Here is a 144,179-nt window from a genome sequence, read left to right as displayed (position 1 = left end):
ATCTGAAGTGTGTGGAGTAAAGATTTGTTCCCAGGATGTAGGCTCCCTGTTTACCTCTCTTATTGTTTCTTTTGCTGAGAAAAAACTTTTTAGTTTGAGTAAGTCCAATTTGTTGATTCTAGTTGTTAACTCTTGCGCTATGGGTGTCCTATTGAGGAATTTGGAGCCCGACCCCACAGTATGTAGATCATAGCCAATTTTTTCTTCTATCAGACGCCGTGTCTCTGATTTAATATCAAGCTCCTTGATCCATTTTGAGTTAACTTTTGTGCATGGTGAGAGAAAGGGATTCAGTTTCATTTTGATGCAAATGGATTTCCAGTTTTCCCAGCACCATTTGTTGAAGATGCTATCCTTCCTCCATTGCATGCTTTTAGCCCCTTTATCAAATATAAGATAGTTGTAGTTTTGTGGATTGGTTACTGTGTCCTCTATTCTATACCATTGGTCCACCCGCCTGTTCTGGTACCAGTACCATGCTGTTTTTGTTACTATTGCTCTGTAGTATAATTTGAAGTCTGGTATCGCTATACCGCCTGATTCACTCTTCCTGCTTAGCATTGTTTTTGCTATTCTGGGTCTTTTATTATTCCATATGAATTTCATGATTGTTTTATCTATTTCTACAAGAAATGCTGTTGGGATTTTGATTGGCATTGCATTGAACTTATAGAGAACTTTTGGTAATATCGCCATTTTGATGATGTTAGTTCTGCCTATCCATGAACAGGGTATATTTTTCCATCTTCTAAGGTCTTCTTCTATATCTTTCTTTAGGGTTCTGTAGTTTTCATTGTATAAGTCTTTCACCTCTTTTGTTAGGTTGATTCCCAAGTATTTTATTTTTTGGGGGGATATTATGAATGGAGTAGTTGTCCTCATTTCCGTTTCAGAGGATTTGTCGCTGATATACAGGAATGCATTTGATTTATGCATGTTGATTTTATATCCTGCCACTTTGCTGAATTCATTTATTAGCTCTAATAGTTTCTTTGTAGACCCTTTTGGGTCTGCTAGGTATATAATCATGTCATCTGCAAACAGTGATAATTTAAGTTCTTCTTTTCCTATTTTTATGCCTTTAATTTCTTTCGTCTAATTGCTCTGGCCAGTGTTTCGAGGACTATGTTGAACAGAAGTGGTGAGAGAGGGCATCCCTGTCTTGTACCAGATCTTAGAGGGAATGCCTTCAATTTTTCTCCATTCAGAATGATGCTGGCTCTGGCTTATCATAGATTGCTTTTACAATGTTGAGGTATGATCCTGTTATCCCTAATTTTTCTAGAGTTTTGAACATAAAGGGATGCTGTACTTTGTCGAATGCTTTTTCTGCATCTATCGAGATGATCATATGGTTCTTATTTTTAAGTCTATTGATGTGGTGAATAACATTTATTGATTTCCGTATATTGAACCAGCCTTGCATCCCAGGGATGAATCCTACTTGATCATGGTGTATAATTTTTTTGATGTTTTTGAATCCGATTCGCCAGAATTTTATTGAGGATTTTTGCATCTAGGTTCATTAGAGATATTGGTCTGTACTTTTCTTTCTTTGAGGTGTCTTTGTCTGGTTTAGGCATCAGGGTGATGTTGGCCTCGTAGAATGTATTTGGAAGTTCTCCCTCTTTTTCTATTTCCTGAAATAGCTTGAAAAGTATTGGTGTTAGTTCCTCTTTAAAGGTTTTGTAAAACTCTGCTGTATATCCATCTGGTCCTGGGCTTTTCTTAGTTGGTAGTCTTTTGATGGTTTCTTCTATTTCCTCTATTGTTATTGGTCTGTTTAGGTTGTCTATATCCTCCTGACTCAATCTGGGCAGATCATATGACTTAAGAAATTTATCTATGCCTTCACTATCTTCTATTTTATTGGAGTATAAGGATTCAAAATAATTTCTGATTATCTTCAGTATTTCTGAAGTGTCTGTTGTGATATTGCCTTTTTCATCCCGTATGCTAGTAATTTGGGTTCTCTCTCTTCTTCTCTTCGTTAGCATGGCTAAGGGTCTGTCGATTTTATTTATTTTTTCAAAGAACCAACTTTTAGTTTTGTCAATTTTTTCAATTGTTTCTTTTGTTTCAATTTCATTAATTTCAGCTCTGATTTTAATTATTTCTTGCCTTCTACTTCTTTTGCTGTTGTTTTGCTCTTCTTTTTCTAGGATTTTGAGATGAAGTATGAGATCATTTATTTGTTGGTTTTTTTCTTTTTTTAAGGAATGAACTCCAAGCAATGAATTTTCCTCTTAGAACTGCTTTCAATGTGTCCCATAGATTCCGATATGTTGTGTCTGTGTTTTCATTTAACTCTAAGAAGTTTTTAATTTCCTCCTTGATGTCTTCTAAAACCCATTGATCATTCAGTAACCTATTGTTCATTCTCCAAGTGATGCATGATTTTTCCTTCCTTCTTTTATCATTGATTTTCAGTTTCATTCCATTATGATCAGATAAGATGCATGGTATTATCTCTAGTCCTTTATATTGTCTAAGAGTTGCCCTGTGACATAATATATGATCTATTTTTGAGAAGGATCCATGTGCTGCTGAGAAAAAAGTGTAACTACTTGATGTTGGGTGGTATATTCTATATATGTCAATTAAGTCTAGGTTGTTAATTGTGTTATTGAGTTCTATAGTTTCCTTGTTTAACTTTTGTTTGGAAGATCTGTCCAGTGGTGAGAGAGGTGTGTTGAAGTCTCCTATGATTATTGTATGGTGGTCTATTAGACTCTTGAACTTGAGAAGCGTTTGCTTGATGAACATAGCTGCACCATTATTTGGGGCATATATATTTATGATTGTTATGTCTTGTTGGTGTATGGTTCCCTTGAGCAGTATGTAGTGTCCCTCTTTATCCCTTTTGATTAACTTTGGCTTGAAATCTATTTTATTAGATATGAGTATGGACACTCCTGCTTGTTTCCGCAGCCCATATGAGTGGTATGATTTTTCCCAACCTTTCACCTTCAGTCTATGTATATCTTTTCCTATCAAATGCGTCTCCTGTAGGCAGCATATTGTTGGGTCTTGTTTTGTGATCCATTCAACTAGCCTGTGTCTCTTAATTGGGGAGTTTAAGCCATTAACATTTAGGGTTATTATTGAGATATGGTTTGTTCTTCCAGCCATATTTGTTTATTAATGTTACTAAACCTGATTTGTTTTCCTCTTTGATTACTTTCCCCCCTTTACTGTCCTACCTCCCACTGTTGGTTTTCAATGTTATTTTCCACTTCCTCTTCCTGTAATGTTTTGCCAAGGATTTTTTGAAGAGATGGTTTTCTAGCTGCGAATTCTTTTAACTTTTGTTTATCGTGGAAGGTTTTAATTTCATCTTCCATCCTGAAGCTTAATTTTGCCGGATACACGATTCTTGGTTGGAACCCATTTTCTTTCAGTGTTTGAAATATGTTATTCCAGGATCTTCTAGCTTTCAGAGTCTGTGTTGAGAGATCAGCTGTTATCCTGATTGGTTTACCCTTAAAAGTAATCTGCTTCCTTTCTCTTGTAGCTTTTAAAATTCCTACAACCTGAATTGCTAAACATTTCTGACCTGCGAAGGAAGGGAAGCATCCAGGAGGAATGGATGCGAGGTTGGGAGTGTTGCACGGCCCATACGGAGGCAAATGTGATTGGGGCTTTCCCTCAGTGCCATTCATCTACCGATCACCCTAGATACCACTGAGGGCTGTCGGAAGGGGGCTCAAGAGAAAGGAACCTTAGGAAACGCCTGGGAGTAGCCCAGACCGGAATTCCGCAGTTGTTCCAAACTCCTTCCTCCACCTCCACGCATCCGAGGCAGATCGGGATTAGGGACACTGTCTACTCACGCCAATTGCTCTCCGGGCCCAGACAGAAAAGTTGGAAGCGGCTTTGGCAGAACCCAACATGCCTGCTCTGTATTGAACAGGTGATTGAGAGCTGCTTAGGCCAAGAAACCTCTCACCAGAGTCTTGAAGAGTGGCGGCTGCACTAATTGCGTTTAAGTATCCGTCGGGTGCCCACCTTACCCTCCAGAAAGAAAGAGAAAGATGCACCTCAAACAGACATGGGGTGCGTGCACTTACCTCGGTGTAGAATATCTCGGTATGGAACCTCCAGTATGTTACCGCTGTTGACCGGTGACGAGTTCTTGCTTCCCCGATGTTGAAGAATAATGCCAAAGAAGCACGCCGAGGCAAGGTCAGAGTAGAAATTAGAAGTTTATTAAAGGACAGCAGAAAAGACTTCTCCTGGAGGAAGAAGGGGGCCCAAAAGGTGGAATCCCCCACTTACTGATTCTTGATTTTAATTCTTGCACTTAGGAGTTTTATTAAGGAAGCTGGGGCCTAATCCAAAAAGATGAAGATTAGGGCCTACGTTTTCTTCTATTAGATGCAGGGTTTCTGGTTTAATTCCTAGGTCCTAGATTCACTTTGAGTTTTGTGCATGGTGAGAGGGATTTAATTTCATTTTGTTGCATATGGATTTCCAGTTTTCCCACACCATTTGTTGAAGAGGCTATCTTTTCTCCAATGTTTGTTTTTGGCGCCTTTGTCTAATGTAAGTAATTGTAATTTTGTGGGTTAATCTCTGTGTCCCCTATTCTGTACCATTGGTCTACTGATCTATTTTGGTGCCAATACCATGCTGTTTTTGTTACTATTGCTCTGTAGTATAGTTTAAGTTCTGGTATAGCGATGCCACCTGCTTCAGTCTTCTTGCTAAGGATTGCTTTGATTTCTTTCTTTAGGTTCATTGTATAGGTCTTTCATCTCTTTTGTTAAGTTGATTCCCAAGGTTTTTTTGTTTGTTTGGTTGGGGTTTTTTATTTTTTATTTTTTTGAGGCTATTGTAAATGAGGTAGTTTTCCTCATTTCCATTTCAGAAGATTTGTCACTGATATACAGAAATGCCTTTGATTTATGGGTGTTGATTTTATATCTTGCTACTTTAAAGTAAAGAATATTACCAGGGCTAAAGAGGATTATTTCAAGGCCAGGTGCAAAGGTGCATACCTGTAATACCAGAAGCTCAGGAGGCTGAGACAGGAGGATCTGAATTCAAAGCCAGCAAAAAAAAAAAAAAAAAAAAAAAAAAAGCAAGGCACTAAACATTCAATGTAGACCCTATCTCTAAATAAAATACAAAAAAACAGGGCTGGGAATGTGTTTCAGTGGTCAAGTGCCCCTGAGTTCAATCCCTGGTACACACACACCCCCAAAAGAGGAATATTTCAAAATGATAAAGGAGTCAACCTATCAATACACCTAAAAACAAAGCTTCAAATTACATGAAGCAAACATGATAGAACATCAAGGAGAAAAAGACAAATCCACAATTATATTTGGATAATTCAATGCCCACCTCAATATTTGGTAAAACCAATAGACAAAATCATTAAAGATATATGATTTAAATAAAAATACTTCCTAATTGACATTTATTGAAAATACTGTCCCTCAAATAACACACATTCTTTTCTAAAAGCACTCAAGTCATACAAAATATATCTCTACCAAAAACAGAATTATATTAGAAATCAACAATTAAAAGTCACTAATAATAATCTCAAATATTTAGAAACTAAACAACACTTCTAGGTAACCTCATGAACTAAAGAAGAAACCAAAAGGGAAATTAGAAAGTTTTTTAACTGAATAAAATGCAACACATAAAAATTTGTAGACTGCAATTAAAACAATACTTAGAGGAAAATTTATAGAACTGAAAGGTCTGTATTTGAAGAGAACAAAGGTCATAAATCACTGATATCAATTTCCACCATAAGAAACTAGAAAAAGAGAAAATTAAATCTAAAATAAGCAAAGGGAAAGGAAATAAGAAATATTAAAGAGGAAAACAATGGAAAAAAAAAAAGAAACAGTAGGGGAAAAATGAAACCAAAACCCATTCTTTGAAAAAAAAATCAAACAGATGGATAAGCTTTTAATCAGATTGATCAGAAAAAATATAACAAAGATTAGAGATAAGAGAAATAATATCACAAATTTCACAGATATTGGAATGATAAGAGTATTATAAAGAATTTTATATTAAAAACTCAACAATTTAGATGAACAGACAAAATCTGTGAAAGACACAAGCTACCAAATCTCATTCAAGAAGGAATAAACTGAGTAGCCCTATATCTACTAAAGATATTAAATTTGTGGTTTTAAAAAATTCCAGCAAATGATATTCCAGGCCCAGATGACTAGGAAAATTCAATGGAACACATAAAAAACAAGATCTAACTTGCACAGAAAGTAACAGAGAACGGAATATTTACCAACTCATTTAATAGACCTGCATTGTCAATTCTATACAAATTCATATTTTTCCAGAAAAAGTGAAGAGAAGGAAGTAATTCCCATCCACTTTGTGAGGCCAGCATTATCCTGACACCAAAGTTAATAAAGACATTTCAAGAAATTAAAATCACAGACCAATAACTTTCATGAAATGAGCATATGCAAAAATTATTCACAAAATTTTAACAAATTGAATAAAAGCACTATTTTAAAAGAATAATAAATCATGACTAAGTGGAGCTCATTCTGTAATGCAATGTTGGTTTGCATTCTAGCAGTGAATTTCTCCTTACAAACAAAATGAAAAATAAAAACCATATGATAGGCTTCGGGTTGTGGCCCAGCAGTAGAGCAGTCACCTAGCATGTTCGAGGCACTGGGTACAATCCTCCGCACCACATAAAAATAAATAAAGTTATTGTGTCCAACTACAACTAAAAAAATGCATATATTAAAAATCTCATATGGGGCTGGGGTTGTGGCTCAGAGGTAGAGTGCTTGCCTACCATGCATGGGGCACTGGGTTCGATCCTCATCACCACATAAAAATATAATAAAGATGTTGTGTCCACCTATAAGTAAAAGAATAAATATTAAAAAAAAATATGATCATCTCAATGGAAACACACACAAACACACACACACACACACACACACACACACACACTTGCACTGACAATCCGAAATGTAGGGGAAAAACTTCCTAAATTCCTAAAGGGCATCAACAAAAAAAGCTGTGCTTAATTTTGAAAAACAAGAATGCTGTTTCCTTAAGATCAGAAAAAAGGCAGAAATGTTTTCTTTCACATGTTCTGCATAGTATCATACTAAAGGTACAATCAGGCAAAGGGGAAAAAATCACCCCATTTTAAAAGTGAACAAATGATTTGAACAGACACATCACCAATGTACACAGACAGAAAGTAAACAGAGGAACTACAAAAAAGGTACAACCAGTTCTTTTAAAAGGTAAGCATAAACATACCATAAAACCAAGGCTTTCCATTCCTAAGTATTTATCAAGAGAAATAAATATGCAAGTCCATACTTGGACTTGAATGCAAACATTCATAAAATCCTTATTTATAATAGCCCCAAACTGGAAACAACCCAAATGTGCATCCATAGGCAATAAACAAATTATAGCATACAATAGAATACTTGTCAGCAATAACTAGGAATGAACCACTAAAACAAAATGACATGGATGAATTTCAAAAATAATCATGCTATGTGAGACAATCTAGACCAAAAAATGGGTACATGCCATATAATTCAGTTTACATAAAATTCTAGAAAATACAAATTAGTCATAAGACAGAAAGCAGATTAATGATTGCCTGGGGGATGGGGAAAGGTATGGAAGGGTATAAGAGACTGGATTACCAAGGAGCAGAGAAGAGTTTGGGAAGTGAAGACTATATTAGTATCTTGATTGTGATTTCACAGGATATACATACTTTATCAAGTTGTACACTTTAAATTTATGCAGTTTAGGGGTTAATTATATACCCCTAAAATACACATGTGAAGTCCTAAATCCTAGAATCTCTGCTTGTAACTAATTAAGATGAAGTCACACTGGAACAGAGTAGGCCCCTATCCAATATGATTGGTGTCCTTTTTAAAAGCAGAAAATTGGACACACACACATGAACATGGAGAATTCCATGTAAGGACTGAAGTTTAGCTGCCACAAACCAAGGATAACCAAAAGCTGGGAGAAAAATCTTAGGAAATTAATAATACCTCAACAAGTTTAGAATGTTCAAAGCTGTTTTGAAAATCCAGTGGGTAGAAGTGATTTGTGCATACTTCTCTGATTTCATATCACACCACTCTCTCATTCCGTCTTTTACTTGTCATGTTCTTTGAACATTCTAAACTTGTTCTTGCAGCAGGGATTTTGCATTTGCTATTTGAGCACTACCAAGAGCTCTTTCACCAAAGTTTTGAATGGCTTCCTCTTTACCATCTCAGCTAAAATTTCTTCTTCAGAAAAGCCTTCCTTGGCCATCAAATCTAATAAAGTATACTTTCCCTGTCATTTTTTATCCCCCATCTCATATTTTCTTTATAGTATTTATCATTTTATATTATGTGATTTGTTAATCCATTTATTCTCTGTCTCACTTCCAACAAGAATTCAAGCACTTTAAAGGGAGCACCTTATGTGTCTTGCTCATCACTGTATCCTTAGAATTCAAAGCAGGCTACACTATGTATTAAGTGTTCCATAGATACTTATAGGTTGAATAAATAAATGGAAATACAAATAAATCTCTGGAGAAGTTATTAAATAGTCTGAAATTTTATAGATACTATAGGCAAAGCCAAGCTAAAAATCTAAGTTTCCTGACATCTTTCATATTTTATTAAAATTTTAACTCATTTTCAAAGAAAAAAAAGCTACCCAAACTCTTCAATTAATTAAAAAGAAAAGCAGCATTGAATCAGATTTACTAACATTCTCCCCTCCCCATAGAGTATTTTTCTGTGTTAATATGCTCCATTTCTATAAAATTCTAAAATCCTGGGAGGAAGATACATATTTTTAGAATATCAGCTTATCCATCTGAAATCTGTTATCTATAAGAGTCATACTAGAATAGCGTTGCATTTAAAACACAACTATTACCTAATTTATCTTGAATGTTTTTTCATAAACAATACAGGTAATTCATAGCAAATAAAATTGGCCCTAAGGTGCATATTGATTATTTTATTATCTTAAAGCTCCCAGTGAAGAGGCAAAATTGGTTTAATATGTATTGTGTCAATTGCTTCTCTCTTGATAACAGATGAAAACCCCTAATATGCCAGATTTATATGAATTTACACAAGCTCTTTTATGTCTATTTCAAAACATTTTTTGAAATTAAGGTCATATATAAATGTTAATAAGTTACTAACATCTTCTGTAATAAAATTCATGCTTTCATCAAATCAGAACACTATCAAATTTCCTTTCCTGTATATCAAAACTAGTTCTATTCTTTAGTATAATGTTTTTAATGCTACTTATATTACTTTATATAACATCTTGGTAATTAGATATTATTTCTCTGGCTGAATAATATGAGCAGTACTAATTATATTCAAAATAACAGGTGTAACCACTTCTCAGCAAATAACCAACAATGTTATTAATCTTACTAAAAGTTATCTTAATTTTTCTCATCTTGGTTCTGCATACCTTTTATTTTAAAAGAAGCTCATAGTATAGTTATATGCAAAGGTCAATAAGTGATTGAGTCAGGGGCTGGGGTTGTAGCTCAGTGGTAGAATGCTCACCTAGCACGTATGAGACACTGGATTTGATCCTCAGCACCTCAGTAAAAAAAATACATAAATAAAATAAAGTTATTGTGTCCATCTTAAAAAAATACCACCTTTAAAAAAATTCTGTCAGCAAATTAATCAGTGGTAACCAAGGAATAATCAACTCATTATGCAGCGAACTTCCCTTAATGAATATGTATGAATTTGTTCCAGTGTTTAGAATTATTTTCTATGAGAATGATGGATATTCAAAAAGCCATTAACTCATTTTATCATCAAATCTCTACCTTATGACAGACACTGCCCTCAAGGGATTCATTTATTCTTACCAGTCATTTACCCCAGGCCCACTATTCTCACCTATCTATAAGATAGCAGTCCAGACCTCTTTTTGACTTCTGGTGCCATGTATCTAATTGACACTACATCTCTAACTGGTTGTTCCACAGGCACTTGAAATTCAGTCAGTACACTGAATCCCCAGCAATGGATTGTATGCCTCCTCCTTGTGCCAGCAACATCACTCTCTGGGCTTGCTTCAAAGAAAAGGCAGGAGGCCAGAGCTAAGTTTCTCTTGCCCCAAATATTAATCAGGTTTAGTGAACCTTCCCATGGCTGAAGTAAAAGAGAAGAGAGTTCCAAAATGTGTTTAGGGAAAAAATATTCCTTAAGGAAACTAAGAATAAAGAAAATATTTTCAAGATGAGGTTGTAGCTCAGTGGTAGAGTGCTCACCTAGCACATGTGAGGTACTGGGTTCAATCCTCAGCACCACATAAAAATAAATAAAATAAAGGTATTGTGTCCAACTACAACATATATATATATATATATATACACACACACATATGTATATATATGTGTGTGTATAAACATAAATGACAAGTATGGTTATCTTCTACCATACAGCCAGTAGGTTTGCATAAATGTTTACAGTTTCTAGTGTTGTACAGAAAAAGAAGGGGTAGGATGTGATGTTTATGAGGTAGGATGTAAGAATATAGAGGTATTAGATTATAGGACAAGCAAATGGGGAATCAAAATAAGTTGGCCTTTAGGAGAAAAAGAGAAAGAGAGGGAGGCGACCCCATGTAAGGCTCCCTCTTGCCTTTGCAACAGGATGGTGATTGTTAGCACACCTAGCAGGGATACTTCTGCTGACAGTTTTCCAGGTCCTGGTCTGGTTGTTGATCCTAGATGGAAGCAGCCACATCCCTAGTTGGTGGCAGCAGTTGTATCAAGCCTGTAGGTACCTTGCTGTTGGGCTTCCAGGTCTCAGTCGGTGTCCCAAAATGAAATCTGTCCTAACTAAAGGTGGTGAAGGTGGCAGAGAGGTAACTCCAGATGGCCGTGGAGGTGTCCCAAGATGGAGGCAACTACCTTCAGAGATGGGGCTGGAAGGAAAGGCTGTGTAATGGCATTGGGTGGCCTGTTTAGTGATGACACTCTGTGGCGTGCTGCAACAGGCAGCTGCCTCCTGGCCCTGTCTGTTGTCCCACGGTGAAGATTACAACGTGGGAAGGGCGATGGTGGTGGCCACAGTGTCCCAAGGAGGAGATGATTTGAGTATAGCCTCACTTTGGTGGATAGGGAACAGCAGTGCCTGTGTTCCTCTGTATTCCTCTCTGCGCGGACAGGGGTGTTCCTGGCTCTGGGCAAAGCAGGGAGCATGGGGTTCGGGGTTCATTCAAGGCTTGTTGGGGGCTCCAGATAAGGTGGCATGCACAGTGTTTTTTAACATATATAAAAGTAAACTATATGTCACGAATAGAACAAAAGACAGGAATAAAAATTGGAAATATATTTCTGTGAGGTTATTACACTACATGTGCAGTGATATAATTTGAAAGTAAACTATAAAGATGCATATTGTAAACCCTAAAGCAAACGCTAAAAATTAAAGTACAGTTAAAAAGCCAAGAGAATGAGGCTGGGGTTGTGGCTCAGTGGTCAAGTGCTTGCATGGCACGCCTGAGGCACTGGGTTTGATCCTCAGCGCCACATAAAAATAAATAAATAAAATAAAGGTGTTATATCGGGCTATAACTAAAAAATATTTTTAAAAAAGAAGCCAAGAGAATGAGAAGATAAGCCACAGATTGAGAGAAAACTTTCAAAAGTCATATCAGAAAAAAGAACTGTTATACAAAATATACAAAGAACTCTTAAAATTTGTGATAAGGAAATAAACAACCTGATTTTTTAAAAAAATGGGCAAGAGACCTAAACATACACCTCACCAAAGAAGCATATGAAAAGATACTCAACATTCTCATTAGGAAACTAAAAATTAAAACAATGAGATACCACTACCCACTTATCAGAAAGGTCAAAATCCAACACTGACACTATCAAATGGTGACATGAAAAAGGAGCAATGGCAACATTCATTCCTTGCTCCTGACAACACAAAATGGTATAATCATTTTGGAAGATAGACAGTTTGATAGTTTTTCACAGGATAAACATACTCTTTCCATGAAATCCAACACTAATACTTCTTGGTATTTACCCAAAGGAATCTAAAATTTATGCCTACACAAAAACTTGTGCATGGATGCTTCTAGAAGTTGTATTCATATTTGTATAAATTTGCAAGCAATCAAGATACCTTTTTCAGGGCTGGAGATGTGGCTCAGCGGTAGCGCGCTCGCCTGGCATGCGTGCGGCCCGGGTTCGATCCTCAGCACCACATACCAACAAAGATGTTGTGTCCGCCGAGAACTAAAAAATAAATATTAAAATTTCTCTCTCTCTGTCTCCCCTCTCTCACTCTCTCTTTAAAAAAAAAAAAAAAAAAAAAAAAAAAAAAAAAAAAGAAAAAAGATACCTTTTTCAGTGAGTGAATATATAAACAAACTGTGTTACATCCAGAAAATAAAATATTATTCAGCAGTAAAAAGAAATGCGCTATCAAGTCATAAAAAGACATGGAAAAACTTTAAGTGAATATTATTAACTGAAAAGATGTCAAAAATATTATTACATACTGTATGATTTAAACAATATGACATTCTGGAAAAGGTAAAACCATGGAAACAGTAAAAGAATCATTTGTTGCCAGGATTTGAGAGAAGGAGGCTAACTAAACAGAGCTTAGAGGATATTTAGGACAGTGAATCTACTCTGCAAGATACTATAATAGTTGATACATATCATTGCATATTTCTCAAATCCTAGAGGATGTACAAAACCAACAGTGAATCCTAATGGACTTTCAATGATAAATGATATGTCAATGTAGGTTCATTAATTGCAACAAACATACCATTCTGTGCAGATGCTAATAGTGGAAGAGAGTTGGAGGTGGGGAATAGTATCTCTATAACTTCTGCTCAATTTTTCTATAAACCTAAAATTGCTCTTAAGAATAAATTCTTTTAGGGCTAGGTTTGTGGCTCAGAAGTGGAGCACTCACCTAGCACGTGCAAGGCTCTGGGTTCTATCCTCAGCATAAAAATAAATAAAATGAAGGTATTGTGCCCAACTACAACTAAAAAATAAATATTTTAAAAATATAAATTCTTTTATTTTTTATTTTTTATTTTTTAATCTTATTTTTTTGGGGGTGGGGTTCTTTTTTTTTTTTTGTCTTTTTTTGAACAGGGGGTCGAACCCAGGGCTTTGCAAATGCAAGGCAGATGCTTTGCCACTGAGCTACATCCCAGCCCTATAAATTCTTTTAAATGTTATTTTTTTAAAAAAGTTTCCTGTGTTGAAGATAAAAATCAAGCCAAATTACAGATGGTACAAATAAAAAATAAATAGCGAGATGATAAACTTAAACACAACAATATTGTTAATTATATTAAATGTGAATATTCTAACTATAAAGCAAAAGTTATCAAATTGAATTTAAAAATTAAGAATGACCATATTTTTTATATAAATACTCACTTTACACATTACTGATTCATTTAACAAGACCCTAAAACACAAGAAATAAAACCAAGATCAATAAGTGGGATGGCAAAGTTTCTGAATAGCAAGGGAAACAAGAGAATGAAGAGAGGGGCTGGGGTTGTGGCTCAGTGGTAGAGCACTTGCCTTGCATACGTGGAACACTGGATTTAATCCTTAGCACCACATAAATTAATAAAATAAAGAGTTTTACTGTGTCCATATACATCTAAAAAATTTTAAAGAGAGAGAGAGAATGAAGAGAGAGGCTACAGAATGGGAGATTGTTGCCACCTGCTCCTCTGACAGGGGACTGATATCCAAAATACACAAAGAACCTGAAAAGCTTAACCCCAAGGGAAAATAAAACAATTATTAAATAGGTAAAAGAACTAAACACTTCTCAAAAGAAGAAATACAAACAAATATATGAAAAATGTTTAACATCCCTACAAACAAATATATGAAAACATGTTTAACATCCCTAGCAATCAGGGAAATGCAAATCAAAACTACACTGAGATTTCATCTCACTCCAGTTGGAATGACAATCATACAAATAATACAAATACAAATAATAGTACGGACAAGAATGTGGGTACACTGATACATTATTGGTGAAACTGCAAGTTAGTACAACCACTCTGGAAAGCCATATGGAGATTCCTAAAAAGATTAGGAATAGAACCACTGTATCATCCAGCCATCACACTCCGAGGTATTTAACCAAAAGAACTAAAATCAGCATATGATAGTGATATGGACAAGTCAATGTTTACAGCAGCACAATCCATAATAGCCAAGTTATGGAACCAGCCCAGATACTCATCAACAGATGAATGAATTTTTAAAATGTGGTATATACACACAATGTTCTATTCAACCATACAGAAGAATTGAACTATGGCATTTGTTGGTGAATGGATGGAATTGGAGAACATCCTGCTAATTAAGTGAAATAAACCAGACTCAGAAAGTCAAGAGTCAAGTGTTTTCAAGCTAGACCAAAATAAGGAAAAAAGTGAGGAAGAATCCCATGACAACAGAAGGGAAATCAGTGGAGCAGAGGAATGGGATTGAGGGGAAGAAAGGAGGGATGGGAAAAGGGAGGAACAGTGGAATGAAACTGATCAAATTATGCTATGTACATATATTAATATACCACAGTGAATTTTTACCTTTATGTGTATCAATAAAGTACTAATTTTTAAAAATAGAAGGAAGACTAGCAGAGTAGAGAAGGGGGAACAGGAGGAGAGAGGAAGGGAGGAAAAAGGGAAGTACTAGAGACTGAAGTGCAGCAAATTATATTCCCAGCATGTATAATTATGTCAAAATGAACCCCAATGTTATGTATAACAACTATAATGTACTAATAAAGACATTTATAAAAAGGCCTAGGGTATCTCACAAAACCCAAGGTGTTTTTAAAAACATACATAGAGACTGAAAACAGAAATATGCAAAAAGATACAATTGCTAATGCTAATTAAAATAAAACTATTAATACAAAGCAAACAGAACAAGGAATATTCTGTTATTAACGAGAGCCATTTTATAATGATAAAAGATTGAATTCAGCAAAGGAAGAAAAAATCAAGCCTAAATGTTTTTGTACCTAAGACCAAACTTCAAAATAAAGATGCTCCTTGGTTCCTCAAAAGACTAGGAATGGAACCACCATACGACCCAGCTATGCCACTCTTTAATATTTATCCTAAAGCATTAAAGTCATCATACTATAGTTATACATGCATAACCATGTTTATAGCAGCACAACCAAATTACGGAACTAGCCTCAATGTCCATCAACAAATAAACATATAAAGAAAATGTTATATATACACAGTAGAGATTTATTCAGGATAAAGAAAAATGAAATTATGTCATCTTCAGGAAAAATAGATGGAACTTAAGAGAATTATGTTAAGCAAAATAAGCCAAACTCAGAAAGTCAAGGATCATATCTTTTCTCTCATATGTGTAAGCTACGGAGGAAAAAGGGAAAAAAGATGGCAGGTTGGGGACGGATCTCATGAAAAGCGAAGGGAGTCACTTCATAAGGAAATAGGACACCCATAGCACAAGAGTTAATAACAAGAATCAACAAATGGGACTTACTTAAACTAAAAAGTTTTTTCTCAGCAAGAGAAACAATAAGAGAGGTAAACAGGGAGCCTACATCATGGGAAAAAAATTTTTACTCCTCACACTTCAGATAGAGCCCTAATATCCAGAGTATACAAAGAACTCAAAAAAAATTAAACAATAAGAAAACAAATAACCCAATCAACAAATGGGCCAAAGACCTGAACAGACACTTCTCAGAGGAGGACATACAATCAATCAACAAGTACATGAAAAAATGCTCACCATCTCTAGCAGTCAGAGAAATGCAAATCAAAACCACCCTAAGATACCATCTCACTCCAGTAAGATTGGCAGCCATTATGAAGTCAAACAACAACAAGTGCTGGCGAGGATGTGGGGAAAAGGGTACTCTTGTACATTGCTGGTGGGACTGCAAATTGGTGCGGCCAATTTGGAAAGCAGTATGGAGATTCCTGGGAAAGCTGGGAATGGAACCACCATTTGACCCAGCTATTGCCCTTCTCGGACTATTCCCTGAAGACCTTAAAAGAGCGTACTATAGGGATACTGCCACATCGATGTTCATAGCAGCACAATTCACAATAGCTAGACTGTGGAACCAACCCAGATGCCCTTCAATAGATGAATGGATAAAAAAAATGTGGCATTTGTACACAATGGAGTATTACTCTGCACTAAAAAATGACAAAATCATGGAATTTGCAGGGAAATGGATGGCATTTGAGCAGATTATGCTAAGCAAAGCTAGCCAATCCCTAAAAAACAAATGCCAAATGTCTTCTTTGATATAATGACAGCAACTAAGAACAGAGCAGGGAGGAAGAGCAGGAAGAAAAGATTAACATTAAACAGAGACATGAGGTGGGAGGGAAAGGGAGAGAAAAGGGAAATTGCATGGAAATGGAAGGAGACCCTCAATGTCATATAAAATTACATATAAGAGGTTGTGAGGGGAATGGGAAAAAAAAAACAAGGAGAGAAATGAATTACAGTAGATGGGGTAGAGAGAGAAGATGGGAGGGGAGGGGAGGGGGGATAATAGAGGATAGGAAAGGTAGCAGAATACAACAGGTACTAATATGGCATTATGTAAAAATGTGGATGTGTAACCGATGTGATTCTGCAATCTTTGTAATGTTTTGAACAACCAATAAAAAAAATAAATTAAAAAAATAAGGAAAAATCATAAGTTGATGCACAGTTGAGTCAAGACTGTACATAAAATAAAACTAATAGAATTCAAAGGTATAGATAATCTACAATTATAGTTGGAAATGTCAATATTTCTCTCAGTAAATGAAAGAACAATTGTGCAAAATATCAGAAAAGACAAAGAAAACTTGAATGATGATACATACCGTCTTTTCCTGACATCTACAAAACATTCCACCCACCAATAACTGAACACATATTCTTCATACATGCACATGAGTTCACAAGGGACATTCACTAAAAGAGACTATACTCTTGGCCATAAAAAAAATCTCAAAAAATTTAAAAGAATTGAAATAATACTTGGATGGATCCTTATCAAAATAAAATTAAATATCGATAGTGGATATCTGGGAAAACCTCCAAATATTTGGAAATTTAAAAATTCAATTGTAATATTCAATAATTTTTTTAAAAAACCAAATGGAAAATTAGAATTACTTAAAACTGAACAAAAATGAAAATATAGTGATCAAAATTTGTGGAATATAGCTAACTCAGTGCTTACAGAGAAATCTATAGCTTTAAATATGTATATTAGAAAAGAAGAGGACGGGCTGGGGATGTGGCTCAAGCGGTAGCGCGCTCGCCTGGCATGCGTGCGGCCCGGGTTCGATCCTCAGCACCACATGCAGGCGAAGATGTTGTGTCCGCCGAGAACTAAGAAAAAATAAATAAATGTTAAAATTTACAGAGTATATCTTTAAAAAAAAAAAAAAGAAAAGAAAAGAAGAGGACATGGTGGTGATATTAGAAAAGAGGGCATAATGGTGCATGCCTGCAATCCCAGTGGACTCAGGATGTTAAGGCAAGAGGATCTCAAGTTTGAGGCTAGCCTTAACAACTTAACAAGGCCCTCAGTAACTTAGCAAGACCCTAAATAAAAAGAGCTGAAGATGTCGTTCAATGGTTAAAGCATCCCTGGGTTCAATCCCCACTACTGAAAAAAAAAAAGAGAAACATCTATGTTTTATTACAGAACCCAAACTGAGAACTGACAGAAGGGTAAATAAGACATCTTCCCCTACATAGCAACTCTGGTATTTTCCTTTGTAAACTATGACAGGCAACTAAAACAACCTCTCAAACATCTGTAGAATGATTTCATCTCTTTGGGTTAGATGTGTATGCCTTCTCTGACCAAATCCAACAAATTACTCATGTGTTAACAAGTACAAATACAGAGCATCCAATTTAAGGGAAGAAAGGTCTAAAGGTCATTTAGTATCTACCTTAAAAGAAAAGCAAATAAAGGAAAAGAAAAGAAAAAGTAAAGGCAAGAATGGAAATAAAATCAATAAAAATTGGAGAAAAATCAACAAAACCCTGCCCCAAATCCAATAAAATCATAAAGACCAATAAAATCCACAAAGATCTAAATGGACTAGTCAAGAGAAAAAAAAGATTAAAATCACCAGAATCAGGAGTTTAAAAATGTTATCACAACAGATCCTACAGATTTTTAAATTATAATAGTGTTATAAACTACTCTATTGTCAATACATTCAACCACTAAAAATGGACACATTTCATAAGACATAATTTATCAAAACTAGCTGAAGAAGAAAGAGCAACTCTAAATATCTACATATTAATTATGTAAATCAGTTTGATATTTAAACATAATATTCAAGGAAAAGCTCATAATGGTTCCCATATAGCTTTACTGATAAGTTCTATCCAACATTTAAGAAAGAAATAAAGCAAATTTTATACAAACTCCAAAAAATTGAGAACTAGACAATACTTCTTATACATCGTTATAAGGCCAACATAACCTTAATAGAAGAACCAGACAAAAATATTACAAAAAACAAAAACTATAGACCAACATCCCTTAAGAGCATAAAAATTCTCCATGACAATTATAGCAAATCAAATCCAATGATAAATAAAAAACATAACAGATTATTGCTAAGCGGAGTTTATCCCAGGAACATAAAGTTGGTTTAATGTTAAAAAAATAAATAAATAAAAGCCGGGCATGATACATGCCTGTAATCCCAGCAGCTTGGGAGGCTGAGGCAAGAGGATCAAGAGTTCAAAGCCAGCCTCAGCAACAGTTAAGTCACTACGCAACTCAGTGAGACCCTTTATCTAAATAAAATACACAGTAGGGCTGGGGATGAGGCTCAGTGGTTGAATGCCCTGAGTTCAATCCCTGGTACCGCCCCTGCAAAAAATCAATTGAAGTAATTCACTATATTAACAGACTAAGAAAGAATACCATGAAATTATCTCAAATAATCAGAAAAAGCATGACAAAACTCAATATTTATTCAAGACAATTTTTTTCAGCAAACTAGTATCAGAAATAAACTACCTAAATTTGATAAAGGACAGTAACATCATACTTAAAGGTGAAATAATTGGGAAAAAGATAAGGATGTCCATTTTTACTTGTATTCAATACTGTACGGAAGTTACTGGCCTGTAGAGTAAGGCAATAAAAAACATAGATTGAACAGGAAGCAGTAAAAATGTTTTTTCCACAGATGACATGATCTACAAGAAATCTACAAAAATTCTTCTAAAATAAGTGGATTTATTGAGGTTGTAGGATAAAAATTCAGTAGGAAAAATCTTACCACTAGCTTGGCCTAGTGGTATATGCCTGTAGTCCCAGGTACTTGGGAGTGAGCATAGGAATTCAAGGCTAGCTTGGGCAACATAGCAAGACTACACCTTAAAAAAACAAAAAACTTATCACTGATTTCTCCCTGCCACAGAATTTCTGAAGGGCCAGACCACACTAAATTCATCTAAACTCTTAACCTCTTCCTGGATCCCGAGAGCCATACATTGCTATCGCCCAGGGGTCCTTCCTGGACCCCTTTCTAGCATTCTAGTAAACCTGCCTTGGATTTTGTGCACAGAAGCCATCTCCTGTGTCTTCCAAAGCAGATGAAGACCTCAACAAAGCTGAGAGCATTCTATGAATGGAGCTGGCACCAATGGGCCAGTGTTCCAACACCATCTGGCCCTCCAGATACTGTGGCTGTCACTGACCAGAGCTGTCCTGTGGTCATCTTTATGTGTCCATTTGTAGGAACTACAGCCTCTAATTAACTTCAGTTTAAAGAACCTGGGAGAAACAGGTGAGTGATAATAATGGCTATTAAAGGCATCCTGCTAAAATGGGTTCTGCTAACAATTCAAGTACTTCCAGGATATGAAGGGTTTTCTGAGAATAGAGAGACTCCCATATAACCAATTTGGAGTTATGGAACTTCTAGAGTATCAGTCCTCATTTCATTATCCCTGCCTTAGTAAGTGAATCAAATCCATTAAAACTCATTGAAGTCACATTTTTCATGGGAATTCACAACACTGATTTTATTACTAACGATTAAATATAAGACTTATTAGCACTTTCTTTGGGTTAAGCACCTTTCATAATGTATACTATCTCATTTCCTCTAATCATCATAATTGCCCCATTTTAGAGAAAAGAAAAGTGAGCCACAATAAGGTTATTAGTAAAGGCAGAGCTAGGATTACAAACTCAGGCAGCTAAACAAACTCCATAATGTTAACTAACATGTCGTATCACTTGTAGTCTGGACTGAATAATTAGTTTTGACCTAATTAAATATGACAATCCTATAGCCTATTATTTGTTTTTTAGCTGGCAAACTATGTATAAAAATCTCAGATACTATTATAAGGGCTAAGAAAACATTTAATAATTTACTTAGTAAAAACTGAGAAATAATTCAGCTCTACAAATAATATTTTTTGAAGAAAGGATAAGTTCTCTATTGATAAGTACAGTTCATCCAATATGAAGTCAGTGAAAAAAATCGATGCATTTTTCCCTAACAAATCATAACTCAGACAAAGTCTTCTTTTAACTCCTTATGTCTCTTTTTCTCATTTATGGAACATCTAAAAAACAAATAGAGCAACAAACATACCACTTACGTAAACTTTGAAATAAATATTTGTTTTTAAAGTTCTATTGAAAAAAGTTATATGTGAATGATCAGTGAGATCATTAACATTAATGATAATAAATTATATAATAAGCTGTAGATTATGATTTGCAACCTATTTTCATGCACCTGTATCAATTTCACTAAAATATTCAAATATGAAAACATGGAACTCAATAGATTTACTGTAGACAGCCATATCAAACAAATAGAGCAACAAGTTTTAAAAATTAAAATTGAAATTATTAGTTAGACAATTGCACTATAGTTTGTATCATTTTGCTAGTTTTATGAAATGTTTGTAGAATATACTTTTGTCAGAATATATTTTCAACATTCATTGACATAATGATTTATTATATGATCACATTTGTGCTCTTGTATAAATTATGTATATACTATAGAGATTAAAGGTCATTGTTTGTATTGGCTTCATATTACTTACACATTGAAATTAAGTGATCTTTTCTGTTCCCTTCTAGCTTAAGCTATGATTTCATAATTTAAATAATGTTAAGTCTTATCTTTCTCATTCGTCATTCTATTCCTAACCCACAGTTGACCCGTCACTGCTTAAAGTTCTTATTGTACTACTATAGCCCATGAACTGAATTTAAATTATCTGAATTATGAATAATATATATATAACCTTTATATCAACCAAAGCAACTTACTCTTTGACATCATTAATTTACATTTACATGAGTTAGAAAACATTTTATTGATAAAGTTATGGATATTTTTCTTAAGACAGGTATTAGATCTAATCCAAAAATCTGGAACTTAAACTTTCAATCTATAAAAAAATTTTTCATCTCTTACTTGGAGTGTATTTCAATAGCCACAATAGCCTTACCTTGTTCCAGTTATCCTTAGCGATCTTCCTAAAACAAGTTTTTTTCTTCAACTCAGTGGATGATAGAATTAGTAGATCTCATATACTTTGAAAATGTTTGTAAAACTTAAATTTCAAAATACCATATTTTAAACAACAGTCTTATTTTCTTTCCATTTTCCATACCAAAACGTCCATGCTTTACAACATATACACATGGGAAGACCATGGCTTATTCTTCCTAACTACTCGTCACTTCTTTATATTGTTATTTTTTCTGGCTTAGTTTTCTCTTGTTCTTCTTGTACACCTGTTGTACTCCTATTTATGTCCAAAACCCATCTCTCCCAGAAGGTCTTCTCTGATGCCTAAATAAATGACATGAAATTACCATTAACTTCTCTGTACCTCTTACACATGAATACTGTTGAATTACTTAATTATAAGTGATTCATTTGTTTATACATAAAATATTTGTTCATTGGCTGAATCACTGAGAGCAGAGATCGTATGATACAGATAATTCCAAATTCAATTATTTATTTTCTGCTTTCACATATTGCCACTCAGCAGGATCTGATACAAGGGCATATTCCTTTCTTTAATCACTGTTCTTTAAGCTTCTAAGATCCCTTACTCTCCTGAAGTTTTTGCCTCCTCTCCAAGTTCCTCTTTCTTAATCTCATTTTAGGCTCCCCCTTTTCACTTTCAAATGTTCCAGTGCCCCAAGGTTCAGTACTAACTCCTTTCTCTTCTATAATTGCACATCTATTATCTGTAAAGACAGTCCATTCAGTCCAGTACTTTAAATGGCATCTATATATGCCAATGATCATTAAATATTGACTTTATTCTAGAGAACTCTATAACCATTTGTTCAATTGCCTATACATTATCTCTATTTGGATATCTAAGATATATCAAACATTATAAATGCCCAAAACGGTACTTCAAAATTCAGCTTTGTACCTTTTCTTCTTCTCAATTCATCCTCATCCCCAACAAATTCTTTTGGTTCTACTATCAAAGTAAATTCCACTCCCCCTCAAAAAAAGGTCTATCCAAAATGTGACTTCTGCCTGAGTCTATTATAGCTAACATTTGCTTTTTTAACAGGGTATTTGGCTGAGGCCCACTTAGCCCAGGCTTGTTCTGAAGTCTATGGCCTGTATACTCTAAGGGACTCAGTTTTGCTTCAGACAAAGCCTATGTATTATCTATTGAAGCCCAGTAGTTAAGCACCCCTGGGTCAATCCCTGGTACAAAAAAGGGGGGGGGCAATGGGGGTGGGGCACTAACTCTTGTAAAGATAAGACTACCACAGGCTACAGTTGTACCCCATTTGAAAAATTCTATGTGGCTACTGTCCAGATAATGCCACCAAAGACACAGGCTAAATTTATTATTTAGCTCTCCTAAAGACCAATTAATTTTCTTCTCAAAGTATCCAACCTATTTTATCAAATAGTCTCCTGAATTAATCTTATCTCCTCACAATAGAACTATCCTTCTACCTGTCCTGTACAATAGTATGGAGCAGATCAAGTGGTCACTACTAGAAGCTCCATACCCAAAAGACAGAAGAGTCTAGGTCCCATATGCTCAGTTTATCCTAAACTCATCATTCAGATTAACTCAATCAGTCCTACAAAGAGTAGCTAAAAGACAAGGAATTAGTTTCCTTCCAACCCCAAATGGTAAAAAGCTTCCTATCTAAAATGTACTCAATCCTTTTAAAGGCACTGCTTAATAAATGTGTAATTAGCTTATAAAATTTTCACAATTAAATAATCAAATTATAAATGTGCCAATTGTTGGCCTGGGGTGTAGCTCAGTGATAAAGAGTACTTGTTAGCATGTGTGAAGCCCTGGGTTGGACAGCCAACACTGCAAAAATAAGAAAAACCAATTGTTTATTAATACTAGGAGTTGTTTAAAAGTAAAAACAATAACATTAGTTATGAATTTGATTCTAAGTTGGTTCAAAAAAGAATCAGATATAAGCTAATAATACAGTATTGTATGATAATAATTTCAAGCTATTATAATACAGTATTGTATAATAATAATTTCAAGAAAATCTCATATTTGATTTCAAGTCATGTACTCAACATTTCAGTGCTGAAATTTTACTAGTTGTAAGAATCATCAATACAGTACATGTAAGTTTTTCTTTAATATGTATTATATTTTATTTACTCAACAAATATTGAGTACCTATCATGGGCCAGGCATTGTTCTAGCCACTTACAATACATAAATAAAGCAGACAAAAATAACTGCCTTTGTAAAATTCTCATTCTAATAAAGGGAGACAATGAAGAATAAACAGAGTAAACAAAGTATGTTAGAAAATGGCATATGCCATAGGGAGAAAAAGAGCAGGGTAAGGAGAATCAGATGTGCTGGAAAGAGTGGGAAGTTTTCAAAATAGAAGCATGCTCAGCATGTGTAAGCAATCTCTCAAACCTTAGGAGTCTTAACTCCTTGTTTTTTAACCTATTTATTTATATGTGGTGCTGAGAATCGAACTCAATGATTCACACATGTTCAGCAAATGCTTTACCACTGAGCTATAACCCCGGCACTTACCTCTTTGTTTTAATTAAAAGGAAAAACAATATTGAAAATTAGTGTAAACTAATTTTAACAGACTGGCAAGTTGTTCACCTAATCCTTTCATGATCTCTTAAGAGGTATCTAGAATATGGGTCATAGTTCCCTTTCAGCATGGCCATATGACTCAGTTGCAGAAAGTAAAATTTGGGTAGAAGTGATATACATCTGTTTCAAGTCTGGGGTTATTGCAGACTTCCCACATGGGTCCTTCATGATGTTTTGCTTTTTTCAATAACCTTGGAAGCCAATTGTTGAAGCAGGTAGAACTACAAATTGGAAGGAGCCAGAGTTCCTGAATCACTGCCTATAGAAACGGTATTCATTAAATAATCACATTAATGTTGACTTAAATAAATAAGTAAATGGTTAGCCAAAGCAGCTATTAACTAATGCACAAGTCCTATGTTATTTTAAGATATTCTAAAATATATAGTTTCAAATGTGAAATATTATATTTTCAAGACTAATAATCCTCCAAAAATGCTTCCTCAAGAGACTATTATGAAGTTTCAATTTAGAGAGAAAAAGCTAGAAAAACTATAGCTGGTTTATCAAATTATAGTCATATCAAATTATAGTTACACAAATTGAAGGAAGAACAAAATTTCTGTTATTAACATTTTCATTTTTTCTTGGTTAACCTTTCCTACAAAACAATCCCTGCCACAGGGGGATTATAATTCTACCACACCATAATTATTATTTACAGACAACTCCAAAACTATTTTTATTCATGTGTTGTTTTTTTCATAAAGTGCATTCATTTTCCTACTTTGAGTCCTTCATATCTACTCATTTTTTATAGATTTTTTTGGTTGAACATGGACACAATACCATTGTTTTTAATTATTTATTTTTATGTGGTGCTGAGGAACGAACCCAGTGTCTCATGTGTGCAAGGCAAGTGCTCTACCACGGAGCTACAACCCCAGCCCCTCAAATCTATTCTTTTTCTCACAACCTCCAGCACTTTCTTCCTTGACCCTCTTTCTTAGTGAATGATCTAAATTCCTACCTCACAGAGAAAAACCAAAGCTGTGAAACAAAAAATTCTATAAACTCCCATCCACTTATCATCATTTTGTGCCATATACTCTTACTTTTCTGTTACTGTGGTAGAATTGTCTATTCTTCTACCTAAAGGCCAATACTTTCATTTATCCACTAAATTTCATTCTGCTTACCTATTACAAATAAAACATTCAATAGCAATAACAAAAATTCTCCTTTCTGTCCTATATTATCATCTTTCCCATATCCTAAGTCTTTCCCGAGTATACAAACATGTTATAATCCTTACTTCTTATAAAAAGATCATTACACCACTTTCCTCTCCAACAACTTCTCCATTTATCTTCTTCCTTTAAAGTGTAATTTCTTGAGTTCCTTATACCTGATAGTAATAGCTGTTTCCACCTTCCTTTCCCCCTGTTCTCTCCTAAACTCCTCCAATCAAACTCTGCTTCACTAAAACTACTATAATGATTACCAATTACCTCTACATTAGTAACACATTAATCAATTTTACTTTATCTCTAAGAAACATTTAATACAATTTATCACACTGTCTTCTTTGAAATACTTCCTTACTCGACTTCCAAGAAACCATAGTTCTAGTTTTTCTAATACCACTCTGGCTAATACTTTAATGGCTCCTTATCATCTCTCTGATCTCCTCTGTTTTTAAGGTAGATAACTCCCATGATTGCACATGTTTTCATCCAGTCTGATAGCTTGACATATGCTACTCTCAACTTTACATCACTAGTCTAAGGCCTATCTCTAATCCTACCCACTATTGGTATTAGGATGTTTGATGTTCATTTCAAACATATGATGTGCAAAACTCCATTGTTCAGACAAAAATATTGAAGTTATTCTTGGTCCATTCTCTTTCTTTCATATCCCATATAACCTTCAAAATACTGCATCTGAAAATTCACTACTTCGCTTCTCTGCTGCTGTCACTCTTGTTTGGATCACTATCATCTCTCCTAAGCATTACTAGAACCTGTTTTCCCTATTTTAGCAGAAAGATCCTGTTACAACATAAGTCAGATCATGGTTTTTTGCTCAAAATCATCTAATAACAGCATATCTTATTCAAAGTAGAAGCCTAAATTCTTATGTAGTAATCTATAAACTCAAATTCTGCCACCTAAACTCCCCATCCCATTAACAGGCCTTCTCTTCTTTCTACTCTCCTTTTTGCTCACTGTCCTCCTGCCACAAGGGCCTCTTTGCTGCTTTCCAGACAATACTAGGTACATTCCTCCCTCTGGGCCTTTGTATTTCATATTCCTTCTGCCATGAATATTCTGCCCCCAGAAAGGCTCAAGCTCACTTGCTATTCTCATCAAATCTTCACTCAAATGTTATTTAGGTGAGGGCTAACCTACCCAAAATTCTAACCCACTTTATACTCCACATAGTACTATTCCTCATTTTTTTCTCTTAGTAATTATCATTAACTAATATACTATAGTTTGTTATTTATTTTATTTTATTGTCTGTTTCTCTCACTACAATGTAAACTCCTAGAAAATAAAGTATATTTTTCTTTTTTGTTCACCATTATATTCCTAATCTAGACCTAATGCTTGACTCTTAGTAGAAACTCAATATTTGCTTAATGAATCTTGAATAAATGAAGTACTTCAGGAAATATACTGTTATAGCCTTTTTTCCTGACATAAAAGCCATTTAATAATTTCATAAATAGAGCAATCAAAGCTTCTTGAGAAGTATGAAACTCCACTAATAAGCTCTCAAGATTTAAAAACTGAACATGATTACTAGCTATTCTGATATCCCCCACAGAATCAATGAGAAGCATTTATTTGCATATAAAATATTTAATAGTAAAGAATAAATCACAATAAAGCATTTCTAGCAAAGGCTAACTTTAAAGATTTGAAAATTTAGTAAAAACAGTTTTCATGAATACAGTAAAAGGTAACAAAATATGATCATCTAATTATCTGAATATAACGACAAGTTTTCAGATAATATATAGTTATTTCACATTTAAGCCAAAAAATTTAATTGTATAAAGAAACACAAAATTATTTATGCAAATTTTCTTAATTTTTTTTTAGTTGTTGATGGACCTTTATTTTATTCATTTATTTATGTGGTGCTGGAAAATCTAACCCAGTATTTCACACATGGGAAGCAAGCACTCTACCACTGAGCCATGATCCCAGCCCCATATGCAAATATTTTTAAGATCTCAACTTCCAGATAAAATTTGGCTTTGGGGAAAATAATTTTTAAATTAACCATAAATTTGAGGCTATTAAAAAATCACACTGAGTTTTTTTGAGATTAAACAAATAGGTTTTCTGCTTCCTTCAGTTTTTTTTTCCTATCCATTTTAGCAATGATAGCCCAGTGGTCCTCTCTCATTTTTCTCATAGGTCCAAACTTCAGCACAGATCCAGGGGTTGTCAGAGATGAAGGAGTCTAAATGTAAAATAAAATAAAATGATAATGCTTTTAAATTTTTTTAAAAAAATAAAGCCAGGCTTTTAAAATTTGCTTTCTGAAATAAAATGTAAAAGCTACCTTTTTTGGTGTTCTGACACAAAGATGAGAAACTGGTGGATTATTATTCTTGTATAGTTTGTTCGACGTCTCTTCCTCTGAAACCATGCTCTTGAAGAAAAATACAAAAATATAATGTTGGGACTACCATCGTTAACATTACATCATTAAAATTCTGTCAACATATCGCATATGAGAATGAATAGTAGAATAAGGGGAGGAAAAAAGAAGAAAGGACAGAAGAGAGAGGAGGGACAAGAAAGGAGGAAAAAGAGAAAGAAGAAAAACCAAAGAAGGAAGAAGACAACAAAGTAAATCTTCAATCAGCCAAAATAGGACCTAGATTTTTATTCTATTAAATATACTCCTAAAAGTACTTTTCTACTGATTTCTTCTTCAGTTTTTAGAGTCTTTATAATACTGTTCTCCCCTACATTCTCCCCTACTTCCCCCACCCTACTCACTCGACTCACACTTAGACCTGATAATAACATTTATAATCCTACAAAAATTATAATATTATCTATGATCTAATAATTCTACTGCTGGGGATATACCCAGAAGAACTGAAAGCAGAGTCTTGAAGGGAAAATTCATATTCATAGTAGCATTACAACTAAAATGTGAACGCAATCCAAATGTCCACCAACAGATGAATGAACAAGCAAAATATACATATATTATACACATGTATATTATAGATATTATTTATTATTACTATTATTAATCCTTAAAAAGTAAGAAAATTCTGACACATACAATGACATGGGTGAATCTTGAAGACATTATAAGTGGAAAAAAGTCGGTCACAAAAAGACAAACTGGGTATGATTCCACTTCTATGAGATACTTAGAGTAGAAAAAACCATAGACACAAAACAGAATGGTGGTTTCCATGGGCTGCAGGGAGGGCGGAAAAAGGGGTTATTAGTTAATGAAGTAGATGAAAAGAGTTATAGAGATAGATGGATGGTGATAATGGTTATGCACATTATGAATATACTTATTAACACATCTGATTACTATATAGTTAAAATGGTAAATTTTGTTATGGGTATTTCATCACAATAAAATATTTAAAATTGTAGTTACCAATTTATGAATTTTGAAATTCCCCTAAATAATAATATATAACATTTAGTATTTTCCATATACCAGTCAACTATTACAAGTTTTAAGTGCTTTGAATATTTAGTTTTTTTAGTATTTATTTTTTTAGTTGGACACAATACCTTTATTTTATTTATTTATTTTTTATATTGTGCTGAGGATCGAACCCAGGGCCTTGCACACTCTAGGTGAGTGCTCTATTACTGAGCCACAACCCCAACCCCAACATATTTAGCTTTCATCTTCACAATTTTATGAGATGAGAAACTTAAACACACATTTTTTAAGTAATTGCCCCACATTGTACAACTAGTAAGAGGTGGAGGTGGGTTTCAAATTCAGGTATCTAGTTATAGAATCCATTCTCAATGAATATGCTACACAATTCATTCATTCAGGTAAGCAGTCAGTTCACATGATATCTTCATGCTCATTAAATTCACACTTAAATTTCAGAAGCCTCACAGATAAGAATATTCAAGCAGATTTTCATGAATTCTAAGATATCAACAGAATAAGTTGTAGGGCTACCTTTACAAATACTCTCAGAACTACTATGTACCAATAAGCCATATCAGAAAGGAGAAATTATTTTTAAAATCATATGGTAAACTATTACTAAAATAAAATCAATTATAGCACACTAAATAAAAATATATGTAATCTATTCAAGTCCTTTACCCATTTTTAATTGGGTTATTTTGTTACTGAGTTGTGGGAGTTCTTTATATATTCTGGACATTAAATCACCTGTCAGGTAAATTATCTGCAAATATTTCCTTCCATTCTGTAGCTTCTCTTTGCTTTTTTTTTTTTTTTGAAGTTGTTTTATTATTGTTGAATTGTGGAAGTTCTTTATATATTCTAAACATTAAACCCACATCAAATTATTTGCAAATACTTCCTCCTATTCTGTAACTTGTCTTTGTACTTTCTTTGTAATATCCTTTGATATGTAACAGTTCTTAATTTGGATGAGGTTCAATTTATCGATTTTTTATTTTATTTATTCTGCACTTTTGGTGTTGTATATACAAAGCTGTTGACAAATCCAATGTCATGAGAATTTCTCCAATATTTTCTTCTAGATTTTTATAGTTTTAGTTATAAGTGGATCTTTGATCCATTTCAAGTCAATTTTTAATAGGCTATAAGGTAAGGGTCCAACTTTACTCTTTTACATGTGAGTATCCATTTTTCCCAGTACTATCTGTTGTGGGGAAAAGAACCATGACTGTCTGTTCCCCATTGTGTGGTCTTGGCACTGTTGTCAAAAAAAAAATCAATTACTATAATGAGTTAGTTCTTATCTCTCTGTTCTATTCCATTGGTCTATATATCTGTCCCTTTGCCAGTAACAAATAGGTTTTTTAAATTTTTTTAAAATTGTAGATGGACAGAATACCTTTATTTATTTTTATGCGGTGCTGAGAATGAACCCAGTGCCTCTAGGCAAGTGTTTTACTGCTGAGCCATGCTCCCAGCCCCTAACAAATAGTTTTAATCACTAGCTTTGTTGTAAGTATCACTATTGACAACTGTGAGTTCTCTAACTTTAACCTTATTTTTCAAGATTGTTGTAGCCATTTAGGACCCTTTGCAAATTTCACATGAAGTTTAGTACTGACTTTTTCATTCCTGCAAATAAAGCTATTGGGAAGGGGAACCAAGATAAGTATAAACTAAAGGACTTCATGACTACTAAGCCAGTATTGCAGACTATGCTTAAAAAAAATCCTATACACAGACGATGAAGATAAAAACAACTAAGAGAATGGGAAAGATTAAATCTCATTAGAATAATAGATAAGCAAATGAGAATATAGAAACAAACATTAGAAATAAAACAAAATAACAAGAATACATCTCTCTCCATAATAACATTGAGTATAAATGGCCTCAATTCTTCAATTAGAAGACACAGACTGACAAACAAGACCTAAAAATGAGACCCACAAGAATGTCATTGGCAGACATTCACAGGCTGAAAGTGAAAGGATGGAAAATGGTATTTCACACAAATGGACCCCAAAAGCAAGCAGTAGTGGCTACTACTGTATCCAACAAACCAGATTTCAAACCCAAATTAACCAAATGAGACAAAGAAAGTCACTATACACTGATATAGGGAACAACCCAACTAGAATGTATAATTAATATTTGTGCCCCAAATATCAGGGCACCTAATTACATAATAAAAATACATTACTCAATATAAAGGTTCAGATAGGTACCAATATAGTAACACTTGAGTTTATTTCAATATGCCTCTCTCACTAACACGTAGGTCATTCAGACAGAAAATCAACAAAGATACTAGAGAGTTAAAACATACTGTAGATCAAATGGACTTAACACCCACCTACAGAATATTTCATCCGACATCAGGCAAATACACTTTCCTGTGTAACTGTCTTCAAAATAGATCATTATTTAGGACTCAAAGCAAGTATTTTTTTTTTTTGGCACAAGTCTTATGAAATAAAAAAGTTGAAATAACTGTTTGCATCTTAACAGATCATAATGGAATAAAATTATAATTCAATAGCAAGAAAAACTACAGAAATTATATAAATACATGGAGATTGAACAATACACTTCTGAAGAGATCAGGAGAGAAATTAAAAAGATTCTTAGAATCAAACAAGAACAGAAATACAACATACCAGAATCTCTGGGACACAGCAAAGACAGTTCTAAGAGAAAAGTGCATACCTATGAGTGCCTACATTAAAAAAACAACAACAACATAATGATCCCAAATAAATAATCTAATCATTCAAGTCTAGATTTCAGGAAAATAACCATTCCCCAAACCTCCATGTCATGGATAGGTAGAATTATTATTATAAAAATGGCTATACTACCAAAAGTGATCTACAGAGTCAACATAATCCCAATAAAAATACCAATGATATTTTCCTCAGAACTAAGGAAAACATCCTGAAATTCATCTGAAAGAACAAAAGACCCAGAATAGCCAAAGCAATTCTGAACAAAAAGAGTAAGACCAGAGGCATCACAGTACCTGACTTCAAATTATATTATGGAGTTGAATAATAAAAACAGCATGTACTGGAATAAAAATAGAAATGTAGACCAATGGAATAGAACAGAAGATGCAGAGGCAAACACCTATAATCATGTAATTCTTGACAAAGGTGCCAAAAACAGAGTGGAGGTAACAGCCTCTTTAACAAACGATCCTGGGAAAACTGAATATTCATATGTAAAAGATTGAAACTAGATCCCTATATCTCACTAGCACAAGAATCAATTCACAATAGATCAAAGGTCTAGGAATAAGACCAGAAACTTTGCATCTGCTAGAAGAAAACTTAGGAGAAACTCTCAAACATGTAAGCATAGGCAGCAACTTCCTCACTAGGACTCCTATAGCTCATGAAATAACAGCAGGAATCAATAAGTGGGATGGTATCAAACTAAAAAGCTTTTGTACAGCAAAGGAAAAAGTTAACAGAATCTATGGAATGGGAGAAAATCTTTGCCAGCTCCTCAATTGACAGAGAATTAATGTCCAGAACATAAAAAGAACTCAAAAACCTCAAAACACACACACCCACACACACCTGTTCAATAAATGGGCAAATGAACTAGACAGACACTTCTCAAAAGAAGTATATATGGTCAACAATTATATGAAAAAAAAATTTAAACATCCTTAGTGATCAGGGAAATACAAATCAAAACTACACTGAGATTTCATCTCACTCCAGTAAGAATGCCAATCATCAAGAATACAAACAATAGGGTTGGGGATGTGGCTCAAGCGGTAGCGCGCTCCCCTGGCATGCGTGCAGCCTGGGTTCGATCCTCAGCACCACATACAAACAAAAAAGATGTTGTGTCCGCCGAAAACTAAAAAAAAAAATAAAAATAAATTCTCTCTCTCTCTCTCTCTCTCTCTCTTTAAAAAAATGTGTTTAAAAAAAAAGAATACAAACAATAAATGCTAAAGAGAATGAAGGGAAAAGGTAACCCTCATGCATAATTGGTGGAAATGTAAATTAGTATAGCCACTATGGAAATCAGTATAAAAATCGTCAGAAATTGATAAATTGTAACTACCATATGATACAGATATACCTCAGTATCTATCCAAACAAATCATAGACAGTGTACTATAAAAATTTGTGCATGTCCATGTTTATAGTTACGAAATTCACAATAGTTATGAAATTCACAATAGTTATGGAGCCAGTCTAGGTCCATCAACAGATGAATAGATAAAGAAAATCTAGGGTGTGTGTGTGTATCATCTAACTCCAGTAAGAATGACAATCATCAATGATATCATTAATGATCATTGATGACATATATATATATATATATATATATATATATATAAAAATAAAGTTTTATTCAGTCATACATAAAAAACAACAAATTGGGTTATTTACAGAAAATGGATGGAACTAGAAAGCAGTATGTTAAGGGAAAAACCAGACTGAGAAAGATAAGGTTTGTAGGTTCTCTCTCATATGTTGAAGTTGGGAAAAAATAATCTTATACTTACAAATGGTAATAATGAAATAAATGGCTTTGGTCAGAATTTTGTCATTAAAATTTTTTGGTGATTTGCTATATCTAGTAAGATAAGCATTATCTGTTTTTAAATTAAATGAACTAAGTTTAATTATTCTCAATAAACTGTCATTATGATTTTAGAAAATAGCTATATATATATATATATATATATATATATAGAGAGAGAGAGAGAGAGAGAGAGAGAGAGAGAGAGAGAGAAAACAGAACCACAGAGTGCTAGAGGAAATAGCTTCCTTAAACATGCTGTCCTTACTACATTAATTCTTTAAGAGTGAAATTTTACATTTGTCAACCATACCTTGATATAAATTATCAACCAATAAGTGCTGTCAAATAAAGTAACATGTATAACATGCAAAAAAAGAGGCAGACCCTGAACAGATTTGGCTACAAGATTAAAAATATTCACCCCAATTTATTTTTTAACTTATTTTTATAAATCTTTGCTGGAAAACAACACAATGATTAATCATTTCATATTCCAATAATGCTATTGCCAGTATTTTCAAGTGCCACATTTTCTGAAATTTAGAGGAAAATTATTTGACCGCTAATTCCTCAAAAATACTAAAAAAAAGCATAAGGGTTCTATTATATTAGCTCCATGACATCAGTACTGCAATGATAGATACTAGGTACATATTTTACACACACACACAAACACACATATCAAGAAATAATGAGACAAATAATAAATTATATAAGCAATAAATACTGATTATTTACAATGTTTTACCAAAAGATCAGTAGTTTCCGAACTATCTGAATTAATATCAAATTCAAAGACCATTCTTCTCTTTTTATTACTTTCCTCAACAGATGTATTCTTTTCTTCTCTAGGCTGTATTTTTAGCTTAGTTGGTGTCTTCACTGTATATGCCTATACGAGAGTAAAAAAAAAAAAAAGACATTCTATCAAATAAAGTATATTATTAATAAAGGATTTAATAAACCATTCAATACAATTTAAGTCTTTAGCAGTTAAAAATCTCCATTTATTGTCAAATATATGAGACAGAAATTTTGAATAGAAATTTAATTCAGATGCTTTGATTCCAGAAATTTTTTCTCCAAAAAATTCACAATAATGGACTGCTTTGTCCTTTCTTTCAACTAACTAAAAACGGACAGAAAGTAAGAGAGGCAGACTTCTCCAGCTTCAACAATAAATAATCTTAAAATGAACTTCCAATTTTTCTATCTATAATTAAAAACAAAGACTGGAGTGAGTTTTGCTCTATCCATAAAGCTCCTTATTGCTCTGTGAGAAAATGTTTATCTTGGGTTGGTAAGGTAATTTACATTAACTAAGGTTTAGTATTCCATATTATATTGTAATTTTTTTATAATTAAAATGGCAGTGACATCAGCAAAAGGGCAGAGTGATGAGAACTCTTTAACATTTCACTCCTACATAAATGCAATAAAAATATTGGTTAAATAATGGTCAAAATTATATTTTTCATAACTCAGAAAATTAACAAAGGCTTTAAGCAGCCTACAGAGTGTTTACTCCAAAAATGACAAATTTCTGTAAGAACAGCAAACTTTATGGTGTCTAAATATTCCCTGTTCTCATTCACAATCTCTAGGCTCTGCATTATCCTACATTAAATAACGGTCCACTACCCTGGTACAGCCTGCCAACAAAAAGAGTAGAACAAAGAGCTATTTCAAAGCTTTACGTGTGTGTGTGTGTGTGTGTGTGTGTGTGTGTAAGAATATTGTGATACCAAAATCTTTTTTATTTTATTTTTATTTTTTTGGTACTGAAGATTAAATCCAGAGAATTTTACTGTGTAAAGGCCCTCAATTCTAACTTTTTGTTTTGTTTTGTTTTTTGAGACAGGATCTCACTAAGTTGCTGAGGATGGTCTCAAATTTGGCAATTCTTTTTGCCTCAGCTTCCTAAATCATTGGCATAACTTGTATTTACTTTCACAGAACCTTCTTTTTGATTAAAAAATGTTACTATCTGGGGCTGGGGCTGTAGCTCATTGGTAGCTCACAGGTGTGAGGCCCTGCCTTCAATCCTCAGCAACACATAAAAATAAATAAATAAAAATATTATGTCCATCTACAACTAAAAAAAAATATTTAAAAAGAAAGTTACTATTATCTTGGGATGTCAGCAACCAACCTTTGGTAATGGGGCAGATAAAGTACTTTTGGCAGAGGTCCACTGAGTGTCTTTTTTATCTTTGGATTTGCCATGATTGGCTGATGAAAAATTTCGAGATATATTTTGTGAAGAGGCTGTTTTAGAGTCAAATTTCCGATAATTAGTTTCAGATGTTTCCAATAAAGATGTCTGTGTTTTCTGCATTAAACAAAAGTGAATAACTCCATCATTAAATTTTATTTTCATTATTTCTAAATTTAAAGTATAACTAGTAGAATTCTAAAATATTCAAACTAGAATTTACCCCCAAATTTATATTTTATTAGTTAAGCATGAATAAATTACACTTACTCTGTCACTTTAATAGACTATTTAAGATGATTACGGTAAATGCCTTTTCCCTGTCTTCATAGATCTGCTATGAAAACAAGGTTACTCTACTGACCAAAAGTTGAGATTTCTCAAATCAATCAATCATTGTCTCCCTTCCTGGCAAAAAATAAAATAAAAAAGCCTTCATCTATGAAATAGTCTAATAGCCTAAAAGCCAGAGGGCAATTTACTTTCCATTTTTATCCATTCTCTTTTATGTATTCTTTTATTCATTCTCTCTTATATATAAAAATATCCATCTTTCTCTATTTACTAGCCACACTCATGTTCAAGCAAAGGGGGGATACAGGTCCAGGCACAGTGGCATATGCCTATAATCCCAGTGGCTCAGGAGGTTTAATCAGGGGGATAGTAAGTTCAAAGCCAGCCTCAGCAAAAGCAAGGCATAAGCAACTCAGTGAGACCATCTCTTAAAAAAATACAAAATAGGGCTGGGGATGTGGCTCAGTGGTCAAGTGCCCCTGAGTTCAATCCCCAGCATCACCCCTAAAAAGGCAGTGGTGGTGGGGGGGGTGGGAATCATGAAAATAAAGAAAAAGATATTTTCATGAAAAACAAACTGAGTAAATGGCTATTTGCTTCAATTCTGAAAGTAAGTCAACTGTAAATTTACTCCAAATATTTAACCTTACTTCAACTCATTTTCCTTCATTCTAGTCCTCTCTACCTTTGTATACAGTTTCCTTTAGCATCTAATCTGGTTTTCTAGTAAAAGCTATTAATAATTCCTTTAGTGGAATCCTACATGAAACCCATGTTCATCACTTTCTATTTTACCACTTCCTTCGGTAACCATCATCTCCATGAATACTATCCTGGCAATCACTCACATGAAAGACTGAAACAAACATACAAACACATGCACTGAGTCACAGTGACAATACTTCAAAAGCTTGATGACTGAATTTACAGAAAGATTAAATTAGGAGAGTATGGGGTGCACGATTAAGAGGTGGACTACATGTACTATTAAAAACTACTGAAATAATGTTATATTGTGTGCATATAAAAAAGATGAGGGGAAAAAAAACATTGAAATAGGAGCCATGTAATATGGTCTTCACTCCTGGATTTCTCACTATTCTTGCCAGGTGATTTTAAGTAAAATATTGTTTTAGTCAACTTTTCACTGCTGTGACTTAAAAATAACAGGGAAAGTTTATGTGGGGCTCCCAGTTTTAGATGTCTTAGTTCACAGACAGCTGATTCCATTGCTCTGGACTAGAGGTGAAGTCAAACATCATTGTGGAAGGGCTTGGAGGTGGAAAACAGCTGAAGACATGGCCACCAGGAAGAGGGGAGAGAGGAAAAGATGGAGAGAGAAACAAGAGGTGAGAGTGAGGGAAAGGGAAAAAGAGAGAGCGCACACTCCTCACCACAGACAAAATATATAAACTCCAAAGGCGTGACCCGCCCCCCATGACCTACCTCCTCCAGCCAACCCCCTCTGCCTACAGTTACCACCAAGTTAATCCCTGTCAGTGAATTAATGTACTGATTAGGTTAAGGCTCTCCTAATCCAATCATTTCAACTCTAAACTCTTTTGTATTATCTCACACATGAACTTTTGAAAGTCACCTCATATCTAACCATAACAATCTCCAAGCATCTCTAGGCTTAAATTGTGTCTATCCATAAAATCAAGGAGCCAAATTAAGTGATTCATAGTTTTTTGCCCAGTTCTACTCATCTATCATTTCATAGTCATTTTTCCAGCAGATATGAATTTTGGTAGCCCCTTTTCAGAATTACATTTCTATGTCCTTTTTCCTACATATTATTACATCATAATTGAATGAGCAATTTTTTTACTTTTTCTTTTTAAAAATTTGTTCTAATTAGTTATACATTACAATAGAATGCATTTTGACACATCATACATAAATGGAATATAACTTCTCAATTCTTTGGTTGTAAATAATGTAGAGTTACACAGGTCATTTAATCATATATGCACATGGCGTATGAATGAACAATTTTTATAAAGTTTTTCTGCTCTCTTGATTCATCAATGGTCACTCTTGGAACCTCCAAAGTTTGACTTTTCATGAACATACTTCCCCGCGATTTGGCCTAAGAATGACAATTTGAAGTCACTGTACCACCTTGTGGCATGTCCGGGAAATGACATTTTCCTGTCCTTCTTCATAATACATGGTGGAAACACTATTCCTTACATCTTTTCTGAATATTTTATTTCTAGTGAGATATATATATATATATATATATATATATATAGAACATGCACTTTTTTGTTTTATTTTTTAAACAAACATACGACATTTATTCTATGCCAAATACTGTTTTAAATGCTTTATGAACATCATTTCATTTAATCTTCCTAGCAAATTTAGGTGGCAGGTGTTATTAGAAGCTTTTCCCATATGAGGAAACAGGCATGAAGGAATTAAGCAACTTGCCCAAACTCAGAAATGTTTGATAACTTTTAATGATTATTATATATAAGGCCTATGATATTTCCATAATATTACAATAAAGTACCCAAAAAGCCTAGTTAAATTTCTTCACTTCTTGAAACACTTTTTTCATCTTTAAAACATATATAAAAATGAAATTTGGTATTATCCAAACCCTCTGCAAACAAAATATACAAAAAAAATAGGCATAGAATATGGAATTACACATAAATCAAAACATCCCTATAAGAATTTATGACATATACTTTTAATATAAATAACTCCTATGTTTATAAAAGAATATTAGTGATTATTCTATTTGTTTATCCTTATAAAACACTTCCCTAAGACTATTTCCAACCTTGCAGGTTAGTTTTATTATAATGAAAATTTCTCCAAATATACTATTTTCAAGTATTTATTGCAGTGTCTGGGACAAATGAAGCACTAAATATTCACTGACAGGTCTAATATTTATTTCTTTCTCTTTTGAATTCAAATGTAAATACTTAATTGTGTTAACTAAAAACTGGTTGAATCAAAATTCTTCTGTAACAATCCAATATTATCAAATAGGTTTATAGAGGCTGAGGTGTATTCCTCCCCATACCTGTTGCTTCCTTCCATGTGTAGGAAGCTCTACTAGAATAACATTCCTAACCTCCCACCACCACCTTAGGAAAGGAACAATGGTTTAATGTGATTGGTGAATTTGGAAGGACAAACTGGATACCTATAGTACAGCTCCTTCATTATTCCTCCTCTTAAAAACAAGAGGAAGCACACATTTGCTGTTGCTTCTGCCATAAGTTTTTACATTAAAACTGGCCATCAAGGGCCTGGGATTGTGGCTTAGCAGTAGAGCGCTCGCCTAGCATGGGCGGGACCTGGGTTCGATCCTCAGCACCACATAAAAATAAAGGCATTGTGTTGTGCCCATCTACACCTAAAAAATAAATATTAAAAAAAAACCTGGCCAACAAGTGAGTAGACCTGTCCAAGTCAAGGTTTACTTATGACAGAATAGGTAAATCTGACTAATCCGAAATTTCAAGATTAAGAAATTCTCTTGCCTTTAATTATAAACCATATAGTCCAATATAGTATTTTATTAACAATAAAGATATTCTTTTGGTTCTCCTTTGCTTTTATTAATAGTTTTAGAACTTAACTGAGGAAAACACAATGTTATTTATTTAGTCCCCTCAACTCAAATTAGATAAATCTAAATATAAGCTCTCTTGAAGTTTTTCAAGAGAGAAAACACAAGTACCTTTAGACAATACTATGTAAGAATTGTAAAGACTGAAATCATTTCTCATCTCCAAATGAAAGGTGTTTTGAAATTTTTAGCTAATGCTTTTGATTAATAGCAAAAAAAAACTGTAGGAAATAAAATTGTGTGGTATATTTTAAATGTTATTTTTCTACTTATGAATAAAATGATTATTTACAAGCAAATGTTAGAAAATGATTTGGTTATACAGGAAATCAGAATTACATAAAACTCTCACCTTGTCTTTTCTTTCTTTGGGAGTAATTATGTTTTCCTTTGCTTCTCTTTTGAGGATTTCCTATTAAAAATTAATATCAAATGTATACAACATAATCATTTTTATTATCACAAATGAATATTCTTATTACCAAAAGCACAAAATATTATTATTAAAATAATAATAATAATATCAAAATACTTCCTATTAACTATCAACAAAAAAAAGACTACCTTTCAATCTTATAAAATAAGGAAAAGCTGGAAATCCATATGCAACAAAATGAAATTGAATCCCTTTCTCTCACCATGCACAAAAGTTAACTCAAAATGGATCAAGGAGCTTGATATTAAATCAGAGACGTGGCATCTGATAGAAGAAAAAGTTGGCTATGATCTACATACTGTGGGGTCAGGCTCCAAATTCCTCAATAGGACACCCATAGCGCAAGAGTTAACAACTAGAATCAACAAATGGGACTTACTCAAACTAAAAAGCTTTTTCTCAGCAAAAGAAACAATAAGAGAGGTAAACAGGGAGCCTACATCCTGGGAACAAATCTTTAGTCCTCACACTTCAGATAGAGCCCTAATATCCAGAGTATACAAAGAACTCAAAAAATTAGACAATAAGATAACAAATAATCCAATCAACAAATGGGCCAAGGACCTGAACAGACACTTCTCAGAGGAGGACATACAATCAATCAATAAGTACATGAAAAAATGCTCACCATCGCTAGCAGTCAGAGAAATGCAAATCAAAACCACCCTAAGATACCATCTCACTCCAGTAAGATTGGCAGCCATTAGGAAGTCCAACAACAACAAGTGCTAGAGAGGATGCAGGGAAAAGGGTACACTTGTTCATTGGTGCAGCCAATTTGGAAAGCAGTATGGAGATTTCTTGGAAAGTTGGGAATGGAACCACCATTTGACCCAGCTATTCCCCTTCTTGGTCTATTCCCTAAAGACCTAATAAGAGCATGTTACAGGGACACTGCTACATCGATGTTCATAGCAGCACAATTCACGATAGCAAGATTGTGGAACCTGCCTACATGCCCTTCAATAGATGAATGGATAAAAAAATGTGGCATTTATACACAATGGAGTATTACTCTGCATTAAGAAACGACAAAATCATAGAATTTGGAGGGAAATGGATGGCATTGGAGCAGATTATGCTAAGTGAAGCTAGCCAATCCTTAAAAAACAAATGCCAAATGACTTCATTGATATAAGGTGAATAACTAAGGACAGGGTAGGGACGAAGAGCTTGAGAAGAAGATTAACATTAAACAGGGATGAGAGGTGGGAGGGAAAGGGAGAGAGAAGGGAAATTGCATGAAAATGGAAGTTGATCCTCAGGGTTATACAAAATTGCATATAAGAGGAAAGGAGGGGTAAGAGAAGAATAATACAAGTGGAAGAAATGATTTACAGTAGAGGGGGTAGAGAAAGAAGAGGGGAGGGGAGGGGAGGGGAGGGGAGGGGAGGGGAGGGGAGGGGGGATAGTAGAGGATAGGATAGACAGCTGAATACATCAGACACTAGAATGGCAATATGTCAATCAATGGAAGGGAAACTGATGTGATACAGCAATCTGTATACGGGGTAAAATTGGGAGTTCATAACCCACTTGAATCAACCTGTGAAATATGATATATTAAGAACTGTGTAATGTTTTGAACTACCAACAATAAAAAAATAAAAATAAAATAAAATAAGGAAAAGAAAAACAATTATCTCCTTTCTATAGTGGTATGGTTTGGTTTTGATAATCTTTTTATTCTGATGTGTTTTTAGTATGTATCTGTGCAATCAAGTCTCTTTAAACTCTGAATCTCAACTTTCTTATTTGCAAAATAAAATAATGAATAAGGCTGCAGAGGGGCTGGGGTTGTGGCTCAGTGGTAGAGTGCTCACCTAACACATGTGGGGCCCTGGGTTCGATCCTCAGCACCACATATAAATAAATAAAATGAGGGTATTGTGTCCACCTACAACTAAAAAAAAATTTTAAAAAAGGATTGCAGAGTAAGTGATTCATACAAGTAACTATGAAGAACTGCAAAGAAATACAAAATATTATGGGCTGTTAAAGGCAGAATCAACTTTTCCCTGTGTGTTGAAAAAAAAGGTTTATTTCAGTGGAACTTAAAATAAAGAATAAACTTTCAGCACAAGGTAAGCAGAAGTGAGGGACAAAAAGAAGGGAAATACTGAGAAGCAAATATAATCACCTGAATAAGTACAGAAAAATTCACAATAGGAAATAATATGTAACTTTTGCTAAAGAATATAATATTTGTATAGAAGCAGTCAAGATAAAATGATAAAAATGTTGTGATCACTGTGGAAAGTGTAATATGCTAAGCTACAGAATTTATCTATTTTCACTGAATACCTTGCATACATCATAGTGTATCTCTCACAGTATTGTTCCTATGCAAAAAAAAAAAAAAAAAAAAAACAACAACAACAAAACCCACACACACAACTCATTCCATCATAAAAACAGCAGGCAATAAACTCATTTAATAGTATTTATTGTTCTTACTGTGTATCCATTATCTACCAATGGTTAATCTTCGGTTATAATGTCTAATGGTATACTCTAGAGAGCTGGAACTTTGTCTTCTTTTTATATTTGCTAAATGAGCAATATTACACTGATTCCCGAATATACTGCTTTCTAGAAGACAAAAAGAGAAAGATCTCCCAAAACTGCACCATTTCTGATTCCCAGAATATACTGCCTTCTAGAAGACAAAAGGAGAAAGATCTCCCACAACTGCACTATCTCTACAACTCTTTTTGTTGGATATCTTAGTATAGATCTGATACAATGTGGATTTTTGTTGTTGTTATTGTTTGTTTATGGGACTGGGGATTGAACCCAGGGCCTTGTACATGCTAGGCAAGCACTCTACCAACTGAGCTATATCCCCAGCCCCTACAATGTGGTTTTTTTTTTTTTTTAAGAAAGAGAGAGAGAGAAAAATTTTAATATTTATATTTTAGTTTTTGCGGACACAACATCTTTGTTTGTATGTGGCTGGGATGTAGCTCAGTGGCAAAGCGTCTGCCTTGCATTCGAAAAGCCCTGGGTTCGAGCCCCAGTTCCAAAAAAGACAAAAAAAAAGAACCCCACCAAAAAAAATAAGATTAAAAAAAAAAACCTACAATGTGTTTTTAAGGTGTGAATTACCTCATATACAAACATGTATCTTTGGTGGTGGCCAACTGATTATGAGTTCCTTAGTATCAAAGTGGGCGCATATCTTTGATATCTTAGTATCAAAGATATGCGCCCACTAAAATCCCTATTTAATCTAAGTAAATAAAATGTTGCTATAATCTGAGTAAGTAAACTGGCCTGGCAAAGACAGAATAAAGCAGGGTTACCTGAATACAGAATAACAGCACCATGACCAAATTTCAGATCTAAATAAATTTACAAATCTGAAACTTTCTAAATAAAAAGGAAGACCAGTTCTCCTATAGAAGGACTCTGCAACAATATAGCAAATACATACTGCCTGCATCCTTCCTACTATCTTGTGTATTAAAGATAAAAATATTAATATTTGTGGATAATTAAAATTGACCCTAAGATAACACCAATTCTTAAGGATCTATAATGTTAGAACTATTTCTCACTAGTCACAATATAACCCTAGTCACAATGTAACCTAATAGACTCATGAAATTTATTACCTGACCCACCAAAAAAAATAAGCATATCTGGGTCAGGTAATAAATTTCATGAGTCTATGAGACCAGAAACCTAAACTTTAGCTATTTTTTTTTAGTTCCTGGGTATACCATTTAAATAGATAAACCCAGTATATGTCATAATCCCCATACTAGTTCTGACCACAGAGTAAAAGGTTTTAAGGCTGGAAGGATCAACGAGAAGATCTTACAACTCTTCATTCACATCCAGATAGAAAATTAACAAATTTCACATCACTAGGGAGAGATTCATCAAACTATGAAACATGTGAGGAAGGTGGTTTTCGATAATCTCATAAAGCCAACCTATACTAATTGAAAGTTAAGACATCATCTGATAATAGTTTCCTCATACCAATGGACTTATAGGTAAAATGAGAATTATTTTAAGAACTAAAAAAAAAGGTTCAACATAAATGATGAATTGAATCTACATAAATATAAAGCTCAAGTTAGATACAGGAATCATGATAAAGGAATAGAATATACTTTTTAAAATAAATCTTGACTATGTCAAATAATAAATAATAAAATTACTTTTTCAGAGGAAAATGAAGCAGGAAAAAATATTAGGTATATTACTTAAGGTATAAGGGTAATCAGTAATGTAATGAAAAGACCTTATCCACATTACAAACATGCATACACTTCAGAGAAAAGATAATTATTAATATTTAACAAAAAAATAAAAGGACAAGAACATCATTAAAATATATATCATACCAACAATGGTTAATATTCAGAACCTATAAGCAACTCAATGACAAGTCAATTGAAAAAAAGCAATTAAAATTATTAATGATTAAAAAATAGATAAGGACTTGAATAATTAATCCTCCAAAGAAGATATATATATGGCCAACAAGCACATTTAAAGATGCTGAAAAATACTCATCATAAGAAAAATTTAAATCATAACCACAAAGAGAGATCATCTCACATACAGTAGAATGGCCACTATCAAATAAGCAGAAAATAACAAGGACAGACAAGGACATGGAGCAATTCAATTGAAACTCTTTTATACTGCAATTGGGAATGTCAAATGGTTCAGTCACTATGACAAATAATATGAAGGTTATTCAAATAATTAATAACAGAATTACCAAAGGATCTAACAATTCCACTTCTAGGTATATATCCAAAAGAAATCAAAACAGGATTTTAAAGAAATATATGCATACCCACATTCATCACAGCATTATTCACAACAGACAAGAGATCAAAGCAACCTAATAACCAATAAGAGATGAATGAATTTTAAAAACACAGCCTATGCATGCAATGAAATATTATACAGTCTTAAAAAAGGATATCCTATCATAAGCCATAACATGAATGAACCTTAAAGGTATATGCAATTTAAAATTTGAGAATTGTTTGTTTCTGGAATTTTCTTTTTAATATTTTTGGAGTACAGTTAACTGTGGGTACTAAAGTCACCAAAGGACATATTCTGTAAGATTCCATTCATATGAAGCAACTAAAGTAGTCAAAATAAGAAAGAGAAGGCATAAAGGTAGTTACCAAGAATTGGGGATGGTGTAGAATTAGTACTTAATGGATATGGAGTTTCAATTTTGCAAGATGAAAAAAGTACGAGAAATATATTCATACAACAATGTGAATGTATTTAATACCACTGAACAGTACATCTAAAAAGTGTTAAGACAGTTAATTTCATGTTACATATACATATACACACATACATACAAACACACACACAACAAAAAATAAAACTACAAACCATTCTAATTTACTAATATAAAAGCACTAAACAAAATATTGGTTATAAATCAGTGTTGCATTTAAAAATATATATCATGACCAGGGTTATCCCAAAAATCCAAAATAAAATACATATCATAACAATAAATATGATTAGAACTATTAGAGAAAAGAAGACTCAAATCAGAGATTTAATCAAGGTTAGTAAATGTAAAATGTAAGGAACAAATTACAGAAAAGTGAGGGTCACAGCATAAGTATCAGAACAGGCTGACTTTGAGGCAAAAGGACAAAGATAAAAGAGCAGAATAGCATGACATTTCATCATGCTAGTCACAATGATATGCAACTTAAAATTTGAGAATTGTTTGTTTCTGGAATTTTCTGTTTAATATTTTTGGAGTACAGTTAACTGTGGATACTGAAACCATGGAAAGTGAAATGACAGACAAGGAGGAACTACTATGTTTGTTAATCATTTATCCAGTGCTATGGTTTGGAGGCTTGTTTCCTCTAAACTCATGTTACAATCTGGTTGCTACTGTAGCACTGTTAAGACTTAACTATGTAATCTTGAATCAACAGCCCAATCTCTGTAAAAATGAAGACAATAATAGGTATTGCATACAACATTATTGTAAGGATTAAAGTAGGGTATTCAATACAGTGCCTGCCACACAGAAAGCAAAAAATAAATAAATAACTAGCATTTTTAATTTTAAAGTGTGAGTCAATTCATCTTGTAAACTGCAAAAGATATGAGCCATTTTTCTGAAACAATGAATAGCTGAAAAGTCATATGAAAGTATTTTAAATATTAATATATGATAATACTTTTCAAATAGTTATTTTTAAAGCATTTCTATTCTTAAAGGTGCACACATCCTCATGTGTTTAGCATTTAAATGCTAAATACTTCTAGGGAAAAGCTAGCCGGGAAAACTGAATTTTCTAATCCCTAGTTATCCAAATTAATAAAATTATTTTCTAATATAACATACTTAAAGCACAAATTTGCATCTAAATCTTACAATCTTTTACCTATAAGGCAAAAAAAAACCTACTTTTTCTTCTTTCTCTATTTCAAGTTGCTTCTTAATGGACAAAAGTTCATTTTTTAGATTAGATAGTTCAAGCTCCTAAAGAAAAAGAAACATGAAGTTTATAAGCACTTCCATATATTTCTCAAGACAATAAAAATGTAAACCAGTGCTTTAAGTAAATTCAATTCTGTATATAGAGAAATAAATTCATCATAAAATATCCTTTAAAACCCTACAGATATGAAAGTTGCTAGTTGAACATGACTAGATTTCATTTAAACAAGTTTTTTTTATAGTTTTCGTTAAAGAAAGATTTAACACTGTATCTTACCAAAGATGCTTTCACTGATGACTGTTCTTGTTCTCTGCTCTTATAAAGTCCTAATTCTGAGTCTCTTTCTTCAACAATCTTATCATATTGGTGCTATATTAAACAAAGAAAATTATTTAGGTCTAGCAAAACTGAGTTGTCTTTGATATCCTAATATTTAATATTTGAAGAAAGTGATATTTATAAGTTTCTGTGTATATATGTGTGTATGTATATATATATATAAAATATTTTTTCATCCAAACTACTTAAACAGTCTTGAAAATATCCTAACAGAAGAGCAAGAAATAACTCCTTTTAATTAGAAACACTGAATTTCATCATTTAAAAAATGCAGTAGAAATACCCAGACTTCTTAGAGAAGTGGCTGATTCAAAATCTGAGAGAGGGAATACAAAATGAGCTTTGAAAACTTTGCCATTACAAAGAGAAAGCTATCAGAGACTAGCAGAGTCAAGTCAAAAGGACTTGCCAGTAAGCTTGAAGAGGTTCCCACTGGCCAAAGGTGGTATAATTTGAGTATCAATATGGATAAAAACTTCACTGGACAGAAACATAACATACTTAAATATATGAGTTCATAATATTAATTATTTTTTTTAAATCTTCATTGGTTACCTCATAATTATGTTAGATTCCAGCAACAATTTTTATAAATGGATAGGTAGGTACAGCATACCTCCAAGTCTAAAAGGGAATGAGGCCTACTTTCCTGACAGATACTCACATACACAACAAACATTAAGTCTTTCATCTATTTATTACTTTATTAAAATTTGTTTAGCTTAGTGTTAGGTACCACATAGAGAATACAAATACTAATAAGAAATACATACTGGGTATGTTCATTAAATAAAAGCTGGAAAGTGCAAGCAATGAGACTACTAGAAGAATTCAGAAAGAGTGATTACACCCATCTAAAATATATGATAAGGATATTTACTCAAGGAAGTGGCACCTAAGCCATGTATGATTAAAATCTAAAATTAGAAAAAGTGGATCAAAAGAATTCCAGCTATAATTAGTCACTGTTGTACAATAATTTTCTCTAAGAAATCAGAATATTTTGAGTTCATTTTTTATCAGAAATATGGCTCCAATTAATGATTTTTATGATAAAGTTACCTTATGTTTTTCCATAAGTGCTACCATTTCAGCTATTTTATGTTGACATCGTATATCAATTTCTTTCTGTAATTTTACTGCTTCATCAGCTATTAATTTTGCCTTCTCAACCTATCAAATTAAAAGTTTCTTAAAATTAACATACAAAAACAAATTTAATTTGTAAAAAGCATATATATATATATATATATATATATATATATATATATATATATATATATATATGGCAAAACTCAAACTCCAGGAAATTTGAAAAGTAAATAGAAAATGTATACTATTTGGGTATTTTAGGGTGCTTTTTAATCAAGTGAATTGACAATGAAACACTGATAAATATTTAAACTTTTAAAAAATTATATGCTACTGAATAATCAAATATTTACAATTCTTTTAGCTTCCATATAAACTGATAACTGTCACTAATACACATTTATAAAAACTTCTTAAAAATCACAATTTAAAAACTGAGAATATTACTTTTTTCTTCAAATGCAAATAAACAAATATAGAATTTTAGTATAAGTTCTAAACACATTGAGATTTTTCCTACCTCTCCCAAAAGATTGTCTTCTGATATCTTTTTGTCCTCAATTTCTTTTTGATAGTTGTCAGACATTTCTTCAAATTTCTGTTTGGCATTTTCTAGTTCTAACTCTAATTTACTGACCTTTAAGTAAAGAAAATAGCATGAATATTAGTAAAGGCTGTGGATTACTTGAAAATATTCCATAGTCATTTTGTATTTTGTGAATCTTAGATAACTTATTCATGGAATAATGGTTGTATCGTTTTCCTTATGTTTTTCATATGGTGAGACATGCTTCATTTTCCACAGTCTCTCTTGCCACCCAAAATATGTATTTAGTCTTGAGAAGTAATATAAAATAAGCATTCACGTTTATTTTTAAAGAATTTTAACAATATTTAAATCAGTCAACTTCAGTGCCACATGTTTTATTACAATAAGCAACTAGAACAGAAAACCCATATAGTCAAAAGAGAAAGCATCCTCTAAAGAGATTAATTTTCTGTAAAGAAGAAACACCCTCAATTCTATTGTTTTATATACTTTGTATAAATATTTACTGAGTTTTATAACTCAAATGTAATAATTATTAATAGAGAAGAAGTGCCCTGAATTAGTACTTACACTCAGATTCACTTTTATCTTAGGGTAGGGATGAATTAGAATTGAGGAAGGGTGTACATGGTAGGGACAGAAATTGGGGAAGGGAAGCATGGATAATTTAACAGTGAATCAGACTATATTCTGTATCCATGAATCAACCATCAACTTTAAGACACAGAACATTACCAATATTGATAAAGGCTTCTGAATATCCCTTTTCATTAGTTTTTCCCTACTGCCCCCTCCTCAAGTAAAACAAACATTCCTCATATTGATATTTTAAAATAAATATTCTTTATTTCCTTATTCTTCTTTATAACTTTCTTTCAAAATTATATATCCCTAAGTAATATCTGTTTTGAACTTTATATGTTTCCACAGTGCATATATTTTTGTCTTGCTTTTTTAACTCAACAGCATGTTCTAGATAGTTATGTATTTAAACTACATTCATTTCCTCTAAATAGTAGTGTTCCATTAATTCCCATATAAAGGAACTGAAAATATTTTATTGCTTTTCATATCAACCTAAATTGACTGTCAAGTTGTAAGACATAAACAAAGTTTAAAAGTATCTTGACAATTAGAAAAATTGTTTATTAAAAACAAGAATGAGTACCTTAGCGGATAGTAAAGAGTAATAATTATGGAGACAAATAGAAAATAGAAAATCATGGGCAAGAAAACCCACAAGTTTACAAGCAAATTATTTGACAATCACATTGTACCCACAAGCTAAATAAACCAGAACACCAGTCATTTTAAAAAGCTAATGTGATCATGGGATATACTAGCAAGTACCTAACATGTTAGGTATAAGAAATAACTATACCTGGAATTCATGAATCTCTGTAAACATTGTAAGCCTTTATATAACTTGGCTTACAATAACAGGATTTTAGCATCCTTCTCATACTCTCACACAGTGCTCACATGCTCCCCACCTCACTTAGATACAGGCACATAGAAACACAAATGCATGAAATTGTACGTATTTATCAAGAAATAAAGATACAGACTTCTGGACACAGATTTCCAGGAAAAAAAAATGAGTAAAATTGTTGGGAAAACATATAACGGCAACAGCACCCCAGAGAAAAACCCCAGCATGGCGTCTAATGACCCCCTTTCTCCTCTTTGTTTCTTTCACTGGCGCGAAACGTACCCACCAGTGCCAACGTTCAAACCTTGCTGGTGGGAAGCCTTAGCCCCAATTAGAATTAACTTCTTGGGCTCCAGAACTGACATATGGAAGAGCTTGCCAATAAACGGGCAACCTGTTATCTACCTCAGCCCTGAGACCTCTCCTTAGTCCTATATAAACACACAGCCTTTTGTAATAAAGTGGAAAACTCTTTGGTGATCTGTGTCATGTGGTGCAGCGTCTTCCAGTCTTACAAAACTGAATCTGAGTTCCTATGTATATTTTATCTTCCTTTATTCCACTTTAAAATCAACAAATCAAGAAATATTTTGAAAGAGCCTAACCATGTGTTTTTTGTTCATTAATATATTCTTGCTTAACTCTTGGTCTCTTCATCCTAATTTTTTGTTTGTTTAGTACCAGGGAATAAACTCAGAGATGCTTAACCACTGAGCCACATACCCAGGCCTTTTATTTTTTATTTTGAGAAAGGGTCTCATTAAGTTAGCAGGGCCTCAATAAGTTGCTGAGGCTGGCTTTGATTTGACAATCCTTCTGCCTCAGCCTCCGGAGCTGCTGAGATTACAGGTACGTGCCACTTTGCCCATCTCTCCTAAACTTTAATTGCTTCTTTTCTTATGTTATTATTTGCTGCTAGGACATTGATTTCTCCAAGAATTACTGATAATTATTAGAAAAGAATGTGTGCATGTGTGTGAACATGTGTGTGCACGTGTAAATGCACACAAAACAAATGCCTGAACAGGATTGTATAAAGTAGGCTAGTTGCCCGTAAGTATTCTATCCCTCTCTTTTCAGTAACTACTGGTTTCCAAGTGTCCTCACCCCAGATATCCTTTTTTGATCCTTCAACTTTACCTCCCCTGGGCAGCAAGGACTTTGTGTAAATATATTATATCCATTTTCATCTAAACTCGCAAATCCTATCCTGTAACTTCTTAAGATATATAAGTGCTATTGTGATAAAGCAGCCCAGATATAGGTTTGTATTTTAATTGTAGCACCTGGAAAGAATTTGCCTTAAAGGAAGAAAATTTTTAAACTTGTGATAATATCAAGACCTTTGACAGATGGTGGAAGAGTATATTTGGGGCAATAGTATTTCACAGCATTCCTCAGTGTATCATATAAACAATAACTTAGTCCACCTGTGCTCAGGACCTGGTTTGAGCACATAAATGTTTAACAATAAAGTAATTTTTAAACTTTTTTTTAGTTGTAGATGGACACAATACCTTTTTAAAATTTTTATTTATTTTTTTTAACATACATGACAAGAGTGGAATGCCTTACACTCATTATTACCCATTTACAGCACAATTTTTCGTAACTCTGTATATAAAGTATGTCCACGCCAAAATCATGCCATTATACATGTGGCTCTTTTATTGCATTATAATTCTTAATACACATATATACCACAGTTTTTCAAATGTGTTTGTATATAAGGTATGTTGACATCAAATTCAAATTTTCATACATATATTTTGTATAATGATGATCATCACATTCCCCCATCTTTGCTAATCCCCCTCCCCCTCCCTTTCCCTCCACCCCTCACAGCTTTCTTTATGTATTCAATTGTTCATAGATCCTTTAACATTCTTGTAAACATGTCCTAAGTGCAAAAATATAGCATTTATAACATATGCCTAGGATTGGAATTGCTGGGTCACAGGGCAGGTTATATGTTCAACTTTATAATATAATTAAGTACATGTACCAATTTAAATTGCCATCAACAGTGTTATAACTTCTACATCCTTCACAAATTCATCTAGAGTTGATGATGTAGGTGAAAGTATTTGAGGTTTTGCCATTTAATTTGCATTTTCTTAAATATTGAACATTATATATTTAACTCTTCATGTTTGGTGTTCTGTGAAATCTCTGTTCATGTCTTTCACCCATTTATCTATTTTGCATTTCATCTTTTCTTAATGATTTGCTTATTAATTATACAATTCAAATTCTTTTTTCATCATAGTTGGCTCTTCATATCCATAAGTTCTGCATTAGTGGATTCCACCAACCTCAAATTTAAATGTTAGGGGAGAAAACTATATATTTACAGAACATATACAGACTTTTTCTTATCATTATTCCCTTAAAAATACAACTATTTATGTAGCATTTATACTGTATAGGTATGTTAAATAATCTAGAGATGATTTAAGTATATGGGAAGATGTAAGTATGTCATATACAAATTCTATACCGTTTTATATAAAGAACATCCATAGATCTTGTTATCTGAGGGACATCCTAGAACAAATCCCCTGTGGATAATATACATATTAAATATTTCTCCCAGGTTAAGATTTGTTTCTTTGCTAATTAAATAAAAGCTATAAATTAGAGCATATATGAATTTATCAATGTTTTCAAATAAGGTTGTGGTTTATTTTTTAATCTTGTTTAGGAGTTCTTTATAACCGAATCATAGAGATATTCTCCCTATCTTCCTCAAATATTTTGAAATCCTGTCTTTCACATTTACATCCTTGAGGAATTCTTTTTTGTGTATAACATAAGGATATAATAGTCAAATGTCCCAAAACTACATTGCTGCAATGCAATCTCTGTATTATGTCAGGTTTTCATTTACTCATGCATTGTTTTCTAGGCTCTCCTATCAACTAGTTAGACTACCTTTGTGTCAATATCATACTGTCTTAAGTACCTTAGCTATGTAAATAATCTTCATATCTGGTAGGACACACTTCTCTGTCCTTCCTAAAAATTGCCTAGTTAATCTTGGCTAGCTGTTCAAATATATACAGAACATATAGATTTTTTCTTATCATTATTCCCTTAAAAATACAACTATTTATGTAATACACACACACACACACACACATATACACAATTTTACTTGAACATGTATATAAATTTAAAGTAAACTAGCATCTTCGTTTTCACATAAGTAGTATATTTTAAAATTACATTTTACAATTTATTTTTGTAATTGCAGGTGTTTTAAGACTAGTAATGATTTCTATGTAATGACTAAGTACCTTACTTAACACACATAATGACTGTATTAATTCATGTAAGTTTCCACATACAAAACTCCTATCTTAAACCACCCGAGTTTGAAGTTTGCCCTTTCAAAGATTTTAAATCACTAATTTGATTTCTTCACTAGGTCTGTCTGGGCTAATTATTTCTTTTTCAGATTTTTTGGTCAATCTATTTAATTTTAACTTTTTTTCTAATATGTTGGTATTATGATATTCACAATAAAGGTTTTAGTTAACTTTAACTTTGGTAAAGTTATGTTGTAATTTCTAGATTAATAGAATTGTGGTTAGAGGATATATCCCATGTGACTTCAATCCTTTGAAATTTATGAAAGATACATATTTATATTTATCAAGTCTGTCAGTCTGAAAGTTCATAAAAGTATGTTTTCTTTCCTTTTTTCCCTTCTTAAATCTAAAAATATCCTCATTTTTCTAACTTTCTTAAAAGATAAGTATGTTGTGGACATGATTCAAGGTGGAACCATTATCTTCTCAGCAATTCAGAATATTTTCCATTTTCTGACTTCCATTATTGTTGGTTGGGAGATATCCACCTCCTACAATTTTTTCATTAGTGATCTTTCATTGCTCTCTAGTTACTTTCAATACCCCAATGTGTCTAATATTTTGTAGTTTTACTATCCTAAGTCTAGAAGTGAATTTCTTTTCATTTTTCCTGCTTTGGTATAAACCTCTCTTTGGGAATGTCTGTTAATTCATGTCTTTCATCAATTCTAAATTTTCTCAATAATTATTGCCTCTCCAATTCATTCTACTATTTCCTTCTTCCCAGACAATATAAAATCCTTTAAAAAACAAATTCATTATTATAAATAACAACACTAACATTATAATAGTATATAAATTAGACATGAGACATAAAGGAAATAATTAATTCTTAAGGCCAAAATATATCAGTAAAACAAGGAAAGATTTCCAGAGTGGATAAAATTATAAACTACAACTATATGCCATTCATAAGAGACATATAAAACATAAAAATGCAGAAAGGATGAAGAATAAATGCATTCAAAAGACATACCATGCAAAGACTAAACAGAAGAAAACTGGTATAGTTATAATAGGAAAAACTGTTCTAGGACAAGAAGCACCGCTAAAGATAAAGACTGTATGTTTGTTTTAATAAAAATTTCTATTATATATAAATGCAGAAAACACATTAAATGTGCATACAGAATTCCATCTTTTATAAAATGTTTCATATAAATAAGTAAAAACCACATAATAAAATGGCCTTAAAACAAAGAAAAGTTGAACCAGACACAACAACACATGAATGTAATCCTAGGAGTCTAAGGCAGGAGGATTGCAAGTTCAACTTCAGCCTGGGCAATTCTTATTTTCAAAATTGTTGAGTCCTTTGAAAGTTCATATATATTTTTTAAGAAGTTGGTTAAAGTCTTTTTTTTTTTTTTGGTACCATGGATGAACCCAGGGGCACATCACACCACTGAGCTACATCCCCTAATTACCCTTTTTATTTTGAGACAGGGTCTCACTAAATTGCCTAGAACCTTGCCAAGTTGCTGAAGCTGGTCTCAAACTTGCAATCCTCCTGCCTCAGCTTCTCAAGTCACTGGGATTACAGGTCTGGATTACAGGCCTGGATCACAATACCTGTAAATGTCTATTTTTTTTTAAAGACTGCTGGAAATATGACGGGGGTTGACTTGAGTCAATGTAGGTAAATCTGAAATCTGAAAAATACTGAAACATCCAATTAACATAGTATATTATTTACAGAGGTTTTCTTTAGTTGATCTCAGGAATGTTTAAATCTTTTCAGTGTGAAAAGTGTTGCACATATTTTGTTCATTTATCTCTATTATATGAATTTTGGTGCTACCCTAAATGATATTATGCTTTAAAATTCATTTTTCAAGGGCTAGGGCTGGGGCTCAATGGTAGAGCACTCGCCTAGCATGTGCTTTGGTATAAACCTCTCTTTGGGAATATCTGGGTTCGATCCTCAGTACCACGTAAAAGTAAATAAAACGAAGGTATTGGGTCCAACTCCAACTAAAAACTAAATATTTTTTTAAATTCATTTTTCAAGTAGTATCTGTTAATATATAGAAATGAAATTGGTTTTTGGTCATTGGCGACTTTGTAAAAACATTGAAGTTCTTAATGTAGATCTTAATGTAGACAATATGACACTTATAGAGAGACAGCTTTACATATTCCTTTCCAATTTGTATGTCTTTATTTCTTTTTCTTGACTTATTATACTGGCTTGAACTTGAATAATACAATATTGAATAGGAGTAGTGAGAGCTGATATTACTATTTATATTAAAAGGAAAGCATTCAGTCTCATCACTAAGTATGATGCTAGTTGTAGATGTTCTTTTTCAGATTAAGAAAGTCCTCTTCCATTCCTAGTTTATCATGAATAAGTGTTAACAATTTTGTCAAATGCTTTTCTCCAATTATTCTAATATTACATGATTTTTCTGCTTTTTTAGATGGTAAATTAAGTTATACTAAGAGTTTCAAATTTTAAACCAACCATACACTGCTAAGATGAATATTCCACTTGTTTAATGTAATATGGTTTATATGTATTCACTAACATAGATTTACTAATATGTTATTAAAGATATTATATCTATATTCATAAGGACAGTTGATCATAATTTTCTTTCCTGTTATGTCTTCATTAGTATTTAGTATCAAGTTAGGAACAGTTCCTACTCTTTTATTTTTCATAAGTCTGTGGAAGACTGGTATTGTTTCTTACTGAAGTGTTTGACAGAATTCACTAGTGAAATCCAGATCTAGGTTTTTATCTGGAAGATTTTTTGTGACAAATTCAATTTCCATAATAGATAAATAAGAAGTTGGGTGCAGTGGCACACACCTGTAATCTCAGCAACTCAGGAAGCAGTAGAAGGAGGATTGCAAGTTTGAGGCCAGCCCTCAGCAACTTAGCAAGACCCTGTCTCCAGATAAAAAACAGAAAGGGGACTGAGATGCAGCTCAGTGGTGGAGTACTCCTGGGTTCAATCCTCAGTACCAAAGATAGGTAGGAAGATTAGTAGATATACAGAAAATTTGCCCATTTTACTTAAGTTTTACATTTCTTGGCACGAAATCAAGTAATCTGTAGCATTCCCTTATTAGAATTTGAATGGCTGTAGTATTTATACTAATAACAACCTATTTCTGCCTTTAGTAAAATTTATATTCTCCTATCTCCTCCATGTCTTTCTCATGGTCACTCCTGCTAGGAATTTATCAACTTTATTAATACTTTCAAGGAATAAATTTTACTTATGTTTTTCTATGTCTCGTTTCTTTGATCTCTATTATTTCCTTTTGTCAACTTTCTGTGAATTTAATTTGCTCAATGTTTTGTTTCTAGATGAAAATCTAGATCATTTCTTTTTTTCTAAAATAAACATTTAAATCTACACATTTCCTTCTAAGAACTGGTTTAGTTGTGGGCTGGGATTGTGGCTTGGCGGTAGAGCAATTGTCTGGCATTTGCGAGGCCCTGGGTTCGATCCTCAGCACCACATAAAAATAAATAAACAAAATAAAGGTATTGTGTCCAACTACTTCTAAAAAATAAATATTAAAGAAAAGAACTGGTTTGATTGTGTCCACAAATTTTGATATTTTACTTCTATCATTCAATTTAAAATAATTTCTGCTTTTTTTCTCTTTCTCTGGCCTCTGAATTATTTCCCAGTATAATGTTTAAATTCCAAATATTCTGACCTTTCTAGATATTTTATGAATTATTATTTCTTATTTCACTGTTATACTAAAAGAACATTCTTTGTATCTTTTGAGATGCATAGCGACTATAGCCCAGCATATGGTTTATATCTTAGTAAGTGTTCACTTCAACAGAATTTACCATTTCTGGTATAGTGTTCTGTAAATGTTAATTAACTTAAAATAGCTAATAGTATTGTTCATATTGTCTATATCCTTAGAGATATTTTATTCATTGAAAAAGGGGTACAATAATCTCCAGCTATGATTAAGAAACTGTCTTTTTTATTTTTGATTTTTAAATTTTTGCTTCATGCATGTTGAAGTTCTATTATGTGCAAATATATTAACAATTGATATATATTTCTGATGAACTGACACCTTTATCATTATGAATGATATCCTTATAAGCTTTTTTTATTCCTTGTCTCTAAATCTATTTTTTGTGTTATTAAAATTATTATTCCAGGTTACTTATGTTACTGCTGACATGATATATAGTATACCTTTCTTCATCTTTCTACTTTCAATCTCTTTGTGGTTTTAAATTAAATAATATTATGGCTCTCATAAGCAGTATATGGTCTGGGCTTGATTTTCTAATCCAGAACTGACAATATCTGCATTTTATTACTCATATAGTAATAAAATACTTTATGTACAGTAATACCTCAGAGATTTGGTTTTTGGTTTGGTTCCAGACAACTATAATTAAGCAAATATCATGACAAAGTGAGTCATACGAATTTTCTAATTTCTTGGTATATATGAAAGTTATGTTTAAAACATATTATTAATTGTCTAATAGCACTGTCTTTAAAAAGTTTATATCTCTAATTTAAAAATACTTTAGGGCTGGGGACATAGCTCAGTGGTAAAGTGCATGCCTACTATGAGTGAGGCTCTCAGTTCACTCCCCAGTAAAGAAATTTAAAAATTTTAAGAAATTAAAAATATTTTTAAAAACCAACAAACAGAATAAATTTAAAATAATTTGTTGCTGAAAAATGCTAATGGTCATCTCAACTATTAGAAAGAATGGTACGATGCTAATGGTGATCTCAGCTATTAGAAAAAATGGGTTAGCATACAGTTACCACAAACCTTCAATTTATCAAAAACAAACTGATTCAAAATGATGGAATAGAAAAAGGCTGTATGCCTAGTTGCTCCATGGCTCAGAATTCAAGCAAAAAGAGTACTTTACCTCAGTAGGTAAAAGACAGATTTCACTAAAATTCAATATTGGAGAGTCAGAGTGTCTTAGAGACCCAAATTCGGGTACATTAAACAAAGAAGAAAATGTATAGTGGAGCCAAGCCCATTATAGCAGGAGCCGTGGTAATAGCACTAGTTCACCATAGAGGGAGGGAGAAGACTGAGAGACACACAGAGTTGGTATAGAAAAACCTCAGTTCAGAAAAGCAGCCTGAAATTAGCTGATCCACATGGTGCCCTGTGCACTGGTGCTTGAAAATTGATCTCTGCTTCTCAACTGACCATGGACAGTTGAGGAGGGAGCCATCTTGAAGCAGCCATACTGCAGCTGCTGCTGCTTCAGAAGTTAAGAAATCAGAGTAAACACTGTCACATTGTCCCAGCAAGTGCCTACTGTATGGTGGACTTAGGAGATTATGAGTGAAACAGTCACAGAAAAGACTGTACCCAGGGGTTCAAGTCAGAAAATCAAAAGGAAGCCCAACTTACTTCTCCTTTAAGTCTGGCAACTCACATGACCCAGTGAAGCAGGTCAGGAATCTGAAAAGGTGAGTGTAAATACACTCAGGGACTAAGTCTGGGAAGGCTGTGTTCATGGGCAGCAGAGTGTGTGGAGAACTTGCTCCCCTGTCCCATGAGTAGAATTCTTAGAAGGGTTCTTGAGATCCAGTAACTCAACAGAGATTGCAATTGCCAGGCCCAAGGAGTATGTTGATCTAATCTGTCCAGAGCAGACACCACCCAACAAAATCCTCAGGCCTGATTAGACCTAAGCTCCACCTATTAGAACCCCCACACACAGAAATCTGCAGCAGTCTCACACTGGGAGTGCACCCATCTGATCTGTGCAGACAAAACTCCAACTGAGGGAGAGGGAAGGGAGAATGGAGGCAAAAAAAGATGGTGGAATAAGATGGACATGAGGGCTGGGGCTGTAGCTCAGTGGTAGAGCACCTACCTAGCATGCGTGAGGCACTGGGTTCGACCCCCGGAACCACATAAAAATAAACAAATAAAATAAGGGCATTCTGTCCATCTACAACTACAAATTAAAAAAATATATGGACATCATTACCCTAGGTACAGATATGACTGCACATGTGGTGTGACACTACATTGTGTACAACCAGAGAAATGAAAAGTTGTGCTGCAATTGTGTACAATGAATCAGAATGCATTCTGCTGTCATATATACCTAATTAGAATGAATAAATTAATTAATTTAAAACTCCAAAAAAATAAAAATAAAAAATAAAAAAATAAAATAAATAAATAAATAAATAAATAAAACTCCAACTGACAGTACTTTCCACTTCACTCTCCCTCATATTGATGAAGAGGGAAGCTGAGATTTATTTCACCAAGCTTCAGAATTAGGCCACTCCAATGTGCAACTCAGAGAGCAACACAAAAAGAGGAAGGGGTTACACAAAAATAATTATCTCATACCTAAAATATTCATTGGAAAAAGAAGCCTCTTCAACAAATAGTGCGGGGAAAACTGGAAATCCACATATAGCAAAATAAAAGTAAACTCCTATCTCTCATCCTGCACAAAACTCCACTCAAAGTGGATCAAAGACCTAGGAATCAGACAAGAAATCCTATACATAACGAGAAGAAAATGTAGGCCCAATACTCCAACATAACAGCTCAGGAATTGACTTCTTAAAAAAGACTCCTAAAGCATAAGAAGTAAAATCAACAATCAATAAATGGGATGGCATCAAACTAAAAAGCTTCTTCATGGCAAAGGAAACAATTAAGAACATGAAGAGACAGCCTACAGAATGGGAAAAAAAATCTTTGTCACCTGCACCTCAGATAGGTCAGTAATTTTCAGAATATACAAAGAATTCAAAAAACTTAATACCAAAAAAGCAAATAATCCAATCAATAAATGGACAAAGGATCTGAATAGACACTTCAAAGAAATACGAATGGTCAATAAATATATGAAAAAATGTTAAACAGCTCTAGGAATTAGAGAAATGCAAATTATACTGAGATTTCATCACAATCCATTCAGAATAGCAATTATTAAGTATATAAGCAAAGCTGGAGCTGGAGCTCAGAGATAAAGCACTTGCCTAGTCCATGTGAGGCAGTGAGTTCGATTCTCAGCACCACATAAAAAATAAATAAATAAAGTATTAATAAAGTATTGTATCTTCCTACATTTAAAAATATTTTTTTAATACTTATATATATATATATAGTATATGTATGTGTGTGTGTGTATATATATATATATATATATATATATATTTATTTATTTGTGTGTGTGTAACAATAAATGTTGATGAGGATGTAGGGTACATTCATACATTGTCGATGGGACTGCAAATTGGTGCAACCACTCTGGTAAATAAAATGAAGAGTCCTCAAAAACTAGGAATGGAACCACCATTTTACCCAGCTTTCTCACTCTTCAGTATATATATAAAAGATCAAAAATCAGCATACTACAGTGACACAGCCACATCAGTGTTTAGAGCAGCACAATTCACAATAGCTATGCTATGGAGCCAACCTAGGTTCTCTTCAATGGATGAATGGATAAAAAACATGTGGTGTATATATACAATGAATATTACTCAGGCATAAAGAAGAATGAAATTATGGAATTTGCTGGTAAATGGAAGGATCTGGAGACTATCATGGTAAGTGAAATAAGCCAATCTCAAAAAAACCAAGGCTTAATTTCTCTAATATGTGGAAGCTAACCCGCAATAAGTGGGGGAGAGTAAGAAAAGAATTTCAGTAGATTAGACCTAGGGGAATGAAAGAAAGAAAGTGGGGACAGGAAAAAGAAAGTTGAATGAATCTGACATAATATTCCTATGTAAATATATGAATACACCACAATGAATCTCACCATTTGTGTACATTCACAAGAATGGGATCCAAATTAAAGTAGAATATATTCCATGCCTGTATAATTATTATCAAAACAGATTCTACTGTGATGTATAACATAATAAAACAAATATAAATAAATAAATAAGTGGAAGGGGTTAACACTCCCCAACCCTTGCTCACTCTCAGTATATAGCTCAAACAGAAAGAGACAGGTTGTCATGGACAGTGACCATCCATTCTTATCAACTACTTTGACAACCTCAATGGAGATAATTCTGTCATTTAAAAAAAAATCATTTGTTGTGTGTGTGTGTATGCCCATTTGTATGTGTGTAAAAGATGATTTTGTTTATTGGTTCAGGATACACACACACTCACACACACACTTCTTTTTTTTTTTTTTGGATTTTTTAATGTAGTTATTTTTCCTTGCCTTATCTTTTGAGAGTTAGGATTTGGGGTTTTTATATTTTGGTTTGGTTTGGTTTAGTTTCATTTGTTTACCTTGTTTCTCTTTCTTTTCTTCTCCTAACAGCTAAATTCTATTGTTCTCTCTTCCTCTCCCCCTTTACTTCATTTCTCCTGTTTTTCCTCTTCCTTTCTTATAAACATCACCTGCTACCTCTCTTCTGCATTCTCTCTGTTCACTTTTTAATATTATAAACTATTTTCTACTTTCCTAACACATTTTCTCTTAATTAACTGTATTTTACCATATTTTAGAATTAATTGGTTTATGTAACACCTGTCCCCCACCATTAATGCTGATGCAATTATTACTTCTGTGGATTACATAGTTAATACCTGCTGTTTGCTTTAAAGCCAGATCAAGTTCATGGTTATTGTTTTTACTGATGACAATCACTGACCACACATTCCCATTTCATGTGGTAATGTTGTATATGTCATAATAGAACTGGGTATTTATTTTATTGTTTCCATTGGTCGTTGCTATTGTTTGTTTAGCTTTATTTGATGAGGTGCTGGGAATCTACAGAGACACTACAAATTCGAGGGTAGAAACTCTACTATTGAAATAAACTCAACTAAAAGCACAACCTTACTCCACATACAAATTAATGACAATCTCCAGCTTTAATTTAATACAAAGAATAGATTATATAAAAATCCAAACTAACAATCAGTAGATATGGCTAGGGGGTAGGCCCTCAGGTCCTCACTATAGACATCCTACAGACATCTGCTATGGTAAAACCAGAGGCTGAAGATGCCACACCTATAATGGAGTATCCATCTAGATGTCTTTAGAACATTCTGGCAAGTGAAAACTATACCCTAAAAAGGTCTACACATAAAAACAGAAGAGAAATCCCTCTGAATAGATGCATAAAAGCCAACACAGGAATACAACAAATTTGAACCAAAATAAAATACCATACCTCCTCAGTTCATAATTCCCCAACAACTGGCTCCAAAAGTACTGAGGTAAATGAAATATCAGATAAAGAATCATTATAAAAATGATCAATGAATTCCAAGAGAATACAGAAAAATAACTGAAGAATTAAGAAAGTCAATAAAGTATATGAATAAGAAATTCAATAAGGAGATAGAAATATTTTCAAAGAACCAAACAGAAATCTTGGAAATGAAAGTCAATAAAGCAAATAAAATGATCAGTTGAAAGTCTCTCATAGTAAAGACAGAATCTAAGAGCTGGAAAATAAAGTGTTCAGCCTTATTCAATTCAGATAGCATTAAAGAGAATAAAATAAGTAGCTGGGCACAGCAGTGCACATCTGTAATCCAGCAGCTCAGGAGGCTGAGGCAGGAGGATCCTGAGTTCAAAACTAGCCTTAGCAGGCTGGGGCTATAGCTCAGTTGGTATAGTGCCTGCCTTGCATGCATGCACAAGGCCCTGGGTTCAATCCCCAGCACCACAAAAAAAAAAAAAAAAAAACCCAGCCTCAGCAAAAAGTGAGGACTAATCAACTCAGTAAAACCCTGTCTCTAAATAAAATACAAAAAATAAAAATAAGTGGCTGAGATTGTGGTTCAGCAGTAGAGCACTCACCTTGTACTTGCAAGGTCTTGGGTTCGATCCTCAGCACCACATAAAAATAAAGATATTGTGTCCAAATACAACTAAAAAATAAATAAAAATAAAAATAAGGCTGGGAATGTGACTCAGTGGTCAAGTGCCCCTGAATTCAATCCCTAGTACCAAATAATAATAATAAGAAGAAGAAGAAAAAGAAGAAGAGGAGGAGGAGGAGGAGGAGGAGGAGACGATGAAGTAGTAGTTATGATACATGAGACAACAGTAAGAGACCAAATTTAAGAATCACTGATTGAGGAGGGTTGTAAGATGCACGTTAAGGGAACTGATAATCTCTTCAGGGAAACACCAACAGAAAATTTTACAAACCTTTATAATGAGATGAACATCTAGATACAGGAGGCATTCAGAACTCCAAACAGAAAGATCAAAAAAGAATCTCTCCACAACACCTTATAATTAAAATGTCTAATATACAGAATAAGGTTAGAATTTAAAAGCCTCAAGAGAAAAACATCAGGTCACATTTACAGGCAAGTCTATAAGAATAGCTTTTGATTTCTCAATACAAACCCCAAAAGTCATAAGGGCTTAAAATGATGTGTTCCAAGTTCTAAAAGAAAATGACAGTGAACCAAGACTGATATTATCCAGCAATGTTATCCATCAAAATTGAAGGGAAAATAAAAACCTTTCAAAAAGCAGAAACAAAAGAATTCATGAGTACTAACCAAGCAATACAGAATTTACTTAAAGAAATACTCCACCATGAAAAATCAAAAATAAACTCCAAAGCTCTCAAATGAACAAATTTCAATTGAAGAGTAGCTAACCAAATAAGAAACAGGACCAAATTAAGCATGATGAATGAAACAAATGGCAGGATTTAATAAACATCTCTCTAATAACATTTAATGTAAATGGTCTCAATTCTTCAATTAAAAGACATACACTGACAGAATGGATTAAAATATAAGAACTATATGTTGTTTGCAAGAGATGCATCTTACAGGCAAACACAGCCACAGGCTGAAAGTGGAAGGATGGAAATTAATATACCATGCAAATGGAGCCTCCCAAAAAGTAGGACTAGCTATTCTCATCCAACAAAGCAAACTTCAAACTAAAATTAATCAGAGAGACAAAGACAGTCACTTCATACTAGTAAAGGGAAAAATCAAAAAAGAAGATATAACAATAGTAAATATTTATGCCCCAAACACGGGTACAACTAATTATATAAAAGAGACTCCAGTGCAATAATACTGGGTGATTTCAACACACCTCTCTCACCACTGGAGAGGTTATCCGACAGAAACTTCGTAAAGACTCTTCGGAACTGAAAAATAATATAAATCTAATGTACTTAACAGACACCTATAGACTATTTCATCCAACAACAGCTGAATACAGTTTCTTCGCAGCAGTTTATGAAAACTTCTCCAAAACAGACCATATTTTAGCCCACAAAGCCACTCTTAACAACTAGACAAATACCGATAAAATTCCTTGCATCTTATCAGATAATGGTGGAATGAAATTAGAAACCAAACAACAAAACCCTATAGAAACTATAAACATATGGAAACTAAACAATGTATTTTTGAATGATGAAGAGTGACAGACAAAATCAAGGGAGCAATTAAAAAATTCTTAGACTCAAATAAGAATATTGATACAACATATCAGAATCTCTAGGACACTATAAACATAGTTAAGATGAAAGTTTATAGCTATGAGTGACTACATAAGAAAATCAGAAAGTTCCCAATTAAACAACATCCTGATACATCTTGAAAAAGAACAAACCAATTCTAAAATCAGTAGAAGGAAATAATTAACAACAGAGCCAAAAATCAACAAAATTGAAACTGAAAAAAAAATACAAAGGATAAAAAAAAACGAAGAGTTGTTTCTTTGAAAAGATTTTTTTTAAATGGTAAGCCCTTAGTCAAAAGAAAAAGACAGAAAACCAAAACAAATAAAATTGGAGATGAAAAGAAAATACCACAGACATCACAGAAATCTAGCAAATCATTAGGGACTATTTTGGAAACTTATACTCTAATAAACTAAAAAAACTAGAAGAAACGGATACATTTCTAGACAAATAAGATCTGCTAAAACTCAATCAAGAGGACATAGAAAACTTGACAGACATAGAAAACAGACCAGTAACTTGCAATTTAATAGAAGCAGTACTAAAAAGCCTTCCAGGGGCTGGAGTTATAGCTCAGTGGTAGAGCGCTTACCTAGCAAGTGTGAGGCACTGGGTTCAATGCTCAGCACCACAAAAATAAATAAATATACAAATAAATGGTATTGTAACCATCTACAAAAAAAGAATATTTTTTAAAAGCCTTCCAACAAAGAAAAGTCCAGAACCAGATAGATTCTCAGCTGAATTCTACCAAACGTTTAAAAAAGAACTAATGCCAATACTCCTCAAATTATTCCATAAAATAGAAAGGGATGAATCACTTACAAATTCATTCTGTGAAACTAGTATCACTCAGAGAAAACCAGAAAAGGACACAACAAGGAAAGAAAACTACAAACGAATATCCATTTGAACTTAGGTGTAAAATTACTTGATATTACCAAACCATGTTAAACAACACATTAAGAAAACTTAAATGAGCAATTTGGTTTTATTTCAAAGATACAAGAATAGTTTAATATACACAAATTAATAAGTGTAATTTATCATATAAATAGAATTAAGGACAAAAATCACTTAGTCATCTCATGGATGTAGAGAAGGCCTTTGACAAAATTCAGCACCCACTCATGAGAAAAAAAAAAAAATAAAGAAACCAGGGACAGAAGGAACCAACCTCAACATCATAAAGGTTATATATGAAAACCCTAAACCCAAACTCACAGTAAATGGGAAAAACTGAAAGCATTTCTTTAAAGACTGGGATGTCCACTCTCACCACTCCTACTTAATATAGTGCTCAAAATTCAAGCCAGAGCAATTAGGCTGGGGAAGGATATAAAAGGAATAAATATAGGAAAACAAGTCAGATTATCACTGTTTGCAGAAGACATGATCCTGTACCTAGAAGATCTAAAAAAAAAAAAAAAAAAAAAAAAAACCTCCATCAAAAGACTCCTAGAGCTAATAAACAAAGTTGGCAAAGTAGCAGGTTATGAAAATAGCACAAAAAATCAAAAGTTTTCCTATATACCAATCTGCTGAGAAAGAAATCAGAAAAACAATTCTATCCACAATTATCTCAAACTAAAACCAAAATACCTAGGAATAAATCTAACCAGGTAGGTGAAAGACCTATACAATAAAAACTAGAGAACACTGAAGAAAGAAATTTAAGAAGACACAGCAATATATTCATTCACTGCAATTCCCATCAAAATACTAATGACATTCTTCACAGAACTAGAAAAAACAGTCCTAAAATTAATTTGGAAGAATAAAAGACCCAGAATAGGCAAAGCAATTCTAATCCAAAAAAGCAATGCTGGACGCATCATAATACCTGATTTCAAATTACACTACAGAGCTACAGTAACACAAACTACATGACAATGGCATAAAAACAGATACATAAACCAATGGTACAAAATAAGACACAGAGACAAACCCACACATCCACAGTTGTCTGACTCCTGGATAAAGGTGCCAAAAACATACATTAGACACGAGTATGGCAATATGTAAATCAATGGAAGTGTAACTGATGTGATTCTGCAATCTGTATACGGGGTAAAAATGGGAGTTCATAACCCACTTGAATCAAAGTGTGAAATATGATATATCAAGAACTATGTAATGTTTTGAACAACCAACAATAAAAAAAAGAAAAAAAAAAGAAAATCATACAGCCTTTTTAACAAATAGTGCTGGCAAAACTGGTTATCCATATGTAGAAGAATGAAACTAGACCCTTCAACTCAAAATAGATCACAAACCTAGAAATAAGGCCAGAAACTATGCAACCCCTAAAAGAAAACACAGGGTCAACACATGGTGGAATCAAATTAAAAAGCTTCTGCACATCAAGGGAAATAATTAGAAATGTGAAGAAAAAAACCACAGAATAGGAGAAAATCTCTGCTAGCTATTCTTCTGACAAATAATTAATATCTAGAATATATAAATAACTAAAAAAAATTTGCACCAAAAAAGTCAAATAACCCAATTAATAAGTGGCCAAGTGAATTAAACAGACATTTCTCAAAAGAGGAAATACAGGGCTGGGGTTGTGGCTCAGCAGTAGAGTGCTTGCCTAGCACATGCAAGGCCCCGGGTTTGATCCTCAGCAGCACCACATAAAAATAAATAAATTAAATATTGTGTCCAACAACTAAAAAATAAATAATAAAAAAGAAGAAATACAAATGGCCAACAAATACATGAAAAAAAATGTTAAACATCATTAGTAATTAGGGAAATGCAAATCAAAACTACATTTAGATTTCATCTCTCACACAAGTTAGAATGGCAATCATCAAGAATATAAATGTTAGTCATCATACTAAAGTGATACATGCATATCCATGTTTATAGCAGCACTATTCACAACAAACTATGCAATCACACTTGGTGCACATCAATGTTTAAAAGGGTAAAGAAAGTGTGTGATATATATAAAATGAAGTTTTCTTTTAGTCAGTCATAAAGAAAAATGAAATTATGTCATTTGCAGGAAAATGGATAGAACTAAAAACTATTATGTTATGCAAGATAAGTCAAACTCATATGCAGAAGTTGGAGAGGAAAGAGAAAGGTGGGGTAAGATCACATGAAAATCAAAGGGAAATCAGTAGAGGAAAAGGAACAAAAGAATGTGGAGGGGGAGTGCCTGAGCATGATAGTGGGCAAATTATATTGTTATATCATGTACATGTACAAATATGTAACGTCAAATCCCATCATTATGTACAACTATAATGTACCAATAAAAATGTGGGGATAAAAGAATATTGTATAATATTGTGTATATAATGCAAAACTGTTGGAACAAAGTGGCTATTTTACTTCCCTATCCCTTGTGCTATGGTTGTTACACATCTATAAACTCTATAATAGCAAATTTTCTTACAATTTCAAACTTTTTGAAAACATTTAAAGCAGATATACGTGTGTATATACATGTTTGTGTGTGTGCAAATGTATTTCTAAAAATTAAGAAGAAAAATATATAGCCTTTAATATTCACATACATATTTACCATTTCTAGTGATTTTCATTCCTTTTATTGATCCAAGTTTCTAGTTTATGTCATTTTTCTGCAGTCTGAAGAAATTCCTTTAGTATTCTTTACAGTGCAAATTTTGAGGTCATTTCAACTTAAGATATTTTTACTTGCATACAGAATTCTCAGTTCGTGGTATCTTTCTTTCAGCATTTCAAAAATGTCATTCCTCTGACATCTAGCTTTCATTGTTATGATACAATGTTAGTCTAATTTGTGTCACTGATCTACAGCGTGACATTTTTCTATCTAATTTTAAAAGTTTGCCTTTCTCTTTGGTTTTGGTATTTCAACTAAGTACCTAGGTATGATTTTCTATTTATCTTTCTTTGAATTTGTCGAGTGCCATGGATCTTCAAGTTAATGGTTTTTATTAAAAGCTAGAAATTTTTGAGAAATTCCTTAGTTGATTTTCTTTTGCCCTATTTTTTCTCTCCTCTTTCTCAGATACTCTAATTACATGTTTAAAATTTGATAATATTCTACAAGACCACTAAGACACTATTCCCCTTTTTGTTTTTTACTCTGTTTCTATGTTCCTCTAATTGAATGATTTCTGTTTATCCAGCTTCAATTGTACTAACACTTTATTTGTCTAAATATATTATTAGGACCATACGAAATTGTTTTGTTTGTTTTATAATATTTTACTTTTAGTTCTAGATCATTTAATCCTAAATTCCCTTTATAGTTTGTTTATTTACTGAGATTCTCTATTTTAGTATTTCATTATAACCATTTCTGTCTTTAAACATGTTTATAATAGCTGCATATAGATTTTATCTGTTAAAATTACAACATTTCAATTATCCAGGGGTCATTTTTTATTGTCTGATCTTTATACTATTGATGAATATCTTTTATTTTCAGTTTGGAGCTACTACAAATAATGCTGTTACATTTCTCCTGACTCTACCCAGAAGTACAAGTGCAAAATTATGTATCAGCTACTTTTCTATATAATGTCAATAGTTTATGAGATTTGTCTTTTTAATCACATTTACATATTTTAAAAATATGTAAAAATTTTATTACCTTCCAAAAAGCACACATTTAGTACACTGAGAACCACTATTTTCCACTCAAGATTCAAAAACTATTGCCAGGCATGGTGGCACATGCCTATAACTCCAGATAGTATGGAGGATGAGGCAAGAGAACATCAAACTTGAGGACAGCCTGAGCAATTTAGTGAGACCTTGTCTCATAATAAAATGAAAAGAGGACTGGGTATACAGTTCAGTGGTAGAGCATTTGACTAATATGTGCAAGGCCCTGGGTTCAAAACCTTGTACTACAAAACATAAAAATAAACAAGCTATGTATTTAATACTTACTAAACATCAACCATTATTTAAAGACTTAGGAATAAAACAACCAAATGTGACCCTGACATCCTATGCTTACTAGGGCTTTAGTTTGTTTTCTACAAAGTTGATGTCTCTCAAATCTCTTAGACCACAGGATATGTAACAACAAATCCCATCATATTGTAATAAGCTGGCTCCTCCCCCAGCTTATTCACTTTTAAATATATGGGTAAGGATGATGAACACATACACACATAGAGAATACCCACATATATTTTTAAGTTGTTCTGATAATTCTAACTCAACTAAAACTTAAGTGATCATTCTATTACAATTATAAGAATTGATTTCAATCCAGAAAGATGAAAAACTTTGAAAGTAACTGTTACAGTATAAATAAATGACATAACATTTCTAAATTCTCATGTATATATTAGGGTTTTAAAAAATTAAAATGTTAAATACCTTTATTTCATAAGCATTCAGTTGTTTGCTTTCTGCTGTACCCTTTTTTTTCAAGGCTTTATTCTGTTAAAAATTAAAAACAAAAAATTGTATTTAGTACTAAAGTGATTCAAACTTATACTGCCACTGACTTAAGTTTACTAATGGAAATGAAAGTATCACTCTCTAAAACTATAGCGAAAATATTGGTTTGACTTTGAGAATACTTATAAATAGTACCCACCTCCTGCTGAAGCTCTTCAATGTGCTTGCCTTTATTTTCAACTTGTTTCCTTAAATTATTACACTGCAGAATTATGAGAAATTCATTATTTACTCATTGTACTTAATATTCCAGTCAAAATAAACCTTTCAGATTAATAAAAATATTACATTCAGGTAATATGAAACTCACTTAAAAAGTCGTGCTATTAAATAATTCCATAAATGTAAAAATTACATAGAAATTATACATTTTAATAAATAACACCTCGATATAAATTTGAAATTTTTAACTTTTTTTTCCTTTAATTTTTTTATTAGTTGTTCAAAACATTACAAAGCTCTTAACATATCATATTTCATACATTTGATTCAAGCAGATAATGAACTCCCATCTTTACCCCATATACATATTGCAGATTCACATCGGTTACATATCTACTTTTTACATACTGCCATACTAGTGTCTGTTGTATTCTGATGCCTTTCCTATCATCTACTATCCCCCCTACCTTCCCCTCCCCTCTCCTCTCTCTACCCCCTCTACTGTAATTCATTTCTCTCGTTTTTTTTTCTCCTTTCCCCTCATTTCCTCTTATAATTTTGTATAATAATGAGGGTCTCCTTCCTTTACCATGCAATTTCCTTTCTCTCTCTCTTTCCCTCCCCCATCTCATCCCTGTTTAATGGTGATCTTCTTCTCATGCTCTTCCCCCCTATTCTGTTCTTAGTGCTCTCCTTATATCAAAGATGACATTTGGCATTTGTTTTTAAGGGATTGGCTAGCTTCACTTAGCATACTCTGCTCTAGGGCCATCCATTTCCCTGCAAGTGCCATGATTTTGTCATTTTTTAGTGCAGAGTAATACTCCATTGTGTACAAATGCCACATTTTTTTTATCCATTCATATATTGAAGGGCATCTAGGTTGGTTCCACAGTCTAGCTATTGTGAATTGTGCTGCTATGAACATCGTTGTAGCAGTATCCCTATAGTACGCTCTTTTAAGGTCTTTAGGGAATAGTCCAAGAAGGGGAATAGCTGGGTCAAATGGTGGTTCCATTCCCAGCTTTCCAAGGAATCTCCATACTGCTTTCCAAATTGGCCACAACAATTTGCAGCCCCACCAACAATGTACAAATGTACCCTTTTCCCCACATCCTGGCCAGCACTTGTTGTTGTTTGACTTCATAATGGCTGCCAATCTTACTGGAGTGAGATGGTATCTTAGGGTGGTTTTGATTTGCATTTCTCTGACTGCTAGAGATGGTGAGCATTTTTTCATGTACTTGTTGATTGATTGTTTAACATTTCTTAATCTCCTTAAAAAGTATCTGAATTCAATTACTTTAATATGTGCCTCTTAATCACCATATACAAAAGGTTGGAATCATATTATTAAATAAGTTGTGAAAAGCTACATTCAGAAATAAAAATAATTATAATTTGTTTTCTTCCTTATTATTTTACCTTTCTCATTTCTGAGATCCTTAAACTTATATTTGGGAGAGAAGAATACTGTGATAGTCTATCTTCTCCTAACTAAATTATAATTCCTCTCATTAAAATTTCAAATAAACCAATTTTGATATTTCAGTTTGTAGGATTATTTAATATGGGGATACAGGCAGAACTGGATTACAAGATATTAGCTCAAGAAATATTTGGAATACCACAAAAGCATCACAGAGTCACAGAGCCAGGTATGATGGCGCACACCTGTAATCCCAGCATTCAGGAGTCTAAGATAGGAAAATCACTTGAGCTCAAGGGTTCTAGATCAGCCTGGACAACACAATTAGACTTCAACTCAAAAAAACAAACAAACAAACAAAAAAAAAAAAGCAAACAAGCAGCACAGTACGCATTTCTAAGAGGCCCCAAAGCATCACAGATATGTAAGCTGTTGTAATTTCCATCAAAGTAAAACAAATCTCAACAAATTTTAAAATCACTTTCATTAACACAAAGCACTTTGTTAAATATTTTTCTTACAACACTCCCCTGTATTCATATTCAGCTAATATTCTAAGACTAAATAATAAATGACACTATTGTTTCTATCTACAAGTGATTTATTTTATCTAAATTTTTACATGTCCCAAGACCACTTATGTTCTCTTTCAGAAAACTCAAAGGAAAAATAAGAAAGAAAAACTAAATAAGTGAGAAATGTTTCACTAATTTTCATATTAGTTTTATTGGGATATTTATACAAATATAAAACTTTTTATAATTTTATAATTATTTATCAAATTCATATAATTTTATTTATTAAAAATAAAAAGTATTTCCATTTGTAACAGAAAGGCCACTTAGATCCTTCTAAGAATAATTCTAAAATAAAAGACAAAAAGTAGGAATCTGGTTGTTTTAAATGACTGTAAATTTATACTAGTACGTTTCAGGTTAACACCAATTTAACATTTGTTCTAAGGATATCTGCTGAACCCACCCAAGTAAAGACATAAGACAAACATAAGGCTCACTACTGGTAGGAAATCCAATAAGACAATACTGCATTAAGCTAGGAATTCAAAGAACTACACATTCAATGAGAAGATAAACAAGAAATAAAACTGCCGTATAAAAGTGGACAGTAAGGAAAACTCATTTGTCTTTACCTTGTCTTTGAATAGAAGCCTTTGCTGAAAATTCATAACCATAAGGTAGGTTCATATGGTTTTATATGCCAACTATATGGTCCATAAAAACTAAAGATGGAGAATTTAAATAGCTCCTGGTTAGTAATGCTTTCAAGAAAATTTTTTTGGGAGGATTATTAACTTCAACCCAAGTTTCAAGGAATTCTCTTAAACAAAAGCCCAAGGAATCATAAAAACCCAAAAGCTAAAGTTTAATGAGTAAAAACCAGAAGAAAGAACAAAGATCAGAATCAGACCTAAAAAGACTTCAGATATTAGAATTGCCATATACAGAATATAAAATAAATATAGAGAAATTAAAGACTTGAAACTATAAATAAGAAATTGGAAGCCTTAGAAGATGATTGAGCAGATTTGAAAAAGAACTATTCAAACTTTAATTGAAAAAGAACTTCTAGGGGCTGGGGTTGTGGCTCAGCAGTAGAGCGCTCGCCACGCACGTTCGAGACCCTGGGTTTGAGCCTCAGCACCACATAAAAATAAATAAGTGAAATAAAGGTATTATGTCCAACTACAACTAAAAAATAAATAAAAAGAAAGAAAAAGAAAAAGAACTTCTAGTAATACAATTTATTTGGTCTCACCAGATAAATGTTGAACAAATTTAAAGAACATCAGTTTGAAGCATCATGAAGATATTTATTACTTTGCCAGAGATAGTACATATTATGTATTTCTTAGTCCTCTGTTCTTTAGACCATCAAAACCTATTCCCTTATTTGTTACTCAATAAGATGTATTTCTACCAATTTTGTATGTCTTAAAATATCAACTATCAATGCTAAATAAAAGCTCCATGAATTCCTTTGATTTTAGTTTCAGCTGCATAATTTTACAATTTAAAGATTGATCAATAAAAATTGACATGACATTTAAAAAAAACTATTCCCTTGAGAGTTAATGACTATACTTTTCTCTTGCCAACTTTTCCTAAAAATCATCTTTATAACTGATATAACTATATATTTTTAAAAATGTACATATTTATACTAAAAAGATGATATCAGAGCTATTAACTCTGGGGTTTTTTTAGGCAATACTAAACCTTACTGAATTTTTAGTGACAATGTTCAGTAAATTAATAATTACAGCAATCACATATTTCAAAATAGAGGAACTATGGTAAGACGAGCTTCAGGGCTCATAGACCTTTTATTTATAATTGAAAAAAAAAAGATAATTTACAACTCCCAACCACCAATACATATCTTCTGTTTTAATTTTCTTTTTTCTTTTTAGATAGACATGACAGATGAGTGTATTTTGACATATTATACATACATGGAGTATAACTTTCCATTCTTGCAGTTTTACATGACGTGGAGTTACATTGATCATGTATTCATATATGAACATAGGAAAATTATATCTGATCATTCTACTCTTTCCTAGTCCCATCCCTCTCCCTTCCCTTTGTTCCTCTTTGTCTAATCCAATGAATTTTTATTCTTCTCTCCCTACCTTATTGAGTGTTAGCATTTACATATCAGAGAGAACATATGGCCTTTTGGGGGGGATTTTGGGGGGATTGGCTTATTTCATTTAGCATGATAGCCTCCAAATCTTTTCATTTACCATCAAATGCCATAATTTCACTCTTCTTTATAACTAATATTCCATTGCATATATATACATTTTCCATTGTGTATATATACATTGTGTATATACTACATTTTCTTTATCCATTTATCTGTTGAAGGGCACCTAGTTTGGTTCCATAGCTTAGCGATTGTAAATTGAGCTGCTATAAACATTGATATGGCTGTATCACTGTAATATGCTAATTTTAAATCCTTTGAGTAAATACCAAGCAATGGAATAACTGGGTGGTTCCATTCCATTCCAAGTTTCTAAGGAGTCTCCATACTGCTTTCCAGAGTTGTACCAATTTGCAGTCCCATAACAATGTATAAGTGTACCTTTTTCCCCCACATCCTTGCCAATATTTGTTACCTGTAGTCTTGATAATTGCCATTCTAAATGGAGTAAGATGAAATATCAGTGTAGTTTTAATTTGCATTGCTCTAATTGCTAGAGATGTTGAGCATTTTTTCATATTGTTGGCCATTCATATTTCTTCTTACGTGAAGCGTCTGTCCAGTTCTTTTGCCCATTTATTTATTAGGTTATCTGGAGTTTTTCTGGTGTTAAGTTTTTTGAGTTCTTTATATTTCTTGGAGATTAATGCTCTGAGGTACAAGTGGCAAAGATTTTCTCCCATTCTATAGGCTTTCTCTTCACATTATTGATCATTTTCTTTGCTGTGAAGCAGCTTTTTAGTTTGATACCAGTTTTGAGTATGAATGGATGCTGAATTTTGTCAAATGCTTTTTCTGCATCTATTGAGATAATCATATGATTCTTATGTTTAAATCTATTGATGTAATGAATTATGTTTATTGATTTTTGTATGTTGAACGAGCCTTGTCTCTCTGGAATAAATCCCACTTGATCATAGTGCACTATCTTTTTAATACATTTTTATGTGATTTGCCAGTATTGTATTAAGAATTTTTGCATCTATGTTCATCAGGTATATTAGTTTGAAGTTTTCTTTCCTTGATGTGTCTTTGGTTTTGATATCAGGGTGATACTACCTTCATAGAATGAGTTTGGAAGGGTTCTTCTTATTCTATTTCACGGAATAATTTGAGGAATTAGTGATGTTAAATTCTTCTTTAAAGGTATGGTAGAGAAGCCATCCGGTCCCAGGCTTCTCTTTGTTGGTAGATTTCTGATGGTGTTTTCTATTTCACTCCTTTTGTTATGTTTAAATTTTCTATGTCCTTCTGATTCAATTTGGGTAGGTCATATGTCTCTAAAAATTTCTCAATGTATTCATGATTTTCTATTTTATTGGAGTACAGATTTTCAAAGTAGTTTTTAATTATCATCTGTATAGTGTCCATGGTGATAAGTTCTTTTTCATCACGAATTTTAGTAATTTGAGTTTTCTTTCTCTTAGTGGTTTATGAATTTATATTTTTCTCAAAGAACCAACTTTTTTGGTTGCTGATATTCTGAAATTTTTTTGTTTCAATCTCATTCATTTCAGCTCTAATTTTAATTATTTCCTGTCTTCTACTGCTTTCTGTGTTGATTTGTTCTTTTTCTAGGGCTTTGAGATATACCATTAGGTTGTTTATTCAGTGACTTTCTGTTCTTTTAACGAATGAGCTCAATGCAACAAACTTTCTCTTCTTAGAACCACCTTCATGTGTCCCCAAAATTTTGATGTTTTGTCACTGTACTCATTTACCACTACGTATTTTTTATCTCATCCCTGACTTCTTCAGCTATCACTGACCATTCAATAGAGTATTATTTAGTCTCCAGATGTTAGAGTAGCTTCTAGTTTCTATTTTATCATTGATTTCTAATTTCATTTCTTATGATCTGATAAAGTACAAGGTATTTTTTTTTGTATTTACTAAGAGTTTCTTTGTGGCCTAAGATAAGGTCCATTTTAGAGAAGAATACATGTGCTACTGAGAAGAAAGTACATTCAGTCACTGATGGATGAAATATTCTATATATGTCTGTAAAGTCTAAATTATTAATTGTAATTACTAATTGGTGAGAGAAGCCTGTTAAAGTCACCCAGTATTATTGTGTTGTGATCTATTTGATTCTTGAAATTGTGAAGGGTTTGATATGTGTAAATGTTCCATTGTTTAGGGTAGATTTAAGATTGTTATATCTTGTTGATGTACAGTTCCCTTAAGCAGTCTGAAATAACCTTCTTTTTCCCTTTTTATTAATTTTGACTTCACATCCACTTTATCTGATGTGACGATAGAAACCCTTGCTTGTTTATGAAATCCATGTGAATGATAAGTTTTTTTCCCCATCCTTTTACCTTCAGTTTGTCGATGTCTTTGCCTATGAGATGAGTCTCTTGGAGACAAGAGCTGTTAACTTTGGATATCTTGACTGTCCCATCCTAAACCAACCCAACACTATTCCTTCTGTCTGTATAAGATAATGAAAACCAAATTTATTTAAGCTTACACTACTTTCAAATTTAAATTATCTTCAAAATTGGAGTCAATTAAAATTACATGGCTTTTTATTAAACCATTTCTTTCTTTCCAAATGTTCAAAAACATTTAAAATATATTTGATACAATGCCCAGAAATTCTTGAAAAGGTTTTAAATTACCCCAGTTTATGCTTAAGTAAATTGTGCATAGAAACCAAGTATTTTATTTACCAGAATCTTCAGGTAGAAGAAAATGCTGTTTATTATTAATTAGAAGTCAGAACTTCAGAAAGTGAACTACACTTTCCAGAGGACTGTGCATTATATGGAAAATTATATGGAAAATGTTTAGGACAACCGTGTCATGAGGTTCAGACAGGGGAGAAGTAAATTAGGATGAATAGCCAGACAAGTAAAAACACTTCACATAAACAAGAGTAAAGATTTTTCTGTAACTCTCAATTTTAGAAATGGAAGAAAGATGATTTCTAAAAGCATTTTGCCATTTTAAGTGTCTACAATAAATGTAAGTTGCTTAGAGTATGAAATTTGGGGGAAGGGAAGAGAAAACTAAAGAGGTTTTTAATAAAACTTTGCTCTTTGAAGCACTACACAAAACCCATAAATCCAGGGTCCCTTAAAGAAACCTGCAATAAAAAAAAAAAATCCCACATTCCCCAAAGCCTCCAAAGGAGAACTGAGATTTCTTTGTGCAGAATGTATAAAGGCTGGCCCACAAGAATGCAGTAATACTTATATTGCTACAAAGTTTTCATTCTCAAACATTTTGCAATTTGAAAATACCTTGTTTTCTAATATCTTCATTTGTTTATCTTTTTTTAAAATTTCACATTCGATGCTTCGAGCCTAGAAAATATTGACATTAAAAATGTTAACAGAATTTCTATTTTCTTCTGTATCTTTTAGAAATGAAATTCTAAAGCTTAGTCCTTTATGTCTATAAAAGTGGTTATCAGCTCTCCCAGTTTATTTTGGAATCCTTTTGAAAAAGAAATTCATCTTTGTACACGTAAGGATATAATGACTAGCTTGATTCAATTATCTCACAATGTACACACATATAAAAATATTACTTCGTAAACCATACCATAAATACATGTAATTTTTATCTGTCAATTAAAAATAGAAATCATCTTATTGTTTATATGTCAATGTTTATCATTCTTACTTTAGCTCAAAATCATTTTGCAACATTTTTATTAGCTTTCCCAGTTTATCCTGAATCTTTTAAAAACTATTATATATAAATGTTTATAATGACTCAAATATCTTTCACAACAGATATTATTATCTCTTAGGTAATAATTTAAAGTTGAGGAAACTAAAACTCATATAAGTAGAATATTATGAAATAATAAATATCTAAACTAAGGTAGTAGTTCAGGGGAAACAAATGTAATGAAATTAAATGTAAGGCAATCAAATTAAAAAGTATTTATAATTTGAATTCTTTCTGGAAACTACTTCAATAAATTAGTTGAAATCCAATCATGGAAAGCAGAAATATGCTAATAATTTGACATACATTTTGGGTTTTTTTCCTTAACTCATCACTAAGATTTTCTACATTGGCAAAAATAGACTATACTTTAAATTCATAATGAAGGACTTTGTAAATTAAATATCAAATTCATGTTTCCCTATCACATACAACAGCGGCCTGTTGTTTGTAGTAGCCTCTGACACAAATTTTTAAGTACTAAATTACATAACCAAGTATTTAGTGCATTAAACTCATTTGCAGGTTGAATTCAGAATAACTAATAAAGTTAAAAGAAAACATTGGATTTTGGAGAGGAAGGGGAGCATAGTATAGTCTTCAGATTGTAGAAGACCAGCTCTACTACTTGTTAGTCATGTAACCTTTCAAAGTTATTTACTTTTAAGAGATCTGATTTCCTAATTCATAAAATAAGAAAAAAAATGAATTCTAGTTAAGCAAAATAACACACAGAAAGGACCTAGAATGTGCCTGGTCCATTATAAACCCTCTACTTTCCACTAACTCCTATTTGTAAGCCCTTGAACTATTTCTATAGTCTTACAGTTTTCTAAAGTATTAATATGATTAAAACAGTACTCAAAACAAAACTTTTCAATAACATCAAACTCCTAAATATAACTTATGTTTCCTTAAATGATCCACCTTCATCTTTCACCCTCATCTCTCCACCCTTGTCTCTATCTATCCTCATCTCTCCCTACTCTCTCCATTATTACAACTATCTTAAACTCCACTTTTTAGCGACAGTAATTTTTTTTTAAGTACTGGGAATTGAATCCAGTACCTCACATATGCTAGACAAACACTACCATTTGCCACATTCCCAGCCCCCCTTTTAAAAAAATCTTATTTTGATACAGGGTCTCACTAACCTTCCATGGCTGGCCTTAAAGTTGCAATTGTCCTGCTTCAGATTCTGAGTAACTGGGAATAAAGGCTTGAGCCACCATGCCCAACCACAATTAATTTTTTATCATTGCCTAAATATGCCATTCTCTGTCATACTTTTAGGCGTTCCCATATAATATGTGTGTGTGTTTAACTTGGAATATTGTTATTCTCCTGTTATACTTGTATCCATCCCTATAATTAATTAATTACCATTAATTCCTATTAGTCTAAGTGAACTGAATGTCACTTTCTCCAAGAAGCTTGCCCTGATTTAAAGTTGGATTAGATGTCCTTTCTGTAAGTTCTAATAGGATCCATACATAGGACCTATGTTTCGATCTGGCCAGCACCCATTCCTGCAAGGACTTCTTTACTGTAAATTCCACAGTAATTCTGCTCAGTTCATATAGTTTGATGAGGACTGACTCTTGTCTTCAGGAACAGGTATGTAGCTCAAGTCTTCAACCATTACTCTATCCCCTAGACACAATGATTGGCTTAGGAATAAGTAAATTGAACTAGGCCAGAATCTTCCCCCAAAATGTTTTCAGAGCTTTCAAGACAACTTTAATAGCTTTCCAACTGATTCTAGTGCTTTTCATCTCTCCCTACTCCATTCTCTCCCCCAAAAAAAGACTTTATTCAAACACAACTGTCCTAACCAAAGCAAATGATATCTGAACACAGCTCAGCACCCAGAAAAATGCTAAGCATATATAATAATATGTGTAGATAAAATTTGTCAGTAAATGAAAACATAAAGCCTTCATAATCTAGCATGATCTTTCTATTTTGGTATAATTTTGTCCCACTGTATATTATATATTACACTGTATAATCATGTCACATATTTTGTACAATTCCAATTTGTGATAATATTCCCTAAAAACCGTTTTTTTAAGTACTGGAATTGAATCCAGTACCTCACATATGCTAGACAAACACTACCATTTGCCACATTCCCAGCCCCCCTTTTTAAAAAATCTTGTTGAAATTGTATTCACCAAAATATAACACGAACTTCTTAGTTTATTCCACAGCATGAGGCTTTTATTTAGCCTAAAAATGTAAATCAATGTTAAATATTGAGCATTCATTACTAAACATAATACTTTTTTCAGTTACAATCTATACATTTATACTATACCTATATTTTTAAGGTTAATGCCTTAAGACAGTCCCCATATCACAACTTATTTACACAACAGTATATGTCACTTTTTTAAAGACATAATGGTGGTGTTTTATGATTTGAGATTCTGAGTACATATTATTAAATATAACATACATTTTCTTCACTCTTGTCCAATTTAAATTTAACTTCATCTCCTTTCTGTTTTAGCTCTTCTTTCACAGACTCCAGTTCACTCCTAAAAGGAAACAGAAGAGTGACAATATAATCCAATTTTTATTTTATTTCATTTCTGACATTTTTTTAATGATTGACTATTTTGTTGTTGTTTTTTTTTTTCATTTTGTTTGGTAACTATTTTTATGTGTTAATACCAATAGGCACGCTTCCATGCCCATATTTAAATTAATTTATATATTTGTTTTAAAATTAATCACCTGGATTTTTATAGTCATTTTTCTATTTTTAAGACTCCTAGGAAAAAAACACATTTTTTAAGCCAAGATTTCATTTTAAATGTTTTCTTAAGTCATAAATTAGTCATTACTCTAAGACATATCCAGAATTTTAAACAAATAAATTAGGATTATAAATACAAATAATTCTAATTAAGAACTACATGACTAAAATATGTGCACATACAAATATTACTGTATATGCATAAAGTATCTCTGAAAACATATACAAGAAAATAGTGATGATTCTGGAGAGGGAAACCAGATAGCAGGAAGACAATGAGTAAGAAACTTTTCCCATGTGCTTCTTTGTCCCTTTGAATTTCATACCATATACATGTATTATCCTTCCAAAAATACTTTAATTAAAAACCTGTCTGTTGCACATGAAAATAATGGTGCTTTTCTCAGTAGGATACTTAAAAGCTATTTTTCTAATTTTAGTCTCCCTTGTTATCACTAATATGTTGTGAGAAATAATTACTGTTTGTATAAAACAGCTGGCTTCCTGAAAACTGAATGTAGAATATTAACTCTAAGTGAGTGTTAAATTTATGATCAGTATATTCTTACTGTTGGAAAGTATATTTACATTTAGACTTCCATAAGTCCATATAGAAGATAGGCATGTTAAAAAGAAATTATCCAAATAACTTAAATTCTCTTTAAAAAGCATCCTTTCGGTTGGGGATATAGCTCAATTGCAGAGCATTTGCCTAGCATGTGTGAGGCCCTAAGTTCAATGCCCCACATGGCAAAAATAAAATTTTTTAATTTAAAACTAAAATGTGGCCTCGCTTTGAAATGTGTCTTCAAACTGTATAGTGGCTTATCATACGATATTCAACCTATTAAGATATTCAACCTATAAATAACAGCTACTTCTGAACAAGAAAATTAAGCAAAAAGGACAAAAGCAATCATTTTATAGGTATAATAAAAGATGACTTTCCAAATCTGGAAAATAGTAACAAACTAACAATTAGTAAGCACTGACTATGTGCCAGTTACTACACTCAAATCTGTATTCATAATGCCTCATATAATCTTCAAACAATTCTATGAAGATAATATATTAGGTCTAAAGATTACAAATAATTTAAAATAAGAGCAAGTTTTAAAGACCACATTCTTTAACCAAAAGTAAAAAAAACAAAACTTCAAAACAAGTACAAACAAAAGTTCCAAAATATCTGGAAATCACCTAGATTAACAATGAATTTAAAAGAAAACCTAAAATACAAAACCAGATTATTTAGAAAAAATAAACATGGAAAGTGAGTATCGAACCCATATCATAAATTCACAGCTGTGTTTAGAAGTAAATGGCTTAAAGTATTTATTATTATTTAAAAAAGAAAAATTAATATAAACATAAAAATTTTAAAAAGAACTAAAGAAAAGATTGATATTTGACTTCAGGCAGGCAAGAAATTTCTAAGTATAAAAGAAATGGCAAAAATAAGAAAATCAAATTTAATGTAAAATAAAAATGACAGATTTGAGAAAATATATGCTATAAATAAAATAGATTAATATTTTTAATGCTTAAATAAGTCCAGAAGAAAAGACCTCAAGCAGGATATGGTGATACATTCCTGTAATCCCTACTGGGGAGGTTAACGCAGGTAAATCTCAAGTTCAAAGCCAGCCTTACCACAACTTAGACTGTCTGAAAATAAAAATTTAGATGGGTTAGGGATGAAGCTCAGCGGTAAAGCCTCTAGTACCAAACAAAAAAAAAAAAAAAAAGAAGGCCTCAAAAGATTAATGCGCAAAGGTATAAAAAGACAATTTCAAAAAGAAGAAATTCTAAGAAGCAAACCTGAAAAATTCCAAAGCTTATCCAAAAATTTAAAACTATAGGCCTGGGGTTGTGGCTCAGCAGTAGAGTGCTCACCTACCGCATGCAAGGCCCTGGCTTTGCTCCTCAGAACCACATAATAAATACATAGATAAACAGATAAATAAATAAATAAAGGTATTGTGTCTAACTACAACTAAAAAATAAAGAAAGTATTTTTAAAAAATTAAAACTACAAATCATAAATACAATGTGTTATTTTTATCTTTTAAATTATCAATGTTAGTAATAAAATCCAAAAACAAAACATTTTGGAATCAACACTTTCATATGATTTTTGTTGTATTGCATCATTTACAACTAATAAAATATATTGTAAATCATTTTATTATCAAGTCATTTAAATCACTTCAATGACCTAATAAATTCTTCCACTTGAAATAAATTCTATCAAATTCAAAATCAAGGGGAAAAAAAATCTTCAGAACTAGCTATCATAGTGAAAAACTGGAAAATTTAGATACTCAAAAATGAAAACGGAGCCTCCCTCAGCCTCCGCCATGGCAAGTGGCAGTGGCGCTAGGTCGTTGGCAACCACAGCGGCGAATCTGAATGCGGTGAGGGAAACGGTGAACGTTCTGCTTGAGATTTCAAGAATTTTGAATACTGGCTTAGATTTATGGAAACACTGTCTATTTGTGCACGGCTTTGTGAACAAGGAATTAACCAAGAAGCCTTATCATCTGTTATTAAGGAACTCCGCAAGGCTACTGAAGCACTAAAGGCTGCTGAAAATATGACAAGCTGACTTTCTGGAGAGATCCTGAGGAGATATGTCAAATTCCTCAAGAGAATTTGAAGATTGCATTTTAGTCAAGAATGTACAGTGAAATTACTGCATGCAGCAGTGTAGAAAAATTTTCCTTTTTTAAAAAAGAATTATAAAACCATAGCTTTATAAATCAGTGGAAAGTGGCTTACAGAGAGAACTATCAAATGTGTTTGCATCGCATCTTTTTTTTAATGTCCCTAATGCTTTGGCATTGCTATGTTTATATTTATGTATTCCTTATTTATAGCTCTGATAGCTTTAATTTTCTAAGCAGTCTGTCTATCAGATGTGCACATCTGCTGTGCCTGCTGGAAGTATATGGAACCCATCAGTATTGATGTGTTGTAGTTATGACTTGTTGACATTTCTATTATAAACTTTAATTTTGAATTGTTTATGCATAATAACTGTTGATTTATGTTGTATCAGGCTAAAAGTTGTCAAGATTTTAGCCACCACAGGGCTGGGGATGTGGCTCAAGCGGTAGCGCGCTCGCCTGGCATGCGTGCGGCCCGGGTTCGATCCTCAGCACCACATACCAACAAAGATGTTGTGTCCGCCGAGAACTAAAAAATAAATATTAAAAATTCTAAAAAAAAAAAAAAAAGATTTTAGCCACCATGTAAGAATTTGTATTTAAATTCCCCATGTATACCAGAATCTTGTTTTTTTTTTAAAATGAGAACATAGAAAACATTTCTTGTAATCTTCTCTTTAACAAAGAATATTTAGTTTTTTAAACAGTTTTTGGGCAGTTAATAGTGTGAACTAGATTATTTTGTATTGATTGAGAAATAAAACTTCTAGAAACTTAGATTTTAAAAGTAATAACAGTGCTTAGCTTAGTATTGCTTGTAGTTTGAGTCATTTACATCGAATAAGAATATTAGTTAAGAATGTTTTTCTAAGTTTTATATTCTATAAAGGCCTAAAAATAATGTATAAAGTGAAACATAGCCAACATACAAAATTCCTTTTTACTTTTATTACATAAAAGTAATTGGAATTCTTATCTAATAAATATGATATATATAATAAGATAGGTAGTGTTTCAATGAATAAGTAATATTTTCTGAAGACATAAGGATTTCTAGTCATTAAACAAAAACTAATAAAATGTGTACCAGGAATTATAAGTTTGCCTTTCTAAACTAAAAAAAAGCTAAATAATATTATTAATCCACTTGATTAACTGGTGTATTAAAAATAGATGATTGTGAAAACACCTAGAAACATGAATAATATTAAATGGAAGAACCACAAATAAAATTGTATATCAATGATTACAAGCAAAGACCATCCTTTAATATAGAGTGGGCATAAATATTCCTATATTATAATAGCTGATGTGGTTATAAATAACTTTTACAATTTCTTTCATATAAATTTTCTGGATTATGATTAGTATACTTTCTTAAGTAAATATTAAAGAATTAGAAGGTTTATGATGCTTTAAAATTGACCTTCATCTAATTTTACTGTTTCAACACTAAATATAAAAGAGAAATTACAATTTTATTTATTTATTTATTTATTTTTTTAAAATATTTATTTATTTTTTGGCGGACACAACATCTTTGTATGTGGTGCTGAGGATCGAACCCGGGCCGCACGCATGCCAGGCGAGCGCGCTACCGCTTGAGCCACATCCCCAGCCCTACAATTTTATTTTTAAGCAAGATTCCAAAACAGTAATTTTAGTCTAAATTTTGTATTTTATATAATATTCAACATAAGTTAAATTTAAATTAACCATAACAAGTTAACAGAAAATATCGAAATCTATTTCCAGATAAACAAGATCAATTCATTAGTCTTGCCTTAATTGTGTTTCTGTTTCTTCCAGATTTTCTACTTGTTTCAGTATCCTTTCTTGTTGCTTTTTGCTACTCTAAAGAGATATCAACATTGTTTATATTATTTTGTTTCAACAAAACTAAAACTGAAATTAATATTTAAAACCTTTATCTGTAACTATAAAACTTATTCATATATAAAGCAAGAAAACGGGCTACTTAATTTGCACAGTTCCATACTACTTTTCCAGGCTTATACTAATTATAACAATCTCTATATCATAGTTAACAAAACTTTTATTTCCCAATGATACTTTGAGCCTCATATCATTTGTTCATATTGTTCTGGTCTGAAGAAATGTAATCTGTTGTCACTTACTGTACTCAGAATTCATCTTTTAAGGTCACCAAGGCAGAAGTGATGGTGTAAATCTGAGAACACTTTGTCCCACCAACATAAATCATGTACTAAGCTATTTTAAGTTACTTAAATATTTACTATTTTTCTATTGCCATAAACTCTTGAAATGCTATTTTACTCATCATAGTATCCTTCAGAGTCATCTATGACTTAATAATACTTATTGACTAAATATAAAAATCTTAAGCTTAAAATTATATTAACCTTATCTATAAAGTAGCCTCTACATTCTGTGGCCCATTATCACCATCTCAGATTAATAAACACATTTTTCTTCTGAAACAAAGTATCAGCTCTAAAATAATCCTATTTTTAATCTGAAAGAATCTTCAGAGGTCATCTATCTAAAAGCCCCCTAATTTTACAGGTAAGAAAACCAAGTTACCAGTACTTCCTTTTTCAACTCACATTAATATCTTCTTGCTGTTTCTTGATTTCTAGGGCCATATTACTTGTTTCTTGTGCTAGTTCTTTGTTCTCTAATGAAAGCTTGTTGCAGCTTGCAGTTAATTCAGTATTCTTAAGCCTATTTTTAAAAAATATTTCATACCAAAACACTTACATATGAAATTACATGATGATACGAAATTTAATTCAAAATAATCTTAGGAGAAAGAAGGGAGGGCTAGGAATATAAATAAAACAAGATGGGCCATTAGTTAATAATTCCAGTAAGTGGGGTGTAAGTTCATCCTGATTCATCACACTATTCCCTCTACTTTGTACATGTTTGAAATTTTTACATTTTGTTTTCAAAATGTCATAGTTTCCTTGGTTATTCCCTCATACTCTGATTTCCTCAAACATTTTCACAAACTCTGAAGGACACATTATTTTCTTCACATAATTTTTTAATTCTAATAATATGTCTCAGAAATTTCTTCAAACTTCTGATAATTTGATTATTTTTAATTAGATAACACTAGGTTTAACTTTTGTATAATACTAAACTGCTGTTATAAGGTTTCAAATATTCCACACTGCAAGATAAGACTGCAGTGTGGAATATTTGTTACTGGTTGCAGCCAGGATCAATTTTAAGTGAGCACAGAATTGTGTGCTCTACCGAAGGATTTCAGGAGTACCTATTATCTTTTTATACTTAATACTGGAAATCCACTGAAGTGGAAATAAAGTTTTTCCACTAAGCAATGAAAGACTGAAAAAGAAAATGAACCAAAGGGAATATAAATTTATACTAAAGTATTAACTAACCACTCCATTCATCAAAAGAGATTTGGGTTACTAAATGAATTTTACCCAGTGCTCCTAAAACACTGTTCAAAGGTAATCAGGGAATGGGAACCAACCAGGAAAGGAGAGGCTACTGCATAAACTATTTACTTCTTATTTTTATCTAGAGCTGAGAAGCAACCAAAATATAAAAACAATGCTCAACAACAGAATGGCTACCTGAATTTATTTCTCTCAGTAATAATACAATAATTATTTCTCACACTTACTTTCCAAACTAACGTTCAATTAAATATATCTTATTTGGATAATGTAAGAAATAAATTTGCATGTTAACATTTTATCAATAAAACCTATGAAATAATTTAGGAAAAAAACCCAGCTACTTGAAGTACAAATGTTATTTTGTCAAAAAATAATACCTCTAAAAAGGTAATAGAGTTAATCCCTCTGTGTCTGTGGGTTCTGCATCCATGGAATCAACCAACTACAGAATGAAAATATACAGGAAGAAAAACTGCATCTCTATTAAACATACAGTCTTTTTTTCCTGGCATTGTTTCCCAAACCACACAATATAGCAACTATTTACATAGCATGTACATATTGTATTAGGTATTATAAGTAATCTAGAGATGATTTAATATGTGTTATGTTATGCATGTTATGTGCAATTATTATGCTTTTTTATATATAAGGGACTTAAACATCTGCAGATTTTGGCATACTCAAGGATCTTAGAACCCATCTCCAAGAGAAAACTGCATACTGATTTTCTAAAGAGGTTTAACTTTGTTATGTTCTATTTTTATGTCAATAATTATACTTCCTGCCGGGCGTGGAGGCGCACGCCTATAATCCCAACAGCAAAGGCAAGAGGATCACAAGTTCAAAAAGCCAGCCTCAGCAATTACGTGAGGTGCTAAGCAACTCAGTGAGACCCTGACTCTAATAAAATACAAAAAAAAAAAAATAGGGCTAGGAATGTGACTCAGTGGTCGAGTGCCCCTGAGTTCAATCCCTGGTACAAAATAATAATAATAATAAAAATAACTTCCTTTAGCAATGAAACATTATTAGCAATAGTACACCATCTTGATCTTTCACTTGGAATAAAGTGCAACTTGAAATCCATTCATATAAATATTAAACATAATTTCCTAATTTATTATTTATTACCAGAAAGCTTAGCAATTGAATATTAAACTACATATAATGGATAACATACTTCTCTTTCTCAAGCTCAGTTTTCAGATCTTTAACCTGTTTTAAACAATGCTGTTCACTTGTTGCAATGGCAGTTAACTGTATTTTTAAATCATGTACTTCTTTCTGCAAAATAAACATACATACCCAAGGCAAATGTTTTTCCATTCAAAATATATGGTCACTCTAAGCAATCAAGTCTTATGTTTGGCAAAAAACATGTCAGGGTATGCCAAATATTTTAAATTTAAGTAGGTTAATGTGATAATCATTTTAATTTTAAAACAAATGAGCAATGACAAATGCAATGTAAATAAATTCTACCTTGATATTGTCAAGTTCAACCAGAAAAATTATATTTATATATTATAAAATATTTTGTCTGTTTTACTCTACCAAGTAATTAATTTCAATTAAAAAGTTATATTATTGATGAAAATGTTAATTAATAAAATCAGGTAGTATCTTAGAAATAAAGATGTTCTTAGTATTATAGACAGTTTTTTATAACATAATTTTGTTTATGGACTGGAAACATACTTTAAATTCTAAAACTATAATATGAGCACTATAAAATATATTATAATATAAGAATCTAACTTAATAAAGACAAAATTTCAAATATACCAGTTAAGAAATACTTAAGACACCAATAAATGTAATTGTTATAAGCCATAACATTATACACAGGATTGGTATCTTAAATGTAAACCTTTCTTTCCCACATTATAATCTAAAAGTTCTCTATGTGTAATATTCAAATGTGATTTTAACAATCAAGTAACTAAATTTTAAATTTATTTTTATTAATTTAAATTTTAATAGCCACATTAGTTACATTTTAAAAGTTAATGGGAATGCATATTTTTAAAAAGAAGCTTATGAAGAAATTTTTTACAGAGTGAATAGTTTAAATATAATATATTTGCAAATCTGTATTCTTTTAATATAATATTTGAAACAAAAATTTATCCTTAACAAACCTCTCTGGTCTGTAAAAGACCAGTTAGTTCTTGCTCTTTTACTTTCAATTCTTCAGCAATCTTCTCGACTTGTTTTTTTTCATCTAAAAGTTTTTGGTTTTCTGCCTATTTAAAAATATAAACAAGTCACTAGAGTCAAACTGCACACATATTCAAAATAATTAAGCTGACAGACTTGTAGACAGAACTATGAACTTTCCTGTGACTAAAATTCTTTAAAAGAGAAAAAAAGTCATTATTGAGTATACTCAAAAATAAAATATGATGACAGAGGATTTAATTGACAGAGCCCTGTTACAAAAGGCACAGAATTTTAATTTAAAAATCACACAAGCCAGGTGCAGTGGCACATGCCTGCAATACCAGACTCTTAGGAGGCTGAAGCAGAAAGATTCTAAGTTTGAGGTCAGAATCAGCAAATTAAGAAGGCCCTAAGTCACTTAAGGAGACTCTGTCTCAAAATGAAAGACAAAAAGGAGTGTAATCCAGCGATAAAGTGCCCCTAGATACAATACTCAGTACTCCCTCCCCCAACAAAAACTTTATACAAATAATTGAATTCAAACCTTATCTATGCATAAATCACTGCAACTTTATTAGCAAGTAGCTAATCATTCACTATTCTACCAATCTTATTTGTCCTTATACTGTATTAAAATGTGCTTCCCTGTAATTTTTATGCAATAGTTATTGTTCTTCCTTCCATAATCATAGAAATCTGATTCCTCTTTCACATAATCACTGATGAATATTTAAAAATAGTTATCACCCTAAGTTTTCCTCTTAAGTATTCTAAAATCTCTAGTTATTATCATTTTTCCTATGAATCTTCAGATGGGCTCACTTTATCAACTATACTGTTTTATGTAAAGCATCAAGAACTTAACTCAAATGAGCTAAACAACTAAACAAACACTTCTCAAAAGAAAATGTACATACTGTCAATGAATACATGAAAAGATGCTCAATCTCACTAATCATCATGGAAATGTAACCCAAAATGAAATCATTATACCAATGAGATATTATTTAACACCAGCTGGAAGGACTAGAATACAAATAATAAGGCTGGGGTTGTGGCTAAGAGGCACTGGGTTCAATCCTCAGCACTACATAAAAATAAAAAAATAAAGGTTTGAAAAAATACAAATAATAACAAATACTGGAGAGAATGCCCCCCAAAAAGGTCAGGGAGACTCACATGGTATTGGTGGGAATAAAAATTAGAATTGCCTTTATGAAAAACACTATAGACACTCCTCAAAAATATTAAAAACAGAACTACCATACAACTCATTAATGCCACTACTGCGTATATATCCAAAGGAGATGAAATCATTATACCAAAAAATACTTGCACTCCCATGTTTATTACTGCCCTATTCATAATGGCTAAAATATAGAATCGACCCAGATGACTTTCAGTGGATAAATGGATAAAGAAAATGTGATATATACATAGAGGAATATTATTCAGTCATAAAAAAACTAAATTCTATTACTTGCATCAATATGGATGGAACTGGAGGTCATTATGTTAAGTGAAATAAACAAGACACAGAAAAACAAAAAGGAAAAAAATTCACCAAATGAGTTTAAGAGCATGATGGAGGTTATAAAAAACAATGATTTTTAATATCAGAACAACAAAAAGATTCCAATCTAAAGAACATAGAGAAAAAACATATTTAAAGAAAATAACGAACACCTCAAGAACCTGTGGAACAATATGAAAATATCAAACAGATGTATAATGGCAATCCCAGGAAGAGAAAGGGGACAGAAAATCTATATATATTTGAAGAAAGAATAGCCAAAATTTCCTATATTTGAATAAAATTAAAATTTTACAGATTTATGAAGTGCAGTGAATCTTAAACAGAAAAATTCAACCTCACTCATGTACTGCTTAAAAAAACAAAGTTATAACAAAGGGAGATCAGCAGAATAGAGGAAAGGGATCAGGAGAGAAAGAAGGGGGTAGGAGGGAGAAAATACAGGAGAGTGGTATTAGCCAAAACATATTGTTGTATTGTGTGCATGGATAAATAGGTAACAACAAATCCCACCATTATATATGATAATGCACCAATTTTAAAATATTGAGAAAAAAAGGTTAAGGAGAAAATCTAGACAATATGTTTGTGGATTTCTAATTGGAAAACATGCAGGATAGAAGACAATAAAACATCACCTTCAAGGTGGTGAAAGAAAAAAACTGTAAACCCACAATTCCAAAGGTAGCAAAAATATCCTTATGAATAAACTAAACAAATGACATATTCAGAATGGAAAACTGATGAGAGAATGTGTCACCAGGAGAAATGCACTACAAGAAATACTAAAGGAAGTGTTTTAGGAAGAAAAAAACATTACAGGTAAATTTGACTCTTCAGGAACAAGTGAAGAATATTAAAAATGATAAATATCAGAATAAATTAAAAAGACATTTGTTCCTCTTAAGTTCTTTTAAAAACACAGGACGGTTTAAAACAATATTAACACTGTCTTGTGAGGATGTAAATAAATACATGTAGGTATCATATATATAACACTGCCAGTATAAAGAGTAAGGTGGTAAAGGGAGGGGTGTGTGTGTGTGTTTGTGTGTGTGTGTGTGTGTGTGTGTCGGAGGGAGGGAGGGAGGGAGGGAGGGAGAGAGAGAGAGAAAGGGTGGGGGAAGAGGGAGGAGACACACATTTAGTCAAAAGTCTCAACATTTTACATGAAGTGTTACAATATTAACTCAAGGTAGCCAAAGCTATGGATACATCATAATTCCTAGAGCAGCCAGAGAAATAAATGCAAAAAGGTATAGATAAAATACTGATAAATAAAAATAGAATGCCAAAAAATATTCAAATAGCCCAAAAGAAGGGAGAAATTTTAAAACACAAGAAACAAATAGAAACTTTAAAATACTAGAAAGCAGATTTATAAGTGATGAATATAATCAGACCAAGTCAACATGTGAATTACAATTTTAAAATATAGTATTAGTCTAATATCTCCAATTAGCAGAGACTGTCAGAGTGTACAATTACATATAGGCAACAGATATAAAGATATAAAGATATGTTCAAATATAAAGACTAAGACGGGGGAAAAAGACTAAAACAGGTTGAAATATGAAAAGTATGAACAATAAGCATGAAAAACATGGAGTGGCTATTACAATATTAGTTAAAATATACTTAAAGACAACTAATGTCTTTAAGACAATTATCAGAAATAAAGAGGACATTAATAATAATCAATAGATCCATTCATTAGAATATAATAGTTTTATCAAGTATGAGGCATATAGCAGAAATTTAAAATACCTATAGTGATCTGACAGAATTAAAGAGAGAGAGGTGGCAGAGCGCTTGCCTAGCATGTGTGAAGCACTGGGTTTGATTCTCAGTACCACATATAAATAAATAAAATAATGGTCCAAAAAAATTTTTTTAAGAGAAACAGACAATTCCAAAACTGTAAGAGATTTTTATCCCACTATCAATAAATAATATAATTGAATCCAAAATATCAATTAAAAACACATAGATTTCCCAGGCACAGTGGCACAAGCCTGTAATCCCAACAGCTCTGGAGTCTGAGGCAGAAGGATCATGAGTTCAAAGCCAGCCTCAGTAACTTTGCAAAGCCCTAAGAAATTCTGTGAGACCCTGTCTCTTAAATACATATAAGTCTGGGAATATTTCCCAGCGGTTAGGGCCCCTGGGTTCAATCCCTGATACAAAAATAAATTATATATATATATAACCAACTGGATCTGATATCTTATAGAACACTCAACAATAGCAGAGTACACGTTCTTTTCAGATGCACATGGAATGTTAACTAAGATATGCAATATCCTTGGTTTATAAAACAAACATTATACCTTATCAAATAAAAAAAAATAAATTGAAGTACATTTCTCACCATAATGAAGTCAAACTAGAAAGTAATAATGAAAGTAAAACAGGAAAATAAATAGGTGGAAATTCAGCAAAAAAATTCTCAACAATCACAAGGTCAAGGAGGAAATCCCAAGAAAAATTTAAAAATATTTTAACATAAATGAAATAATGAAAATAATATACCAAAATTTGTGCTAAGAAGCTAAAGAGGTGATTAGAGGACATTTACAGTAGTAAAATGCTTATAGAAGAGTTCCAAAACCATAATATTTTTTCTAGTTTCTTAAGCTTCTGCCTTAAGAAACTAGAAAAAAGAGCTGGGCGTGGTGGCATATACCTGTAATCCCAGTAGCTCAGAAGGTTGAGGCAGGAGGATCCAGAGTTCAAAGCCAGCCTCAGCAACTTAGCAAGACCCTGCCTCAAGAAACAAAAAGGGCTGGGGATGTAGTTTAGTCGTTAAGCAACCTTGGGTTCAATCACTGGTGGGGAAAAAATGAACCTAGAAAAGGAACAAAATAAACCCAAAACAAGAAGAAAATAATAAAGAGTAGAAATAAAACAGAAAAACAAGATGAAAAAACAAAACAAAAAGTGGGCTATTTGTAAAGATCAATAAAATGAATAAACCTCTGGCAAGACTGACAAAAAGACACAAATAATCAACATCACAAAAGGAAGGATAATGCTCCACAGACATTCAAGGATAACAGGGAATGCTACAAATAACTCTATCCACAAAAATTTAACAAAACTTGGAGTAAATGGACTAACTGCTTAAAAAACACTTTCAAAATCATTCAAAACAAAACAGGCAAAAAAGCTGAGTTAGAATAGTTAAAACAATCTTAAATTGGAAAAATCACACCACCCAATTTTAAAACTTATTATAAAGCTATACTAATCAAGACACTGCAATACAGGCAAATGGATACGCAAGTATGTCAAGGACATTACAAGAGAGTCCAGAAAGAGACTCACATAAATATAACCAAATGATTTTTTTGCAAATACAAAAGTAATTTAATGGAGAAAGAAAAGTCTTTTCAACAAACAGAAACATCACCCTAAACTGGGCACAGTGGCACACACCTGTAATCCCAACAACTCAGGAGGCTGAGGCAGGAGGATCAAAAGTTCAAAGCCAGCCTCAGCAACTTAAGAGAGGCCCTAACCAACTTAGAAGAGACCCTGTCTCAAAATTAAAAATAGGGCTGGGGATGTGGTTCAGTGGTTAAGCACCAATGAATTCAATCATCACCCTATTGAAATATACCTCTTTGAAATTAAAAGCAGCTTCCTGATAACTACTTTCTGCATCCTGTACTTCCTCATGCAGAGGATAGACACTAAGGAAATTAAGACTGACATATTCACTGGCTAAGTACAGCCTAGCTAAATCTGAGAATATATAATACCTGCCTTTTGTTTCTATAAACTGTAACCATTTCTGTAGGGCTGGTGGAGAAGCAATGTAGCTGCTTCTCCCCAGTTTGATCAAACTGCATAAAATTATTTTTCACTTTGTTTACTTCTTATGTGGGCAAGTGGCCAAATCTGGCCAGCCAGATCAAGGTAGGGTCCCTGACTTGGCTGTCAGTAATAGAATGGCAACTCTTAACAGGACTATAATGCTGCCTGTGGCCAAAAGCTGGAGGAGGGGAGGGAACCAGTAAGGAATATCCCTGCAGGTATAGAACTTAATTTTGCTTTAGGACTTCCCTTTCTTTCCCTTTAACCAATGTTGACTGCTCTTTGCAGCTTTTATGGAATGGAAAAATTATTTAGGACTCTGGGCCCAAAGTTTGGATGTCCCCCTCATCTCACTAGCAATGTATTTGTGTCCTTCCTTTCCTGTCATCTGGTGCTTTTCAGCTAATTAGGGATTTCTCAAAATCCAATCTAGAGTTCTTTTTTAATTTTTTTAGTTGTAGATGGACATAATACCTTTATTTTATTTATTTTTATGTGGTGCCGAGGATCAAATCCAGTGCCTCACATGTGTAAGGCAAGTGCTCTACCACTGAGCCACAATCCCAGCTCCCTAGAGTTCTTTCTTGAACTGTTTGACAGGAAAATTTGGCCTTGTCTTTGACAAGCGTTTTTTGATGGTGTCAATTTGTTTGGAAGAGATACCAAGAGGAGTAGTGGGACATGGTGGTGCACACCTTTAATTCCAGTGGCACAGGAGGCTGAGGCAAGAGGACTGAGTTCAAAGCCAGCCTCAGCAAAAGTAAGGTGCTAGGGCTGGAAGTGTGGTTCAGTGGTAGAGAGCTCTTCCCTCACATGCAGGAGGCACTGGGTTCAATCCTCAGCACCACATAAAAATAAAATAAAGGTATTGTGTCTGTATACAACTAAAAAATATACTTTTTTAAAAAAAGCAAGGTGCTAAGCAACTCAGTGAGACCTTGTCTCTAAATAAAATACAAATAGAGCTGGGAATGTGACTCAGTGGTTGAGTGCTCCTAGGTTCAATCCCCAGTACCAAAAAAAAAAAAAAATAATAATAGAGGAGTAGATCTCTAGGATGTGCATTTGAAAAATCTTTGTTGTGAAAATGAAAAGCACTAATTCTATCTCAGTGTTTCTTAGAGAAGTTTTAATTACAGCATGGCCTATCTATCTGAATATGCACTTTTATTTAATGCAACTATTTTATATCTTTGATAACTTGAAAACTGGCTTAACAGGCTAAACTCCATGGCTACAGCAACATTTATCTACTAAAATAGGGAATTCCATTTTAGAAGAACATACTTGTTTGCAGGTTGGAAAGGACTACAGGCAGCTCATCCAGAAAGGTGCAAGTAAGGGTATAGTCACCCCTACACCTTGAGCTATCCAGCTCAGCTTTTGGTGTTTGAGGCCCTCCAAGCCTCAAACAATACCTAAGAAGCTTTTTCTTGATCTAAGAAACACTGACTCAATGGGAAGATTTGCTAAAAGCCAACATTTTATTGACCCAACATTTCCCAAGCACTACTCTTGCTTCAGTCATCAGATGAGCCTTGTTAGTCAGCTGTGACCAAAATACCAGACAAGAACAACATAAAGGAGGGAAAGTTTATTTTGGTCTCAAGGTTTCAGAGGTCTCAATCCCCGGTCAGCTACTCCATTGCTTTGGGCCTAAGGTAGAAGGCAGAACATCATGATCAAAGGGCATGGTAAAGGAAGCTGCTCAGAACATGGCAGACAGGGAATAGAGAGGGAGGAAAGGGCCAGAAACAGGTGTAGTCAAAGGCCACACTCCCAGTGACCTAATTCCTCCATCCATGCTCCACCTGCCTACAACTGATCACCAGGAGTCCATTCAGCTATTAGCAGATTAATCCTGCAAACAGAATAATCCACTGATGAGATCAGAGAAGTAGTCATTACTTAAAAGCCCCACCTCTGATTTGCTGTATTGGGGATCATGCATTTGAAAGGTGAGCATTTCAGGGGACATTTCATCTCCAAACCATAATAAGCCTCTATGAAAAAAAATAATGAACAATATTTAATCCATGATTGCTTTAAGTTCATACTTTTTTCCTCTAGTAAATTCACATTTTGATTCTGTGCCTTTAAATGATATATACTTTGTTCTGTTTTGTCTGATTAAAGCTTTTAATTTTCTCTACCTACCCTCCTTCCCATCCCCCATAAGAAAAACTGGTTATTCAAGGTTTGCTAGCCCCAAGTATCTTCGAAAATGCAAACTTAAATTTACAGACTGCTTAGGGCATATCAGTTTGACTTTTTAAAACTACCAACAATAAATCTGAGCTTTAAACTTTTCTTGTGTTCATGTATGTTTATATGCTTATATATGACTCATTTGTATGGTACTAAACTGCCTTACAGATAAGCACATAACTTAAAATCTGTTAAGTCAGCCTAAATGCCTTCTTATTCATATGACTTGAGTAAATCTGTGATGAATATGTCAACTTGAACTTGTTAGTAATAAAGATGTCTTTAATATTTAGTTAACTTTAAGGCCTGCTAACCATTTAGATAATTTATCTTTTTTTAAATGGCAAATGTTCATATTTTATTTCAAATTGGTTTGCTTATTACCCATTTCAACCATTAAGTGAAATGTTACTTATGGGAAATTTAAAAGTATTTGAATTATTAATAAAGAAATCCAACTAGTTAATAAGAATTAACCATGTCAAACGTTAGTATCCAAAAAATGGGATTTTGCACAATTGTGTCAAATATAGTAGCCAATTTCAGTTTACTTTGTGACAATGAATATACAGTTGAATAGTGGAATATTTATCTCTAAGTATTTAAGAAAGATACAATATTAATGCTTTCTATGCCCATGGGTAATTTAAAGAGAGCTGTTAAAATGTGTTTATAAAGTGTTCTAATCAGCAAGGTGCTTGCAGAAAGTTACCAAATATTAAAGACATCTTAAAATGACCCTCCAAACTATTAAATGGATCATGTGCTACATGTGATTATCTAATCTAGTTTGCTTCAATTAAGTGTATAGAATATTTTTCACTAAAAAAAAAATAAAGGGATTATTTTGACAGTAAATACAGATCTATTTTTCTAATATGTCATCATGCCTATTTTGTTTTTTTTCTTCAGGTTTTATATTATTTAGAATATCTTTTCTCATCTTTTTTTTTTTTTTTTTTCTCATTTACCAGAGACTGAATCCAGGGGCACTCAACCACTGAGCAACATCCCCAGTTTTTGTTGTTGTTGTTGTTGTTTTGAGACAGTGTTGGTTAGGGCCTCTGTAAGTTGCTGAGGCTGGCTTTGAACTTGTGACCCTCCTGCCTTAACCTCCCAAGTTGCTGAGATTACAGGCATGTGCCATTAAACTTAGTTCTTTTCTCCATTTTTAATTACCCAAAGACAGGATAATAACAAGTCTTGGTCTTGTGATTAATGCTTAAATTTTTGAGGAATTTAAAGTAAGTTAAAATCCATTTATAGGTAACATCCAACAATTTGATAATGACAGATCTGATCTTTGCAAAGTTTTTAAAAAGTTGATTTAGAGAACAAAGATATTGTTTTATTAATTTAATTTCCTATTTTCTGATTTTGTTAGATTTTTGATTGCTTTAAAAAGTACTATAAGAGACAAAGTTTATTCAATTCCTGTTTGTTCTAAAGTCTCTTTTTGGTTTACTACTCTGCTTAAATTAACTACTATTTTTAAAAATGGTATGTTTTTTGATACAAATACTTTAAATCTTTAAATATTTGATAGTCTGGGTATAATACTGTAAATCATGATTTTTTTGTCTTAACATATTTTAGAGGTAACCAAATTGTCTTCCTAACTCATTAAGCAATGTAATAACATCACTTTATATATTGTTTGCAGTCATTTTAGATAGATAACGTGACCTATACCTCTATAGTTAATAAGGGGCAATCCTGCTTTATTCATCTTCCATCTCAAGACAAACTTAAGGTTGAAGATTTTGGTGTAGGATAGTATGACTATTTTAAAGGGGCTATCTCCATTGTACTGTTTGCACTGTGATTTAGTTAATAAAACATTTAAATATTTTTTCTTAATTAGTATAATGACATTAATTCTTATAGACTGGGTTCAAGGTTTTCACGGTACAACAGAACATACCTAAATTCTAAAGATGTTATGGAATATGGCACTAAACTTTCTACCCAGATGGAAATGAAGATTAACCCTGATTGCACAGGAAGGACTTTAGCTGACACGCACTATTTAGTGCAGATCTGACAGGACTACTTTTACTAACAAATTGGTTTTCTTTGGATAAAGATGATAGAACTAAAGAGATTATTTTTATTAGTTACAATCTTTTATACAGACTGGATTGCTTTACTCTTAATGTATTATATTTTTCTGGTCTGAGTTAATCTTTCTAAAAAACCTTCTGTTACTTATAATTGGCTAAGAACAAGTCTGCTGACACTGACTCATAAACTGTTGCTTCTCCCCAACATGGGACCAATCAGATCAAAGGCCAAATCAGGACAAAGCTCCTGCAGCATGGAACCAACCTGCATGGCAAATAATCATAATGTATTCGGAGAAAATCTTTCCAAGACAAGAAGGAAAATCACATGAAGTCGTTTTTCAAACCCCACCAAAAATAAATAACCAGAAGGTTATGGAAAGAGTTCTTGCACAAACTAACACTAGTCTTTCCCTCGAGGTGGAGCCAGTATTTCAGATGTTGTCTCCTAAGAAATAAGCATCTGGTTCCTTTCGTTCAAGTTCCTTGATGGGACCTTACACACAGATCCAACCAATAAACTGCCAGCCATGGACAGAGAGCCCAATTCCCTCAAGAATGAAGGATAAAATAAACAGAAAAGATTTGAGACCTCCTTTGAAATAAAAGCAATTTCCTGATAACTGCTTTTCTTCATTCCATACCTCGTCGTGATAAGGAGAAGAATAATCAAAAAATTAAGACTGATATATTCTCTAGCTAAGAATAGCCTAGCTAAATTTATATATATAAATATAGATATAGATAGATATAGATATTTCCCCCACCTGGCTTGTTTCTATAAACTATAACCATTTCTGAAGGACTGGTGGAGAAGTAATCTAGCTGCTTCTCTCACCAGTTTAATCAAACTGCATAAAATTCATTTTTCTTTTTTTCACCATATACTTATTTCTTATGTGAGTGGCTGCTGAATCCGGGTACCTGGAATGCAGGCAGGCTATCTGGATTGACTGCCAGTAACACTAAATCAATGTAAACAATTTAAAATTTCAACATCTCTCAAAACCATACACTTTTTATCATTTTTCCCATGAACTTCCTGCCTGAGATACCGTCAACTCTCCTCTGGCTACTGTGATTGCCTGCCTACTTTTAACTATTCTGCTTTAATATACTATTCTCCATACTGTAAGCCATATGATCTTTTCAAAATCAATCTGACCAAGTCACCCCCTGCTAATATTCTTTAGAACTTCCATTCCTCTTGGAATACAAAATTCCCTTGATAAAGATTTACAAGGTCAAAAACTGCCACGCTTCTACCTCATAATTCCATAGCCTCAGCCTACATGACACTTTTCCTTTCACTTCATCTTAAACTCAAAATACTCCCAAAAAAGAACCTTTTGGCACTTGTTTCCTCTGCTTGATATAGTATTTCTTTCTTTCTCTGGATTTCAATTTAATCTTTATTTGTTCCTTTTAGATATTGATAGTAGAGTGTATTTTGACATATTATACATACATGGAGTATAACTTCCCATTCTTGAAGTTGTACATGATGTGGAGTTACACTGGTGGTATATTCATATATAAACATAGGAATGTTAAGTCCAATTCATCCTGCTGTCTCCTATTCCCATCCTTCCTCCCTACCCTTAATTCCCCTTTGTCTAATCCAATGAACTATTCCTTCCTCCCCCAACTTGTTGTGTATGAGCATCCACATATCAGAGAGAACATTCAACCTTTGGTTTGGGGGAATTGGTTTATTTCACTTAGCATGATAGGCTCCAGTTTCATCCATTTACCAGCAAAAAGTCATAAAGGCATTCTTTTTTATGGCTGAGTAATATTCCATTGTGTATATACACCATATTTTCTTTATCCAGTCATTTGTTGAAGGGCATCTACGTTGGTTCCATAGCTTAGCTACTGTGAACTGAGCTGCTATAAACATTGATGTGGCTGCAACATTGTAGTATACCGATTTTCAGTCCTTTTGGTATATACTTTCTTTTAAAAAGTCTCTCCTGACTTCTCTAACTACTTCAAATTCCTTTATTATGGGCCTCATTGCACTGTGAACCAATCCTTTGCCTTTAATATCACCATTGTGATATTACATCTGAATGGCTGATTGTATTTATGAGTGATTATTGGATAATTGTAGTTCCATGAAGGCAGGATATGAATCCATTTACTCTCCACTGTACACCTGGAGTACAGAAAAATTGTAACACAACAAATGCTTCCTTGATTAATAAATAACCTTATTTATCCTTCATAACTCCCTTATTAAATATGTACAGTTATTTGTCCCATTTCATAGATGGGGAAAATAGAACAATCAAGAGTTCAGGTAAATTATTCTAGGTCATACAGTTAGAAGATAAAGAGCTAGCTGGATACCAATCAAGGCATTCTTATCCTAAGAACCAAAGTATTGATTGGTCTACTGCTGTTCATATATAACAAAATGCCAGGCCAGTCCTTGTCTGTGTAGTAGTGAATCTTAGAGATTTACTATACCAAATTAATGCTTTAGAATTCATCCAACAAATAGGTATAAAGTGCTTACCAAGTGTCACTTGCTAAGCACTGGGATTAGAGAGTAAGTAGGACATAGGCCCACAGCCCTTACTGAAATAAACACCCACTCCACCATTTATTTAATAAGCATATAAAAAGTACCAGTCACTATACTAAGAGGGAGCCTAAAAGATAAATATAATTATTTAAGTTTTTGTTTAAAATAAATTTATTTCATGTGTGAGAAGTGTTAAATAGAAAAAAAATTCAGGGTGCTATAGAAATAGACCATACGGAGACTTACACATAGCCTGGAGTGTCAAGAGAGGTTTTGAAAATACACAACATTTAAGTTGACACTTGAAGTATACATTAGCAATTTAAACACAATTAAAAAAACATTGTTATAAGAATTTGTACAAAAGCAATTCAGTGGAGAAAGAATTAGCATTTGGAAACAATGTTTCCCAAGAGATGGAAGGATTAAGAGTTGCAAAATCAGGTAATGCAACAAGTAAACACAAAATTAAATATCTGTAGTCATAAACAATATTGTCCCCTACACCAGGGGCAAGAAAACTATAGACTTGCATGACAAATCCAGTTGGTGGCCCCTTTTTGTAGACCCTTAAGCTAAGAACGATTTTTACATGGTTATTAAAAAGAAAAGGAAGAGGAGAGAATTAACACAGATCATACAAAACCCACAAAGTCTAAAATTTTTACTAGTCCTTTATAGAAAAAGTATGCCAGATTGGGTTTTTTAGCTCAGTGGTAGAATGCTGGCCTAGCATTTGCAAGGCCCTGACTTTGATCCCTAGTACCACAAAAAGAAAAGAAAATGTTTACCAATACATCCATGCTCCATACACTGAAATCAATTAAAATATAATGAAGCCTTGCCTTACAAATTCACTAAACACTATTCTACCCAAACACTAAATATGGGTACTGAATATATATCATGCCTATTTTTTCAGATTGATCTTTGCAGCATAATATTCCAATGTACTAAATTTATAGTTATATAATATGCATATTTTATTTAAATGTGCCACCAACACAGATTTAAATAATATAAACATGTTGAACAAGACGGTTAATGAACAAGACGGTTAACAAGATGTATAAAAACTGGTACAGATAAAATTGAAGCTTTAAAATCAAATATTATTTTTATATTTTAGCCAAAAACTTAATATAAAATAGTTACAGTGTAAGAGTATAAATCAGTGGACTCAATATTTTTTGGAAAAGTAAATGTTATATATTAATAGGAAAGGTGGTATATTTACCAAGATTTTTTTCAATTCTTCAAGTTCTACTTCTTTGTTATTTTTAAACTGAGTCATCTCTTCTAAAATAAGCAAAAGAATATAAATGTGTTAAAAACAGGATTAAAAGAATAGGAAAGTGGGGCTAAATAATAATGATGCTATCTGAAAGGAAAAAAAAATTAATGCAACTCAAGTACTATAAAACACAGAAGAAGCACAGATTCCAAATTAACTAACTAAAATAATAATGGATAAATATTAATAGTAATGTTTTTATAAATTAATTCCACAGCTAAATGAGCCAAATGTTCACAAAGCAAAATGAACAATGTACCTACATAAAATATATTGTAAATGAAGTCAGTATGTACCTTTATCTTCAACTCATCAATACCTAGTTAAATCTACCTAACCTAAATCTTCACTCCAAACTTAAATGAAGTTATCTTTCCTCAAGCTAACTCTGATCTTGTACTTTGGATTTCAACATTCCCACCTCCTCTTAGACTTTATCTGCTCTATTACTAACATGTACCAACTCTATGTAGAGGAATCTTTTATTTTTCCTATTCCATCTAAAAACCCCATTTGAATATAAAACAAATAATAATTAATCTTTCTGCCCTTCCAAGCTACCATCAGAGGGCTGGGGATGTAATTCAGTTGCAGAGTGCTTACCTAGTGTACGCAAGGCACGGGATTCATTCCCCAGTATTGGGGGGGAGCGGGGGAGAAGGTATGCTTTACACTGTCAGATTTCTCATTTTGTTCCGCAAATTTTGTTAGCTACACATTTCTTTCTTAAATCTATGCAAAACTAATGCCTATCTCCATGACATGAATAAAATTATGATCTCAAAGGTTAACATAACCATTTTATGATGTAACATCAGTTTTCATCATTATGAAGCTTGATAGTATTTGATACTATTTTCCCTTTATCAAGACCTTGCATTATTTATATTTCCTGTTTCCTCTCTAACTCCTCTTTTATTGTTGTTTTTTTCTTGTTAATAACCTTCCTTCCCTAGTGATGTCCAGTTGTCACCTAAAAATGTACTGGATCTCAAATATTGTCTTTCCTCACAATTATGGGTTATTGATTATTAGAAATATAATAGAATTACTGAAAATTTATCAGACTACACATTTTTAAAAACCACTTACAATAATTGCCCACAATCTTTAAGGAAAAGTCAACAGAATATGACATATCAATATATAATCTAAAAAAAAGAAATCTATAACATGCAAAGCCTATTTAAGCAAAAGTTTCATTTTAAGTTAAAGTATGTAATTTTTTAAAATCTAAGGACTGAAAACAATGCAATAGCATGTCTCTACACACTCTTTCACCTCAATCTAAAAAAATTTTAACAACACACACACACACACACACACACACACACAAAATTATTAAAACATGACAGCCTACCATTAACAAACCAGAAAGCCAAAGAATCCTTGGGGGAAAATAACTTGCACTAATTCAATGAAAACTGAGTAGAACAACTGAACCAGGTTACCAGACCTCCTTCCTCAAAAAACAAAAATCATAAGAACTGTTGTCAAAGGAACACAGCAGTGCCCCAAATACCTCATGATCCCTAAGCAAGATAAACATCCCTTATACCAAAAGACAAGCTACCATACCCACCTCTCCTTGCAGTACCTGCCTCTAGTTCCCAGAATCAGAAGAATCATTCTCATTATGTGTGGGTAAATATGAATTCTTACGTAATTCAATGAGTAAAAAGTCAGATATCAACAATCTGTGAATACGAGTAAAACTATGAAAGACAGTCTCCAAATTCAACTAAGAGAAACTACAACTCAAAGAGAAAGAATTAATAGAGCCAAAAAAATAGATGTTTTGTTAAGTGTAATATGTTCCAACAGAATACTATGATGCTGAAATAGGTTATCTAGTGCTCTCAGAATTTAACATTTGGCAACTGAGATTTTAAAACAGCAAAATAAACATAGTAAAAGATTTAATTAGTGGGGGAGAAGTTAAAAAAAAACAAAGTCCTCCAAAATTTAGGGAAAAGAACAAAGAAGGAGACGGTATAAAACAAAATATAAAAACATACAAAGGCTAGATCCAAAATTTCCAAACTCTATCCATCAAAACTTCTGAGAGAAAACATTAACACTTAGGAGAAGAAATAATAGATGAAAAATTTTCAGAGCTAAAAATGACAAGCTATCCTCAGATTAAATAGCCCATCAGAAGAAACAGCAGAAATATGATATTCCATTTTAAAACAATATTCTCTCATGCCTGTACTACTCAAATAGCCTCTAAGCCCATTTCTCTGCTTCTGCTTTTTTCCTCATTACCTGTACTCTTCACACACCACCAAATTTATCTGACATACAGAAGATAGTGAGCTTTTTAAAAAAAAGTCAAAAATCTCTTGATGATTTTCCTTCACTGTTGGAATAAAAATTCCTTTCCTTGAACCTACCTGATTTACCTCCCTGAGTTCATTTCATTCCTCTCCATATCAAGTTCTCCCTGGTACCCAAGTTTCACCTAATATTTTAAATCTCAGTTATTTTTTAGTCTCAGACAAAGGCCACCCCTGATCACCAAATCTAAATTAGGTCATATTACTCTAACATATTGCATTATTTTGTTTGTGGGCATAGGGGAAAGGGAAAAATTCAAAAGTTATTTCAGAGTTAAAATCTCTCAAATTATATTATAAATTATATATTAAAAATTACAAATAGCAGCAACTAAAAAACCAACTAGATGTGAAGCTAAAAGGAGAAAGAAGAAATTCCAAGATTTCGGTTTGAGAACTACACTACTACCCAAAGAAGGAAATAAGCTATATTGAGACCCTATGTGATTGTTAATGTTACTTTTCCAAATACAAAACTTTCTACACTCACCCCATCATCCTCTACCACTATCCAAAGACTCTTACGGTCTACTTTTAAAATCTACCTCTTCCATAAATCCTTTCCCAACTATGCAACCCAAGATTCATTTGGCTTCCTTTTGGCATCAGCATTTAAACAGCTCCGACAATAGAAATCTCTGAGCATTTACCCCAAATATAGAAACACATAAAAAATACAAAGACATATTTTATACTGTTATAATATAAATATGTATTATTTTCATTATAAAACATAAGAACAAATATAATTTTTAATATTTTCTTCCCTTCCCCTAATATAATTCTTGCTAATCCTTCATTTTGGACACCACTGATCTAAATGTTTCCTATGTTCAAACTTTTTCTCATAATAATTAGAAATGTCACAAGGACATGGTATTTGACTTCCTCTATATGTTCCCACAACATATAGACAATACTAAAAAAACACACAGTATTGTTTCATAATTCTAGAATTTCTTATTCAAACTTCTCATAATGCATTATTATGAGAAAATCACACTGTTCATTGAATTTGTAATATGACTAATATCAGCCACTTAATTTCAATACTGAGCTGAACTGTTACAAATAAATATCCATTAAAGATATTTTAAGAATAAAAATTATTCCTTAATCTACAACAAATGCTCTCTTTAGACATGAAAGTTGTAGATAACATAACATAGGACCAGGTTTTTATATAAAAAGTTCATAATCCAACATAAATGATTAAATTTTAAAATTCAGTTAAAATACATAGACATTTCTTACCAAGCATTATTAAGGTCTATGAATCTTAGAATAAGGAAAAGAGAATACAAACATCTCATAGGCTATTTACATTTCCAGATATCAATGACCTAAATAATGAAAATGAATCGTCTTTCTTAAGATTTAAATTACTGGAGTTGGGGCTGTAGCTCAGTGGTGGAGTGCTCACCTAGCAAACGTGAGGCACTGGCTGGGTTCAATCCTCAGCACCACATAAAAATAAATAAATAAAGATTTGATGTCTGTCTACAACTAAAAATGTTTAAAAAAATTTTAACTTCCTATATTCAATTATGTTTTCATAATTTGCCAATATTATCAAAATAAATGTTATATTCTCTAAATCTTACCCAGTTCATTTGATTTCTTCTGAAGCTCCATGGTAAGTTCTTTCAGGTGATCTTCATTTTTTCCCAATCTTGTAAGACATTATTTTGCAATGTAAAATATTTTTATCAGAATACATCTAATATCTAAAACTAGTATAGTTTCTTAGAATAGATTCAACCACTCAATTAGTAAACATTTATTGAATATCTATATAACGTTTTAAAATATCACTATTATAAAAATATGACTATTATAAACATTATTGTACATTTATTACATCTACACAAAACCTTAAGGTTATGATTATAATTTGTCTCTTAACTATTGATAATCAAATTAATCTATTTTAGAACTTTGAGACTGAACATAATTATTATTATACTAAATTATGCCTAAGAAACAATCCAAATTGCAAAACATGTATAATTTTCTTGCTTTTGCCGACTTTCTGGTTTTTGCAAACTACAAAATTGAGATAATTGGAACAAATGAATCTAAGGTAACTCACAATTTTAAAATTTGAAAATTTCCCGGATAGGTCAATAAAGAATATGTAAGAATATGGAAAACTAGAAGAGCTAATTTTCTTCCTTTACTATGCATAATCAGTAAGATTAAATTACGATGGTACATAATTGGGATAGTACACCATGTAGCTACTGAAAATGATATACAGTCCTTATTAATCAAGAATTTGGATATTAATAACAGAATAAAATGGCAAATTAAAACAGTATTTATGTAAACATTACACATAAAAGAAAAAGACACATACAAAAGAAATACTGGTAGGCCCAGGCTATGACTTGGGAAATAGATCTGTTCCTCTCCTGTACCCTCCCAAATTTTATTAACCCAAAGCTAATGAGACAGAAATATTTACCAGGTTTCATAACACAGCTTTATTTGAATACTTTCTTAATATCAAGAAAAACAGAGATAGTCTTAAACACTCAAGTTTTATACAAACTGCTATTTAGATGAAATGCAAATGAATATTTTACAGATAATCATATCCATTAATTTAATAAATATAGAGTACAACCTACTCTATCCAGAATAGTTACTAAGTTTATAAAGCAGATATAAGGTTATAGACCCCAGTGAAACAAACTTCCCAGCCCAGAAATTATTCCTATGAAGCTAATAATAATCCAGTTTCGATAGATATGTTGTAAACAGTGTAACACACCATCTGTGCAATTAAAATGTGCCAATAAAAATAAATATGTTCTATTTCTATATCAGCACTTAAAAGTTTGTGGATAAAGCTTGACTCTATGGTAAAGAATGCATGGGAACTATCCTAAAGAATACCTGCTTTTAAATCTTTACCTGGGATGGGATATCTGCCTACCAAATTAAAAAAAAAAAATATTCCTACTTTATACATTAAAAAAAAAGACTTGGCTATAGTTGTTACAGGAATTACACAGCAGATGACAATGAACAGAAATGGTACTGAATATTAGAAGCAAACTGTTTTTATTCATTTAAAATAAGAAATAGTTCACCTTTGCTGTTCTGTTCTCAATAATTCCTCCAAGTTAGAGATAGTTGTTTTAAGATCAGTAATCACAACTAAATGGGCGGCTTTGGCTTTATTAAGTTCTTCCATTTGAGCTTCTTTTTCTTCAGTGAGCTGACATATTTTTTTTGTTGCTATCTGTAAATCTTCCTCTGAAGCTTTCTGAGTACTCTAAAATAAGTACAAAACCAAAGTGATAATTCAAAGGCCTTAAGGAAAAAAAAACCCTGAGGTTATCAGATTCTATAAGTTTGCTGCCTTTTTCGTTCTTAACTTCTTCCTATTCATCAACCCTTCCACTCCCCGTAGAATACCCACCCACTTATTATTTAAAATCACCATTTTTCAAATCCCACCTATAGCTCCAATTTCTCCATGGAATCTTCCTAACCAATCCAACCCACAGAGTTATTTCAATTCTTAGAACTATTATAGTAATTTATTACCCTAAATCACTGTTGGTATACCCAGCTTGATCCTGTATTTCACTTATATTTTTGATATGTTTTTATCCATTGTCTCTGACTAAATTATAAGCATTTTGTAGACTGGTATTTTCTTCTCTATTTGAAGCTCAGGGTTCTTGTACATAGTATTATATTCAATAAATATTTGTTCATTATTGATAATGTGAGATTTACTACACCTAGTCAGTTTTTAAATCATACCACACTTATTTGCAAAGACATTTTAATATCTTCTAGTTCTGATGTCAAAAGGTCCTTCTTCTCATTTGATTCTTTTAAGCTTTCATTCTGTAATTCTAAAAAAGAAGGTTATAAAAAGGTAGTACTTAGTAGAAAATACATACCAAGAAAACTAATTGTTACTTGTAACAATTACTTTTTCCTCCATTAGACAACACAGTCCAAAACGGGAGAATTATGTGGCTACAGACACACTAATTTTAATCAAACTTTTTTGATCAAAGAACTCAAAGACTAATTATTTTTAAACCTATTAAATATTTATAATTTACAATAGCATCAAAACAGACATATAAGAGGAAGCAACTCTGGTAGGTGGATTAAGAGACTTCCCTTATTTGTATTTGTATCAGACAGCTTACATATATCATGCACTGTTTCATTCATTATTAAGAATACGCTTTAGAAATAGAAAAGAAGTTTTATCACTATTTTAGAGTATACAAGACTCAGTGAGGTTCAGCACCTCAGCTCAAATAAATAAAGATACTGTATGTTTATCTACAATTAGTTTTAAAAAATAGTATTATGTAAACAATGCATATAAAAGGAAAAGATACATACTAAAATATTAAAAGCAACTCATAACCTAATGGTGAAATTATTTTATTTTCATGATTGTCTATATTCATTTTTAGCTTTTTGTTTGTTTGTTATCAGAGACTGAAACCAGGGGCACTTAACCACTTAGCCATATCCCCAGCCCTTTTATTTTTTGAGACAGAGTCTCACTAAGTTATCTAAGGCCTCACTGAGTTGTCATTTTTAGTTTTCTATTATAAATATCAACTATTACATTCCTTCATTTGAATATTAAGTTATGAAAAAAGCTTTTGGCCCCACTTAATGGCTAATGTTTATTAAATTCTAAGTCTCAGGTACTAGTATATATGTGTTTTATATGTATGCATTATATTTTTTATTTTTTGGTACTAGATATTGAACTGGAGCCTTGTGCATGCTAGGCAAGCATCTCCCATTCTTTTTTCCACCTTAATTTTGTATGTGTGTGTGCGCTGTGGATTGAACTGAGAGACTTGTACATGTGAGGCAAGTACTCTACCAACTGAGCTATATCCCCAGCCCTTCCACTTTAAAATTTTGAGACAAGATCTCACTGAATTGCTCACAGGCTGACCTAGAACTTTTATAACTCTTCTGCCTCAGCCTTCCAAGGAGCTAGGATTTCAAGCATATGCCACGTATCCAACAGGTGCATCATTTTTATACCTCATACACACTCTAGGAGAGGAAAGAAGTTCATCATCTTCTTTGGATTCAAGTTATATTACATCTTCTTATTCTAGCTACCTGGCCTTGACCATGACTGAATCAGTTTGACTCTAATTTTCCCTGGAAAATTAGAATCATAAATATTATTCATATCTTGAATGCTTCAAGATAATACAATTTAAAAACCTTAACTACAGTATATAGTATATAATCAATAAAGGCTAACAACTATTATGATGATGAAAATGGTGATATATACAAGAAAATTGACTTTAATATTCATGGTAGACAAACAATTGCAAGTGCTAATGGGTATATGCAGAGGACACTTAAGCAAAATAGATCAACAGGGGTAGAGATTAAGGGAGGCAGGGATAAAGAGGGAAAGTTCAGGGAAGGCTTCTAGAAAATGAGAGTTGAGTTGAAATATTTTAAAGAAATTAAGAATTGGTAATAATAATAGGAGTTAGTTTGGTGTGGTGATAACACACCTGTAATCCCAGTGGCTCGGGAGGCTGAGGCAAGAGGACTTTGAGTTCAAAGATAGTCTCAGCAAAAAGTGAGGCACTAAACAACTCAGTGAGACCTTGTCTCTAAATAAAATACAAAATAGGGCTGGAGATGTGGCTCAGTGGTCAAGTGCCCCTGAGTTCAATCCCCAGTTATCCACCCATTCCCTGACCCAAACAAAAAAGAATAACAGGACAGGAGTTAGGAGAAAAAAAAAATTACAAACAGGTAAAGTGTACAAAGGCAAAAATAGAAGAGACTGGATAATACATTCTGGAGTCTAAATGAAATGTAATTCAGTTATATGTCTTAAAGTATAAGGGGGTCTAAATTGTATACATGTATTGAATTATCACACTGGACTCCACAAATATATGCAATTATTACATGTTAATTTTAAAAGTGATAAAGGATAAGGGAGGAGTCATCACAGTTATGATTAGAAAGATAATAAAATTATAATAGGATTTATATGACTTGCTTAGAATCTTTTGCTTTATAAGCCACGAGGACCATGCAAAACAATTAAGGATGTTAAATAATAGAATGTTGCTTCAGGTTTTTTTTTTTTAAAGTTCCATTCTGGGGGGAAAATGCATAGAATGAAAAGGTCACTGGTCTTATTCTGAGTATAAAAAACATAAGAAAAGTACATCAGGAGAGAGGGCAATAATGACTAACAACTGTGGTGTTCATTATGACTATAAGACTATCAACAGACTATATGAAATAAATACTAATGATAGACATTATGATCTACCAGACTACATCATAATCACAAAACCAGCCTTTAGGCACACATGGGAATTAAAAATGATTTTCCAAGCCAAAACTTAAATTTGAAGTGCTCCTCAGTTCCCCTAGGATGCCAAAAGATTCAAATGCAAGTTTTCCCTATAAAAACATTCTTAAGTTCTAGTCCAAAAGATAAAATTACATCTTCTGGATCCACAGATGAAGTTATACCACCTCATGATCCAAAAACACAAGGAAAGCAAAGCACCAAGAGCAGAATCTGGTATAGTATAAAAGCCATCTTGGAGTTACAAAGAGTTCAGATGTCAAAATTACTAGCTATGGAATAAAAAATAAGTATTTTTACATTCTTTAAAAATGAAAAGGAAGTTATCAATAAACTAAATAAAATGTCTACAAATGATACGTTAAACTGAAACTAAAAACTGCACTGTTGGCTGTTTACACCTCTAAGGAGGAGTAAAAATTCAGGATTAAGTACAAAGAATATTAAAGGCATAACACTCCTGACAAAGTAACAAGATTGTACCAGGTCAAAAGCAAACAGAAAGGGCTGGGGATGTAGTTGAGTGATACAATGCTTTCCTAGCATTGGGTTCAATCCCTAGCACCACAAAAAAAAAAAAAAACCTGCTTTTTATACTGAGGACATATGAGATCCTGGCAAAGTTTAAATCTGACTTGAAATTATGATAACATAAAGAAAAGAAATATTAAAAGCCAAAAAATAGAGTAAAAAAATTTCTGTACAATAATCTGAGAAACTCAGTGTAAGAGGCAAAAGCAAATTAGAGGCAGATTTGTAGGCCAGATTGCTATCAAATGAGTTGTTCAGGGAACCCCAAGTTTTGAAACTAACTTAAGGTGGTCCCAAATGAACACAGATACCATGTAGATGGCATAAGTAAAGGCAAATCCTCCCAGGAGAAGTTTAAGAAATACCTTAAAGTATTCTTACAAATAGTTCTTCAGGTTAAAAAACAATGCGCATAAAATCAAAGAGAACAAGGCTTACAAGTAAACAGTCCAGACTAAAAACTATCAGAAACAAAATACAGGATGAGGACCACAGACATTTAAGATAAAGAATTATCAAAATGAAACTATAAAACAGTGATACTTAGTATATTTAAAGATATTTTGAAAATCCTGAAAAACATAAAACTATATAAAGTAGAATAGTAGCATTGAAAAGAATAACATTTCAGTAACTAAACATCTCAGTAACTAAAAATTAAAGAGTTTCATAATGGGTTAAAAACAAATAAGAGAATTAGTGAATCATGAGATAAATCAGCAGACTTTAGCCAAAATAAGACACAGAAAGACAAGCTATTTTAAAAAAAAAAATGAAGACTGGCACAGCTGATAAAGTCAGAAAATTAACAGTTGTTTTACTCATTTTTTTAAATTTTTTTATAGATTTTTTTTAATATTTTATTTTTTAGTTATCATCGGACACAGCATCTTGGTATGTGGTGCTGAGGATCGAACCCTGGCCGCACGCATGCCAGGCGAGCGCGCTACCGCTGAGCCACATCTCCAGCCCTAATTTTTTTTTTTTACTCAGAAAAAGTGAGAAATAGAATGCATACAACATCTGAAGGGATTACCAAGAATTTTTAGGAAGCAATATTAAAGGATACTAATTTATACTTTCAAGGAGCCATAAAACAAAACTATACCTTAAAATATATTATTATAACTACTAGAAAATCAAAGATAAATAAATAGCTGAAAAGCTACAAGAGAGGGAAAAAAATACCTTATCCTAAAAGACTGAAGAGTTAGGGTAATAATTTTTTGAACAACAACAACAAAAATATACAATAAGCAAAATAAAAAGCTCCGTGGACAGGCTCAGTGACGAAAAACGAAAACAAGAGGGGACAAAGGAAAGAATCAGTGAACTAGAAGACAGGACAATAAAAACTAGCAACTTAGGAGGCTAAGGCAGAAGGGTTACAAGCTTGAGGCCCCTCAACAATTTAGTGAAGGGCTGCGGATGTGGCTCAAGCGGTAGCGCGCTCATCTGGCATGCGTGCGGCCCGGGTTCGATCCTCAGCACCACATAAAGATGCTGTGTCCGCCGAAAACTGAAAAATAAATATTAAAAATTCTCTCTTTCACTCTCTCTTTAAAAAAAAACAATTTAGTGAAGTCCTAAGCAACTTAACTTAATAAGACCCTGTCTCAAAATAAAAAATAAGCAGGACTGAGGATTTAGCTCAGTTGTAAAGCACCCCTGGGTTCAATCCCCTGTACCATTAAAAAAAATTAGCAAATCTGAACAGACAGCAGATAGAATGAAAAATAAATTAGAGGGTTGGGGCTGTAGCTCAGTGGTAGAGCACCTGCCTCACATGTGTGAGTCACTGGGTTTGATCCTCAGCACCACATAAAAATAAAGACATTGTGTCCATCTACAACTAAAAAATATTAAAAATAAATTAGCAGAGTTTTAGGGATCTGAGGGAATATAAAAACAACAAAATATCTAACTTTTCATGTCATCAAGAATTCCTGAAGGACAAGAGAAAGAAGGCAAGGCTAAAAAATATTCAAAGAAATAACAGCTGAAAATTCCCCCAAATTTGGAAAATACATAAGATGCAAGAATCTTAGCAAATCTCAGAGAGTAAGGTCAAAAAAATACAACAATACACATATTTAAAATTCTGAAAACTAAAGGCAAAGAATCTTAAAAGAGGCCAGTGATGAAGACCTCACACACAGGGAGAAAACAATTAGATAACAATGAATTTCTTATCAGAATCATGGAAGTCAGAAGGATGTAGCAGAGTATGGGTGTTTGCTGGTACATTGTATTTTTTTGGTCATTGGGATTGATCTAAATATAATTTAACAAAGATCTACATCCCCTAACTCTTAATTTTTTTTTCTTTTTTAAGACGGGGTCTTGCCAAGTTGCCAAGGCTGGTCTTGAACTTGCAATCCTCCTGCCTCAATCAACAAGGTAGCTGGCATTGCACCTGGCCACAATATGTTTTAAATCACTGCGCCCAGCTGAAAGAAATACCTATCAACCAGAAAGAATCCTATTTAAAAAAAGGAAAAAAAATTACAACATTCCCAGATAGAGGAAAATGAACTGGATTTGCAAGCAGACGTCCCTAAACAATAACTACAATAAGTCCTCTAATAAAGAAACAGTGAAAAGACAATTGTGAACATCAGAAAAGAACATGATAAACAAAAATATAGGTAAATATTGTAGGTTTTCCTTCACTTCTTGAATTTTCTAAGTTATGTATTATACTGAAAGCAAAAAAAATTATAATACTGTATGATGTGGTTCTAAATGTGTATAAAGGAAATATTGAAAACAATTCTATTACAAATGGGAATGGTAAAAGATGTAAAACAATGAGTAAAGAACTCTGTACTTAAACTTGAAAAATAATGATATCAGTAGATTGTGTTATCATTACCAAGAGCAGCCACTTTTAAAAGTCTGTAGAGAGGGGCTGGGGTTGTGGCTCAGTGATAGAGTACTAATCTAGAGGCACTGGGTTTGATTCTCAGCTCCACATAAAAACAAATGAATAAAAACAAAGGCATTATGTCCACCTACAACTAAAAAATATGTATTTTTTTTAAAGTCTGTATAGAGACACACAAGAAAAAAAAAACTTAAGTGCAAACAGGATTCTAAAAAAAAAAAATTCAAGTAGCCCTCAGGAAGATTGAAAAGAAAAAAAATAGAAAAATAAAAATAAGAGGGAAAAAGAACAGACTTAAGCCTTTATATACCAGTAATTACATTAAATGTAAATGATATACATGTAAAAATTAAAATAAAGAGCTAAGCATACTGGGTTTTTAAAAAGCAACTAAACTATATGATAGCTACTAAAATCTTATTTCATATATAACAACAGATAGTTTGAAAGTACAAGGTTGGAAAAAGATAAAACGTATAACTATTAGTCAAAGGAAAGCAAGAATGACAACATTAAATCAAGTAACATACATAACAGACATCAAAGCAAGAAATTACTAGAAAAAGAGATTATATAATGATAAAAGGTCCATAATCAAAAAGACATAGCAATCTCAGTATAAGTATACACAAATAAAAAAGCTGCAAAACAAAACAAACTGTTACAACTGAAAAAGACAAATCCACATTGTATTTGGAGACTTCAACATTCCTCTATATATAAACTACAGAAAAATTAAGACAATTGGCTGGGATTGTAATGGCTCAGCGGTAAATCGGGACCAGGTTCGATCCTCAACACCACATAAAAATAAAGGCATTGTGTTGTGTCCATCTACACCTAAAAAATAAATATTAAAATATATATACTTAGGGGCTGGGGATGTGGCTCAAGCGGTATCGCGCTCGCCTGGCATGCGTGCGGCCCGGGTTGGATCCTCAGCACCACATACCAACAAAGATGTTGTGTCCGCCGAGAACTAAAAAAAATAAATATTAAAAATTCTCTCTCTCTCTCTCCTCTCTCTCTCACTCTCTCTTTAAAAATAAAATAAAATATATATACTTTAAAAAAAAGAAATTAAGACAAAAAAAAAATCAAGATTAAAGAAGGCCTCAACACTAAAGAATAAAAAACTCTCAAAAATGATGTTATATTCCCTAGAATATGTGAAAATGTTACCTTACACACAAAAGAGTCTTTGCAGATATGAATAAGGATCTTAAGATATGAAGATTATACTGTTTTATCCAGACAGACTCAACATAATCACAAAGGACCTCCTAAAAGAATGGCAGGAAACTCCAAATTACATTAGAAAATGTGACAATAGAAGCACAAGTTGAATAATCTGAGGAAGGCAACACAAGCCAAGAAATGCATGTGGTCTCTAAAAGCTGAAAAAGACAAGGAACATATTTTCTCTTGAGAGTCTCCAGAAAGAATAGACATACCAAACTTCAAGGTGAAGTTAGTCCAAAAAATTCATTTTGAGCTTCTGATTCTCCAGAACTGTATGATAATAAATTTGTGTTGTTTTCAGCCACTAAGTTTATGGTAGTTTGTTATACAACCAACAAACAACAGGATCTAATCAACAGCAGAATACACATTTTTTTTCAAGTGCCCAAAGAAAATATAACAACATACATAATCAATCAAACCCACAGGAGGGTCATAAAAGAATTCTTAACAAATGTAAAAGAACTGAAGTTATATAGAGTATGGTTACAATGGAATCAAACTAGAAATCAGTAACAAAGATAATAGAAAATCTCTAATGGCATAGAAACTAAACAATACACTTCTAAATAATCTATTGTATGTCAATGAGGAAGTCTAAAGTTTTAAAAAATACATTCTTAAAAAGAGTGAAAATGAAAATACAATATCAAAATTTGTAAGATATAGCTAAGCTTAGCTGAGACACTATTAAAAGAATCAGAATAGTTTCAGAATAAATGCATGTATTCTAAAAAAAAGAAAAAAAACTTTAAATCAATAATCTAAGCTCCCACCTAAGAAATTTAGAAAATAAGAACAAAACGAATCAAAAGCAAGCAAAAGGAAGGAAATAATAAACACAGGACTGGGGCAATATCTCTATAATCTCTACAGCTCAGGAGGCTGAGGCAGGAGGATGGCAAGTTCAAAGCAAGCCTCAGCAACTTAACAAGACTACCTCAAAATTAAAAATTAAAAAAAAAATGCAAAAAGTAGGCTGGGAATGTGGCTCAGTGGTTAAGTATCCCTGGGGTTCAACCCCTGGTACCAAAATTAAATAAACAAATGAACAAACATAAGAAATAAAACATAAGAAATTGAACATAAAAACAAAAGAAGTAAAAGAAGGAGTTATTAGAAAAAAACAAATTGGCAAACCTTTAGGAAGAATCAAAAAGAGAGAAACACAAATTACCAATATCAGGACTAAAATAGTAAACATATCACTACAAACCCAACAGGTATCAATAAGAAAATAAAATAATACCATAAACAATTCTATAAAATAAATTTAATAGAGGGGTGGTAAGAGGAAGGATGAGGCTACGGGGATGGGAAGGACAATAGAATGAGATAGACATTATTACCCTATATACATGTATGATTACACTACTGGAGGGACTCTGCACCATGTACAACCAGAGGAATGAGAAGTTGTGCTCCATTTCTGTACAATATGTCAAAATGCATTCTACTGTAAAATTAATTAATTAAAAATAAATAAACCTGACAAATTACAATAGACAAATTCCTCAAAAAGATAATTAAATATGAAGCATAAAATTTTAAGAGCTTTATAACTATTAATGCAAATTATTGAATTTATAATTATAAATTTTCCAAAAAAGAAATATCTAGGCCAGTTATATGAAGAATTATTCCAAAATGTGTAAAAAATTAACCTGAATTTTGTAAGAATTAACACCAATTTTATACAATCTCTTTAAGAAAAAAGAAGAGGAAATATTTGCCAATTTATTTTATGAAGTTAGTATTACCCTGATATCAAAACCAGACATAAAAGTACAAAAACAGTAAACTATAGACTAAAATCCTTCATTAATATAAATGTAAAAATCCTTACTAGAATGTTAGCTTATCAAATTCCACACTTATATAAATAACAATTTTATACCATGACAAAATGGGGTTTGCTCCAAAGACACAAGATTGGTTCAGTATTCAAAAACGTAATAGACCACACTAACAGACTAAAAAAGAAAAATTCATTAGAATATCTATCAATTCAGGAAAAGCACGGGATAAAATTCAACACCAATTCACAATAAAAAAATTTTAATACGTGAAGAGCACACTTGTCACACACTTGTTGTCAGGGGGGAGAATCCTTGCACACGCCAGGCAAGCACTGAACTACATAGCTCCCTCCAGCCTTTTTATGGGTGCCAGGGTTTGAATTCAGGGTGCTTAACTATTTTATTTTATTGAGATTATTGTATTTAATTGAGACACAGGATCTCACCGAGTTACTTAACACTTCACCTTTGCTGAGGCTAGCTTTGAACCTCCAATCCTCCTGCCTTAGCCTCTGAGCGGCTGGTATTATAGGCATATGCCACCACACCCAGCTCTTACTAAGTTGCAGAGGCTAGCTTTGAACCTGTGATCCTCCAGCCTCAGCCTTCAGCTTTTTGTCACTATAATGAAATATCTGGGATAATTAACTTAAAAAGAGAAAAGGTACTGGATGCAGTAGTCCAAAATTGGTCAGACCCACAGCTTGGGCATATTGGATGGCAACAGTAAGAAGTGCCTGATGGAGCAAACTGCTCACCTCATGGCCAGGAAGCAAGAGGCAAAGAGGAGGCGGCTGCGGTCCCCACAATGAACTAAAGATCTCTCAATAGGCCCCTCCTCCTAAATGTCTCACCATCTCTCTCAATAACACCGCACTTTCGACAAAGCCTTTAATACACAGAGTTTAGTGAATACTCAACATCCAAACTATAGCACCAGAAGTTAGCTCAATTTGATAAACAGTTTTATCAAAAAAATAAAAATAAAGCTACAGCTAGCCTTGTAATTAATGGAGGAAACCTAAATGCTTTTTCCCTAAAATATCAAGAGACCAGACAAGGATCTTGACTTTCAGAATTCTTATTCAAAATGGTGTGGGAAGTTCTAACCATTGCACTAAGGTAAGAAAATAAAGAAAAGTGGGGGGCGGGGGGGGTAAGGGATTAAGCAATTTATTTCCTCATGACATGACGATCCACATAAAAAAATCCCAGAGAATTAAAAAAATTCTAGAATGAATTGAGTTTTAGCAATGTTAAAGGATAAATATAAACACACCAAAATCAATTGCTTTTCTATATACTAAAATATGAACATAAGAAAAACAAAATTAAGAGCATAATACTACTTATATTAATTCAAAAAATTAAATAATTAGGTATACACTTGACAAGTATAGAACTGTGTTGAAAACCACAAAATTATCATTAATGAAATCAAATAAGATGAAAATAGAGAAATACTATGCTCTTAGATTTGATGACAGAGCAAAAAAGATCAATTCTTCCTGCACTGATATACAGCTTTAACATAATTCCTATGAAAATTCTACAAAGGATTTTTGTAGAAATAGACTAGTTCATTCTAAAATTTACATGACTGGGCACACACCCTAGAATACATAACACCGTCTTCATGAAGAATAACAAAGTGGGAGAAATTTTTATCTGATATTAAGGTTTTCTATACAGCTACAGTAATTAAGACAATGCACATGCCTGTAATCCAGCAACTTTGGAGGCTGAGGCAGAAAGATCAGCAACTTAACAAGACCCTGATTCAAAATAAAAAGAGCTGAGGACGTAACTCAGTAGTAGAGCATGACCAGAAAATGTCTAGCATGAGTGAAGCCCTGGGTTCAATCCCTAGTACTAGAGAAAAAGATACTTTCGTGTGTGTGGAGAAAATATAGGAAAAAAATCTTCAGTTTTAGAGCTAGACAAAGAGTTCTTACACTAAAGAAACAGTTTATAAAAAGACTAGCTGTTAAATAAAATTTCTAAGTTTGCTTTACAAAAGATGTTGTTGAGTGGAAAAAAGGCAGGCTGTTGACTTGAAGAAGATACATGCAAATTAAATTTCTGATGAAGGACTAATATCTAGACTATATAAGAACTAATGAAATCAACATTTAAAAAGGAAACACTCTAATAAGAAAATCAGCAAAAGCCACAGAAATACATTCCACAAAGAATATATACAGATAAATATAAGTACTGAAGAGATCTTCACCATCATCAATCAGGAAAATACAAATTAAAATCACCAGATACCTCTACATAATTATCAGAATAACTAAATAGTGACAACAAATTCTTGAGCAGATATATAGAAATGGATTATATACATAGTTATAAAATGGTAAAAATGGATTATATACATAGTTAGTATGAATACAAATGGTAAAGCCACTCTGAGAAAGTTAAATAACTATGTAACTACCATACAACTAGCAATTGTACTCCTGAATATTTATCCCAGAGTAATAAGCCAGGAATAAAATGTACACAAAGCTATATTAGATTAGAAAACAATTCCTTTATGACAAATAGTATTACTAAGACAAATAAGAATCCTTTTATAGGGCTGGGATTGTGGCTCAATGGTACAGCACTTGCCTAGCATGTGTGAGGCACTGGGTTGATTCTCAGCACCACATACAAATTAAAAAATAAAGGTACATTGACAACTAAAAAAATATTTTTTAAAAAAGAATCCTTTTATAATGATAAAAACTTCACTTTACCAAGGATGTATAACATTCTAAAATCTGAATGCATCTTTTAATAAAGTAACCTCTAAATAAATGCTTGTTTACAGAAATACCAGAATATATTTAAAAATCAATAAACACGTAAGATTTTAACTTGCTACTTTCAAAAATGCATAGAGGCAGACCAAAACAAATCTATGCCTGAAATACAGAAAATAGAGGAAAATCCCAAAACCCTAGGAAATAAAAATAAACTAAACAAAACTGATTACCAAAAAAAACAGAAAACTTATAAAGTCCCATTCATTAGAAGAATGAAATTTTTTAAAAAGTAATAACACCCTCCAAAAATTAATAAATAGCAATAATAAGCCTGGGATAAGATTAAAATCACTGGAGTTTAGCAAATCTATAGGAAAGAAGTAATACATCATTGTTAACCTCTTTCAAAAATACGCAAAATAAAAAAATAATTCCAAGCTCATTTATTGAGCTTAAATACCAAAATATGACAAAATATGAGAAAGAAAAATTAGAAACCATCTAACTTATGAACATGGGTGCAAGACTCCTAAACAAAAATTTAAATACATATTATGTAAAACCAAGTGAAACAAAGTATTAATAAAATTAAGTATATATTAATATAAGTAAATAATATATATTAATATATATTAAACATATATATAATTAATATGTATTATACTTAATATACATTAAGTATATATTAATATAAGTATATATTAATATATAAGTAAAATTAAGTATATATTAATAATGTATTAATAAAATTAAGTTTATAGCCAGGGATAAGAAGTTGTTTAACATTAAAAAATAACATTAGAAAATAACTGCAAATAAAGGCAAAAAAAATCATATGAAAATCTCAATATATGCTCCAAAAAGCATTTGATAAAAATCAATAATATATTGAGAAAACATAAACTTTAGATATTATGTAGAATGGGCAAGATTTTTCCAGAGAAAAGACATCATTGTCTGAAATCTCTCTTTTCTTATTACAATACAATGGGTAAAATTCCATAAAAAGTCAACTGGGTACAACAAAGATAAGTCAAATGACAAAACAGCAAAAGAAAGGAAGGAAGCAAAGGAGAAAGGAACAAAGGGAGCAAGAGAAAATGAGAGGAAGAGAGGAAAGACAGACAAGTTGGTTGCCATGGGGATGGGGAAAAAGGCAATGGAGAGCTAATATTTAATTTACATTTTTGCAAAATAAAAAATAGTTAGAGATGGATGGTGGTGATGGTTGTACAACAATGTAAATATATTTAATACCATTTAAATGTATACTTAAAAAGGTTTAAGATGGCAGATTTTATGCTATTTTGCCAGTTTTAAAAACGACAATAAAATAGACCAGATATAGAAGTAATGGAGACTATAAATAAAATATTGATGGTTAATATTTTCAAAAGGATAAAAAATATGATTTTTTAAAGAAGAGAATTTAGGGCTGGGGATGTGGCTCAAGAGGCAGCACGCTCGCCTGGCATGCGTGCGGCCTGGGTTCAATCCTCAGCACCACATACAAATAAAGATGTTGTGTCTGCCAAAAAAAAATTAAAAATTAAAAATAAACATTAAAACACACACTCTTCTCTCTCTCTCAAAAAGAGAGAGAATTTAATCAGAACATTGGAATCTTTAAAAGAATCAAGTAGAAATTTAGAAAGAAAAATATATGATTAAAGTTAAGCATTCAGAAGATAAGTTTGGAATAAATTAAATATAGCAAAAGCAAGATTAGAAGACAGGTCATTAGAAAATAACCAAACTGAAACAAAGAAATGGAAACACACATCTGGAAGATATATACATTTGGGAAATAAATAAAAGTGATTTAAATGAATATATTTCAGTGGTTATAAGTTTACAGAATCACACAGAATTATATTTATTCATGACTAAGACTGTTTCCAGTTTATATAGGATTAAGTATCAATTCATGTGTTCAAACATCTATTGATCTTCTATTATGTGCAAAGCAAAATGTCGGGCACTAGAGTTACACTTAAGATGTTTAAAGAGACACAGTCTCTGTCCTCAAGACTCTTAGTCATAGGAGACAGAGGATAATGCTTAAAACATCTGAAGAGAGCTGGGGACATAGCTCAGTTGGTAGAGTGCTTGCCTCACATGCACAAGGGCCTGGGTTCAATCCCTAGCACCATAAACAAACAAACACACACACACACACACACACACACACACACACACATACACACACAATGAAGAATGAAGAAGTGTTCACTACAACTGAGCCAACACATTTGAAGTAGAAAGTTCATTTTGGGTAAAGGAAGTAGTCAAAAATGTGGATGAGACAAGATCACAAAATGTAGCAAAAAGTTAATTTCAATATATCTACAGAATAGATACAGTAATGACAATAAGATAAAATTGGTAAGCACAGGCTCAAAGAAATAATTATCTGCCATGTAAAGAAGAGGTAATGTTTTGAAGAATAAAAAAATAAATGCCACAGGTCCCTATGATGTTTTGGAAGATATACGGTGTCTCGTAAACTATACTATGCCTTCCAAATGTCCTGCCATGTGAACAAGTTTGAAAACTATTCAATAATATTCTCTATATATGCCATTACATAGAAAGTTCTTCATAAATGGATCCAACATTTCTTTTACAGTCTCATCTGAGTTCTCTAAGATGTAGTCACACCTGTAATTTTATCAAAATACCCTTTCATACTTGCACAAGCCATTTCTTCTGCCTACAATGTCTCCTCCAAGTCACTGTCTATTTACTGAACTATTAATCATCTATGGGGGCTGGGGATGTGGCTCAAGAGGTAGCGCGCTCGCCTGGCATGCATGCGGCCCAGGTTCGATCCTCAGCACCACATACAAAGATGTTGTGTCCGCCAAAAACTAAAAAATAAATATAAAAAAAATCATCTATGGTATGGTTCAATAACTTTTCTGTAATGCTTTTCCAAATGTCTTCCTCTGGGAAAAATAGCTTCCTCCATATTATTCCCATGGAATTCATTCATTTATAATTTATGAGTACTTCATATGTTTTGGATCCTGTTCTAAGCACTTGAAATCCATCAGTGAACAAAAAAGACACAGATCCCTATCTTTTTGGAACACAAAGTTGAAACTTTGGGGTAGGTTAAAAGCATAGAAAAGGGAAAAGTTTTACTTTGAAAACACTCCCCAAGTGATTCTATTATGACAACTGTTCCAACCTGGAATTACAGCACCAGAAAATAACTACAACAAACTTTATTGTAAATAAAGTCAAAATTTTGATCATAACAAGGAATACATATGACACATTGATATATTATGTAAATTCTTACTTGTCTTTTCCTCTAATTGATTAATTTTTTCTCTGGATTCCTCTAGCAGAAATGTCAAATCTTTCATTTTATCTTCTTTCTCAGCACTTTGGATCAGTAGTAGTGATAACTAAAATGAAATATTTTTTAAAGCGTTATGAACATCAATACCTTATGTACATGTATAAAGACACAAATGGTATAACTCTACTTTCAGTACAACCAGAGACATGAAAAACTGTGCTCTAGGTGTACTATGAATTGAAATGCATTCATGTCATGTATAACAGATTTAGAATAGATTTTTTTAAGTTATAGATATAAAAAATTATATAAAAAGTTAAATGTGGCACCTAAGCCCTTATCTCCTGTAATTGTTTTATATACTTCTCTATATACTTTAGATGACTGTATGTACTGAGTATTTCATACATGCTTGCATAATAAACATTTATTTTTATTAGGTTTATTAAAATTAATGAACAAGCTAGCACAAGATACCCAATGTTATACTGTGCATTTCAAGTTATTACTGAGAAGATGGCATAACAGAGTGTACTGATTTGTTCATTCAATAGTATTGAGCACCAGAAACATAAGTATTGCATATATGAATATTAGGAAAGTCATCTTCAAGGAACTCAGAGCCTAGATTGGGAGACAACTACACTAGTAATAAGATGAAAGTGTTATAGGAATCATGAACACCTAAATCAGTCTTGGAGAAAGTAATCAAAAATTTATTCTCAAAAGGGCTGAAATGATAGATATGTAGCAATGAATCACGCAAACATTGGGAAATGAGTATTCTAGGCTGAACACAAAGGATGGAGAGATCGTGCTTTATTCACATAACTGAAAATATTCAGATGGTTAAAAGAGTATAGCATTGATGTGAAGAAAAGGTCAGAATTAAACCTATAAAAATAAGTTGAAGACTTCAGATCCAAGATGACAAAAAGACCTTCTCTCCCCTTTTTTCACCTCCAAATCACCCAAAAATTAACTGGGAAAACAAGAAAAACAGATTTAATCATTTATGAAACCACATGAGTCCATAAAGTTCATAAGCCACAACATATTTAAAAAAAAAAACAAGCAGCTGGATGGAATGGACCTAGCTCAGAGAAGTAAAGTCAAACTAAAGAGACTGCATAGAAAAGTACTAATGAGAAGCAAAATAACTCACCTCAAAGAATGCCATAATATTTCAAGAATTAGAGGTAACAGACACTGTATAGGTGAGTATAAAACAAGAGTCTAAGTACAAGGAAACTGAAGTCTGTAAAGGGTAATAAGTCCTCTCTAGGTTCAGTCAACACTCCTACCCAGGACTCCACTACTTGACATCTACTGTAGTCAGAGAACTGACCCTACTCCATCTTTGCAAAGGAAGACAAGCATATCAATTTTAAAAAATAGGAGTTGGAGGATGTAGCTCAGAGGAAGAGTGTGTGCCTAACATATGGCATCAGGCAAGTTTATATCCCCCCCAAGCAGGAATTTAGAAGGCCACAAAAAAAAATCTTATAAATAATATTTAGGATTCCCATTTCAGGATGGGGGCAGGGCATCAGGGTGAATAGGACATTAGCTGATCACCCAATCAATTTACAAAGAAGTCTAACAATCTGTAAGCACTATACATGTCTCAAGAACACCAAAAAGCTTTTTTAGCATTATACTCTGTTTCTGTGCTTTTCATAATAAGCATTATTTTAACTTTTTGGCGGGGGGCATTTGGGCTTGAACTCAGGGGCACTAGGCCACTGATCCACATCCCCAGCCCCATTTTGTATTTTATTTAGAGACAGGGTGTCACTGAGTTGCTTAGTGCCTTGATCCAACACCTCAGCTTCCTGAGCCACTGGGATTACAGGCATTCACCGCTACTCCCAGTTGCATTATTTTAACTTTTAAAAAGATTTCCTTCTTTAGGAAATCTGATTTAAAGATAAAATACAATTGCTAACAACTCTTTCAAAATATCTAAACAAAAAAAAATACTATCATGTAACCACAATTTAAAACTCTTTTAATTTCTTTGTATAATTTTATTATTTAAGCATATCCTTAACTGTAATATTTTATGTCAAATAAGAGGAGAAAAACTGAAAATATAGTTGGAAATAAGATTCCTTTTTATGTATCTCTTTTTATTTGCAAAGCAGAAGGCTTGAATGTGATATGTATGAATAAGGCTTAAATATATATGTGGCAAAATGATAATCTGAAACTGACATTCTTACAAATGTCAAAGGGTATAGACTTACCATTTTCAAGTCTTCCACTATATGATATTAATAGAAAAAAGCAACAGAATGTTTTAGTTTCTTTTCATTGGTGTCATGGATAGGAAGTTTCAAAATAAACTGTAAAATGTGAGTTGCATGGTCAATGATAATCTTTACATTTTATTAGGTTTTTTTAATCTGAACAAAATTTCTTATATTTTTGTAGCAATGTAAACCAATGTAAATATTGTATAAGATTCATTATAAAAAACCAAGCATTCAGTGAGTACATATTTAAGTCAATAAAAAGTAAACTGGCTAAGCAAAACAGTAAATATTTAGATACATATAATAAAATTCTCTCAGAAATTTATCATGTAGCCAGCAAACAAAAATATCTCTTGATATTTTAAGATTTTATGAAGTAACAAATTTTACAAAGAATATAGCATTATATATTTCAGAATACTTGAAATTTAAATGTACCCACCATAAAGAAATGATAAAAGTTTAGGTGATTAATATGCTAATTACTCTGCATTAATCCCTACCCAATATATATGAATTAAAATATCACAATGTACTTTATTAATATGTATAAATATTGTGTTGGCAGAAAAAAACTTTAATTAATTTTTCAAAAAGAATATAGAGTTGGCTTTTAAAAAAAACCTGATTTTCCTTGTCATTTACTTCTTTCTTATATTCATCTTCAAGGTGCTGGATTTTTTCATAATCTTCCTTTACTTAAAAATAAAATAAATATGTGCAATGTCTTAACATAATTGTATTGAACTTTTTTTACATTACAAACCAACTGAAAGATAATTTCGCTTCCTTATCTCAAATTATATTAAACTCCAAAAATTTCAAAGAGTTAAAACTGCTATTTTCTTCCTGCTTTGTTTAGTAAAAGTGAATTTAATAGCAAATTATAACTTAAAAATTTTAAATTCTTATAGTAGCATGTATATATATCTTTTTATAATATAAAGTTTTAGATATATAATTATTTTCAGATGTATACTTTACCAAGAAATATAAAAGACCAAACTATACTTATAAAAAAATTAATACAAACCATTATAAGTTTAATTTCATGTAAAAGACAGTTTGTATATATGTATTAGGCAGTATGTATGTATGTATGTATATATGTATGTATGGTACTGGGGACTGAACCCAGAACCTTGAACAAGCAAGATTAATGTTCAACTACTGAGCTATACCTCCAGCCTTTTGTTTATTTTTCTTGGAGACAGGGTCTCACTAAGTTTCTCAAGCTGGCCTCAAACTTATAATCCTCCTTACACAGATTCCCCAGTAGCTGGAATAATAGGCATGTGCTACCACACCCAGGCAAAAAAATGTAGTTTTAAAACAAAAAAACATTTTTAACATACATTACTTCCCTGTCATATCCCACAAGATTTTGAGGGGCTTACAGAAAACAAAGACAATACAAAATGTAAAATAGTTGAGGGCTTCAAACTAAACAGATTAACATGTAAACAAAAACTAATAAAACTACAAATAGCAGAAGAGTAACATAAAAATTAAGTAGGATTCCTACACTTAAAATGCATTTCATAGCAGAAGAGTAACATAAAAATTAAGTAGGATTCCTACACTTAAAATGCATTTCCAGTCTGGAATTCTCAGCTTGAACACGAAGTTCCTCAAAAGCTATTATCATTTTCTGGAAGATAAAGTTTAACTTTTGAGAATCAGACTTTTGAAAAACCTTTCTTCAAACTTTGAAAATATTAATAAAATTTTAACATGTAATCATTGGATATAAAACCACACAACTTTGAATAATGAAAACCCTATAATTAAAATGATGAAATAACTTACTAACATGTATTAGGAAAGCTTATATTGTTAGTTTCCCAGATGCCTAAAAGCATCTGGGAAACTAACAATATAAGCATGTTAGATAATACAACATATAAGCATGTTAGATAATACAAAACAGCAGCAAAATTTTGTTGGCATTCATTCACTTAATAATACTTCGCAAAATCAGTAATTTTATACTTATTTATGCCTATTTAATTTCTCTCTTCCCCACTTAAGTGAGTCCTCTATAAGAATCACCTGATAGAATGTGCTCACACAACATTCAATAAATCTTGCTTTATAAAATCAGATTCATTCATTCATTAAATATTTATTGAGTGCCTATTATGGGCCAGTAACTATTTTAAGCACTTGGGATATAAGACAAACTCTCTACCCTACTGGAATTGATATATATTCCAGTAAATACACACATACACACACACACACACACACACACGAACATACATGTATGGATTCAAATAAATGTCATGTAGTTTTAAATGCTCTTCAGAAAAGTTAAATGAGATGAGGAGACACAGAATAATTGAATGAAGACTTTTAGATTAATAGTAAGGTCAGGAAAACAAAAAAAACAGAATATAGTTTACAAGTGTACATAAGATATTGGATACAAAAGTTCTACACAGAGGGAACAAATTCAAAGAGACAAAATCAGAAAGTGCTCAGCAATGCTGAGAAACACCCTAGAAACCATCCCTAACTCCTGACAACTACCTAACTGCTCTCCATCTCTATAATTTTGTTATTTTGAGATTATCATATAAATGGAATCATAACAGATGACCTCTGGAGATTGGCTTGTCTCACTCAGCGTAATGTCCTTGTGATCCATTCAAGTTGTAGCATGTTTTGGTAGTTCTTTTGCATCACCTATGTATCCGTTTGGATGTATCAGTTTTCATAATTATTAATTTATTGAGGGGTTTTGGTTTTTTTCCAGTTGGGGTTATTATAAATAAAATTGTTACGAACACTGAAAAGAGGAAGGAAGGAAGGAAGTTAGGTTGGTCAAGCATGGAGGTGCATGCCTGTAATCCCAACAACTGGGGGCGGGAGGGTGTTGAGGCAGAAGGACTGCAAGTTCGAGGCCAGTCTCAACAATTTAGTGAAATCCTAAAAAACTTAGCAAGACCTTATCTCAAAATAAAAAATAAAGAGGCCTGAGAACATGGTTCAGGGGTTAAGCACCCCTAGGTTGAATTCACAGTACAAAAATTTTTTTTTCTTAAATACTAGGTTTCTTTCCCCTACATCACACATAGCATCAGGTCAAACTAGAAGCATGGGTTCCCCAGAATGTCTCTCATGGCTAGCCTTAATATAGACAATTTGAGCATGGATATGTTCTGCAATGTCCTGACCACTAACCAGTACAACTTAATCCCTTTTACTTAATAGAGGGGGAAAAGAGGGAAAAATAAAAAGACTACAGCAGGAAATCAAAATAGTGAATGATAGAAGATGAGACAACAAAGGCACACAGAAGTCAGACACAGATTAATAATACTTCATATGTTTTCAAATTAATGGATGTGTCAAAATGTGCTGATCTCTGATTTAAGGGTTAATGAACATTTGATATATTTCATTGAATAGTGTAACTAGTATGTAAATCAGAAAGCTACTACATAACAAAACATTAGTACTCATAAGATCTTGGGAATTTTATTGTGATTTGATCATACATCAACAAAATAAGTAATAATCTTTTTAGCAAAAAGATTATTCTAGCTATCACTCTACATTGCTTAGAAATTATTCTTTTATAATCTTTATAGCTATAATCTTTATAGCTATCACTCTACATTGCTTAGAAATTATTCTTTTTAAAATATTCAGATTTTCACTAATACTTACCTCAATGTTATTATTTAGATCCATGTAAACTTGCCTGGTTTCTTCCCGTTCATATTCATCTATTATTAATATAAAATTTTCAAAATTTAATTTTAAAACACTTAATGATGTCAAAAATTCTCAAAATATCTCAAAAAAACATTAAAATACTTAAAATTCTTTGTTCATGAAGGGCACTGGGATATCTAATTCAGTTCTGAGTCCTTTGAAATAGCATTAAAAGCCGAAAAAGACTGAAAGGAAAGTGAAGTCACAGAGCAAACTACTGCCCTTAATATTAGAGAAAGGCCCATATAGAACAAATCACAACTTAACCAGGACAGAAATCCAGAACAGAAAACTCTGTGGGAACCACAGCCAGCCTAAGAAAACATGAATTGCAATTGACAGATGGCTAGAAATAGGGTGGACAGTTTGAGAGATGAAAACTGCAGGGGGACCTAAGAGGGAGGGGTTCCAACACTTGTGACATTTACCTCCTAAAGCTCTACCTGATTCTCACAGCAAACATCCTCTTGTGCATTAACATGAGGAGGGAAAAAGAAACCATTGGAAATGTTAATGCATCTTGTTCTTTATAGGGCCTGTCTTAGAAACTATTTTATCAGGGCAAAATCAGCTGGGATTTTATCAGAGTCTAAATGGCCTAAGGGGAAGGGAGAGAACCAATTCTAGCCAGTTATAGATTTCCACATGGAGGAAGAAAAATACCCAACTCCATCCCCATCTAGCTTTCTGTTTAGAAAAAGGGAAATGACAAACTCCAGCCAACCCAAGCCATTTCAAGACTGAGAAGTACTTGCCAAGTTCACAATCCATAGGAAAAGGTTTGCTAAAAGACTGAAACCTAATCATAGGTCTATAGAACACTTCCCCTCTCATTACACCTTACCACAACATTACTGGGGCCTATTTACAACAGTTTCTTGCCCAGCTATTTAAAAAAGTTACAAGGCATAATAAAAGGCAAAAAATACAGTACAACAAGACAGAGCAAGCATCAGACCAACCAAGAGTCAGATAGGGAAGAGATATTAGAATTATCAAAGGAGGAATTTAAAACAACTCCAACTACTATGCTATGGACTTGAGTAGATAAAGTAGATGTGCAAGAATAGAGAGGCAGGGGAGTGGGAGACTAGATCAGTGGTAGAGAGCTTTTCCTAGGCTCCCCTGTAACAAGAGATCCTTTAAAATTGAAAGACGTAAAAGAAACACCCAGTACTCCCAATCTGTATGATTTAAAGTGCTTTTTGTTTCCCAGCTCCATCTTGGGCTGTGAGTAGAAACCACCCCCACCCCTAAGCCCTGGCAGCTCTAAGTCAGGGCTTACACAAACTGACAGAACATACATATGCATACCATTGGATTCTCCTCTTTGTCTTTTCCTCTATATTATCCTAAAGCTATTGTCCATATAGGAAAGATTTCAAGGCTGTTAATCTTCTAAGTTTTGGTTAAACCAAGAATAAATTCATTTCATTTTTATATTATAATTTAAGCATAATAGTGGGATTCAGTAATGCCATCTTCATACATGCACAAAATTTGATCAATCTCATTCCCAATACCTTCCCTAAATTGATTTCTTGCTTCACCACTGTTTCCCTCTTTGTTAATTAGACTTATAAGGCATAGGGCTCAAATCTGGTCTGCAGCCTTTGGCAATACTGGGTTCAATCCCCAGCACAACAAAAAATAAAATAAACAGATAGGCAATATAAGTAGAGCTGGAAACTAAGTAAGAACCAAATCAAAATGCTACCTATCAAGAATAGAAATAGAAATAAAGTACACCAGACATAGCTAAGAAAATAATTTCTGAGCTTGAAGATGTAGTTCAACAAAAATTTCCAAAATGGAAAGCAAAGAGAAAAAAAGACTGGGGAAGAAAAACCAAAAACAACAATCTTCACAAGTAAGAAACTAGGAACTTTCCCTCTAAGATAAGGAAAGAGAAAGGATGTCTCCTTTCATCACTTTTTTAACACTTACTAAAAGTTCTAGTTAATTCAATAAAATCAGAAAAGGAAATAAAAGGGACATGATTAGAAAGGAAGAAATCAAACTTTCTTGTTCACACACATGATTTTCTATGCAGAAAATTTAAGACACAAAAAAACAACTCCCAAAATGAACAATTACATCAAGTTTGTAAGAAAACAAAAGTCAATCTCTTTCCTATACAGCAGCAGTGATCTAAAGAGAAAGACTCACCCTGGGTTCAATCCACAGCACCATGAGTAATAATAAGGACAATAATAATGACTTTAACACCAAATATTCAGCCAAAAATTCAAGCAAGAAACTCTGGAGTTACACTATACTATAGAGGGTCTATTTCTGTGGTCTGTTAATATATATTTTATTGTATACTTCACCATTCATCTTATCTTTGATTGCTTGCTAGAGAATAATAATCTGAGACTTAGAAAAGTCACATTTTACTAGTTGAATGTTTAGCAATTTTTTTTTTTTTTTTTTTTTTTTTGGTACTGGGGATTGAACCTAGGGACTTAACCACTGAGCCACATTCCCAACTCTTTGTTTTTTATTTTGAGGCAGGGTCTCACTAAGTTGCTTAGGGCCTCACTAAGTTGCTAAGACCAGCTTTGAACTTGCCATCCTCCTGCCTTAACCTTCCAAATCACTGGGATTACATGTATGCGCCCCTACAACCAGCAGCAATTTTTTATTATATTCTAAATCAATACAGCTACTCCTTACTTTTTATTAGTCTTACTATATCTTTCTCTATCCATTTACTTTTAATGTATATATGTCTTTATATTTAGAATGACTATTTTACAGACAACATATAGTTGGGTCTTGTTTTTTGTCCATTCTGACCACATTTATCTTTTATCATTTAGACCGTCATCATTCAAAGTGATATACTGATAAAGATGAATTATTATTATATTTATTATGTTTTCTATTTGCTGTCCTGTTCGATTCCTATTTTTGTGATATTAGTGCATAATACTGCATAATACTTTAAAAATACTACACTGTACACAGGCTACACTAAATTTATTTTAATTCTTTCTTCAATAATGAACTTACTATAACTTTTTTACTTCATAAACTTTTAATTTTCTTAACTTTTAGACTCTTGTAATACCACTTAGCTTAAAACAAAAATATGCTGTCCCACTGTACAAAAATATATTTTCCTCCTATTCTTAATTCTATAAAATATATTCCATTTTAGATTTTTTACTTTTTAAACTTCTGTTAAAAACTAAGATATGAACATACACATAAGCCTAGACCTATACAGGATTCCACCTCCACATCTTGTCCCAGTGGAAAGTCTTCAGAAGCAATAACACATATAGGGCTATCAACTCTTGTGATAGTAAGTCTTCTGGAATACCTTCTGAAGGACCCACTTGAGGCTGTTTTACAGTTAACTTTTTTTTATGTGTAGGAATACACTTCAAAATAATGATTAAAAATATTACAGCACATACATAAACCACTTGTACATTTATTATCACTATAAAGTATTACATATTGAACATAATTTTAATGTGCCATACTTTTATACAATAAGCAGTGCAGTATATTTACTTAAACCAGCATCACTACAAACACAAATAATGTGTTGCACTACAATATTACAAAGGCTACATCTTAGTTTACAGGACTTTTTAAGGTCCATTATTATTTTATGGGACTAACATATATGAACTCCATTTTTGTCTCACATTGTTATAGTGCATGCCCTCCAGCAGTATTTTCTCTGATGGACATGGCTATGTCTTGTTCTTGATTCAATTTTGTGGTTATTCCAGACAAAAGAGAAAGTTAATCTAAAAATCACACTAAATGAAATGTAGATTAACTATAAACGCCAAGTATTTGCCAAATGTTACCTTTTGAAAAAAGTCATGAACTTTCAAAAAACTTTGAATTAAATAATAACTGAGAATGTAGTTGCTACTTACACAAAGAAATGGTATGAGGCACATAAAACTTATTTGAATTAAAATTAGTTCCAAAAAGGTGAAATGATCATTTCTTCTCTGCCTCAATTATTCAATAAGTGGATAAAGTCACATAAAACAAGATATTTACATTTCTTTGTCTTCTCTGCAGATCTAGCACAAGTTTCTTTAAGTAGATTACATAAATGCCTGGTAGCATTATTCCTGAAACAAATGAACAAGTTTGACTAGGTGTAATCCAATCTCAAAGCAAAATCCCATGTTGAAAATTATGAAACATTCTGTTTCAATGTTTTAATTTTAAAGAAATTTTAAAACATTATATATATATATATATATATATATATATACATATCATGTATCATGCATCACATATATATGAAGAAAAAGTTGAGTGACTATAATATTAGCAAAGATAAAGGGAGGCAGTTACTGAATTAAGTAAAAGTGATAACTCTAACAAGTTTCTACCCAAGTTGTTATCAATAAACCTTCAAGAAAAAGTTCCAGATAGAGAGAAATGATGTGTTAAGACTTTTCATTTACTAATTACCTCCAAAATGCTCTAGATGTCTAATCTTCAAAACAAAAAATAAGGTAACTTTCTGACTAGGCATTCATTACATGAATAACAAAGATTTCTAGCTGTCTTATAGGAGTTACCAACAAAGAAGTAAAATTTAATTTTTCCATCTATAACTTTTCTGTAGGAATGAATTGTTACACTGGCAAAAACAGGAATTTGACAGTGAGGATCAGCTTGGAACTCAGTTGAGCCCTAGTCTACAGTAAACTAGATAACATCCATAGAAGTACAACTTTTCTGACATCAAGTAATGACTCTTCCTGATGCTTGACATTTTAAAAACTGAAAGTCAGTCAGTGACCACAGTTTACCAAACGCAAGAATGCAGAATGGTTATATCTTCCTTTTTCCACAGCACTTAGGTAGAGTTCTACTTATATATATATTTTTTCTTTTTTGGTACTAGGGATTGAACCCAGGGGTGCTTTATCACAGAGCCATATCACTAGACCCTTTCAATTTTTAATTTTGAAAAAGGGACTCACTGAGTTGCTTAGGTGGCCTAATTACTGAGGCTGGCTTCGAACTTGTAAACTCCCGCCCTCAACCTGGGATTACAGGTGTGTACCACACCATGCCTGGCTATAAATTAATGCTATATAACACATAGAAAGTGCTCAAAATAGAGGCTGGGGTTATGGATCAGTGGTAGAGCAATTGCCTCACATGTGTGAGGCATTGTGTCCATCTATAACTAAAAAAATATATTTAATTTTTTTTTTTAAAAAAAGAAAGTGCTCAAAATATTTTGAAAACTATTTTAATGATAAATTCAGTATAAAAAATAAAATTTGGAAAGAACAAATTTATTAAATTATTACTTACTCTTTTATTAAATCCTTATTTTCTTGAATTTCTTCTTCTAATTTCAAACTTACTTTTTCATTCTCAAACTAATTTACAAATGGAAAAACAGTGCATCACATTTTGCTTAGCAAAATAAATATGAGTATAATCATTAAGCAGCATTTCTTTACTGAATATGCGACAACAGTCTATAATTTTTTTCTATACAAAAAGGAACTTTTTACCCACCACTTATGAATTTCCCATAAGAATATGAGTCTCACTTTCATCATTCTAAAATAGTTTGCTGAATAATCTTTAAAAAGATTAAATTATATTTTAATGCCATGTTATTTTCTCTCATCATTTTCGAGTGATGTTTTAGCTCTGTCTGCATTTTATCAACTTTTTAACTTTATACTATAAAGTCAATTTTAAATTCAAGGTTATAAATAAATACTATATTCTAATATAATGAAAGACACCAAATAAAACAGTATCAATAGGATTTAAAAAAAACTATCACAAACTAGTCATTAATTAGTCATTAAAGTAATTTGTTGCTTCTCTAATCACTTGCATTATGTTTGTTACAGCTTGTTCTCTCAAAGTTGAATTATAACCAACTTCAAAAAGCACTATCTTAAAAATCCTCATCACAAAAACAAGACAAACCCAATTTACTTTCAAATAATACTCTATTTTCAATGGTACTAACATTTACTATGTTATATTTATAATTTAAAAATTCACTATACCTGCAGTTCCTGAATGGCTTTTCGCTGTGCTTCAATTATCTTTCTGTTTTCTTGCAATTTATTCTCTTTCTGTTTCAGTTCAGATTCTACACTCACTTTCCACTTTTTGATCTTTTCAGCTTCCTTATACAGTTTTGAATATAGTCTGCTCATTGGCTCCGAATTCTGTTAAAATAGATTTTAAAAAATTAATTTTTCAAAATTTTAATAAAAACAAATTACAGATGCCTATTGAAAATATCCATATTCTAATGATGACTCGCTCCTCAATTTATGCTCTAATATAGCATACTGAAAGCTATCTTAACTCCTAAACTACTAAGACAATATTAGCTACTTCACTGAAGTTATTTGTCACTTAACCAAGTTATACCTTACTAAATAAAATCAAATAACTAAAATGTGCTTAAATAAGAAGTTAGAAATATTTTCATCAATGGGAGAATCTAGATAGGTAAAACCTTAAATCACTCTACAAGAAATCTGTAAATTTTAACAGTGACCTTGAAACATTTTGATTATAGAAACCGTTTGAGAATTAAGTCAAGAATGTGAATTTTAACCACCATTTGACCCAGTCATCCCACTCCTCAGTTTATATTCAAAGGACTTAAAATCAGCATACTACAGTGACACAGCCATATCAATGTTTATAGCAGCTCAATTCAAAATAGCTAAACTATGGAACCAACCTAGATACTCTTCAACAAATGAATGGATAAAGAAAATGTGGTACATATACACAATGGAATATTACGCAGCCTTAAAGAAGAATGAAATTATGGCATTTGCAGGTAAATGGCTGGAACTACAGAATATCATGCTAAGTGAAATAAGCCAATCCCAAAAAACCACAAAGGCCAAATGTTTTCTCTGATAAGATGATGCTGATCCATAGTTTGGGGGGGGGGCAGGTAGGGAAGAATGAAGGAACTTTGGATTATACATAGGGGAGTAAGGAGAGGGGCGGGGCTGTGGCAATGGGAAGGACAATAGAATGAGACAGATATTATTACCTATATACATGTATGATTACCCTACTGGTATGACTCTGTACAGCCAGAGGAATAAGAAGTTGTGCTCCATTTGTACACAATGTGTCAAACAAAATGCATTCTACTGTGATATATTACTAATTAGAATAAAAAATTTTTGAAAAAAAAGGAATGTAAAATTTTTTTGAGAGAGAATTTTTTAATATTTATTGTTTAGTTTTCAGCAGACAGAGCATCTTTATTTTTATTTGTATGTGGTGCTGAGGATCGAACCCAGGGCCACGAGCATGCCAGGTGAGCGCACAACCGCTTGAGTGCCACAGCCCCAGCCCCAGGAATGTAGATTTTAAAATATAATGCCAAGAAAAAGAATAGTGAACAGAAGACATTAATTCATTGAGCCCAAGGTTTTAATTAGATTTTCTGAATGTTTTAATCCACATTATACTGTAAAGATGAGAGGCATTCCTGTTTGGGGCTTTCTTATGTTTTTATTACTACATCATAGTTATACACAATATTTTGGCATAATCATACACGCAGGGAATATAATTTGCTCCACTTCAGGCGCCAATACTTCCTCTCTCTCTCTCTCCTCCCTCCCCACCCCCATCCAACTCCCCTTCCTCTACTCTATGGGACTTCCTTCTATTCATTTATAGTTTTTTTTAATTGGTGCTTTACAGGTATGCATAAAGATGAAATTCATTTTGGTAAATTCATATATGTACACTGCATAATTTGGTAAATTTCATTCCACCATTCCTCCCTTTTTCTGTTAGTTTTTTTTTTTTTTTGGAATGCTGGGAATCAAACTCAGGATATAGGGCATGCTATGCAAATCACTTCCCACTGAGTGACACCCTCAGCCTTTCCCCACCCACCACCCACACCAGTCCTGGGGAGGAGACTAAGGGGAGATACACTCCCAGACCGTTTTATTTTGAAACAAGATCTCACTATGTTGCCCAGACTAGCCTTGATTTATAATCCTCCTGCCTCAGCCTCTGGAATTACTCCCAGGATCATCAGACCCCTAGTCCCTATCTTATTTTCTTCAACACATTTATTTCTGCTCACTTAGAGCTTTTTAAAGTTTTTGTTGCTGCTGCTGCTCTTGTTATTTTTGTTTTTAAACTACTAGGGATTGAACCCAGGACCTCAGACAGCTCTCCAGTGAGCTCCTCCCCCAGCTCTTTTATTGAGACAGGTTCTCATCAAATGGCCTATAATTTATGAACCTTCTGCCTCAGCCTTCTGAACAGCTGGGATATGGGCATGTGCCACTTCACCTGATAGTTTTTTGTTATTAAAATATCTGAATAGGTTCCATATTTTAAAATTCTGTGATACTGTTACCACAGTAGGACTTTATCAAGCCATGAAATTTTCCTTCATTTAAGACATTTAAACCAGGCACAGTGGCACACACCTGTAATCCCAGCAACTCAGGAGGCTGACGCAGGAGGATCATCAGTTCAATGTCAGCCTCAGCAATTTAGTGAGGTCCTAGGCAACTCAAGGAGACCCAGTCTCTAAATGAAATATAAAAGGGCTGGGGCTGTAGCTCAGTAGTAAAGCATGCCTTGCATGTGTGAGGCATCCTCAGCACCACATACAAATAAATAAAAGATATTATGTGTCTATCTACAACTTAAAAATCATGGCATTTACAGGTAAACAGATGGCATTGGAGAAGATAATACTAAATGAAGTTAGCCAATCCAAAAAAAACAAATGCCAAATGTTTTCTATGATATAAGGAGGCTGACTCATAGTGGGGTAGGGAGGGGGAGCATGGGAGGAATAGCTGAAATCTAGATAGGGCAGAGGGAGGGGAGGGAAAAGGAGGGAGCATGGAGTTATAAATGATGGGTGGAATGTGATGGACATTATTATCCAAAGTACAGTATGAAGACACAAAATTGATGTCAACATACTTTATATAAAACCAGAGATATGAAAAATTGTGCTGAATATGTGTTATTTATATGTGTGTGTGTGTATATATATATATATATATATAACAAGACTTGTAATTCATTCCACTGTCATTTTTGCTTAAATCAATAAAAAAGAACCTATAGAGTTAAATTGTATTGAGTAATTTGAGTGAATAAAGCACTGAAAGGGGAAAAAATGTGTGTGTGTATGTATATATGGTATGTATATATAATACATTAAAAAGGGCAGGGGATGTGGCTCAGTGGTTGAGTGCCTCTGGGTTCAATGCCCCACATCAAAATAATAGAGAGATCTATACACCTTAAGAACATTTTTATAACTAATATCAAAAGTACAGTCTGTCATCTGGACATGGTGGCACATGCCTGTAATCCCATATGTTCAGGAGGCTGAGGCAGGAGGATCACGAGTTCAAAGCCAGCCTCAGCAACAGTGAGGTGCTAAGCAACTCAGTGAGACCCTGTCTCTAAATAAAATACAAAATAGAGCTTGGGATGTCACTCAGTGGTCAAGTGCCCAAGTTCAATTCCTGGTATCCCCCTCCCCCAAAAAAGCATTTCATGTCCTACAAATTCCTTATATAATAAATTAGCCAAATGATCAGTTATGTCTACTAGATTATTTTGTAAAATACTGGCTTGATTCTTAGCCGTTTCACATACTATATCCACTTTCCCTCTTCTAGTCTTGATTTCTATGGTTTAAAAAACTGCACTCCACCCCAAAAAAAATCAGTTACCAAAAAAAAAAAAAAGAAAAAGAAATTGCCCCTAAAAACTGAAAGTTTTACAACAAAGTACAGAATCCTTGTGTTTCAGAGACTTTAAAAGACAAAATACAGCTTTAAAGAATACATTGTAAAACATTAATCAATATTAATCCCTTTGAAGTTTCAAAAGAAAGATATATATACAAATAATAAATTATACTCCAATTATAAGAAAGTTTATAAGAATGGGAAATCTAACCTCAAAATCAGAGCCTTTTAGTCCTTCCTGATAGTGGAAACTGCCAGAATTATCAACCTAAAAAAATGAATATTTCCTATAAAAAATATTTGAGAGCTTCCAAATAACAACAATTAAAAACATAAGACTAGCAATCCAACAACTGAAGAGTTTTTTTCTTCTTTAAATAAGCAATTCAATACCTAAATAGATTATATGTATATACTCTGTGATTAACTGACCTGCTCAAGCATGGGCAAAAAGTTAACTTTTTGTAAAGCAGGATCTGCAAGTTAAGAAACAACTAATATTAGATAAGCCAACATGTTAAAATAACTTCTAGCTTTAATATCAAGGACATCAACTTAATATTTATATTGTATTTTCAACAACTGGCAATGTATATAATAACATGATTCTCTATAAGATGATATATTGTTAGTCTAGGCTCCTACCTGAATCAATGTTTTCCCCATTTTTGGAGAGATTAGTTGTTGCAAAAGGAAAACCAAAATCATCCTCAATACACTTGTTGAAACTCTAAAAATACAAAAAAGTTCTTAAGTATATTGCTTCACACCACTGTGATATATAACAGTGAGATACACAAATATGTGATATACATCTGCTCAAAGAATTGACTGTAATTATAAATCCCTTAATATACACAAAGTTTAAAATACCAAATGCTTTTGCTGTGTTAACAAAGCAAAACTTTTAATTAGGTATTTTCACTAATAAAATGAAACTAATGTATAAATTAACACAAATTTGTAGATATTTGTAATTATAATTTATTGGGGGGGGACCAGGGATTGAATTCAGGGGCGCTCCGCCACTGAGCCACATCCCCAGCTCTATTTTGTGTTTTATTTAAAGACAGGGTCTCGGGGCTGGGGATGTGGCTCAAGCGGTAGCACGCTCGCCTGGCATGCGTGCGGCCCGGGTTCGATCCTCAGCACCACATGCAAACGAAGATGTTGTGTCTGCCGAGAACCAAGAAAAAATAAATAAATGTTAAAATTCTCTCTCCTCCCTCCCCCCCCTCTCTCTGTCCCCCCCTCTCTCTCTCTCACTCTCTCTTTAAAAAAAAATAAAAATAAAAATAAAATAAAGACAGGGTCTCACTGAGTTGTTTAGCACCTCGCTCTTACTGAGGCAGGCTTTGAACTTTGAGTCTCCTGTGTTAGCCTCTCCAACCGCTGGGATTACAGACTGGTGCCACCGCACCCGGCTAGATATTGGTAACTTTAACTAGTAGTATGGAATAATATTAGGAGTTTCCTTCATTATGATCTTCGCCTCAATAGAACTGAGAATTGTCTTCAATTGAATAACATGTAAATGATATACTCTTTGGTTACAGCATCCATAAGAAATTTTAAACCACAGCATATAAAATAGTAACTGCATCATTCCACCTCCAATGAAAAGTACATGCGAATTTTTTTTAATAATTCAATAGTAGAAAAAGCTGCTTTACGTGAAAAATTTGGCATAATTTCTCCTTTCCGTGAGACCTTTACTATATAAGCGAATTTCCATCTTTACCCTATCCACCAGGAAGCTCAGAGCAAAACCTGAGGCTCAGCCACAACACAGATTGTCACCCCTATGGAGGCATTTGTTCAAACATTTCTATTTTCCCTTGTAGAATTTTCTAATTTTCCCCTACTTATATTTTGCTGCAGGGGCCTTATAAGTTGCCTACAATCGTTTCAGGCAGGAGGTCAGATTGCCCGCGGAGGCTACGCAGCCGAGTTCTGCCGCAGCAGCGACGCGTTCTCTCCTGCGCCCGGGGACCCCGCCCTTCCTCCCGCGCACTGCTCCTGAAAGTCCTTGGGTTAAATCAGACCACACTTACCGAAAAGGGGGGTAAAAAAAAAATCACAAAATACTGCCACTCCAAAGTCCACTCTGCCTCTTCCGCCAGAAGGACAGGATGGCCACTCGCTTGCAAACTCACCTTGAAGAAATTGGCGTCCCCTCCCAGGGTCTGGGGCTTCACTGCCGACACCTGGCTGCTGCTCAGCCGCGGCGGCACGAACAGCTTGAAGGGCTTCGGCTTTTCCATTCCGTCCTCCAGCCCCGAGGACCTACTGCCGGGGAGGCGGAAGGCAGGCGTCCGAGGTGCCCGGGTCAGGGGACGGGCAGGGTCTGCAAAGGGCGCGGCTCGCTCCCGGGGCTGGAGGAACGGCCCGCGTGCGCGACCTTCCCGAGGGTCCCGCCAGCCCCCCCACCGCCAGCCGCCACGCCGGCCACCCACACCAGCTACCAAGCCGAGCCCCGCATGGCGGTGCCCGCCCGCGCCCTCCTCAGCGCCCCAACTGAAATGCACCGCACCGCCCGCCCACCACCGCCAAGGCCAGGGCGGCGGACGGAGTCGGGAACCGCCCTATTATCAGGTCGCCCTCGCCCCGGGTTCCATCCTCGGGAAAGGAACTCGGCACACCTGCCCTCACCTTTGAAGAACAAGTGGGTGGCCACGGGCTGGGTGCCACGTGAACTGCCGTCTATGAGGGCAGCAGAAGGAACCAAGAGCTTCCGCCTCGGAACCTCGGAAAAGGCGGGAAATCGCCCCACCTGGGCGGCCACACCCGACCGCGACTGGCAGTTTAACGGCTAAATAACGGTCCTCCTCGGAGTAGGCTTCCGGGTCGCAGAACTTTGTCTCGCGAGATCTCCCTTTTCACGAGGAACAATTCTTTCCCGGATTCTGTTCCTTCGAAGAGTGGACATTCTGGAAATTTCTGCCATTGTCAGAGAAGGCTGGGAAAGACTGTCAGGCGCGAGGATAGACGAGCCGGGAGGGACGCGGCCCTGCCTGCCCCCTAAGCGCTCACAACCTTAGGAAAGTAGAAGGTGTTCAAATATATAGAGAGAGAGAAGGCTGTGCGCGCATTTAAAGGTGGGATTTATGTAGAGTCACGAAGGTGGCTCGGGAGTCTGGTCTTGTTATTGCGTCAGTCGAGAATAAAAGAGTGAATAGTTGGTTAGATGAGCCAGAGGGGAACCCTAAGAGAAGGCTAAGAGTCGGTGGGCAAAGGCGCTGGGGTTGAGAGAGACTCATGTTGACGCAGGTGTGCGAGGAAGACCAAGGCGGGAAAGCGCCCGAGGTGAGTGCAGAGGTGAGAGCAAGATGGGCTGGCCCGCCATGCACAGGTGTTGGGGTTTAGCCGTCACGGATGGGGATTTTGAAGATTTTTTTTTTTTTTTTTTTTTTTTTTTTTTTTTTTAGTTATACATGAGCACAATCTCTTTGTTTTTATGTGGTGCTGAGGATCGAACCCCGGGTCTCAAAAGCTCTACCGCTGAGCCACAACCCCAGCCCCAATTTTGAAGAATTTTGAATGGAAAGGGTGGTATGATCCGGTTCAGAAGAAAATCTGCATTGTGAAGAACGGTTTAGGAGTTTGGGAAGACAGTTTTAATAGCCTGGGTGACATGAGGACCTGGGGTCTGACGAGGGCAGTGGACATGAGGAGGTATCATCTGAAAAAGGTATTTAGGAAGTATAACGAATGGTGTCTTAATAGAAGAGAGACAAGTCAAACATGAGTGCCTGGTTGCAGGCTTAGCTAAGAGAGATTTCATTAGCATGGTACCTAGGTTTGAGCAATAAGGTAATGCATTAACATTTTGAAGATACTGGCTTTGTTAGAACTTTCTCCAGATATCATCTGATGCTTCTCCAAAGAACTTTAGCAATTTTTTTTTTACTTTTTAAAACTTTTATTTTGTTTACTTTTTTTATGTGGTTGCTGAGGATTGAACCCAGTGACTCACACATGCTAAGCAAGCGCTCTACCTCGGAGCCACAACCCCAGCCCTAGCAATATTTATACAAAAAAACCCTTCTTGTATAAATTTACTAGACAACAGTTTCTAATAAAAGTATAAAATTTTCCAATTGGAAATGATGATCCGGTTTGCCTCCTTCATTTGACATTTTTAAAAAATTGCACCTAGATGTCCTTTTGATAAGACACTCCTTCCAAGAAATGATGCCAACAATATACACAAAGTACCCCTAGGGACAATAATTGATACATATAATTAACACTTTTAAGTAAAGACTATAAATTCAATATTCCAATGTTTTAAAAAGTTTTACATAGTGGGCTGGAGATGTGGCTCAGCGGTAGCGCGCTCGCCTGGCATGCGTGCGGCCCGGGTTCGATCCTCAGCACCACATACCAACAAAAATGTTGTGTCCGCCGAGAACTAAAAAATAAATACTAAAAATTCTCTCTCTCTCTCTCTCTCTCCTCTCTCACTCTCTCTTTAAAAAAAAAAAAAAGTTTTACATAGTGAAAATTTTAACTGTGGTCTAGTTTTCTTTATTGAAAACCAAAATACTACCTCTAGTCATATAATTACTTAAAGTCACAGGTGTCACTTTTACAATCTTTGGAAACAATTATGCCAACACAAAGTTTCTTAGTTCATGTATTTCATGTGAACTTTATTTTTAACATATTACCATCCTATACCT

General features: G+C 33.0%; 1 protein-coding gene and 1 pseudogene across 1 annotated transcript; one reads left to right on the top strand and one right to left on the bottom strand.

Moving 5' to 3' along the window:
- Positions 1-27,517: 27,517 nt before the first annotated feature.
- Positions 27,518-142,168, bottom strand: Sycp1 (synaptonemal complex protein 1). Its single transcript, XM_077791408.1, has 32 exons — positions 142,147-142,168; positions 141,651-141,783; positions 140,140-140,224; positions 139,927-139,970; positions 139,706-139,762; positions 135,778-135,942; positions 135,059-135,126; positions 133,778-133,851; positions 129,695-129,753; positions 127,601-127,670; positions 126,644-126,717; positions 123,759-123,867; positions 108,653-108,747; positions 107,971-108,155; positions 106,477-106,544; positions 102,477-102,538; positions 89,061-89,165; positions 88,100-88,203; positions 86,086-86,203; positions 85,281-85,351; positions 80,526-80,607; positions 70,196-70,258; positions 69,973-70,035; positions 48,359-48,475; positions 47,809-47,919; positions 46,684-46,776; positions 46,374-46,448; positions 39,863-39,922; positions 35,556-35,735; positions 34,152-34,295; positions 27,758-27,847; positions 27,518-27,655 (listed from the first exon to the last, which is right to left on the bottom strand). Exons 2-32 carry the CDS (start codon positions 141,756-141,758, stop codon positions 27,518-27,520), a joined length of 2,937 nt encoding a protein of 978 aa, XP_077647534.1. The 5' UTR covers positions 141,759-141,783; positions 142,147-142,168.
- LOC113186627 (mitotic-spindle organizing protein 1 pseudogene) lies at positions 83,189-83,436 on the top strand (annotated as a pseudogene).
- Positions 142,169-144,179: the final 2,011 nt, after the last annotated feature.

This window comes from Urocitellus parryii, chromosome 11, assembly GCF_045843805.1.
Source record: "Urocitellus parryii isolate mUroPar1 chromosome 11, mUroPar1.hap1, whole genome shotgun sequence".
Taxonomy (NCBI): Eukaryota; Metazoa; Chordata; class Mammalia; order Rodentia; family Sciuridae; genus Urocitellus; species Urocitellus parryii.
Note: the sequence above shows the minus strand (reverse complement) of the source record. Positions and strands in the feature narration are given on the sequence as shown.

Coding starts and splice junctions, on each gene's coding strand:
- Sycp1 (XM_077791408.1), bottom strand. CDS start 141,758: ATGGAAAAGCCGAAGCCCTTCAAGCTGTTCGTGCCGCCGCGGCTGAGC. Junction 140,225..141,650: donor GGGACGCCAATTTCTTCAAG/GTGAGTTTGCAA, acceptor TTGTATTTTTAG/AGTTTCAACAAGTGTATTGA. Junction 133,852..135,058: donor AATAAGGATTTAATAAAAGA/GTAAGTAATAAT, acceptor CATTTGTTTCAG/GAATAATGCTACCAGGCATT.